This window comes from Labeo rohita, chromosome 16 (assembly GCF_022985175.1).
Source record: "Labeo rohita strain BAU-BD-2019 chromosome 16, IGBB_LRoh.1.0, whole genome shotgun sequence".
NCBI lineage: Eukaryota > Metazoa > Chordata > Actinopteri > Cypriniformes > Cyprinidae > Labeo > Labeo rohita.
Genome location: NC_066884.1, coordinates 6,347,579 through 6,491,757, shown reverse-complemented (window position 1 = coordinate 6,491,757; position 144,179 = coordinate 6,347,579). Strand labels below are relative to the sequence as shown.

Sequence of the window (144,179 nt, the reverse complement as noted above, 5' to 3'; positions counted from 1 at the left end):
TAAAAAAAATCTTTGGTTTTCATCCGTCGAAGCAAATCCAACAATAAAAGAAAAACACTTCCCGTTTGTTGCGGTCGCACGTATAGAGTTTGAGCTCCGTTAAGTAGATTTCTTATTGTCTGTTTTTCAATTTAAAATCAAATTTATACACCATCATTTTCGTTTCTTATAACGTGTGAATATACCCCCTGTTGTATTTTACAACTAAAACATCCGGATTACTTTGTTATAACTAGTTTTGTTTGATTTCCCGAGTTGCTAGCTTATAGCCCGTTAGCAGCACCAGCGTGGTTGCCGCTAATCCTGCTTGCATTGTTTACACACTATTTACACACATTACCATTGTTTACTCACTGTTACTTGCTTTAAATGGCGAATTTGTGTCCACCTTTGAGTGCAGGTGAGGACACGTTCGAGCTGCACTCGTTGCAGCTCGAGCTGGAGGCCGTGGAGAAGCAGATTCAGGAGCTGTTGGTGCGGCAGACGGAGCTGAGAGAGCGGAGGGCCGCTCTGGAGTCCTCCCGGGTGAGTAACGTTATACAGCGCGATACTAACACTCTGACCACCTCTACTCCGTGTGCTTCTCTGCACAGGTCCCGTGCACCCTGGACGCGATCTTCCCAGATGTCCTTCACTCCGGCGCCGGGACACCACGGACCCTGGGTGCAGCAGCAGCGGAAGACGCGAGCCAGGCCCCGGCCGAGGACCTCGCCCCCTCCGCCGCCTCCGGTCTTCGAGATCTCCACCCGGAACCGCTTCGCTCCCCCTCCGCGAGACGGAACGCGACGCTGTGATCGTCGGAGACTCCATTGTCCGGTACGTACGTGCTACTTTAGCTAAAGGTAAAGTCCACACCCACTGTTTTCCTGGTGCTCGCGTTCTCGATGTTTCTGCGCAGATACCCGCAATCCTGAAGGACCGAGAGCGTCGGCGCGATCGTCCTGCACGGGGGTGAACGACACCAGGCTGCGGCAGACGGAGGTTCTGAAGAGGGACTTCAGCAGCCTGATCGAGACGGTTCGCAGCACGTCGCCCGCGACGAGGATCATCGTGTCAGGACCGCTTCCCACGTATCGACGTGGGCACGAAAGGTTCAGTAGACTTCTTGCTCTAAATGAATGGTTATTGACATGGTGTAAAGAACAGAAACTGCTCTTTGTTAATAATTGGAATCTTTTCTGGGAACGTCCTAGGCTTTTCCGTGCGGATGGCCTGCACCCCAGCAGAGTCGGAGCGGAGCTGCTGTCGGACAACATCTCCAGGACGCTACGCTCCATTTGACTAGTAAGTACATTCTCAAATGATTGCTACGATGGCTTTTGTTCTGAACGCTTAAATGATAGTACTTGCACTGTCCAATCTATAAAGACTGTGTCTGTTCCTCGAATAGTGAGGTCAAAACATAAATTTAATGCAGGATCTAGAAAAAATCTGATCGTAATTAAACCAGAAAAAAGCAAAATACACGAACAGAAACCATTTTTAAAGCTTGGGCTCCTAAACATTAGATCACTTGCACCCAAAGCAGTTATTGTGAATGAAATGATCACAGATAATAGTTTTGATGTACTCTGCTTAACCGAAACCTGGCTAAAACCTAATGATTATATTGGTCTAAATGGGTCTACTCCACCAAACTACTATTATAAGCATGAGCCCCGTCAGAGTGGTCGTGGTGGTGGTGTTGCAACAATATATAGTGATATTCTCAATGTTACTCAGAAAACAGGATACAGGTTTAATTCATTTGAAATACTTTTGCTTAATGTTACTCTGCCAGATATGCAAAAGAAATCTCTCCTATCTCTTGTTTTAGCTACTGTGTATAGACCGCCAGGGCCATATACAGATTTCCTAAAAGAATTTGCAGAATTCCTTTCAGAACTATTGGTTAATTTTGATAAAGTGCTAATTGTCGGAGATTTTAACATTCACGTTGATAATACAAATGATGCGTTAGGACTTGCGTTTACTGACCTAATAAACTCTTTTGGAGTCAAGCAAAATGTCACCGGGCCCACTCATCGTTTTAATCATACGCTAGATTTAATTATATCGCATGGAATTGATCTTACTGATATAGATATCGTACCTCAAAGTGATGATGTTTCTGACCATTTCCTTGTATCGTGCATGCTGCGTATCACTGATATTAACTATATGGCTCCACGTTATCGTCTTGGCAGAACTATTGTTCCAGCCACCAAAGATAGATTTACAAATAACCTGCCTGATTTATCTCAACTGCTCTGTGTACCCCTTAATACACAGGATCTAGACAAAATGACTAGCAATATGGGCACCATCTTCTCCGATACGTTAGAAGCTGTTGCCCCCATCAAATTGAAAAAAGTTAGAGAAAAACGTATTGCGCCATGGTACAACAGTAATACCCATTCCCTCAAGAAAGAAACTCGCAATCTTGAGCGCAAATGGAGAAAAACTAACTTGGAAGTTTTTAGAATTGCATGGAAAAACTGTATGTCCAGATACAGACAGGCTTTAAAAGCTGCTAGGGCTGAGCATATCCGCAAACTCATAGAAAATAACCAAAACAATCCAAGGTTTTTATTTAGCACAGTGGCTAGATTAACAAATAACCAGACGCCACCTGATCTAAATATTCCTTTACAGTTTAATAGCAATGACTTTATGAATTTCTTCACTGATAAAATAGATAACATCAGAAATACAATAACCAATGTAGATTATACTGCATCTAATATGTCAACTTCTTTCGTCGCACCCAAAGAAAAACTGCAGTACTTTACCGCTATAGGACAGGAAGAGTTAAATAAACTCATCACTGTGTCTAAACCAACAACATGCCTATTAGATCCCGTACCCACTAAATTACTGAAAGAATTGTTACCTGTGGCAGAAGAACCGCTTCTCAATATTATCAACTCATCGTTATCTTTAGGTCACGTCCCTAAACCATTCAAGCTGGCGGTTATTAAGCCTCTTATTAAGAAACCACAACTAGACCCTAGTGAACTGGCAAATTATAGACCCATTTCTAATCTTCCATTTATGTCTAAAATTTTAGAGAAAGTTATATCTGCTCAACTGTGCTCATTCTTGCAAAAAAATGATATCTATGAAGAATTTCAGTCAGGTTTCAGGCCCCATCACAGCACAGAAACTGCACTTGTTAAAATCACTAATGACTTGCTTCTTGCATCAGACCAAGGCTGCATCTCATTGCTAGTTTTACTTGATCTTAGTGCTGCGTTCGACACTATAGATCATGACATACTAATAGATCGACTACAAAATTATGCAGGTATCCAAGGGCAGGCTTTAAGATGGTTTAGATCCTACCTGTCTGATCGCTACCACTTTGTTTATTTAAATGGGGAGTCATCTCAGTTATCACCAGTAAAGTATGGAGTGCCACAAGGATCTGTTCTAGGTCCTCTACTATTTTCAATATACTTGCTGCCCCTTGGTAATATTATTAGAAAACACGGGATTAGTTTCCATTGTTATGCTGATGATACTCAACTATATATCTCAACAAGACCAGATGAAACTTCTGAATTATCGAAGTTAACAGAGTGTGTTAAAAATGTAAAAGATTGGATGACCAACAATTTTCTGCTATTAAATTCAGATAAGACAGAGATATTACTTATTGGACCTAAAAACAATACACAGAATCTTTTGACTTACAATTTACAACTAGACGGATGTACTGTTACTTCCACTACAGTCAAAAGCCTGGGTGTTATATTAGACAGCAACTTGTCTTTTGAAAATCATATTTCTCATGTTACAAAAACAGCATTCTTCCATCTTAGAAACATTGCCAAGCTGCGAAACATGTTACCTGTTTCTGATGCAGAAAAGCTAGTTCACGCATTCATGACCTCTAGACTGGACTATTGTAATGCACTACTAGGTGGTTGTCCTGCATCTTCAATAAACAAGCTACAGATAGTCCAAAATGCAGCTGCTAGAGTCCTTACCAGGTCAAGAAAATATGATCATATTACCCCAATTTTAAAGTCTCTGCACTGGCTACCTATTAGGTTCCGCATCAGCTACAAAATAGCACTACTTACCTATAAGGCACTTAACGGTTTAGCTCCTGCGTACCTAACTAGTATTCTACCACGCTACAATCCATCACGCTCCCTAAGGTCGCAAAACTCTGGACTGTTGGTAGTACCTAGGATAGCAAAGTCCACTAAAGGAGGTAGAGCTTTTTCACATTTGGCACCCAAACTCTGGAACAGCCTTCCTGATAACGTTCGGGGTTCAGACACACTGTCTCTGTTTAAATCTAGATTAAAGACGCAACTTTTTGGCCAAGCATTCAAATAATGCATCTCAAACTTTTCCTGCAGCTATATCTGATCAAATGTTCATTATTAATCTTTTAGCTCTGGTTTAACAAACCTTCCTTTTCTTAGTTTGAACAGCAGCTACGCTAATTATGTTCCTATTTGTTCTCTGTTTTTGCCATGGGATTGACATCCCATGGTAACTAGGAATTCACAAGCTCCAGTGTGGATCCAGAACACTTAAGAAGAGATGATGCCAACCCCACAGAGGACTTCAGATGATGCCAACCCTGAAAACATACAGCACTACCGAATTCTGCTACTAATTTATAGTGTTCTTTGTCTGTTTGATTACGTCATTAATTGATCTTTACCACACATCTCTGCCATATGTGCATCAAGCTACTACTACATATATTGTAAAAATGTCAATTTGGTGTAAAGCTGCTTTGCAACGATATGTATCGTGAAAAGCGCTATACAAATAAATTTGAATTGAATTGAATTGAAAACAAAACAAAACAAAACACAAAACAAAACAAAACAAAACATAAAAAAACTTTTTTCGTTTTTTCATCCATCGTAGCAAGTCCATCAAAAAATAAAACAAAATAAAACAAAACAAAATAAAATAAAATAATAAAATTAAATTAAATAAAATTAAATAAAGTTAAATTAAATTAAATTAAATTAAATTAAATTAAATTAAATAAAACAAAACAAAATACTTTGGTTTTTCATCCACTGAAGCAAGTACAAATATTAAAAAATAAAATAAAATAAAATAAAATAACATTTTGGTTTTCATCCATCTAGGCAAATACAACAATTTAAAAATATTATATTATTGTTTGGCTTGGCTTTTAATAATATACTAGACAGAATCAGACAATATACTACAAATAATCAGACAGAAATCAAATAAATAATAAAATAAAACAAAATTAAATAAAACAAACTTTGTTTTTTCATCCATCGAAGCAAGTACAAACATTACAAAAAATTAAAAAAAAAAAAAAAAAAAATGAAACAAAACTTAAATAAAATTAAATAAAATTTAAAAAAGTCCAACAATTAAAAAATATATAAGATTACTGTTTGGCTTGGCTTATAATAACGTGCTTAAGTACTAGAAGAAATCTGACAAATAAAATAAAATAAAAAATAAATAAATCTTCAGTCATCTATTCAAGCTATAAAATGACTAATAAAAAATAAAAATAAGGAACAAAAAAATAAACATTAAAAGATTCTTATAAATAAGACTGGTTCCCAGTTATCTCATGCTATTCAAACACAAATACAGTACCAGTAAAGTATAGTAACACTGCTAGCAATTGTCAGCTGTCGTTTGAACGTGGCCGAATTGTGCTGATATGGAGAAGAGTGCTTAGGGAGGCTTATTATAGCGAAGTCGTGCTGTCAAAGTCCGTACCATCATGTGGGCAGCGTCTCTATAGTAACAGTGCTAGCTTTGGCCATGAAGAAAGGCTCAGCGGCGTGCGTGTGTGTGCATGTGTGTGTGTGTGAAGGGTGAAACCACATGGCTGTTAAATAAAGAAACCAGGATGGATGTAGAGAGAGAAATATTCAAACGAACAGTGGGCTGTGTTTGTGTAAGCGTCACGCAGTGTTTGAGGTGTTCCTGCTAATAACCACACTAGAAACGCACAGCCTGAGCTGCGTCCAGCAAAGCACACGCTGCAAAGTCTGCCTGTAGGTGCGCTGGATAAAATAGGTCACACACACACTATTATTGTTACTTCCTCCAGTCGTTTCTCTGTGCTGTCAGATCATGAGTAGTTCTGCTGTACACACACACACACTCACACACACGTACACAAAACACTACTGTGCCATTTGACCTTGCAAGAGGGGGTGTAAATATTTGCTCCTACAACAATTTAATTCAAATATTTTAATGATTCAATTGAATCATTTTAAAGTTTCATTTGATTCAGTTATTTTAGCACGATTAATGATTAGGGCTGGCCGACATATTAAATACTTCCTACATTTTTTTAAGACATACACTACCATTCAAAAATATGTCAGTATTTTTTTTTAATATTATATATAATTTTTAACAAATAAAAAAAATATACAAATCATATATTAATTTTTAACAAAAAAAAATACACACACACACACACACACACACACGTCTGGTTTATTATCCTTGTGGGGACTCTCCATAGGTGCAATGGTTTTTATACTCTCCACACTGTATTTTCTATCCCCTTACCCTAACCCTACCCCTAAACCTAACCCTTACAGAAAACTTTCTGCATTTTTACTTTCTCAAAAAAACTCATTCTGTATGATTTATAAGCTTTTGTACCCATGGGGACCTCAAGCCAGTCCCCACAATGTCAAAAATTTCAGGTTTTACTATGTAGCAAAAACAAGTACACACACACACACACACACGCATATATATATAAGAATATAAGATTAAACATGTAACGTAAAATCTGTAAAATATTAAAGTAGAAAAAAAAATACTTTAACATTGTCATAATATTTAAAAATATTGATTTCCTTATATTGTATTTTTTAATCAAATAAACAGAGCATAAGAGACTTTTTTTCCCAAACCCAAAAAATCTTTTCGACCCAAACCTAGTTAGCATTTTTTTGAATATTAAATTTTTTTTGGTAAAAATATATAGATAAAAATTGATGCATATAAACTGAATTGATTAAATATTATTCCTTTTTTTATCCTTTTTTTATCCTTTTTTTATTTTATTTATTTTAAAATGAATAAAAAAAAAAATGAATAAATAATCAGACAATAAAATAAAATAAAACAAAATAAAATGAAATAAAATAAAAAATATATATATATCCTTCCAAACAAGTACAACAATTAAAATTAATTAGATTATTGTTTGGCTTGTCTTATAATTAATATGCTTAAGCACTAGAAGAATAAAATAAAATAAAATAAAATAAAATAAAATAAAATAAAATAAAATCAGGAATCTGTTGTGATTTTAAAGCATTTTTTATTTCACCATTATGTTTCTTACATTTTTTTTTCCTAGAGATGTTTGATGTGTTGCCATGAGTTTAAAAGAATCAAATCCTAATGATTCAGAATAAGTTAACATTTTAATTGCATCATTATTCACAAATGATCACAGAAGTCACTGTCTGGCCATTTTTGAGTATTAACATATTTTAGTAAACATATATAGATAAATATTGCTATATTATGTATTGGACATATTGCAATACTGCATACTGATGCATAGTAATTGCATTAATTATTATTCCTTCTGCTAATTTATCAAAATGTGGATTTTATATCACAATTTAAATCTACTTTGTTATAACAGCAGTTTGATTGAAATGATGGAATAATAATATCATCAAAAGGTCAACCAGCCCTTTAATACAAATAAAATACTTGAAAATGCAGTTAATTTATTATTAATTTTAAAAATGCATTCCATTTTCATCAGATCACTGTAAAGTTGCTGCATTTTTACACCCCTACACCTGCGATTCATATCTTCTCTCCCTACACGCTCTGATTAAAGACGTGCTGCAGGTTAACAGTATGAGTTTGGAGAAGTTGACACTGCTAACAGAACTAATGACTTGAAAACAAGTCATCAAACTGGAACTGGCCATTGCGATCATTGTTTTTCGCTTGCTGTTGCTCGCAGCAGGTGTCCTGGAACTGACCTCAAAACAATACAATAGGACAGCAGCCATTAAGTCACTCAAGCAGAAGAGGCTATACACGCTATTGTCAATTGTCTTGGAGAGTGGCCACCCCAAAACCCCACCTCCAAATCTCCAAGACTAAGCAGCTTTTTCCCAAGACCATTAAAAGGCAGATTATAAGCACAGTTTGTAGATGCCATTTCAGAAAAAGGCCAAGCGAGAGCGTATTCCAGTAAGATGCAACGGTCTGATGGGAAAGCTACACTTACAAAGAAGTACTGTGGTGCTGCTATAGTAAAGTGATTGTATCAGATGGCATGATACCGAAAGACTGCCATATTCACATATGATAATATTTAAATGGAATTTTAAAGAACATCATGGGATTGTGATGGTGCCATAGTAACACTGCTGTACTTTTAGTTGAAAGGTGAGCCAGGTAAATTTGGAAATGGATGTACAAGTATGTTTAGTAAGGTATAAACAGTATCTTAACCAGAAAAAAAAGAACACTACTGATGAGAATCATTTTAGTGAATCAACTGAGAATTGTTCAAATCAACAGATTTGTTTAGTGTTTTTTCAGACATCCCTGCAAAGCACTTCGCATTGCATTTTTGTAATTGAATATATTTTTTAGCTAAATACTACTGTTTATCATTGTTTTTCGATTTCCAGTTATATAGACTGTGGTAAATGTAGTGTTGCTTATGTCACTCAAATTCAGTCAACTGACTGCCAAACCTCTAAATAATGAATCAGTTCAAATTTAATCATTTGTGAATTACTAATTAACACCCATTGAATGGTGTATTAGATACACTGGATAATGGATCATCTTACATCTACTACGTTTCAGAGATGCTAAACAGAGCTGAAACACTAAAGTTAACAAAGTTAAAGATAACAGTGGAACACTTTTGACAATAGCATCAAGAAGACTGATTTGTTTTAGTGAATCAATTCATTTGAACAGTTAAAATCTCAAGAATGCGATTCAAAGATGATTTCGGGTTATACAGACTATGGCAAACATTGTGTTGTTTACATATCATCCACCTCAGTTTTAGTTCTCTTTTACAGTTCAAGTGATTTTCAATTCTTAGGATAATGAATCAGTTTAACTGATCATACAAAATGCATGTTATTGTTTATTTAGTACTGACCTGAATAATATATTTTACATAAGATGTTTACATTTTGTCCACAAGAGAAAACAACAGCTGAATTTATAAAAATATTTGTTCATGTGTCCCTTGTTTGTCCTGAACAGTTAAACTGCCTGCTGTTCTTCAGAAAAATCCTTCAGGTCCAGCAAATTCTTTATTTTTCCAGCATTTTTTGTCTTTTTGTCCCTTTCCAACAATGAGTGTATGATTTTGAGATCCATCTTTTCCCATCGAGGACAACTGAGGGACTCATATGCAACTATTACAGAAGGTTCAAATGCTCACTGATGCTCCAGAAGGAAAAATCATGCATTAATAGCCGGAGGGTGAAAACTTTTGGAATTTAAATATCAGGGTAAATTTAACTTATTTTGGCTTCTAGGAAACATGTATCTATCTTCTGCAGCCTCTGAAGGGCAGTACTAAATGAAAACATATGATATTTAGGCCAAATAAGAAAAAATGTACACATTTCCATTGTGTTCCAAAAGTTTTCACCCCCGGCTCTTAATGCATAATTTTAAAGTATCAATGAGCGTTTGAATCTTCTGTAATAGTTGCATATCCAAATCATACAGTCATTGTTGGAAAGGGTTCAAATACACAAAAATGCTCGAAAACCAAAGAATTTGTGGGACCTGAAGGATTTTTATCTAAACAGCAGGCAGTTTAACTGTTCAGACCAAACAAGGGACTCATGAACAACCATCACTAAAAAAAAAAAAACAGCTGTGGATCAATCAAGTAACAACACAGTACAGTAGTAAGAATCAAGGGGATGTAAACTTTTAAAAAGGGTCATTTTTATAAATTCAACTATTATTTTTTTCTTGTGGAATATATGTAAACATCTTTTGTGTGAAATATCTTATTCAGGTCAGTACTAAATAACCAATAACATAATTTTTATATGAGCCCTCTTATTTTGGTAAAATAATTAACCTTTTGCAGATTCTGAAAGGGAGATGTAAACTTTTAGACTGTTAGTTTCTAAATTATATTTTCACAACTGTCCCAGCCAATCAACACAGATCAGTTCATTTTTTGGTCGTGACCCACCAGTTGAAAACCACTTCATAAGGTTCCCTTCTTGCTTTTCATTTCTGCCATGCTGTAAGGAACTTCCTCTCCATCTCTCACCTCATGTGGTCCTGTAAATTTCTGTTGTGTTCAACACTACCCCACGGCCCTTCGACCTCAGAACAAAGCAGCCTTGGCCTTCCCATTCACCCATGGCTTCTAAGGGCCCCTGGACCCCCCTACTTCTTCCTCGGCCCCTTCTTAAAGATCCCACCCAACCCCCAGCACTCTAAAGGACCTCATTCATAGATACCGCTATCCACGTCTGTCCTCGCAAATGCTGAAGGCTCACTCGGGGAAGCAACTGCTCCAAAACCCTCCATCTACACACCCCTCAGATTCTCACACAGGGCTGAACTCATGTGCCCAGGATGACAAGGGACAACTGGGGATTGGGTAAAAGCAAGGTCAAATGAATCATGGACATTCCTGAAGCGGATCTTAGAAACTTTGCTCCCACAGTCCACTGTGGCGCTGTAACACCCCTTCTCACGTTCTGTCCTGCTTTCTATGGAGAATCAGGAAGGCTCAGAAGCGCTGCCGGCATACTAAACACTCTCTCTGCATCCCAGCTGGGGCCACGTGAGAGTCGGAGGAAGAAAAGACGACAAAAAAATGAGGAAATGATGGAGAGAGCCTGGGAGAGAAGAAGTCTCTGCAGTTAGACAAAGCGTTTGTCTGTTTGCATGAGCATATTTAAGTGAATAAGTGGCAGTGATGAAATAAAACACTGAAACTCAGAGAGAGTAAAAGCAGATAGAATTTTCTAAACTTTACCTCAAATATTTAAAACGTAACACTTAATCTGAAAAGACAGAAAAAACAATAGAAAAAGTTACTATTAAGTTTACTATTATTATTATTATTATTAAGAAATTAAACTGATTATAATTTAATTAGTAATTTATTTTAAATAGGCAAAAATTTAAGTAAAACTAAATAAAATTACCTTTATTATTATTAATTAATTATTATAAATAAATTAGGTATTACGAAGGTCTTCCTAAATTATGTACTTAAAAACAAGATACTAGCTGCATGACTATTAGTCAAATTAAACACTACAAATGTCAAACTAAGGGAATAGTTCATCCAAAACATACTGTCATCTCATTTTGACCCCATATGAATTGTCTTTCTGCCGCCAAACACTAAATGTGTTGTTACGGTGAATGCTCAATTGGCTCTTTTCCATATATCAAAAGTGGAAGGTCACAAAAAACAAAAATGTTTTTATAAAGATCTCAGCAGTATAAATCAACATTTACTTTCATTTTATGGAAACAAGAAGCTCATAAGTTCACTTATTCAGCTTCTCCTTTTGTGTTTCGAAGAAAAGCGAGAAAATAAGTGTTGGAGTAATATAAGAGTGAGGACTTTTTTATTTATTGAGTTTTTATTTTTGGGTGAACTATTATTAACTGTGTTAAATCAATTTAAGGAGTTAAACATCATTACACTCACAAGTTAGCACATTAGCATCCACAGATCGCCATACACTGATGTATGGCATGTATGTAGTGTTGGGGGTGGGCAAAGGCCATTTGTGTTGGCACAAAGTTCCTCTGGGCACGAGTTCAAAGCAGCTGCTTTTACAGGACCTGCGACTGCTTTAGAGCCTTTACTTCATTCATTCAGAATAAAACACAGATAAATGAAGTGTAGCGAGGAATGCGAAACCCCTCCACGCTGAACTCCGTGCTATGACGTGATGGGAAACTTGGAGGCTGAAACATAAGATTGTGTTGAAATAGACTCTAGAGTCCATAGGCTGTCAGAAAAGAAAAGAAAAAAAAACAAAACAAAAAAAACCCCTCACCATTTCCTTCGTGTGTTAAACACACAGACCTTAAGGACATAAAATGCAGCTCTGAGCTGTGTGACGAAAGGCTGAGCCACAACATAAACCCACCGAAGGAAATGCAACACAGCACCACAGAGAAGAGAGTTTACATGAGCCAAGAGACAGAGGATATACTCCCCTAGACAGGCTGAACAATAAGGATTCTTTGCTGGAACAGTTTCAGACCAGTAGTTCAGATTTGTACTAGTTCTGCCAACATTTTAAAACTGTTTTCTATACCAAAAAACCCCCAAAACAATTTAGAACAAACGAATTTGTTCATTTTCTAATTTGGACTAATGGTCTGCATTGAACAGCTACAAATTCCATCAGCTTATTTTGACGGAAAATGAAAATATGATTGTAACAAATAACTGATGAATGACTATTACAAGTAATTCCAACAACTTGGACAGCTAGATTTATTTCTTATTCATTTATTTGTATTGCCATATCAGCAACAATAGCAGCAAATCATGGCAAGATCAAAGTATTTTAAAACAAAAGAGTAATAGGCTTTTTACAAAATTACAATAAAACCATTAAAGGTCATTCAATTTGATATTTGCTAAACAACATTAGGTTGTTTAGGGTTTAAGGTTTAATAGCCTTACATAAATCACACACTACGGATTGGTCACCTTCAAATTAAAACATGTTTAACTCTTGAGTGTGGCCAGTTACATGTTCAAAGTTTAAGATCAGTAACCTTTATATTAAAAAAAACAAAAAAAAAAACAACAAAAAAAAAAACACTATACACCTCCAGCCAAGAGTTTTTTAACAGTACATTTTTTTAAATGTTTTTAAAGAAGTTTCTTCTGCTCACCAAGCCTGCATTTATTTGATCCAAAGAACAGCAAAAACAGTGAAATTGTGAAATATTTATACTATTTAAAATTGATCAAAAGTGATGATAAAGACATTTATAATGTTGCAAAAAATTCTATTTCAGATAAATGTTGTTCTTCTGAACTTTCTATTCATCAAAGAAATCTGAAAAAAAAAAAAAAAAACAAATTCTACTCAGCTCTTTTCAACATAATAATAAAAAAATGTTTTTTTTGAACAGCAAATCAGAATATTAGAATGATTTCTGAAGGATCATGTGACTGCAGTAATGATGCTAAAATTCAGCTTTGAAATCACAGGAATAAGTTACATTTTAAAATATATTCAAATGGAAAACGGTCATTTTAAATAGTGAAAATATTTCCAAATGTCACTGTTTTTGCTGTACTTTGGATCAAATAAATTCAGGCTTGGTGAGCAGAAGAGACTATTTTAAAAATATTAAAAATCTTAAAAAAACTTTTGACTGGTTGTGTACTTTCATTCAGCATGGATGCATTAAATTGATTAAAAGTGACAAAGACATCAATAATGTTACAAAAGATTACCATTTCAAATAAATGCTGTTCTTTTGAACGTTCTAATTATGAAAGTATCAAGGTTTTCAAAAAATATTATGCAGCTCAACTTTTTCAAGAAATGTTTCGTGAGCAGCAAATCACCATATTTGAAATATTTTTGGAGAATCATTGAAGACTGGAGTAATGATGCTGAAAATTCAGCTTTGCGTCACAGGAATAAATTGCATATTCAAATAGAAAGCAAATACTTTGGATTGTACCAATACTTAACAATATTAATGTTTTTACAGCATGTTTGGTCAAATAAATGCCACCTTTGATCAATCCTATCGACCCCAAACTTTTGAAAATTAAATAATGCTAATTCTGAGCCCATTTATGTTGTGCCTTAATTAATATTCAATATTTTAAAACATCACAGAAAAACAAATGTTTAAGCGAGGCATTAAAACTTAGAAAGCAGGAACAATGCAGCACTGGCCCAATAACATCCAGCTACAAAATTCTCTCTCACAACATCATTCTTAATGACAGGGTGAACGAAGTCTTATCCCTAAAAATAATCTATGAGATTCAGTGAGAAAATCTAAAGATTTGCAAGAATGAGACGTGCACACAGTCTATGAGAAAATGTGGGCTGACAGGGCAGAACGACTCTAGTGGTTGAACTGTGACTGTGTGTCATTTGCCCCAGGGGGCATCAGTGCCAAGGGCCATCAGAGCTCATATCGAAGCCTGGGAAAGAGGTCATTGGCACAGCTGCGTCTGTTCAGGAACAGGCCATGAAATACGTAATACCACAGAATATTTACCACAAACCCAGATAAAAGCTCATTCATGACCAACAATCTATATTTGAAAACCTGTATAGTACCATTTAATTTGCTAATGTCCAAAAATGCATATTATAAAAGGGATTTCATTTTGAAAGTTCTAGATAATTACTACTGATATTATCTTAAAAATAAAGCAAAGACTTTAACAGCAATTGAACCTCTCTAGGTGGCCTATATATTGTTAAAAGGTTTTATGCAGTTTTTAGTTGACAACATTTACTTTTTCAACTTCTGCAAAACTTTTTCAACTTCTGCAAAACAACTTTAACCAAACCTGTGAATCAGAAATACTGGAGATCAGAGTGATAGACCAAAACTTTGGCCGTTTTTGGCCATATTTATATCATAATTGTGATAATTGTGTCCACTTGGCCAATTATTATTAGTTGTAGTTCCCCATCATGTCATTTTTATAATTTAATTTAAGTAGAATGTTCGATGCAAATCTGTAAGAGACTCGCAAAAACCCTTTAGAATTTCAATACATCTTAAACATCCTCACACGAGCACCATTTCAAACTTTCTGAGTTCACTGTGTTCTTTTGACTCTTTTGAGATGTAAAGTTTTCTGTGAGCTTGAAGCCCAGACACCGGCCTGAGGCGAGAGCAATTTAAAACACAAGAGAAATACAAAGCTACCAATCTACGACATCAGTGTCACGTTTTCAAAACAGACAGGAACTGAAGCAGAAACGAATATGCCAGTCGCTCGTTTTGATGATTCAGGAAAACTGCAGGGCTGCTACAGGGCTCAATAATTGATGTGAATGAAATATTAGTTCTCATTTTAAAACACCCAGAAGGTTAAAGGAACAGTTCATCAAAAATGTTATTTCTGTTAGAAAAAAAGGAGATGTTCAGCAGAACATCCACACTGCACTTTTTCATACAATAAAAACAACTAGATAGGAACATTTTCAGTGAATACTGATTTTTGGTCTGTTCCTCACACAAAGTTTATCGCATGACTTCAAAAAACTTGGAATTTAGAGTTGTTGGGTCATTTTTCATCCTTTTTTTCCTAGACACTAGATAAGCTTCCATTACAGTTTTTTTTTTAAGTTTCGTGCATCAAAAGTCTACCAAATAGCTGGTTTAAGAACACTGAAGCACTGTTCTAGATGTTCAGGGGTGCGTTAAATCTATTCAGACTGCATACAGTGAAATGGCCTACCAAAAAAACAAAAAAAAAAAAAAACCACCAAAACCTACACAAAGTGATAAAACATATGACAATCAGAGGACTTCATTACACACAACATTTTATCAAATTTGACATATTTTCACTGCTTTAATAACATGTAAAAAGTAGATGTAAACTCAGCTAGCACTTTTGTTGCACAGAAAAAACATTCTGTGTAAACAGTTGTGTTTCACAGAAGAATCATATGGTTTTGGAGCAACAATGCTGCCCAAATGCTGGGTTCAACTTGCTGGGTCATTTTATTGGGTTATTTTTTAATATTTTTTTACCCAGGTGCTGGGTAGTTTTTCTGTAACTAAGTTCCTGGGTCATTTTTAATGCTGGGTTATTTTTTTCTACCCAACCGCAGCGTTGAGCCTGTCTCTAACGAAACAACCCAGCTGCTGAGTTACAGTCAGTCAGAGCGCAGGAGAGAGCGGTTCTCAGCACAGCCGATTTGCACTTCTTCAGCAAAATAAATGTTTGTGTACATTTTATTTCATTTATAAAGTCTTTACTGTGCTGTAAATTTATTATTTTACACAACGCAACAAAGACGAGATGTCAGTCAGCAGCGGTTGTTTTGCAGGATGGAAACGCCTTTTGCCTTGTATAAAACAAATGGATTTTATTTATCATTGTACTGAGTTTAATCTTAAAATATGTTTTCTAATGTCAGGACTGTTTGTTTCTGGGCAGTTTCTGGAGTCAGTCATGGTATCTTTCAGCTACATGTGAAACGCGAGGCTGTGGTTCACAGTTAACCCAGAGAACAGCAGCCCTTCACCGGCTCAGATTTCGGCGACACATCGGCATGAGAATTAGCACTATTTCAGTAAAAAGGAATTACAGAGACTGATTGAATACACTAAAGTTAAAATTCTACTTTTAAATGTTACATTTTTTTTGTACAAAAATCACTGAAACGCCACCCTGTTCTGAACATGTGTACGACAGTCAACTGAAGCTAGAGTTTACAGATTTTAGATCAGTTTAAAATATGGATATTTTTCTTACAAAAATGCATCAATTCACTTCAGACCTTTATTAACCCCCTAGAGCTGTGTGGAGAACTTTTTATAATGGATTGGATGCACTTTATTGGACTTTAAAATCTCAACACCCATTCACTGCCATTATAAACCTTGAAAGAGACAGGACATTTTTTAAATAATAATACTCTGATTGTATTTGTCTGAAAGAGCAAAGGCATATACACCTAGGATGGCATGAGGGTGAGTAAATCATAGGGTAATTTTCATTTTTTGGTTGAACTATCCCTTTAAAACTTCAACATCTGAAACAAAGGAATCTCCAACAGCATGTGTATGAATTACAAACATCACTTTTCCCCTGAGGATTAAACCACACAACACCATCTCCTTAGCATCAGGCTCTACACCAGCATATCTTCCACCAATACAACAGCAAATTGTGTGTGAAACAGTAAATTAACCTTGATATAAAACCCTCACATTTATAATCCAAATGATGCAGCTGAACAGCACAGAAAATCAGAATGCACTAGATGGATGCACAACCCTCTCATACAGGGAGAAAAAGAGCAGTCGGGGGAAGCGACTGAGAGACACACGACTTGAGCGGTAAACAGGAAACGGATGAGATAATGATGAAAATGAAGATTGGCAGGCATTCTACAGGCCTACCCTTTCTCTCTGCCCTTTCTCTTTAACATACGGGCGATCTTTATGTAATTGCAGCAGCCCAAGTGGCAGTGAAGGATGGAGGCGCAGGTTGCGTAACACAGCTGTCTCTGATGCAAACAGCATGTTCTCTGAGGTTATGAGCATGTGATGCTCTATTCATGTCTCCGTGTGGGGCTGTATTTGCATATTGATAGGCTCCTTTTAATTTCCATCCTTGCTTTATGGTTCCAAATGGGCTGTTTGTTTTTGAAAGACCAAAGAATTTACTTTTTCAGAAGAGACAACAGCGCAGACAGGTCAGTTGAACAGCTAACCTTAATTTAATATCCAAGCTTTAGGCTATTATATAAAGTAAATGCATTCTGGAATACAGCCTATGCTCTTTACATTCATAATTAATAAGGAAATTGTGCCGTATCTTCAAGACGGTCCACATGTGGGCTGTGCCAAGCTCTACTTTGACATCTATCATCAAGGAGGAACTTTAGACCTCATTAGAGTCAAACTGTATTGATTTCCACTGCCAAATGATTGCCAGTGTCAAGAAAATCCAATCAACGCAGTCACAAGAATGAAAAAGAACAGTCTTCTGACTCCCAAATATCCATCGTAAATCTTCCAGACAGGAGCATCCACAGACACACTGCCAAGTTCCTACACATGCTCTCTGCCAAACCAGGATGCTGTGGCGGTAATTAAACACCTTGATCGCCTAGCACTTCATCACACCCAGTGTCTCACTCACTGTAGTCATGAGTTTGCACGGACTGTTTTGAAGTCTGACCAAGCCCACGCTAATCCCAACCTTAACAAAGCACTGATCTCAAATCAACATTAAGAAAAATTAACGTCTATGGACATAGGCTGAAAAATGCAACTCAAAATAAAAATTGTCATAATTTGCTCATCATTTTGTCTTTCAACACCAGTAAGACTTCTTCTGTGAGACACACAAACAAGAAATAGTTCACATTTACTCACCCACAAGTCATCCAAGATGTAGATGAGTTTGTTTATTCATCAGAACAAATTTAGAGAAATTTTGCATTACATCACTCTCTCACCAACGGATCATTTGCAGTGAATGGGTGCCATCAGAATGAGAGTCCAACTCCAGCTGCTAAAAACATCACAATATAATTTAGCATTACATCACCTGCTCACCAATGGATTATTTGCAGTGAATGGGTGCCGTCAGAATGGGAGTCCAACTCCAGCTGAATAAAGCGTCACAATGTTTTGGACTGTTTTTGCTTGTAAACACTGCTTGATCTGTGCATTTTTCTCTCTTTCCACTGAAGAAAGTAATATTATGGATATAAAACACTGTATTTTAGCCAGAAGCAACAGTTTAAAGTTATAAATGTCTTAATGATGGGTTTTAATTGACATTAATTGAGTCGTTTGGATTTCCTGTGGATTATTGAGACATTTATATCAGCTGTTTGGAATTTCATTCTGATGGCACCCATATACTACAGACGATCCACTGGTGAGCATGAGATGTAATGCTAAATTTATTCAAATCTGTTCAGATGATGAAACAAACTGATCTACACCTTGGATGGCATGAGGGTACATTTTAAGCAAATTTTAATTTTTGCTTATCTATTCCTTTAAATTTTAGCCTGAATTAAGTTTTAGTTACATACATTAAACATAAGTCTGTTCCACATAAACTTGTCATTTGACTTGGAGAAAAGCACAGTCAATGGTCCCCATCCACTTCTATTGTTTTCTGTAAATATTCTACTCTTTTGGTGTTCCACAGCAGAAATAAGGTCATACTGGTTTGAAAAAACATAAAAGAGAGAGTAAACAATGACAGCATTTTCATTTTTGGATGAACCACTGGTTTAAACAAAGAGATTCAGAACAACAAATTTGGTTGGATTGTGGTTTAATGAATGTAATCATCCCATCTCTTATCATGCTGAATTCATAAAGTTTCCCTTGTTGCAACTCTTTGTGGTGATGTACAAGGAACTTTAACTAGACGTCATTGCATTTCAGCCGATGACTGGTATTAGTCAATGTTGACTGAGTAAGCATTAACACAGACCAGTGCTTTCCCAAGAAGTCAAGTCATAAGCTTGGACAAAGTGAGCATGTTTGCCAGCTAGTTATTCTCTAGAAGAACCGGCAGGTCCACTGTTTTCAAACAAACCACTGAGCAAATAGTAATCTGATAAACATCAGTCTAGATGACTTCAGTAGACTGTCTAAATGCATGCATCCTGCCACCTGAAACATTCATGATGGGACAAGGAGTTTCAGTCTTTGTTAGGTCAGAATGAGAAATAATGATGCAAGCAAAACAAAAGATGATGCATATGCCTGTCAACTACAACGGATATTGATGATGAGCACATCACAAAAGCAGATAAATGAAATTATACCCTGAAAGGAGCTGTACTCCTAATGGAATAGCTCTGGGTGGGTGGGAATGGATGGCAGGGAGGGGCTCAAGCCCCCTAAAAAACAGTGAACCCCTTTCTGGCAACATGAGATGAGGGACAATAGCAGTTTGTCAGATGCAGTGTGTTGCTGATGCTGATCTTGTAACTAATGGCAACAACAGCATCAATACAACCAACTCCATTAGTAGGAGGAAAAGTGGAGGCAGTTGCTGTGGAAAACCAATAAACACTGAGACTGATTGTGAAGGGTTTAATACAGAAATACAACTTACCACCATCCCTATCTCCAGCTTAGGCGGGAGGGACCAACAGGGCTCCGTGTTTGGATCAAGATGCGTTTCCAAAGTTCCTTCCCACATCAACGTTTTTCCTTACATCCTGGTTTTATCTTGTATTAGTGTAGTAATAATCTGGATCGTGCAGAAGCACCGCCAGACGCCAAACACTGAGCGCCGTTAGAGCGGAGAACCCCAATAAAGAGCAAAAAGAGGAAGAGGAGGAGGAAGAAAGGTCCAGCGCGCCCTCAGGCAACTCCACAAATCCCGCTCAGACACATACTGTCACCACTGTGACATCCAAAAACCTTTAACTCAAACAGAAGACTCAAATCAAGCAGATTCCCGGAACAGCGGCATCGTCCCCGCGTGTTCTCCCGCCCATCTCATCTCTCTGCTAGCTGGGAGAACTGAGGGGTTCTTCGCCGCTCCCAAAACAACTTGTGGGTGGCCACGCTTTACCCAAACACGGTCGAGAACACTTTTTACGAGCTGTATGGACGCATTACGAAATATGTAGAATTTACTTTAGTTTTCTCTTCCGCTGGATGTGACAGCAGAGCTGTTTGTTGTATAAAGGAAAACTTTCTAAGAGATAACAAAGCTGTTTTCCCCTCTTTTCCAAAATGGAATGTTCCACTGAGGTGGCCCGTTGGACAAAAGGAAGCCTGGAGCGCGCCGCCGCTGATCAATGGGCGGAGGCGCGCAATCGTCATGAAGTAGAATTAACAAAATAATGAAGGCAAGAAATTAACCTGAATATGAGTTTTAAAATTACAAGACGGTACATTTTTGCGGTTTATGTTTTTAAGACGAACATTGGTTTTATGGACTATTGTGGCATGTAAAATGATAGTACCGTGGTACTACCATGGTATTCTTTTAAGTAGCTTGCTAGTTTTTAAGTACTACCATAAAATACCATAGTATATATGTATGGAAATCTAACTCTATTATATGTATATATATATATATATATATATATATATATATATATATATAAATACCATAAAATACCTTGCCATTTTTATCTTGGAGTACCATAGTACATGAATGGTAATCAAACATGGTTTATCAGGGTATATGTGGAAACAAAGTTTCCATACTTTTTTCATAATCACTAAAGTGTATCTCAAAGTACTATAATATTCCATGGTATGAATGCACCATGGTATTTCGAGGTACTTTCAACAAGGCATGTACCACAGTACAGTATTTGTTAATATACATGTTAAGTACATGAATATGGTAACCACACAACCAAATATGAAATATGATAACATGAACAATGAAATGACTTTCATAAACAAACAGATGAATAAATGTGAAAGCATGAACAGAGACAGTTTACACAACACAAGTATATTTTTAATCAGGTTCCTGAAAACAATCTGACAACATTAAACTTCAAATAAAGAGCTGTCCTAATTTTGATTAAGAATTAAAAACTCACATGTGGCTCTACGTTGCATTTTCTCTTGGTGTTGAGATGTGTGTATATTCTCAGTTGTTTGTCAGACAGGTTGATGGACGAGCCATTTCTGCTTTTTTTTGACACCAGCTATAGGAAATGAGTCTTTTAGAAATACATGCAAGTGGGCGTGTGTGGTTAGGAGAAAAAAACATCTAGTTAGCTACTACCAGTAACTATGAGAGCTTTTCCAAACTAATGCAGAAATGGTATTTTTATAATTGTGTTTGTGCATTTGACTTGCATTAATAACATTTACAAGATGTTCTAAAAAATATAGACCATTCAGTACAAAATAACAACTTTGTGATGCCACCTGCTGGTTGTTTTCAGAATAATCAGTTGAGTTGAATGTTTTGAATTGAAATGTTATAAAACAGGTAAGAATTTAAACTAAAGAAACTCCTCAGTTTATTGAAAAGATTTGCCTTTTTACACATACTACTTTAAACATCCAACTTATATAGCAACAAATCAAAACTGCCTTCCTAAAGTTTAACCTTAGTTGCTTCTGTGAGAAATTGAGGAAGAAAACAAAACCAACATTTTCAACATCCAAGCCAGTTTCATTACCACACTTTATGTGTTTAAAAAAAACTCTCAACAAGTGAAAGAATTTGTGTGATTTTTCAGCATGCGGAGAGAAGGGGAGAGGTCAGTGTGTGATAATACACATGGAAATAAATGTAGATTTATTAGTTATAAGGGCCATATAAGAAGCTGACGCTTGTTTATTTGCAACTACTGCAGGAGCTTGAGTGACTTCTACTCCATTACATAGGTCCTGGGTGACACACACACAAAATAAAGTCCACAGTTTCAATACAGATGGATTATCTCAGTCCCAACTTCTTTTTCTCCTTCTGTTTCTTACGCACAACCTCCAGATTGCGATCTTTCCATGAACTCTTTCTCAGTTTGATAGGTCGGCTTCCCACATACCTCCCTAAAGACAAAGACAAGGGTGTGTTTAGAGAATGATGATCATAAAAAAAGATCTGACAAAAGTCTAGGTTTAGTCATTTTCAGCCTTAATAGAAAGTAAATAAATAACATCTTGGAGATCATTTAACATGTGTTTAATAAAGCTAATGCAGTGTTTGTCTAGTTATTTTGTCATTTTATATTTATGTCAAATAAAATGTTAAAAACTTTTAATTTTTGCATGTTTTTGAAAGTTTCACATTTAACACAATTAAAACAGAAATATTATGAAATTATTTGTGAAAACTATTTTCTATTTAAATACCTATTTAAATATCATTTATTCCTGTGATATAAAGCTGAATTTCTGGCAGTCATTACTCTTTAGTGTCACATGATCCTGTGGAAATCATTCTAATATTTTGATATGTTGCTCGGAAAACACTTTTATTATTATCAGTGTTGAAAACAGTTGTGCTGCTTAATATCTTTGTGGGAATCATGATACATCTTGTCCTTTCAGGGTTCTTTGATCAATATAAATTTCAAAAGAACAGCATTTATTTGGAATAGAATTGTCTGGAACATTAATAATCTCTTTACTGATACTTTCAATCAATTTAATGCATCTTTGCTGAATATAGGTATAAATTTAAAAAATCTAATTTATATTAAAAAAATGTTTAACTGTATTTTTCTATATTGCTCTGAACACTCATTCATCACTATTATTATATTTATTAACTCACCGTTCATCTCTCTCATGGCGCGCACATAATCATTGGGATCTTTAAAGCTCACAAAGCCGTAACCCTTTGTTTTCCCAGTGCGTTTGTCTCGAACAACCTTCGCCTTCAGGAAGGACGGATAACGGCTAAATGCTCTCGCCAGAATGTCATCATTCACTTCATTTCCCAGATCACCACAAAATATCCGGAAATCATCTGAAAAACCAAGAACAGCATAGCAATAATTTCATTTCTCCATGTGCTTGGATTCTTTATCAAGAAAAGTAAAATGAGAAGACTCATTTAATAAATGTCCACAAACCTGATTCCCACTCTAATAGGCTGGTGTCCTCCCATGTGACACCAGCTGCTACCCGGATGCATTTCTTGACCTTTTCCTGTTTTCCTTTCTTCTTATCTTCTGTGCTAGTATCAGGAGGCTGTTCACATGTGAATAAGAAACAATTAGAACAATATTTATATTAAGAGCAAACAGTTTTTAATTTTTAAATGAATCCAGTGTTGTAATTGTTAAATAAAACATTAATACTAAAATAAACTAATACGAAATTTAAATATTTTTTAAAAATCAACAAAAATGACATAAACCAAATATGAAAATGTCAAATACAAGCTAATTAATTAAAATATTTGTAATTGATAATAAAATATGAAAAAATATATTACATTAAATATGACTAAAACAACACTTTTTTATACAAACAAAAGCTGATTTATATTCTGTCATTATGCAATTTTTAAAGGTAAAATGTGTAATTTCTGCACCATTACTAGGGCCCTATGAAATCCGTTTTATTTTTTCCCAAATTCCATTTTTTCCGTTTAAATTTTTCTCAACTCCTTTTTAATGGTTAAATTAAATCTTATTACATTAATCAAAGAGCATGTCTTATTAATTAAAATCATGAAATTTCACATCAATTTAATAATGGTTTAACAAAAACGACATGTTTAGGGCCCTATGCAATGTTTTACTTTTTCTCACCCTTAATCTTAATGTTATAAAATTCTGTGTTTTAGCATGTCTAATTATTTCAATACATACTTAATTTATTCAAATGTATTCTTAAAATAGCCTTATGAAAGGTTTTTTTACCCTCAGAAATTCTGTGTTGTGTATTTAAAATGTTCTGGTTATCAAATGAAGGCATAAAATATAAATTTAATTTATCTTTTAATTATTGAAAATTAAGCAAACTTTTTTTTTGGCAAACAAAGGGGAATTTACTATTAAAATTAAAACATGGAAATGTTGTGTGATTATACCATTAAAATAATTTTTGTTTAATTTTAGTAGTAGTAGTAACTTTAGACTTTTATTTTGACGGGTTGCTGTGTCTACCTTTACATTTCTGTGTGTATATGATATAACACTAGTTTTCCTAAAATGGAACGGTCAAATGCTCATGAAGTGACTCAGCAGATATTGTTCATGTATTTATTTCCCCATTTAGTGAGACGACAGATGCTGAAACCACCGCAAGCGTCACACACGCTCCAGTGTGTGTAGTAAACAAAACCGCTCGTCTGCTCCATTCATTAAAACAGAGACATGCAGAAAATGCAGGATTCACATCTGAATGGTATTTTTGCGTTGTGATATTTACACATACTAGTCCATATTGAGGTTTGATTTAAGTGTAATGACCTACTTTTGATTAATTTATTCAAACTTTCAAACATTCTGCATTACTCAGTAAATTCCTTTTTTATGACTGGATTCCGCAATTCCGTCCGCGTTTTCCGCATCGCAGAAATCATAGAGCCCTACATTACTGGCACGAAATGGCCAGACTGGACTAGAGATAGCTTATCTAATGGAATGACTTTAGGGATGGACTATGTCTATGTCTAAACAGGAGACAATGTAACATCCTGAATCGCATTAAACCTCCACATGTGCAGGCTCAGGCTCCGGCATGCTCGGTCCGATCACGCTGTCATCATTGACTGCCTCCTTTTTTGAGTCCAGCAGCCCAGCTGCCATAACTGCAGCCTGTTGCTCCGCCACCAACGCTGACAACTCCTCCTGAGAAAAAAGATGGACAGGAAAGATTTAGATGATTAAAATGGAAGATTTTTCATAGACACACATAGTAGCTTTTATTATGAACCCATGTGGTGCTTTGATATTAAATGTGATCCTGAACCACCAAAGTTGCAAAGGTATATTTGTAGCAATAGCCAAAAGTACATTGCATGGGTCAAAATGACTGATTTTTTTATTTATGCCAAAAATCATGAGGATATTAAATAAGATCATGTTCCATGAAGATCTTTTGTAAATTTCCTACCATAAATATATCAAAACTTATTTTTTGATTAGTAATATGCATTGCTAAGAACGTCCTTTGGACAACTTTAAAGGCGATTTTCTCAATATTTATCCAGATTTTCAAATAGTTGTAAATCAGCCAAATATTATTTATTTAGCCTGCAGATGATGTACAAACTTGAAATTGAACTGGTTTTGTGGTCCAGGGTCACATATGTCAAAATGGATGCCGTGGACATAAACAGGTCATATTGATATTTTACCATGCGTGCTTGTTTCTGGCTCTTGAGGTCAGCTCTCTTAGGTGCAGGAGGCGCTGTGTAAACAGTAGGGGCTGCCTGTATAACACTGGGACTGATTTTCGGAGGGTCCTGAGGCATGGGCCGTGGTGGTGCTGAAGTCATGGGGTTCATGCCTCCAACCTGCAAATAATTGAGAAAAACATTTGAGATATTGACATGACATTTTTACAGTACAAGGCAACCTTGAAACTCAGCTGACTACAATTTAGAAAATACCCACTGGTGGCATGGGTCCCATGGGTGGTCCAACTGGAGCCATAGGGGGCTGAGGAGGTCCTGACATAGGAGGAGCCATCATCATGGGTGGAGGAGGTGGAGGTCTGGGAAGAGGAGGCGCTATCATACCCTGAGGAGGTGGACCACGCATCACTGGCATTCTCTGACCCCCTGGGGAAAAAAAAAACTCATTACAAACACTCGCAATAATATTTTAGGCTCTATAATGATATGTTAAATGTATTTGAAAAATATCTAAATATGTGACCCTGGACCACCAAACCAGTCATAAGTAGCACATGTATATGGTATCAATAGCCAAAAATACATTTTATGGGTCAAAAGTATTGATTTTTCTTTTATGCCAAAAATCATTAGGATATTAAGTAAAGATCATGTTTCATGAAGATATTTTGTAAATTACCTACTGTAAATGTGTAAAAACTTAATTTTTGATAAGTAATATGCATTGCTAAGAACTTCATTTGGACAATTTTAAAGGTGATTTTGTCGATATTTAGATTCATTTGCACATATATATATATATATGTGTGTGTGTGTGTGTGTGTGTGTGTGTGTATGTATACATACATGTGTATACATGTGTATAAATAAATAAATACTTTTTAAAATCCTAATTTTATTTGTTTACATCATAAAACTATAAATACCATTGATTGATATTATATATGTATACACATATAATCATAACCATGTAAAGAATACATATGAATGAATCTGATTACCTGGTCTCTGTAAGACGTGCGGGACAAATGCTGGACGCATCATTGGAGGAGGCGCTACTGCCGGCATAGCTACAGATAAATATCAGATGATTGTCAGCTGATTTCTGTAAATAACTTTGTCTTAATATGTGTAAAGAAAAATGTGTATTTATATAGATGTACCAGGACCAACAAATGCAGGTGGTGGACCAACTAAAGTGGCAGCTCTTGCCTCCAAACTCTGCTGGACCTAAGGAAAAAAAAATTTATGAACTAGCTTGCAAAATAAGGTACTGATAAATGCTCTAAGCAATATATATTTATTTTTCATTTAAAAATGGATATTAGGATATTTGTTATTTTTAAATTATATATATATATATATATATATATATATATATATATACACATATATATTCACTTAAAGGATAAGTTCACACCAGAATAAACATTTTCTGATAAATTCACTGTCACTTATGTCATCCAAGATATTCATGCTTTTCCTTCTTTACTCAAAAAGAAATTAAGGTTTTTGAAGAAAACAGAAAACATTCAATTTTTCCCCATATAGTGAAACAATCAGTCATTTTCTAAAAAAATAACAAAATAAATAAAATAAAATTTAACCAATAAAATTTAACCACAAACGCTCATCTTGCACTAGCTCTGCAATGCACATGCGTGACTTCACATATTACGTGTGCATGGTCGCTTTGTAAACACTGGGTTGGTACTTCTATGTAATGCGTGAGGTCGGGCTTGTGACGAGCAAGATGAGCATATGTGGTTAAAAAGTATATACATTGTCAATTTGTTTAAAAATGACCAATCATTTCTCTAGATTAGACCCTTATTCCTTGGCTGGGATCATGTAGAGCCCTTTGAAGCGGCATTAAAGCTGCAACTTGGACCTTCAACCCATTGGCTTCCATTGAAGTCCACTACATGGGGAAAAATCCTGGAATGTTTTCCTCAAAAACCTTAATTTCTTTTTGACCGAAGAAAAAAAAAAAGAAAAAAGACATGAACATTTTGGTTGACATGGGGGTGAGTAAAATATCAGGATTTTTTTATTCTGGAAGTGAACTAATCCTTTAAGATAATGCTTATAAAAATATACTTACAGTATTATAACTTAAAATATTAGGGGCATTTTTGAGTTAGAAGTAAATAATACCTCTCTGTAGGTGTTTGTACCAATGATGGGCCTGACGATGGGTACGGCTGGCATTGCCAGAGCGACTGGCACAGCTTCAACAACTGTAGGTGCCACAGGTCCTCCCAACACCTCCTGCTCAAACCTGCAGAAGCAACAACATTGGCATAAATACAGTCAGAAACGCCCCATTCTACACATTCCAAACACTACAAAACTGTCCTGAGTGCAACAATATGCTGCAAATAAACAGCTAGAAACTGAACACAAGTGAAATGTGAAGAACTCACAGCGCCATCTCTGCCTCCATCTCCTTCAGGCGCTCCTCTCCAGATTTTAACGCCATACTGAGCGTCTTCTGCAAGAAATAAACAAACAAACTTCAGTAAATAAATCAACGGTTGCGCCTCAAATCACTGCAAGCTTCTTGGGATCACAAGCCTGTTTCGACTGCACCTTTTGTGTCAAAAATAATACGATGGTTAAAAATATGCAAATCCACACACTCAAAACATACTGCACGCCCTTCAAATTCAGTTCACTACGACACAACCAATATACATATATATATATATATATATATATATATATATATATATATACAGTACAGAACATCAATAAGAACGGAGTTCAGAAAGCATAAATAAATAAAAGAGATTCCGTCTGTGGTAAACTGAGCCAAACTGTCTAGTTCACAGGAGTAAATACTGTTTGAATCGATTCATTATTAGTAAACGATCGAGAAATAACGTTCAAATGCAGCTCCAGACTGAATTAAACTTTATCTAAACCTCCGCTGCAGTTAGCTAGTATTTACTAAATATATACTTGCCGTGAAATCTGTCCTGATGAAGAAATTCAAGTATATATGCAGGAATTCAATAAAAAGACATATGAACAAAATTAGATCATTTGTTTTCCTCAACGCTACCGCTTGCCTAGGCGCGGAAGAAATACGTCACACGAATCGTTGGTCCTTCTTCGGCGAATGCGCAGGAAAATGAGGTCATGTTTTAGGTCTCTGCCTGGTATCTCTTCATAAAAAAAAAACAAAAACAAAAAAAATATGAAGATACAGTACATATATTTTTTACATGTAATTTGTCTCAGTCCTTTTGGAAAGCTTGGCAGGACTGGTTGGTAGAGAAGCATGTGGTTGCTGATAGTTTCACTCTATCCTTACAAGATGTAATGTACGGAATAACCAAAGAGTGCTCTGCTTTGTATGATCTGATTAATAATATTATGTAATTAGCAAAATACTTTATACACAAATGTCGATACTTTAAATCTCCCCCCTTGTTTATTGTGTTTAAAAATGATCTAAAATACTTCTCAGATGCCCTTAGTAAAATGAAAAATCCAAAGGCAGTAAAACTGTTTAATTTATTATATTATATAATTTGTTGTAATTATGTTTTCTTTATTATTTTCGTTTAGTCTTTGTTTGGTGCTTGTATTTTTGATTCTTTTTCCTCTTTCTTGGAATATTTGGTTATATATTTTGTTAGGAATCTAATATGATTCTATTATGTTGAGCCTTCCATACCAAATTTCTTTTTGTACACGTATCAATGCCTTTTGTTGTATTCAGATTTTGTACTCAATAAAAAAAAAAAAAAAAAAAAAAATGCAATATATATAGATATATATATATATACATATGTAAAAAATCTATTCATAAAAAAAGCGCATTAACAATACTTTTAAACTTAATTGGTTAAGAAATTGTCTAAAAAATTACAGTTCTATGTGGTTTTTTTATCCCACAATGTATCTTTCAAAAACTTGGAGGGTTGTCCTTTCTTTTGATCCTTTCTTCCAGGGAAGTTACCTGTTAAATTATCTAAATTTTACCAGCAAGTATTATTGGCTTGGAAAATTAGTTTTCATCACAACTTTTCTCCGCATAAAATGCTTTTATGGAACAATTGTCTCATCACTTCTAGGAATAAATCGTTATTTTTGCATAGGTGGTTTGAAAGGAATATTTATTTTGTTATGGATATATTCTATGAGAGTGGAAACATTTTGTCTTATGAAGACTTTATGCAAGTTTACAATTTTCCCATCCCCTTTAAAGAATTTAAACAAGTGGTTAAAGCTATTCCAAATGGGTTGATACAACTAATAAATAATCATCTCTCTTATGGAAGCAATGAAAGAATATTTCCAGAATTAAAAGTTGATGGTATTGCAATACATTCTTCCTCTTGTAATAATAAAAATATTAGACAAATTTTGCAATCAAAACATAAAATCTCACCTAGAGGAAAATTCTTTTGGAATGCAAAAATTTCTGATATTAATTGGAAAACGACTTGGTCAAATCCTTATAAATTTTGTATTTTGAATAAAGTTAAAGAGGTGCATTTCAAAATACTTCACAAAATTTACCCATGTAAATTAGCTCTTTCTAAATTCATGGACATTGACAATACTTGTAGTTTCTGTAATGCACATGAGGAAGATTTGTGTCATTTGTTTTATGATTTTGAATTGTCTCTTAGATTTTGGTCTGATGTTAGTGCCTTTCTATTTCTGCGAAGAAATGTCAACTATATGCTTTCTTTAAAAGATGTGATTTGTACTTATTCACACAAAAGTAAAATGATTGAGTATGTTGTTAACTTTTACATTTTACAAGGTAAATATTATATTTATAAACAGAAATTTGCGAAATGCATACCAAAGTGTAATTTATTTTTATCAGAAATGGAGATTTTGAAAAAGTAGTAATGCAAATTAATAATAAAAAGAATGTCATATTGTTAGATTTCATGGAGAAATTCTTTTCTGATATAGCTCCCCCGCTTCAACCGTTGAATATGTCCTAAGGAAAAAGGAAGAAAATGTTAACTATTGTTTAGTTGTTTCAATGGTTTTTGTTTTATTTTATGTTCATATATATATATATATATTTTATTTGTTTATTTTATTTTATTTTATTTTATTTTATCTTTTATTTACTTTTTTTAATCTATTTGTTTCTCTCCCTTTAGAACTCTGTTTTACTGTATAAGTTTGCTTTAATATTTTGTATTTTATATCTCGATTTACTTAATATTTTTGTAATGTTCAATCTTTTTTCTTGAATAAAAAAAAAAAAGCAACAAAAAACTGAGAAAAAAATCCAAATCTCTAACGATCAATTTGCATTAGTCACCATGTTACAGGAGACTTATTATTATTATTATTTAGACCGGACGACAAAGTATAGTTATTATATTAACCATATTTATACCAGCTGTATCACTAATTATATTATTTAAGCATATATTAGTGAATATTACTTATAACAGGATTTCCAAAGTCATAGAAAATTTGGAACATTTAAATTAATTTTAAATTAGGTATTTCCAGACCAGGGAAAGTAAAGAAAAATTAACGTAAAAGGTCGTAGGGATTTTTTTAATAATAATTTTTTTTTTTTTTTCCTTTATGTTCAAATGTACAATATTTAATCAGATATAAATTACACATGTGAGTGTGATCGATATAAAATGAAAACTAATGTAATTTTGCACGAAGGGCATATTTTATTTTTTTATATCTGAGGGCTACTTTACAATTATGTTTATATTTAAGAACAAAAATAAAATAGATGAGATAGATTTGACTCCTCTTGGCAAAAGAATTGATTTGATTGAAATTATGGATTATGAGTAATGATAAGTGAATTTAGAATTGAATAAGGCTTGTTTTGCCTTGACAGCAGGGGGCGCTATTGACTAGCAATGCTACATGATTTTGAGTCTGAACTGAAACTGAGAATACAGATGAGTCAAGATGTGCTGCCACAAAAGTCCACCAGAACATTTATACTATATACTGAAGTAGGTATCACACTAACTACAGTCATATTTTAGGAGATGTACAGTGGCAATTCCATGTTATTTCTTCATGGGGCTACTTTCCCTTTTTTCAAAGATACATGGTGGGCAAAACAGACTTGCTGGAGACTGTAGAGGGACCTAGGATTGAGAATAACTTTCACTGACCTCCGTCACTCTTTATACTTAATAAATTCTTACATCATCTCACATCAGCTGTCATTTCCTTTATAAGTTCCTGTTTAACATGCTGTTTAAGTGTTAAAAAGCATTTAGTTTCACTAAATAAACATTATGGATGTAGACTCTGCCCATCATGCTTTAATCATATCATACATATCAAATAAACATATCTATGTTATTATTTAAGCATAAAATAAAGGAATTCAATTAAAGCACAGATTTAGGGAAGTTTTCCACCATGGAACAAGGATATCCGTTTACTGATGCAAGCTTTAGTATATTAGGCCTGTTGTGGAGTAAGACTGAAACTTATTATTGCATATAAAGAAAGTGTTTTCCTCCTAGACAAAATCACTAAAGGGACGAAACATGTTTTACATCAGCATATTATTGCAGCTGCTTGTATCAGGTGAGTATTTTTTATTTTTTATTTTTTGTAGATGATTGAGTATGTGTATAAGCCAAAAATATCTCTGCTTTACTGACAGAGCTGCTTGTTTTCAAACTATATATATATATATATATATATATATATATATTAAACTACATTAAATATATTAAAATACATTAAGTTAAGTAAATAGTTAAGTAATACAAATAAAATTAAATTATTAAAAATTAAATATTAAAATTTTCAGGTGTTTTGAGAACTGAATTTATTTCAGGGTTTCCAGTTGTTTCCAGTTGTTCATGACTATAGGATAAAGTGTTTCTGCTCAACAGTATTTTAGAGCTTGGTATAATTAAATATATATAAAGAGTTCAGTTGCAAAAGCCTCTAAATCCATCTGACGTATTTCTTTAAAATGACCATTTCTTTCTGGCTACTTTGTATAGGTTTCTATGTAAGTAAGTACTGGTACTTCTGATTGGGCTGAGGCTATAATGTAGCGAGTATGAAGTAAAAGTATTTGATGGACGTATACTATGTGTCAGGAGCATTCACTCACTATCATTATCTCATTTGTGACCGAGATGGCTTTTAGCTGGTTTTGCATCTGAACACTTCATATATATATATATATATATATATATATATATGTGTGTGTGTGTGTGTGTGTGTGTGTGTGTGTGTGTGTGTGAAAAAACTGACTATCTTTCCCAGGACCATGGAAATTTGGAACCATGAAACCATTGTTAAAAGAACGTTAAGTGGTTGCAATCAGTTTATTTTAGCTACATTTAAATGAACAAATTTAGTTGTTTAGTTGACTAACTTTCAACTTTTTTTTGTTTAATGTAACTAAAATAAATTGCTTGCAACTACCTACCTATAAAAAAAATTAGTACATTCAATAAATTGTTTTTTCTGTATTTTTCTATCTATATTTTTAGCTGATTTAGCTTATTTTAAAGCTTGTTTTGTTACATTTTAAATCATTTTAAGCCATCTCATAGTCACTTTGTGTGCTGAGGTGATTCTGGACTAAACAGTTTGCTGCTTTACATTTTGGTCAGATCCGGTCACTGATAGTTAAAGGAGAAGTCCACTTCCAGAACAAAAATGTACAGATAATGTACTCACCACCTTGTCATCCAAGATGTTCATGTCTTTCTTTCTTCAGTCGTAAAGAAATAATTTTTTTTGAGGAAAACATTTCAGGATTTTTCTCCATATAATGGACTGATATGGTGCCCCGAGTTTGAACTTCCAAAATGCAGTTTAAATGCGGCTTCAAACGATTCCAAATGCGGTTGTAAACGATCCCAACCGAGGAAGAAGTGTCTTATCTAGCGAATCGATCAGTTATTTTCATTAAAAAAATACAACTTAAATACTTTTTAATCTCAAACACTCGTCTTGTCTTGCTCTCCCTGAACTCTGTGTATTCTGGCTCAAGACAGGGTCGAAAAACTCCAATCATATTTTCTCCCTCAACTTCAAAAATGATTTAAAATCATCCTACATCGCTGCAGAAGTACCGACCCAGTCTATGCAAAGTGAACATACAAAAAAGATCAAACAAGTTTTAACAAAAAAAGGTAAAACAGTGATATAGGACAATTCTGAAGATGAGGGAGAACATGAGATGGGAGTTTTTCAGCATACCCTAACTGTCACGAATCGGAACAAAAACAGAGTTCAGGGAGAGTAAGACAAGACGAGCGTTTGACATTAGAAGTATATAAATTGCATTATTTTTTATGAAAATAACTGATCATTTTGCTAGATAAGACCCTTCTTCCATGGCTGGGATTGTTTGAAGCAGCATTTAAACTACATTTTGGAAGTTCAAACTCGGGGCACCATGTCAGTCCATTATATGGAGAAAAAACCTGAAATGTTTTCCTCAAAAAACATAATTGCTTTACGACTGAAGAAAGAAAGACATAAACATCTTGGATGACAAGGGGGTGATTATCTGTAAATCTTTATTCTGGAAGTGGAGTTCTCCTTTAATTAGAATCTTCATTTTAAGTCTAGACTCCAAAAAAGTGTTTTGTAGGTGAAGAACAAGGAGCAATAGTGACTTATTGAAACCTTAACAAACATTTTTTGTGTTTTTAGATCTTGTGGCTTCATGGCCAGTTTCATACAACCCTGGAAGCATATGTGTATTCGAAAGATCATCTGTGTATTTCAGCTGCACATTTGATTATGTGTCTTATCGCACACTTAAAACAACAAAATGGTTCAAGCCAGAAGCTCATCAGAAACAAGACGGGACGCAGGTGGGAATATCTGTCTATAACTCAGTGGCGGCAGAGATTCACCAGCTATACAAAAACAGAACGACTTATGCAAACCAAGACAAAAACTGCTCACTGCAGTTACATAATGTCTCCAGAAGTGACTCTGGAAGATATTTCTTTCGCTTTGAAACATATAATGAAAAATACACAGGATTAGGTGGCATAAACCTCAACGTAGCAGGTAAATGAAAGGCCATATTTGTTTAATGACAAATAAAATATCAGCAAACCACTATCTCCAGCATACACTCTTAAAAATAAAGTTTGCAAATAACCTTTCATTGAAAATTCCTTAAAATAACAACTTTTTATAATCTAAGTAACTTTTTTACACTATGAGGAACCTTTTGAGCTATAGAAAGATTCCACAGATGTTAAAGGTTCTTCATGGAACCGTCAATGCCAGTAAAGAATGGGATGCTGATGTTGGTGTAAAAGGTTTCTGGTTACATTTTATTAATCTACACCACTTTTAACAGTTCTACCTTTCAGAGTAACAGTGAAACCACAAAGGCTGAATGGACACATCTATGAAGGAGACTCTGTGATACTGACATGCAGCACAGAAAACTGTACCCCAAAACAAGAGCTGTTTTTCTGGTTTAAAAACCAACGTCTGATTCCACAAGCCAATGAGAATGTGCTCCGAATCTCTTCTGTCTCTCACAATGATTTTGGCAACTACTCCTGCGGTCTGAAGAACAGCAGCACGACTTCCGCAGATGAAGTACTGCTTGACGTAAGATGTATGTTTATATCTCTGGCTAGTCTGTCATTTACATAACATCATGGCTTTTTAAGCAGCATTTTAAGTCATCATGAACACACAGTTTCCACAAAAATATTAAGCAGCACAACAGTTTTTAACATTGATAATAATATGAAATTTTTCCTGAGTAGCAAATCAGCATATTAGAATGATTTCTGAAGGATCATGTGACTGGAGTAATGACTACTGCTACATTTTAAAATAGAAAAAACACTTATTTAATGCTTAATGTGTTCTTCAGAAAAAATCCTTCAGGTCCCACAAATTCATTGGTTTTTCACCATTTTTGCGTTTTTGAACCCTTTCCAACAATGACTGTATGATTTTGAGATCCATCTTTTCACACTGAGGACAACTGAGGGACTCATATGCAACTATTACAGAAGGTTTAAACACTCACTGATGCTTCAGAAGGAAACACGATGCATTAAAAGTCGGGGGGGTGAAACTTTTTGAATTTGAAGATCAGTGTAAATTTCTCTTATTTTGTCTTCTGGGAAACATCCAAGTATCTGTAGCTTCTGAAGGACAGTACTAAATAAAAAAAAAAAAAGATATTTAGGCAAAATAAGAAAAATGTACACAACTTCATTCCGTTCAAAAGTTTACACCCCTGGCTCTTAATGCATAGTTTTTCCTTCTGAACCTTCTGTAATAGCTGCATATGAGTCCCTCAGTTGATTTTGATCTCAAAATCATACAGTCATTGTTGGAAAGGGTTCAAATACACAAAAATGCTAAAAAACCAAAGAATTTGTGGGACCTGAAGGATTTTTCTGAAGAACAGCAGGTAGTTTAACTGTTCAGGACAAACTTATGAACAGCTATCACAAAAACAAAACAAAACAAACAAAAAAAAAAAACACAGGTAACAACACAGTAAGAATGAAGTGTATGTAAACTTTTGAACGGGGTAATTTTAATAAATTCAACTAATAAAAATAAAAAATAAAATGTATTTTGTATAGTCCCTCTTATTTTGGTAAAATAATTAACATTTTGCAGATTCTGCAAGGTTTTTGTTTAGTACATTCTGTCTATTAGAGAATTAACATCACACAGAGATGTTGCATGAATTTGAAATTGCTACTAACCTCTCTGTTAAATAAGTTACTGTAAAGCAAATGAGGAACCTTGATGATTTCAGAAGATTTCACTAACCCACAGTCAGTTTTTGATGCAACACCTTTTTGCAACTCCACCATTGCATGCGAATGTTTCACAGTTCTCTCTGCAAATACAGACCCTGTTGCTTCTCCCCACAGATTGTCCAAAGAACACTGAAATAGCCGTTTTGCCATCTGGAAAGATAAAGGAAGGAAACTCACTGACTCTGATCTGTATGAGCAATGCCAACCCTGCAGTGACAAACTACACTTGGTTTATGATCAAAGAAGCAAACGTCTCTTATATAGGATCTGATCGTGAATTCTCCATCAGATCTGCTAGTCAGAAGAACAATGGACAGTACTTCTGCACTGCTAAAAATGACATGGGTTCTCAAAACTCTACAGTCATAGCACTGGAAGTTGAAGGTAACAGGGAATATTTGATTCACAAGAGGTTGTGTTTGAATACTAGGTTATTGCTAACTATAGTGCCAAGAGGTGTATGAAAAATATTATGTGAGTGGCATGTTTCCCATTTTTAGTAAGTAAAAGAATAATGTTTTATAACATTAGTAATGTTAAATGTGACTTCAGTTCATTTATCTCACTGGAAATAACATCATTATGCATCATGCTGCACATTGTGGAAAATATCACCTAGGTATTGCATGCATGCAGAAAACTTGCGTAACATAGTAAGAATATTATACTTTTCTGAGCAATGTTTAATCATATTCACATTTTTGTTTGTTTCTCTAGTGCCTGGTCGTCGAAATTCCATGCTGACTGCAACAGTTGTGTTTTTGTTTCTAATGGCTGTATTGTTAGTCCTGTTTGGTCTCATTATATGGTGGGTGGACTGGACGCACAGCATGTGATAATATCCTGTTGAAATGCTGAGAGAACACAAAGTTAATACGTGTTAAACGTGAACTGATTGCATGAGTTTGTACTTTGCAGAAATGACTCTACTTATTACACAAGCCCTCGATCACTTCCCCATCATCAGTCTTACGTTGCTCTGATTACGTTAATCAGTGTGCCAGTCAACACGCAATTAGTTAGGCAACGTATTTGTCTAAAGTATAGTTTTCTGACTTTAGTCAGGTTAGATTATGTATGGCGTTTATTTAGTATCAAATTCTGTGCACTAATAACAATGTGCGCACATTTTGGACACCATATTCAATATAATGAGGATGAAAAGGAGGCTGTGAGGGACAGATACAGTCTTTACCATGACATGCAGCACATATAGGTCTGCAAACTTTTTTTGTTAACCAAGAAGTTTTTGGCAATACATTTCATCAACTAAACAATCAGTATGTTGTTAAACAACAGTAGGCATACAATTCATTGAACGCATTTTCATTCACGTCAAACATTAAATATGACGCCACCCTGACTTAAGGTCTATTTTATACAGATATTTGAGTTATGATTATAGAACAATGCATCATGTAAAGTTATATCTGTTCATATCTTCACAGGAGGAAACAGTTTCCATCAAAGAAGCCACCCACAGAACAGGTATTAAACACATGGAAAGTTCTGCTTATGAACAAGAAATCTCTGTACTTGGGTGCATCAAAATAAATAAAAATAAAAATTTTAAAGTTTTAAAATATGTTTAAGCTCTACATCTAATGCATATTATTACAACCCTGCTGAAAAAAACAACAGAGACCATCACATAATTTGTAGCCTAATGGTTTTACTGGTTATAATGGGAATTGTACTGGTTTTAATGGAAACTGTAATAGAGACTGTTTGGCTTTTCTGTTGGTGGCTTGTTAAAACGACTAAATCCTTATGGAATAAGTCCCAAAACACACTACAGGAAATCATTTTTAATGATTTTTTAATGATTTTTAATGTGCATTTTTTGATGGTTTGTAGTGGAAACCATTAGAATTTCTGTGATGGATTCTATTTTTTGTTTCTTTTTCAGCAGGGGTGTGGCCAAATTTCATCTTTATATTAACTGTGTATTTACCGAGTCAACCACACCCGAGAAATGAAAATTATAAACAAGTATGCATTTGCAATTCAATCCTTATGAGTTTTAACAAAACCTTTTCGTTATTGTGCTCTAGCAACATTACCAAAGCTGTAATTCAGTTAGAGCATATTACATTCTTTGATAGTAAAGCATCAAAAGTTAGTAAAAATCGTTGTAGTTTCACACTGTACAACAGTGAAAGTAATGTGTAGCCAAGTATGAGAACTCATACTCAGAATCTGTGCTCTGCATTTAACCCATCCAAGTGCACACACATTAATTTTCTTTACTTATTTACTCACCATCATTTTGTTGTGAATGATTGTACAGAGGGTGGTATAAAGCTGAGTGTGGAGAAGACCTACATTTCCTCCCAGTTTTGAGAAACAAACCCACAACCTTTTGGGTTACAACTCTGACGCTTTGACCATTAGGCCACAACTGCCATGTGTCATAGTGTACATGGTGTGCATGGCAGTTGTGGCCTAACAGTTAGAGAACTGGATTTGTAACCTAGAGGTCATGGGTTCAATTTCCATAGGTGGGGGGAGTGAATGAACAAGTCTCTCATCTACCCTCATTACCCACAACTTTAAAAATATATATATATTTTGCACATTTTATGACTTGAGTGGATCTTACATATTTTGCACAATCTACTGTTAAATAGGAACTAAATTAAAGTGATTTTTTATGTCTGATCAGACATCTGCATTCACTGTCACAGTCACAGAGGAGATCTATGAGAACCTGAGAAAATCGTCAGAGTCTGAAGAAAACCGTACTACGTGTGTGACATATGCAGATCTAAGGCTTCCTCAATCAACCTCAGACAGGTAATGGTTAAAATGTCATAATGGTGATTATGGGGGAAAATCTGTAGAATCTCAAAACCCCCTGAATTGGCTGTGTTGACATCAGGGCTGCCAACTTTTGAGTTCCACTTTGAGTGAGAATTGCCACAACGGGTTGGTTGGGGATGTTTTGTTTAAAATAATAATAATAATAAAAACAACAACAACAACAACAACCATAATAATAATAATAATAATAATAATAATAATAATAATAATTTAAATAAATAAATACCTGTCAGCAGAGTTTGTCTGACATATGGACATATTAATTAACGTTGCATCATAACGTAATTATGCATCATTATGGTAATTTTTATTGTCATAAAATTTATGTAAAATAATTGTTGCAGTGCTGCAAAACTATTAACTTTTCACCACAACAACAGCAATGTACAGTGAGAGAACTGTTATTACTTTACAAGTCATTACTTTTATAAATAATTGCAACCACATTTCAAAAACATTTTTACAAATTTTGATATGAAAATTTAAACATTTTTCTATTAAAAATGTAAACATTTTTTCTAGTAATCTATTAGTCTGCATTTATATTATTTAATGGAGATCTATTTTTACAAGTTATTTTCCAATTCATTGTTATAGTCATTATGTCAGTCATTTATGTGAGGGATATATCTTTCATTTTGCTTTTGTTTGAGGGTGCTTAAGGGTGTGAGAAAATGGACATGTGGCGTTAGAGTGTGAGAACAATATCTGCTGGGTTGGCAGCCCTGGTTGACATATTTCCTGCTAAACAGAAAGCAGGTTCAGAGACTGAAGAAACATCAGCATAGCCAATAGCTTATACAGCTCTGAAAAAAAATCAAGAGACCACTGTTTCTCTGGCTTTACTGTTTATAGGTATATGTTTGAGTAAAATGAACATCTTAGTTTGATTCCAAATAAGCATATTATCATTTAGAGAATTTATTTGCAGAAAATGATTGAATGAATGAACTGGTGAAAATAACAAAGAAGATGCAGTGTATTCAGGTCCATTTCTGTTCAGTAATTAATATTTGATTATTTTAGTGTACTAGCACTAGCCATCCAGCTGGTTCCACTGTAAAAAAAAAAACAAAAAAAAAAAAACTTGTAGAGTCAACCTAATAATTTGTTATCCGGCTGCCTTAATATTTTAAGTTCAGTCAATTCAAAATATTTTTGTCAGCTTGAAATGTTAAGTTGTAATAAGTGATTTTAGTTGATCCTAACTTGCCCAGCTTTTAAGTTTAACAAACCAGTTTTTGCTTAGTCAACTTAAATATCTAAGTTGTTACATATACAACGTAACATTTAAAGTTGACTTAACTTATTTGAGGGTGCTTAAGGGTGTTGACTTAACTTATTTGAGTTGACTGAACTTAAAATTTTAAGGCAGCAGGGTAACAAATTATTTTAAGTTGACTAAACAAATTGTGATTTTTGTTTTTTACAGTGACACAGCAGTGTTTTTTTATACTAACAAGATCGGGTTGAAGTGATCACCTAATCAGTAATTCATTAAGCAGAATGAAGTGTGCCTGTGTTGTAATTTAACATACACAGGAATGAAATGGCATGTAGAGATGCTGATTTCAGAAAAAAATTGGAGTGGTCTCTTAATTTTTTCCAGAGCTGTAGTTAACAGAAGGAACTTTAACATTTTTCCACTATTATCTAAAAGCAATGAGCCATAAAAAAAAACATTGCTCTTATAATAATATACATTTAATTTTTACATTTTTTTTTTAATTATAAAAAAATTATAATTGTTTTAATTTTATTTAATTATATAATTCTATCTTTATAATACATTATTAATAATATATTATGTAAAAATAGATTATTTAAAATGAAATAAGAGACTAATACATATAAACATTTCTTTTGTTTTGTAGACCACGTTGCAACAGGCAAGAGGGGAACAGCGTGATCTACAGCATTCTTAGTTACAAAGACTGAATGAATCTAACCACTGTGAATAATGAGTTTAAGAAGCAGCTGTTGTATATTTTTCTCTCTTTTTATTCAAAAGAATCAAAAAGTTGTGAATACATTTACACTGAGTACAAAATTACTATAGGATCACACACAGAGTATAAAAGCTTTGAAGAAATAATTTATACAATGTACAGTAAAGGTCAAAAATGTATTAATAAATCTATGTACATCTTTTTGCAAGCATCTGTATTTACATCCACATTTAACACCACTTGCTCAAAACATTCAAACACGGTGCATTTATGTAACAAATTATGATGTTGAAACAAATAAAATGCAACGTAATATCTATATTAGCTCAAATGGTTTTTTATTTTTACAGTCCTGTATTTTAGATTTTATCCAACCTACAAGCATATGTTAAATGCGCAATAAATTAATACTAGTGACGACATTATATGATATTATGCTCCCATTATGTCAGTAATATTATATTTAACATGTCAACATCATATTCTGCTTTTTTCTGCTCACTACTGAACATACATTCAGCTCAAGCAGCATTTGTTATGTACAGTATTTACAGTGCAGGATCATACTTATAATGCTCCTCTACATCCTACAGTTCCATGTAGTACAATCACCATTTAATAACAAGCATAATCTAAATCGCACAGGACTTGAACGTTTTCCTGCAAATAACAGTCGTCCTTCATGATGTTTGTATATTCGTTCCAGACTGCATCACTTAAAAGTGAAGTATATCATTAATGTCATTGGTCAGACAAACAGATGGTCCCGCCCCAAACCTCACGCTATTGGTTGAGCCATGCTGGGCCATCCAAAATGCTCAAACAAACAAATCAGTGTTTTCACAGCACCACAGAACTGTAGTATTTACACATCTTGGGGTACAAATAGCTTACATACAGTATTAAAAAACGACACACTTCACCCTTAAGCTCGCAATCAGATGTCCTGAGATTTGTGTGAAGTTTTTTCACACTGTGAATTCATATTGTGTACTGTCTATCATCGTCCTCTAGGCCTCTACTGCTGACGGATCAGTAGATTCTGGTTTCTTCCTGCAAAAAAAGAGAGAATATATCATTATTTCTACAGTGCATGTGGGGCAATACAGAAGTTGTTTTCTGTGTTTATGAGGCAGCTGGATTGTTTTGTTCTCTGGGGCAATGGGTAATAGAGAAAGTAATAAAAATTGTGAAAACAAGGGTTAAAAAAATGGCAGTAGGAATTACAATTGTGATTTAAAGTAATAGTTCACCAAAAATGAAAAATCTGTGATTATTTGATTATTTACCCACTGGTTACTATTCTATGATCATACATAGGCAGTATCACCATGTATTATCATATGCATGTCATTTTTGGGTGAACTATTGCTTTAAACCTGGTTCTGTAACATAAAACCCACATGCCATTTTTTGTGAATGACAGCTTTGATGCCCAGCTGCATTCATCCCTTTGAACTTGGCACCTACTCGAATTTGGTAAGAGGCGCTTTGTCACACGTGACCTCTGAATGAACGCCATTCACTGCCCCATTGGCTGACTGAAGCTTTGGGATGCTGCCTCGTGGTAGTGTTAGCCCGCTCAACTTCACGTCTCTGTATCAAAGGACACATGAGGACTGAAGCTTAGGGGGGTCAAATCACACACAGCAAACGGCAAATCTGTCTAAATGCAAACCCTTTAAAATGGACTTTAAGATAGAACATATTAAGGTTAAAAATCTTAGACAACATCTTAGAAATAATATCAAAAGGTTAATTGCTAAGAAACGTCTTTATAATCTGAATATTAATCATTTTGTCTACATATATTATTAAATATATTATTGTCTACTATATTATTAAAAATATGTTAAATAATATTTTTATAGCATTTAAAAATCTTAGCTTGTTCAAAATGCATTAATTAAAATTATTATTACTTTTTACTTTTTTAGTTTAATTTTTAATCATTTTGTTAACACTTTACAATTAGGTTTTATAAATTCTACATAGTATTTTATTAATGTATTTAATTTATTAATTTATCTTGCTTGTTATGTTAGTAAAAAAAATAGTATTCTTTATGGTTAGTATCTTAGTTTTTATTAGTAACTTTACTTTGAACTTTATATGATCTTATTGTGAAGTGTTATTATCATTTCAAAATAAGCTTTTATTTATTCATTTATTTTTGTTGCCATTATGATGTCAACTTCCATTTCATAACAGCAATACCAAAAAGTGAATTATTTTTTATCTTTATTTAATTATTTACCAAAGTATCTTTTCTTGATGTATATGCACTGTACATAGAGGAATAGTTCACCCAAAAATGAAAATATGAATTCCAAAGACATTTTGGGTGAAATATTCCTTTAAAGAACTATACACAATCACCATAAACTAACATTGTGTGCAAACAATGTTTTTTTGTAGGACTAAAAACTAGGACAAAAAAGAACAGTTTTTTTGTTTATCTCAACAGCATGGACATTTAATGATGAAGTTGTCTTACCCAGAATTATTGGCCTCTTCATCGATCCCTTTAATATCTGACATTTTGTGTACAAACAGTTTGCGAGCGAGGAAGTTAAGCAGGCCGCAGTGGTTGGTGTAGCAACAGAAAGCATCTACTGATACCATCAGCACCAAGAAGACGAACATTACAATTCCCACCACACCTCCTTTTCCTATTGCTGGCTGACTGACTGCAAGAGAAAGCGAAATCAGTTCATATCAATTAAGTGTGAATTGTTTATAATGCATAATATTATTATGCTTGCCCTTATCAATCCTACCAGGTTGTGGGACGGTGAAGTTAACTTTAGCAGTGCTTGAGGAGCCATTGCGGTTTACTGCATAAACCTCCATTTGATAGTTGGCATTGTATTGGAGATTGTTCAGCTTGATTTGGGTGGAGTTTCCAGGAATTTCCTTTTTAGTCCATTCCTCATTCTCCTTGCTCTGTTTTAAACCAGTAACATTTTACATTTAGATATACGGTTTGCACTTCACATTTTTAAACAATAGGAAAAATACATATTCTGCTCAAATGAAGTGAGAAAGTGAGAAGTTTTCGGCTAGACTTCAGACTGACCCCTTTGTAGCGTACGATGTAGTATAGGACGGGAGAGCCTCCATCTTTCAGCTGTTTAATGGGGATGGAGACTGAGTTCTTGTCCAACTTTTTCTCGCTCAGAGACAGAACGGGGCTGTCAGGTTCACCTAAATGAGAGAAAGAGAAAACATAAGATAAAAAGAAAAAAAAAAAAAAAAAACGAAACAGTGCAACAGGTTGATCTTAGGGCTGGGTGATATTGGTATTTACAAAATTATTTATTTATTATTTTATGTTATATTTATTATTATTTTATTTTGTTCATTCAAAAGTTTAAGGGCTGGTACAATTTTTCTTTTATTTTTTAAAAATAAGTACATTTATTTTTTTAAAATAACTGTTTTCTATTCTAATATATTTTAAAATATACTTATTTTTTCTTGTGATGTCAAAGCTGAATTTCATTGTCACACAATCCTTTAGAAATCATTCAAATATGCTGATTCAGTGTTGAAAACAGTTGAGCTGTATAATATTTTTGTGGAAACGTTTTCAAAAGGATTCAAGTTCAAAAGAACACACCCCAAATATTTTGAACAGTAATCTAATACTGACATTCAATTTGCTCTTAAACAGCTAATTTCTAAAATAATTGAAAATGTTTAATGCAAAAACTAAAATACAGTAAAGATATAGTTCAAATGCATGTTTTCTACACTAATTCATTTAATGAACACAAGATGTGAAAAATTAGAATCAGTGAATCAGTGATTCAGTGATTTTGAATCAAGGAAGTGATTCAAACTTACCAACCCTAACACTGTTTTTGTTAAGTTTAAAAAAAATGTGTGTGATTACTTACAAAACTAGTGACTTAATTAAAATGACTGTAAAGTTTATCACCCAACCCTAGTTGATCTAAAAATGCTGTTTTGAAATTTGATGTTTCACTTTTGGCCTCTATATTATATTAAAGTTATTAGAATATGTTAGCATCATGCTTAAGTAATTGACAATCCAGTGGATAAGCTCCAAAATTATTCACTGTAGTATAGATGTGTGAGAGCGGCTGACCAACATTGATTTCATGCTGAAGGAAACCTGAAGTGGCGATTTTCTGTCCTCGCTTTCTCCAGCATTGAAAACATGCAGGTAAACTCACTTTCACACGTCTGTATCACAGTAAACAATTAGGCTTGTGTTTTAGCCTATCAACTGGAGATGTATGCATTCAAAATTTTGATTTACCATCTACAAAGGAAGGTCAGAATAAGGCAATGGATGGAGCCCCGGGACCAGGAGCAGGTCGTAATGCATGAAGAATGGTCATCATCAAACAGGTGGCAATTAGAGAAAGAATGGGCAGCGAAAGCAAATAATGAACATATGTGATGAGCAAACAGGCATTGATGCATGACAACAATGAGAGCATGACATGAAATCAACTGCAAAAATGTACTATCATTGTTTAAAAAATAATGTTGGGCCTGTAAACCAATGGCCATGATATGACGCAGATGAAATGAATAGACAGGAAAGAACTCTGTTGATACTCACGTTGGGAATGTGTAAAGATCTTGTGTTCTGTAGAGAAGTTTCCTTGGAAGTGAGAGTTTTTGGCCGCAAAGCGAACAGAGTACTCTGTGTACGGCTCAAGTTTCCTGATCATCAGGGGATCTACAAATGTAAGCGTTTTCATCACACATTTGAATTTGAAAAACCATCAAAACATAAACTTAACTTCTCTCAGTGGTTTATTTACTTGTGGGCGTGACAAAGACTTGTTTCCAGATGTCTTCAGATGGTTTCTTCCACTGAAGGATGTATTGGGTAATGGAGGACCCTCCATCCTGCACTGAGGCAGTCTGGATGATGACAGAAGATGAGAGCCCCGGGGCCACACTGAACTTAGTGGGTGTCCCAGGCCAGGCTTTTGAGAGAGAATAACAAAAGTTTTATGCATAATTAATAATATCAACAAACCAAAGTTTGTTAACTTTATCAGCTACTACAAGAGCCTTACTTATCAGTTGGAAGTCCTCAACGTTTGTTCCTGCCGTGTTGCTGGCTATGCAAGAGTACAAGCCACCATCAGAGGGCATTACGTTTTCAAGAATCAGCTCAGATTCCTCCTCGTTCGTCTGCTCACACATGTCCGTGTAAGCAGGAAAGACAATAAGAGACAGGAAAAAGTAATTAAGACCAAAGAGAAGAGTACGTGGGTCAAACTTCCTGTAGATATAGAATCTCTCCCAGTCGCCACCACCAATTATAATCTAATTATAATAATATTTCTCTTAACCCATGCAAGACTTTTTTGTCTTGAACATTTCTCCCAAAAAATTGCAAATGAAAATGTAGGTAGGTTTCTCACCATTTTTTCTTTGGTAGTCTTCCTGACCCACTGTATGGTTGGTGTTGGATGTCCTGTGGCATTGCAGATCACAGATACATATTCTCCTGGATTAACCGCCAGCTTGGTTTGATCCAAAACTACAGTTGGACGCTCTGAAAAATTAAATTAAAAAAATCTGTATATGCATAACTGACATTCCATTCCAAAACATTTTAGGTGTGAAGAAAGACTGTTTTTCTTTATGTTAATTTAAAAAAAATAAACAACCTACCTATCTTTAATGTTTAAACAATACATTTTAAATATATCCATTGAGCCATAAATACATAACTATTATGGAAATATATAATATTTTTATATCCTACAAAAGAGTCAAAATGGGTTTTGTTAATGGGTTTTGTGTCAATTTGACGCTTAAATGGCACCAAATTCCCCATATCTGTGTTTGTGACTATAGTAAACACCTGTTTTTGAGAAGAAAAATGTTTTCTTGGAATACATCTTCGGATAAACAAAGTTTTCAAGAAAGGGAAATAAATTAGAGGAAAAAACAAACAATCAAGCCATGAACACATCAGTCCACTGCAATTTACAGTCCTTTCACAACCCATTTGACTCAAGACGTTGACTGAAGATCATGAAAATGCATTATGCATGCATTATGTAACATCGTGCAACCGGTATGGGCTAACTGCCAAAACTTACTGGCTATAAAGACTTGCAGTGGGATAATAAACATTCAGTAAGACAATAAATGGGGTCAATTTTGATATCATGTTAAATTTTGTTACTGTATATTGACTGAAAACAAATTATGGAGACCAACTGCAGTCATTCGATGCCTCTGCACTTGTCTTGATTTTATTCTTCAGGGAATGATCGCTAGGATCATGAAAATTCATTATGCATGCATTATGTAACATTTTGCAACCAGTTTGCTAACCGCAAAGGTTACTGGCCATGATTTTGATATCATTTTAAACTTTGGTACAGTATATTGTCTAAAAACAAATTATGCAAACCAACTGCCCTCATTCAATGCATTTGTGCTTTCTGCACAATACAAATCACTTCACTTTTAAGTTTTATAGAAGAGCCTTGTTTTACCTGAGACATCCAGAATAAACGTGGCACTGTTTTCCCCGATCTTATTGGTAGCCATGCAGATGTATTCTCCAAAATCACTCCTGGTCACTGCAGAGATGGTGAGCTCACTCTTATCTGAGTTGTATTTGTAACGGGAGTTGTCAAAGGTGGAAGGCCTGAGGTGAAAGAGGCAGAAACACAGTCTGTTTGCCACTATTGTTCATTAATAAACACAAATATACTCATGGGAGGAAAAACTAACAAATAAGAGACAAAAGGAAACTCTAAATATACAAAACAGCAAGCTGGGACTATGAGACGAAAGAATATGTGTAAACACATGTAGTATAGGCTCTGTTCCCAAAATTAGTGAGCTGCCTTGCTGTCTACAACCGATTTCAATAAAATTTCTATATTTGCTATATACATAAGCTTGTCTAAAGAAGGCCTTTTAAAAAGCAGCAGCTTTTATGCCGGTAGCACCTATTATGCTGTCTATGTAGGTAGCTCACTAGGTTTTGAAATGGAGCCATAGAAGTAGTCAGGATGGATTATTTGCATGTAACATGTAGGAACTAGAACTTTTGACTTCAAAAGAGACTAAAGATTATATGTAAGCATGAAGGAAATATTATAGCATTTTCTTTTGATATACATACGTTATCCATGAAATATTCGGAGTAGGTTCTCCTTTGACCAGGCACACTATGGACACACTGGTGTTGGGTCCGGCAAAAACACTTTTTCTTTCCTGATGAATCAGGACGGTCGGTGGCTCTGGAGAATGGAGAACATTAGAAGGATATATTCACCCTGGCCATACTAAGAATAAAAATGATTCATTCCTCTATGTCCTCACCATTTACAACAACAGAGATCTGGAGCTCTTTGCTTATGGGACGTCCCTTGATCTTGCCTGCACAAGTGTAGGTTCCACGGTCTTCCTGCTGAATTCCCTGAATCTGCAGAGACTTATCCTTCAGGATTCTGAGGTGACCTCGGCCTGTACAAAGAGAAGAGAACAGGTAGCGCGTGAGCAGTGTCAGAGATGCAATCTTATTACTTTAGATTCATGCGATGAAGCCTTTAAAAGCCCACATGCACACTCTTAAAAGGCCAGTTCATCCCAAAATCAAAAATGATATCATTATTTAGCAAAACAGGCTCACTGGAAAAACATACCTCAAACTCTACTTTAAAAATGTACCTATACATACAGTTCACTCCAGCTTCCTTTCCTTGCTTTTCACATAATTTATAATTCTGGTTCATATAATATGTTTCCATCTCCATATTTCTGGGTTATCTGATGTTGTGCACTTGCTCATTCGCTCACCCGGTACAGCACTGCACTTGCAATGTGGAGTGCTCTGTACAAGTTCCACACATTCTTCCAAAGAGCCTGGAATGTTATTTAGTCCCCTTTAATAATTCCACACCCGGTGGAAAACAAAAGGAGAAATGTGAGTAAATAATAATAGACTTTTCATTTTGGGGTGAACTATCCCATTAAGGTTGTCAATGGTGGCGTTTACTTGAAATGGGGCAGGGTTGAATGTTTTGGAGCTGTTTCTCATGGCCTCACCATCAGACAGGAAGACAAACCACTAAACCAAACTGTTCACAGATGTTTCCCAGCTATTAGCGAGAAACATCTCTCGATTTGGTTCCAAATCGGTCATAAAAACAAATGCACGGGCCCCTCCCACCACATCGCTGGATCGTCCACCATCGCCATCCTGCCATTCTGCCATCTACAGGCATCACTAATAGCTAGGAAGGTGAGGAGACCCCCATACCACATAAAAGACCAGTGGAACCTGCAGCATGGCCATCCCCCCTACCGTCATCATTCACGATGCGATTGTTCCGATACCAGTGGATCTCCACCTCGGGCGCTCCAGACACCACGCAGGGAACAATCACTGTCTGGTTCACCAGAAATTCATGGTACGTCCCTGTGGTGCCAAAGTCCGGTGTTCCTGATTGTTGGACAAAATTTCACATGAGAAGCATTCACAAATGTTGTTAAGTTATGAGATAAACGTTCTTAAACAGTCTTCAAGAACATGAACCAGAAGAAGGGAACTTACGGTAGACATAGATCTGGTAGCTCATCTTCTTGGTGCCGAGATCGTTTTCAAATATGCAGGTGTAGGTTCCAGCGTCATCTAATTGAAGGTTCTTCAAGATCAGTTTACTCGAGGACTCATCATTTTTTTCGACTGTATGGCGATCTAGATCAACTTCTTCATCACCTTTCAGCCAAGTAATATCTCCCTCTACATCAGCTGAACCACGCAACAGAACATAAGAATAGATACATATTGTAATATTTCACAGATTAACATCAAAAACAACACATCCTTTGTTATTTTATGACAGTAACATTATAACTGTGATATTATTAATGTTTCAACCAGTAAAGATTGTTGTATGCCAAAGTCTCCAAAAGTATTTGAACTCCAAAATAAAACATTAAACCAAGTGCTATTTATTTTTAAAAGGCACAAGAAAACTTTAAAACTTAGGTTTTAAATAATACTTCAAAATGAAAACAAGAAATGTTGACTCGTGAGGAAAACTGATCTTATACAGTCACAAAAGCATCATTTATTTCCACTTAGGCTGATATTTTCCAGCTAATGTAACAACATTAAGACATTTTTAAGTGAATCAAGAGAACAGATATAATTTGGAGTCATTATTTTTTGTCAGATAGTCAGTTCTTAGTAGTAAACACACCAACCTTTGCACAAGAGCAGAGTGTCGCTTCCCACCTTCACATCTGGGTCACTATTGATGATGTCTAATTTGGCATCTAAAATGAAAGAAAACACATAACCACAAAACTAACACTGAGTTTTATACTTTAAAATAAAGGTTCGAAAAGGGTTCTTTCAGTTGTGTAAAGAACATTTAAAAAAACATTTTAAAATCTATAAAGAATCATCTGTGCATTGGAAAGGGTCCATGGATATTAAAGGTTATTTATGTAACCATATTTTAATAAAAAAAACAACTTTTATTTTTAAGAATTTATTTGAGTTTTAATGCTGACAGTGCTGAAGGATCGCTTTATTGCATCGCTACTACAAACAGCTCTGCTACTAATATTGGTTCACAGATGAGGAAAAGAGTAAATGGACAATGGAAATGACCGGCTTCCCTTGCAAAGCAATATTTCTTCCTGTATAAGCAATCAACGACGTACAGCCACAAAGAACAGACATGGTTTTCTTTTCAAAGTGATACATTCTCCTTCACATGAGAAAGTGATATTGTAAGTAATCTGCATATTTTTTTTTTTGTTTGTTTGTATTTATATATTTTAATCTGTAATTATTGGAATAATTGTGTTAAATGTCATGTCAAAAAATAGGTAAATAAAATTAGCAAAAAAGTAAAAAAAAAAAAAAATATATATATATATATATATATATATATATATAGTAATAAAAAGAGAAAAATAAAAAGGCAATGACATCATGATAAATTATAATATATACAAATTAAATTTATTTTATTAAAATATATATGTACACTTGAGACAAAATGATGAATAAATCATAAAACTATATAATATTGTACATATATTTGACTATACTTACATGTACATTGCTGAAAATGCTCATATTTCTGATGTAATATCCAATTTTCAACACAAATAATATTGTCAGCACAGCAATGTGAGTTACATATTTAAATCAACAATTTAATTTAAAAATTTGCTTAATTTAAAATTTTATTTATATAATAAATCCCACATTCCCAAAGAATAAAATTATATAATATTGCATATATTTGTGGCTATATTCATATACAAATATCTGAAAATGTTTTTCAATTTTTGAATGAAAACTTTAACAAACTGTAATTTGGTAATAAACCCTATATTCCAGTGTGGTCTCACATTTTTGGACACCACTTTATTTAAAAGCAAATCAATATGTAACAGAGAAATGAAATTACACTCAAAGATTAGAAAGTAAATTATTCCTCACCTATCAGTGTTGAGCATATAAGAAGGAGTCCACACAGTCTGAGTATCATCATGTTTGCAGTCATCTCTTCCAGTGCACCTCTCTTGGAGTCTAACAGGCAACGTGTTCCCCATGATTTTATATGCTATGACAGAGACAGACAGGAACCTTGTTATCTGGACAATCTGACCCCGAAACCACAGATGTTTCATTCAGATGATGAAGCGCAAGGATGCGGAGACTCGCACCGCCGCCCAGACGCCAGCGACCCTCCCCTCCTGCGCACCGGATGAAACGAGCCCTGCCGTCCCCTGACACTTGATGGAGGAAGATATTTTTATCTCACGATCTTGCATTTTATTGAAGACGATTAAGAACATGCGGAAGATAAAGAAACACATGTACATAAACGTTACTGAATAGGAGAAAAGGGAATAAATTATTATTTATTAATTATGAATTAATTTTTTTTTTTTTTTTAGATTTTTTTCCCCCCATTGACTACGTAATCAACAGCTAGCCTATTTACATTATCATACTAACTAGAATATACTTTAAAATTGTAATACTAATAAATAACTGACAAATAAACAAATTAAAGAATTCATAGATAAGTTTGTTTTGAGCCTACATTTAAAAAGTTACCATAACGTTTTATGATATGTAGGTTTGCTGTTGTACAGAAGTGACTTGATATTCAGTATTACAGGAAACTTGTAAGTTTAATATTGCTTTTATTCACTTATATAAACTAGCAATTAATGTAAATTTTACAGAAATGAACTACCCGTTTAGCATCAAACGGGTGTCGCTAAACAACGCAGAGACTGAAAGCCGGTGTGGAGTATCGTATACGAGTGGAGCGGAGTGAGTTCTCCTCCGAACTCAAAGCGTCTGCACTCATTCCGCGTCAGCTCCACTCCGGATTTTACATTTCACTGCTCTTTTCTAAAAGCTCTAGTAAGTACTCATTTTGTAAAGAAAAAGTACATAATTTAGATTGTGTAACTTAATTGGAGTTTAATTATATTTTCTTACAGTTTTACACAGAAATGAAGTAGCACGTGATTTGCCAGTCCCTGGTCTTTCTTGACCAGAATTCTCCTCGTTTGCATAATGACGCAGTTAAAAGTTAATGACCATGTACCTTCTTAAAAGTGCACGTTCTTGTTGGAGATGAAATATAACGTGGATGTGATGCAAAGTCTGACTGATTTCTGTGATTCGCTCTTTTCGGACAGTTCGGCTGATTGAACCAGTTCAAAAAGCCGTTTCCTCATGTCAAGAGCCTAGATAGCTCAGTCGGTAGAGCATCAGACTTTTAATCTGAGGGCCCAGGGTTCAAGTCCCTGTTTGGGCGTAGGGCTGTCATCTACGGGGCAGCAGCTTTCTGTGTAACCGAAAGGTTGCGGGTTTGAGTCCTGAGTCCGGCAGGGATTGAAGGTGGTGGAAGTGAATATCCAGTGCTCTCAATACCACGACTGAGGTGAGTCCCTTGAGCAAGGCACCGATCCCCCAACTGCTCCCCGGGCACCACAGCGATAGCAATATGGCTGCCCACTGCTCTGTTTGTGTGTGTGTGTGCATGCACTTGGATGGGTTAAATGCAGAGCACAAATTCCAAGTATGGGTCACCATACTTGGCCACATGTCACGTCCTTTCCAATCAACTGAACTGAAGTTCGATTCAATTCGATTTTGAGTGAACCGGCTCGACCGGTTACATGAGAATCGGCTCAAAGAAACGATTCATTCAAGAATCTAGCATCACTAATAAATACATATTTTTTCATTTGCCTCGATATTGATTCAACGGGTCATCGGATGCCCATTTTCTTTATGATTTAGGGTCTTAATGAAAAGTCTACAATATACTTTGCTTAAAAATTCTCAATGGTTGTGTAAAACAACACTCTTTTTACCTTGCCAAAATCAGCTCTGCAAAAATCAGCTCATTCTGGTCGAGGCTGCTTTAAATGCAAATGAGCTCTGCTCGCCCCGCCCCTCTCTTCTCTCTGTGGAGTGACGAGTCTGTTTATTTTAGCCGCATTTAGCCACGTTTAGCCGTTAAACTTCCTAACTACCACGTTATAAGGAAAGGCGATCGCAAAGAAAAAAACCCTTATACTCATTTCTGCTGTAAGCGAAGCTGGATTACGAATGATTCCCACAAACACAGACGGATATATGTAGATCGGAATGCGCATTCCCTTCACAAACAAACATAATGTACTGCATCTTCAGCTGCTCAGATGTCGGGAGTAAATGACGATCGTTATGTACCGCAGTAAATATAGTTTGCAGTTTGATATTCAGATTTCTTTTGGCTATAAATACACAGCGCGCTGTCATAAACATGCGAAAAATCCCGAATGTCATTCTCCATGATTTGTGAATTCTGGAGATGCTGTCCCTTTTGGCTGAAATCATTTTTTTTTCGATGCGATTCTTAATTTTATAATGCTTATAGCTCTGAAAGTTGGAAACTTAGCAGACTGAAACAGGTGTCATCTTAATCAGCTTGATCTGTGTTTTTTTTCACAGCAAAGCTCTTGTCCGTAAACCCCTTGGTAATTCTGCTATAGTAAGGATGTGAAAAATAGGCGCTCTTCATGTTTAACGTGTTTTACCAATAAACATGCAGACTGCTCTTCTATCGTAATGTCACACAGTGCTGTTCCAGTGAATAATGGTTTTCCAAGCCCTTAGATAAATCACACACGTCTCCAATAAACTATTGTGATTTGTAGCATCTTTCACATTTAAGCTTTGGTTGTTTTACCTTTAAGTCCTTAACCTTAAGTCTTGGCTTCAATTTGCTGATGTGAGGAAATGTTTCGCAGTATATTTTTTGTCAGTTGATGCTTTCTTGAGCCCTTAACTATTATTCTGATTTGTGAAAACTTTCACAGTTCAGTACTGGTCAGCTGAACCTTCCCTGGGTCATGTACATCACTTTCGCTTTTCTGATCTGTGAAAACTTTCACAGTTCAGTACGGGTCAGCTGACCCTTCTCTGAGTCATGTACATCGCTTTTCTGATCTGTGAAAACTTTCACAGTTCAGTACTGGTCAGCTGACCCTTCCCTGGGTCATGTACATCACTTTCGCTTTTCTGATCTGTGAAAACTTTCACAGTTCAGTATGGGTCAGCTGACCCTTCCCTGAGTCAACCTGAAAACTTTCACAGTTCAGTACGGGTCAGCTGACCCTTCCCTGAGTCAACCTGAAAACTTTCACAGTTCAGTACGGGTCAGCTGACCCTTCCCTGAGTCAACCTGAAAACTTTCACAGTTCAGTACGGGTCAGCTGACCCTTCCCTGAGTCAACCTGAAAACTTTCACAGTTCAGTACGGGTCAGCTGACCCTTCCCTGAGTCAACCTGAAAACTTTCACAGTTCAGTATGGGTCAGCTGACCCTTCCCTGAGTCAACCTGAAAACTTTCACAGTTCAGTACGGGTCAGCTGACCCTTCTCTGAGTCATGTACATCACTATTCTGATCTGTGAAAACTTTCACAGTTCAGTACTGGTCAGCTGACCCTTCCCTGGGTCATGTACATCACTTTCGCTTTTCTGATCTGTGAAAACTTTCACAGTTCAGTACGGGTCAGCTGACCCTTCCCTGAGTCAACCTGAAAACTTTCACAGTTCAGTACGGGTCAGCTGACCCTTCTCTGAGTCATGTACATCACTATTCTGATCTGTGAAAACTTTCACAGTTCAGTACGGGTCAGCTGACCCTTCTCTGAGTCATGTACATCACTTTTCTGATCTGTGAAAGTTCAGTACGGGTCAGCTGAACCTTCACCGATATAGTGATGTACATGACCCAGACAAGGTTCAGAGAAGAGAGAAGAGCATAAAGAAACACTGATATGCAATAAATTGCAATTGTGAAAGTTTTCACAAATCGAGTTTGACTTAAAAACAATGTTTTTGTATTCGAGCAGTCTGCGTGTTTATTGGTAAAACCCGTTAAACATGAAGAGCGCCTATTTTTCACATTCATTGCTATAGCAGACTTACCAAGGGGTTTACGGACAAGAGCTTTGCTGTGAAAAAAAACACAGATCAAGCTGATTAAGATGACACCGGTTTCAGTCTGCTAAGTTTCCAACTTTCTGAGCTATAAGCATTATAAAATTAAGAGTCGCATCAAAAAAAAAAAAAAAACTGATTTCAGCCAAAAGGACAGCATCTCCAGAATTCACAAATCATGGAGAACGACATTCGGGATTATTTGCATGTTTATGACAGCATGCTGTGTATTTATAGCCAAAAGAAATCTGAATATCAAACCACAAACTATCTTTACTGTGGTTCACTACCCGTTCATTATTACATCCAGCAGCACAACACCTCAATCGCTCAATCGGAGATATTCTTGTCTAACTTACATCCTTGCTTCGGCATCGAAAAAAGGAAAGTTACTGGACTGTGACAGCTGGTCTAAGGAAAGACGCTCATGTCAATCAGCTATCGTGGGAGTGGCCTCTGTCGGTGTGACGGCACACTGACAGGCATCTGAGAATGGCTCGATTTGAAAAAGGGGATATTATTTTTACTGATTAATTAAGAACCACTGCACGGATTTTTATCATTATAGGTTAGATTTGTACATACACTGCCAACACACATTAATGTTCAAACAACATGTAAAAGTGAACTTAGCATCCAGTGACCCCTTTAACATTTTATTCTGGAATATCTGCCATGTTTGCAGTTAATAACACTTTTTATTTATGTTTTTAGGGGAATCCTTGTCCAAACACTTTGGATCTTTTTCACGTTTCCAGGTTTCTCTGAAGCAGAAGTCGTCGTAGTTGGGTAAACTTATAGCTGAGAATGGGAGACTACATCAAATATATTTTGGGGCATTCATGAGTTGTGGGCAGTATTAGCCCACAACTATTTCCAGTGAAAATAGTAAACCATCCAGGTACCTCTGGGATACTCAATTCAACATATTTCTAATTTCAAATACTATTTGGGACAGAATTGGGATGCAGCAAAAGATCATAAACCAAGAAAAAAAAAACGCAAATGCACTGACTAACCAAAACGCTTAAAATCTCCATTTCTCTTTGTGTGAGAAAACATCAATAATTCAATTCAATACAAAAAATACGCTCCTTTTGCCCAGCAAATCAGTTTTCACTCTGAACTGTTCACAGCTTGTCTAAAATTCTATATGTATACATATCATAAACCATTTATTAAATTTACTACATATCAGTAACTAAATTCTATTCTCTAAGCTAAAATTCTGTCATCTAATTCTGGTCTATTTCATCCATTGTCATGATATGGAGTAACACGAATGAAAGTGTGAGAATTCTGTATTGACCAAAAAGGAGTGTTCAGCAAATCAGAAACGAGATTTAATGAGTTACAATGCATTACAATGTTGAAAGTCTTCATTCTAACGCAAGCATGTCTTCCTAAAGGATGCAATGATTACAGTCACGTATCATAGTAGTGTAATCAGTAGAAGAGATGGTTTATAAACAAACAAAAGGTTATTTTTGTCTTAAGCAGAACAATCCACGTCAGTAGTTTGACTCACCTGCTCTGATAAATTAGAGCTCAGCACGTTTGCGTGCAGAAAACAATAGCTGTTGTTTCAGCCCCACGGGATGGATGTACCCTCACGTATCAATGATTTCCACTGAATTTTGCCTGATTTTGACTAAAAAATAATAAAAAACATAAAAGCACTTTACTTACACGACAGAGTCAGAATTTTTACAATAGACAACAAAACCAAACATTTATTTTAGCAACATGTTTTAGAATACATAATACAAAGCACTTTTAAATGTAATTATTTTTTGCTTATTCTATACTCTAAAATTCATATTAGTTCTATATGTTTTTAAAATAAATTTAAATTAATCACATTTTTACTTCTTGCACTTTTTACTTTTTTACATTTTTAAAAATTAAAATAGCATTCATTTACAAGAACATGTAGAAAAGCATTGCATATGTTTAAGAAAGTTGACAATGACAGTCAGAGAAAGCAGTATTTGTTATAATAAAAAAAAGCTTTATATTATAAAACTTCAGATTTTGTGGTTGTACAAAATAAATGAGATAATTAAAAACTTCTAAAATCATTGATAGTATGCTATATTGATAGTTTGATAAGTAAAACTAACGCTGGATAAGCAACACAAAGGTCACAGAATCATTCAGGAGACACATGATAAACGTAGGTTTCCATGAACTGATAGAAGAAAAGTGAAGGTCAAGGTCAATGTGGCTGATAAGTGGCAAGTTTATGGCCTATGAACGCTGCTATTCTCACTCTCTGATATGTTTTCAAGGCTAGAGGCCAAACGTCAAATCAAAACTAAAGACTGACATAATATCTGTACTTTATTGATGTGAATCTTTAATCTAATCTTTTTAGCCAAGCATTCAAATAATGCATCTCAAACTTTTCCTGCAGCTATATCTGATCAAATGTTCATTATTAATCTTTTAGCTCTGGTTTAACAAACCTTCCTTTTCTTAGTTTGAACAGCAGCTACGCTAATTATGTTCCTATTTGTTCTCTGTTTCTGCCATGGGATTGACATCCCATGGTAACTAGGAATTCACAAGCTCCAGTGTGGATCCAGAACACTTAAGAAGAGATGATGCCAATCCCACAGAGGACCTCAGATGATGCCAACCCTGAAAACATACAGCATTACCGAATTCTGCTACTAATTTATAGTGTTCTTTGTCTGTTTGACTACGTCATTAATTGATCTTTACCACACATCTCTGCCATATGTACATCAAGCTACTACTACATATATTGTAAAAATGTCAATTTGGTGTAAAGCTGCTTTGCAACGATATGTATCGTGAAAAGCGCTATACAAATAAATTTGAATTGAATAGAGCTATGTCTAATTCTCTGTCCTCCTGTAAACCTTGAGCATCTTCAATTACTCCAATTGCTCTGTGACCTACATAAGCTCTGCTGTGGAGCACGTCTGCTTTTTTGGCAGTGATTGAGCACAATCTAAATGGGTTTATCTGGTGGTAATGGTTTATTTAACTAGAAATTAAGTGAAAACAACATCAATCAAAGCACATAGCAGTCGAGCATGCACAAGCTATGATCCAAGACCTTATCTTCAAAGTCAAAGGTAGAGAAAATTGAATTCATTTTTAAACCTTATCTTTCAAAATAAAAAGCCTCATCCCCTAGAGTGTGAACATCCTGGAAATTGTTTTTAGATCCAAAATAAAGTAGCAGTTAGCATCCAAATCGCTTCACAATAGTAATTCTGGTGGGAAGATGACCAGTGAATAGCATAATTTTAGTCTGTTTTACAAATAAATAAATAAATCTGTAAAAATAGGGAAATTAAGGGATTTTCCATATTGATATTTAATTTGTACAGGCGTTTTACCTGTATTTTTAATTTTGCACTGCATTTTGTTGTGTTAACAGAAATGTCAACGCTATCTCACGAACAATTCGTACGTATTTAACTAGGTGGCTAATTCGTACGGGGTAGGTCATTCGTACGAATTCATACGATGTGGATAACTCGTAAAATACGTACGATTTAGCAAAAAAACATACAAATTCGTATGAGTGAGATTGCACAAATTCGTACAAATTAGCCACCTTGTAAAATATGTACGAACTGCCGTGAGATTGGGTTGGAAATGTCCATAAAATTAATGGATAATGTCCTGGCGGAAAACTACCAGCACATTTTCTGTTTGTTTGGTTGTATTTTAACAGTGTAAGATATTATTGTATGGCTTCAAATGATTTGGAATATAGTGCGCAAGTCATAAAACTATTGTAATTTCAACAGTAAAAGACTGTAAAAATGCTACGGTAAAAACCTCCTTATTAGTTAACAGTAAGTTCTATTAGTAAAAAATCTAATTGGACATTTATTGTGATTTTACAGTAAAATACTGTTAAATTTACTCTTTTTTGAAGTCTTGAAAACAGTGAGAAAACACACTGCCGTTCAAAAGTTTGGGATTAGTAAGACTTGTAATATTTTTAAAGAAGTCTCTTATGTTCAGTTAGACTGCATTTATTTAATCAAAAAAACAGTAATATTGCAAAATGTTATTGCAATATAAAATAATGGTTTCTGTTTTTAAATATAATTTATTCCTGTGATGCAAAGCTGAATTTTTATCCACCATTACTCCAGTTTTAAGTGTCACATGATCCTTCAGAAATCATTCTAATATGCTGATTTATTACTTTTTTTTTTTTTTATCAAATGTTGGAAACAGTTGTGCTGCCAAATATTCTTTTGAAACCTGTGATACTTTTTTCAGAATTCTTTGATGAATAACAATTTTAAAAGAACAGCATTTATTCAAAATATAAATCTTTTCTAACAATACACGTCTTTGCTATCACTTTTTATCAATTTAACACATCCGTACTGAATAAAAGTATTCATTTCTTTCAGTAAAAGAAAGAATAAAATTTTACTGACCCCGAACTTTTGAACAGTCATCTAATTCTAAATAATCTAAATCTAAATCATCTAATTTGAACAGTTTATATATTGTTAGAAAAGATTTCTATTTTAAATAAATGCTGTTCTTTTTAACTTTCATTCAATTCATCAAAGAATCCTGAAAAAAAAAAAAAAAAAATCACAGGTTCCAAAACAAATATTAATCAGCACAACTGATAATAAATCTACATATCAGAATGATTTCTGAAGGATCATGCGCCACTGAAGACTGGAGTAATGACGCTGAAAATTCAGCTTTGATCACAGGAACAAATTATATTTTTATGTATATTAAAATAGAAAAATGTTTTTTTTACATCCTAAAATGTTGCTTTTTTTTTTTAAATAAAACAACATATTTCTTTTAGTGTTTCACAAATGAAACAAAACTGCTGACAAAAGTTCATTTTTGCCATAATTGTTCCTTGAAATCCTTTCCAAATACTCTTAGTAGCAACAAAGGCACTATGTAATCTGGTTTACCACCAACTGTGCGATCTGTGCCACTCCTGTTTTCTCAGAGAGACCTCCACACCTCTTACCTTATCAGCAATGAAGGCAACTGGCAAGCACGGCTTCCCAGCACCTCGATGCTTGATAGCAGTTCAATCAGAGGCAATGCATGGTCTCATGCAATGGTCCTCTGGGCCTCTGGGAATGAAGTCCACCCATTTAGGACCTCATATCAGCGTGATAATCGGCCCCACTCATTTTCTTTCATTATGAGGAAGCATGTTCTTTCAAAGCTGGGCAGTGGGAGATGAAAAGGAGCTTGTTATTTGTCTTTTTTTCCAACACTCTAGATTTTAGTGCATTTTAGGCCTTGAATATAATGCCTCTTCGATTTGAATAGGATCCCACTGAAGCTCGGATGATCTGTTGTACATGTCCCAGGAGTTTGCCAAATCTCTAGAGTAAAGGAACTTCTCTTTTAAGACCCCCAAAACAATGAGCACACACCCACCAGTTTAGGGATGCCACACGACGCCAGCTCCCAGAAGTGTAGACCAGCAACTGTTCCCGTCTTTGTCCTTCTCTCGGCCTAGTAAACAAACAATAGCTTCACAGACAATGGGGTGTTAGTCTGGAGCCAGTAGCGTAGTGCTGACATATAATAAAAACACGCTAGTAAGAAACGCACTCGCAAACACGCACGCAGACGCTCAGGTTATTGTCTGAGACAGCTGCGCTGGGCGTGAACAGATGCTTCAGGAAGAGCGGGCAGACGCCAGACGAACTCCTGTGATATCTGCACATACAGCCTAAAATTACATCTGCAAACATACTGATTCCATAAAGACAGTGGGGTAGATAATCATAAAGGGCACGATAGTGATTGTTTACATTTTTTGGCGTGACAAAATCCTTAACTTGAAAGCAAATTTGTAATTTATCATCGAGCTGTCAGGACACATTAAGCAGCCTGTTTTGTCTTACTGTAATCTAACTGATTACTGACTGAACTTGAGATGAAAATGAACTGACTGAAAATGAGTTTCTTGTAATGGACAATCATATCCTAAAAATAAATGTACATTTATCAGAACGATTAGGTTTCTGATGAAAACTAGCTCAACTATAGCTAGAAATTTTGTATTTTACTTGGAAAAAAAAACGGATCAATATTTTTGTATAGTAGACAAATAAGACTTCAAAGTAAAACAAAATCTAAAATAAAATAGTGAAACAAAATAATAAAATAAAATAAAAATAAAATGTGTAAAGATTGTGATTCTAAAAATCCCAGATGTTTCTATTGGAAACTAAAGCTCAGAAATGTATTTACAAAAAATGTAAAATCAAATAAATAAATAAATGTACATTTATTAGAATAAATAGATTTCTAATAGAAACTACAGCTCAGAAATTTTAGCTTTTTTAATTTATTTTATTTTACTTTAATATTAACTTTGGAAAAATATATATTTTTTAAACTGATCAATATTTTTATACAGTAGACAAACAAGACTTCAAAGTAAAATAAAATAAAATTATGTATACTTACTGGAATGATTGTTATAAATCCCATAGGTTTCTGTTGGAAGGTAAAGCTCAGAAACGTATTTACCAAAAATGTAAAATAAATAAATAAATACATACATACAAAAATAAATGTACATTTATCAAAATGATTAGGCTTCTATTGAAACTATATCTTTGATTTTCTTTGAATTGTTTTGCTTTAATCTTTTTATAGCATACAAACGAGCATGCAGACAAAAATAAAATAAAATTAAATAAATGTACATTGATTAGAATAATTAGGTTGCTATAATAAAACCAAACAAATAAAAAAAATAAAATAAAATAAAATAAAATAAAATAATAAAATAAAATGAATGAATGAGTGAGTAAATAAATACATGTATGTTTATCAGAATGATTAGGTTTCTATTGGAAACTATAGCTCAGAAAGTTTATTTTATTTTACTTTAATCTTTTTATAGTGGATAAACAAGCATTCAAATAAAAAAAAAAAAATAAAATAAAATAAATAAATAAAATAAATTAAAATAAACTTAACTTCAATTAAACATAAATAAAACAAAATAATGTATATCCATTGGAATGATTGTGATTCTAAAAATCCCATAGGTTTCTGTTGGAAACTAAAGCAGAAATGGATAAGAAGTGTAAAATGTAAAATAGAATAGAATAGAATAGAATAGAGTAAATAAAGAGTAGAGATATAGAGTAAACAAATAATTGGAAACTAGTGGAAACTGTGGCTCAGAAAGTTTTTTATTTTATTTTACTTTATTTTACTGTTTATAGTGGACAAACAAGCATTCAGATAAAAAAAAAAAAAACAATTTGTCTAAAAATAATAATTTAACTGTTTGTTGCTCGGCGACAAAAAATGCTAATTGTTGTAAGTTATTATTTCTGTTTATTTTTCCATTGCATGTAATCACCATGATCATCAAAAAAAAAAAAAAAAAAAGAATTAGGAAAATTTCAGGAAAATAATCCATGGTCCAATTATATTTTGTTTTGATATTCAAGTGCTTTAAATTTCAGAACCAAAGCAACTTCTTTTTGTGATATAAAACTTAAATAGTTTAAAATAAATATTACTCTTAATAAAAAAGAAAATTCTGCCATCGTTAACTCAAAAAGAGCAAACATTTTAAAAAAATTATTTTGTGTTTAAAATAACACAAGGATGAGTAAATGATGATAAAATGTTCCGCCCCCTTTAAACTATGCACTGACGAGATTAACAATAACCTACAGATTCCAACGAACAGTACTCCGTTTGTTCAATGCTAATAGAATCTTCCGCCTGACAACAGCCACTTGGCATTGAATCCCATCGAAACTAAACTAAAGGATATCTATAAAGAATACACTTTGTAGTTCAAAATAGACAAAGGCAGCTATATATAATTTCCTAGTACGTGTCATTTGTGTATTAGAGGAAGGAAAGTGTCCTCTCTTACTACTGTGTATTTATGACGTACAATGGACAGTCAAGGACAAAATATCTGGCTCGAAACTGGGAGCACAGAAGGTCACTGTGAACTTTAATTTGCACTATTAGATATTAGTTTGAAATAGCTAATAACATTTCCCAATATGATTATAAGTGAAACGCAAAAAGGAAAGGCATTTTTTTAATGTTACAGCTTTTTGTTGACTGTACTTTATCAAAACAGCATTTGTAAGACTCGTAAAGTTTATGTTTTTAGAATAAAGCAATTGTTCCTCTGACGTCAGTGTCGCTACAGCTACTCGTCTCTGCGATACAGTTGGAGTTTTTATATTTGTGTTTGAGCATTAGCGCGTAGTCAAAACAAAGTTGGAGTGTCCACTCAGAGCATCTGATTTAATGTAAAGACTCGTCTTATCACTCAGGTGAAGATAATCATTCAGACAATAGCAGGAAGACGACAACATTTCAGCACTAGTAAATAAAACCCCACAAACGAATGCGAACAGGCCTAATGAAGTATATACAGAGCTAACAATAAGACTAAGCAGACTGGCTGTGATGTTAAAAATAGTTCAGTGTCTATATTAATAATGGCACGTCGGCAGAAATTTAATGCAACTTGAATTCTGACGGGGCACTCTTCCAGTCAAATGTGCCGGGTGAAAACCATCTTATTATTTTATTTTTCTATGATAAATAGTGCCTTTTTGTTGGTTTTATTGGCATACATAATATAGTTTTATTGCGTTCTACCTTTATCTTTTGGTCACTTGCATACATGACTACGACTTGAAGATTTTAAGGCTGATTTTAAGCCCGATTTGCGCCCCTGAACAAGTGGGTCGGGGGTTGGCTTGTCACAAACTATTTTTATGTCCAAAAAATCCTATATTGTGTGGTGTCAATGTAATTACTTTACTGATAGAGCGTCCCTGACCTCAAATCGTAAATATCAAACATGTTTACGACTCTTGATCCGGCTGCATCTGACGTGAAACCCGCGATAGCCAATGAGAGTGAGCAAGCGTCTCCTACCGGATGCACAAACATGCCATGAAAGAACGTCACCCATATTCTTTTTTTCAATCTTCTTGTTTTTCACTGTACAACAGAACGCCAATCAAAACAGCTGACATCGATCGTCCTGTATGTGTTTTCCTCTCTAGTCACGTTCTCGCGAGTCTCCGTGTGTTGCCAAGTCTGCGGATTTACCGCGGAACTGGGCTACTGTAACACTGTTCCCGCTGGTTGTTTTTCACGTTCGTGGGTTGTAGCGATCAAAATAACGTAATATTTAGTCTCTGAATGTGATATTTACAGGGGGACCCCTCCGAAACGCGACTGGGCTAGTTTTGAGTAGCAGTTGGGAGGATTTTGTTGTGCAAACCTGGCAACCCTAGCGTTTGGAGGACTGTAAATAAACTATAAAGTCTAAAAAAGGATTGAAACTGTTTTAAATTCTATCGTATCTAAAGTCTTACCAGTTGAGGACAAAATATTTTTCTGCACATCTTATGTTATGTGACCCTGGACCACAAAATCAGTCATAAGGGTCAGTTCTTTAAAATTTTTAAGATTTATACATCATCTGAAAGCTAAATAAATACATTTTCCATTAATGTGTGGTCTGTTGGAATAGGGCAATATTTAGTTGAGATACAACTATTTGAAAATCTCAGATCTGAGGGTGCAAAAAAATCAAAATCACCTTTAACCCTTTAACTGTCACCATCCGCTCTGTGGGACGTGTGAAGTTTACTTCACCACATTACAAATAAATTCTAATCTAATCATGACAAACTATACATTGTTGGAAAGGTCTAAGAGTCATAAATAGATATTTTACCATATTTTTGTGTTACAAATTATGTAGGAAAAGTAATAGATTAATATATGTCAAGGGTGCATCTTAAAAAATCTACATCATAACATGAGTTCTGACCTTTGTCACAAAAGACTTTCTTCGTTTCCTTTTTCCCTATCACACTTTAGATATCATAAGAAATTATATATCAGTTCAAAACTGATATTGCATTACGGAAAATGTACATCAAGTACTCTGGATAATGCATTTTTATGTCTATGTTCAAAAATGGGAATGGCAGTTAAAGGGTTAAAGTTGTTCAAATGAAGTTCTTAGCAATGCATGTTACAAATAAAAAAATGAGGTTTGATATATGTACAGTAGGAAATTATCATTTTGGCCCATAAAATGTATTTTTGGCTATTGCTACAAATATACCCGGTTTATTTCAGGCAGGTTTATTTCATTTTTTTTTCACTATATCAGAAATAGTTGACAGATATGACAGATATTTACATACACCAAGTTGACTGTACAAGTAATTATGTGCGAATATAAAAATTCTGAATGCCACTGAAAATTTGGAAAAAGTGCATTAATGATTATTGATAAAAACTGATGATCAAGTCAGTTGCTGGCAAATACTAACAAAGTGTATATAACACTTTAACCCACTGAATGTGTCAGTTTAAGGTAAAATATAGTTTCTTGATAATTATGGAAACAGCTTATGGAATAGGCTTTATTTTAACACTGGATGCCATCACAAAATGTGCACAGAGGTAAAAAAAAAAAATGGAGTTTGAATGTCTTTAGCTTAGGTTTATGGGAACCTTTAGCCTCAGCTGAATACTAACAAGTCACTGGATGATGAGAGAATATTTACAAACATGATCTTTAGTGCTGTCTTTAACATTGGAGACTGTTAAAGAGACTGTGATGGCTTAACCATTTAGCAGCCAATCTGAATTCAATGCATGACGATGCAACCTTCTAAAACATACATATGCATCATTATTTACAGCAGGGCCCCCTGATTCCTACATTTTCAGATGTAATACAAGGACTATATGTTTTGTCTGCTGCAGGTAATGTTTGCACATGAGGCCTCAGAATCAAATTAAGTTCAAAGTCTGGAGTTATTAATCTTTTACCAAACGTTTGCCAAAAATAAGCCGTTTGCTTGTCCTTGCAAGTGGTATATCAATAAACCTGTGACCTGGTGAAAGTCCTACTGAAAGACTACTGTAAACTTTCAAAAGTCTTTATTTAAAGGAAGATCATTATGGAAAAAAGGCCTATTTAAATACCCAAAAGTTTTTCTTCAGAAGCCACCCACATCCCAAGCAGAAAGGTCTCGGAATAGCAAAGAAAAATAAACGTAATTGGATTGAGCAGGAAACTACAGCACTACAACACATGCTGACCCAGATAACAACACACAAAAACAAGCCTGAAATAACCATCGGTGTTTATCTGGAACATTTTTCTAAATTGGCAAAGGCTGCACTTTTTGTTATTATTGGTATTATGTTATTTATTTATTTATTTTACAAGAATAAAAAGCCTAAAAAAAAGGTTTGTGTAGGTTTGTTTTGAATAGCCTTGGTTTTACTGTATCCCTCTGATGTATGCGTGAGTGTAATAAGTGTAATCTTTTTTTTTTTTTTAATAACTCCCCTTCTCCCCTCTGTCCAGCAGCATTAACACTGCTGGGTCAGTATTTACTTTTTTTGTCATTGACCAATTTATTATTTATTATTTGACATTTATTTGATCAAAAATACAGTAAAATAGTAATATTGTGAAATATATGATCTGTATTCTATTTCTATTTAAATACAGTATTGTATTTCAAGAGCACTAAATATTTGTTTATTGCAACAGAAGATGATAAATATTCCTGATGTACCAGTGTGAGTGACTGAGCAGTTTTAAGTTTTAAATTAAATAATAATAATGAATAAAATAAAAAAAAAAGAGGAAAAGTGGAAAAGATATGAACTGGACCAGATGAAAGAGCAAACATTAGTCTTGTCGACAAATTATACATGAAAAAAGCTTTAAAAATAAAATAAAATAAAGTAAAATAAAAACAAAACAAAACAAAAAAAAACAGTCGTAAGGGTCAATTTTTTTGGCTGAATTTATAAGTTAAAAGTTTACATACTCTTGAATCTTATTACCGTGTTATTACCTGAATAATCCACAGCTGTGTTTTTTTTTAGCCTAAACAATTTATTTTGAGGGTAGCCTTGGTTTTACTGTAACCCTCTAATGCATGCGTAAGTGTAATAAGTGTAATCTTTTTTTTTTTAAATAACTTACACTGCTGGGTCAGTACTTTTTCTATTTTTTTCTTTTTTTCTTTTGTTATTGACCAATTTATTATTTATTATTTGACCAAGGCTGCATTTATTTGATCAAAAATACAGTAAAACAGTAATATTGTGAAATATTACAATATAAAACAACTGTTTTCTATTTGAATCTATTTTGAATCTATTTCTATTTTCAGGATTCCTGGATGGTTAGAAACTTCAAAATAACTGCATTTCTTTAAAATAGTATTTATTTATTTATTTTTTGTAATATTATAGAAGTCAAAACTGTCACTTTTGACACTGTCCTGACAGTATTGTATTTCAAGAGCACTAAATATGTGTTTATTGCAACAGAAGATGCTAAATAAATATATAATAATAATAATAATAATAATAATAATAAATATTCCTGATGTACCAGTGTGAGTGACTGAGCAGTTTTAAGTTTTAAATTAAATAATAATAATGAATAAAATAAAAAAAGGAGAAAGTTTTATAAAGATATGAATTGGACCAGATAAAAGAGCAAACATTAGTCTTGTAGACAAATTATACATGAAAATAAAAAAAAAAATGAAATTGAGCTTTATACATCATCTGAAAGCTGAATAAATAAGCTTTCCACTGATGTGTGGTTTGTTAGGACAGGGGAATACTTGGTTGAGATACAACTATTTGAAAATCTGGAATCTGAGGGTGCAAAAAAATAAAAATATTGAGAAAATCACCTTGAAAGTTGTCCAAATTAAGTTCTTAGCAATGCATATTATTAATTAAAAATTATGTTTTGTTATATTTATGGTAGGAAATGATCATTTTGGCCCATAAAATGTATTTCTGGCTATTGCTGCAAATACTGCTACATAAAAATAAAATATAAAAATAAATTAATAAAAAGTAAAATAAAATAACTTTAGAAATGGATGAATTGTTTTTTGACCATTTTGATGACTTCACTATTATTCTGAAATGTGGGAAAACATACTAAATAGAGTATAATTGGTGAGAACAAACAAGACTCTGTCTACAAATGTTCTGTTTTTTTTTTTTTTTTCCTGTGCCTTTCAAGTAAATCTTCAGTCAGCAGATTAGGGAGGCTGAGAACAGAATGACAGAATAAAAGGAAATAAATTCCTTTGGATGATTGATTTAAATGAGCACTGCCAGTTTATGTCAGACGGCCCTCCCTTTCTTTATCTCTGCATCCCTGGAGTGTTGACACTAGTCCAAATACAAGTTGACCCTTTGTTCTTGAGAGGGTTGAGAGAGAGACGCTGTCATCCACACCCATGGACACCCACCATGCCATGCTGGGTCTTCCAGGGACATGAGAAAGGAGACACTTTGATATCCGTCTATTCTAGTGGCCATCCTGTCTTAATGATCTAAGCTGATATTTTATCTGTGTCCATCTGCACAGTGGTGCGCATGCGTACTGTACGCCAGCTGTCTAGTACGGACGATACGTGAGGATATATGGTTCTTCCGTCCAATCACAACGTGTGCCTGACATCACAGGCACAGCCTATAAACATGAAAAATGCCATCAACATGCCTGGACGATGCCCACGCTCACACGTGTGTCCTGCCCAAAGTGCCTCAATTACAGGAAATCACAGGAAGTTCATTAGCGTTATCGGTAAAGAGGGCGCAGAACCCCAGCACAGTCACGTACGGCAGAGGCCCTGGAGTGAAATGCCCTCAGAGGAGAAAACGTAGGCTTTACCGGTTTAACATACACTAGTCAGCACGTACACAACAGCACTAGCGGAAATGTGAGCGCTTTCACATGTCAATGCCAGTTTACTTGCAGCCAATCTGGCAACCAATCACAGTGCAGCAAGCTTCATTTTAATAATCTGGAAGTAAATAACATGGATGCTTGTTTACAATGAAGTTGTGAAGATGGCAATTTAAAATGAAGCAATAAGCCAGGTTGTTCAATACAGTGAGAACTGATAAAAGCACCGCCTTGAGTGGACAGTTGCTTTTTATTAAATCAACATCTAAACCTAACTGATCAGTTGCGCTAAAAAAAAAACACATTTATTCTTTTCTTTTTTTTTTTTTTTTTTACAACAAATGAAATAATTGTCATGAATAACAGTGGAATGTCATTACTACAAAACCACTATTAGACAAAAATAAAAAAAATAATTAATGTGATCATCAGCTTTATTTCACCTGGTCATGCATATAGTAATCAAATTAAAATTTTGTGTAATTTAAAAAAGTTTATATGCATACACACATACATACTATATATATATATATATATATATATGTATATATATACAACTATCACTAAACAAAAGAAACAAAACAAAAAAAAAAGACAGCTGTGGATCATTCAGATAACAACCCAGTATTTTATGTGAAATATCTTATTCAGGTCAGTACTAAATAAAAATAACATGCATTTTGTATGATCCCTCTTATTTTGGTAAAATAATTAACATTTTGCAGATTCTGCAAGGTGTATGTAAAGTTTTGACTTCAAAAAGTTGTTAGTTTGTTAATAGTGAGAACTAGTCCCCAAACTAAAGTGTTGCCATAAGAAATATTTATTTATAAAGAAAGCTTTATAGATCTTGGTAAGGTCAATGAATCATAGACAATCATTGCACAAAGACAATAATAGTTTATAGCCAGTTAGCAATAAAGTTCTCAGTTACAATAACTGACATTAACTGACCTTTCTACTGACTCCTGATAACCTGTGTGCTATTGCACATAACATGCTATAGTCCTGCTGCAGGACTGCAAATGAGACCAGCAATAAACTGCAATGCCCGTAATGTAAGAGGCCTAAGACAGTGCTACAGGGAGACAGGAAGGACAGCGGATCAGCTGACAGCAAAAACTGGCAAATCTGGTAGACACACAAAGATCCTCATTGCTTTTGTTACTGAGCCCTGCACTGTTCACGGACTCGTTAGTTCATTTCTGTTTGTTAAATATTCAAACAATTGAACGTGAGAGAACTTAAAGGAAAATAAAAATGAACATAGATGAGATTATTGTTGTTACTGTTATTATTATTAACTTTAGTATCTTAGTAAATCCCTTGAGACATTGTTGAAATCTCTTCTTAAACTCCAGAGGACACTCTCCAATGGAATTGTTCACCTAAACATTAACATTTGTTGAAACCTCAGAGAGTTGTTTCTTCATCTGAACAGATTTGCAGAAATTTAGCATTACATCACTTGCTCATCAATGGATCTTCTGCAGTGAATGGGTGCCATCAGAATGAGAGTTCAAACAGCTGATAAAAACAACTTCAAACTGTTGCTTCTGGTTAAAATATAGCTCCTCTTTCCATAATTTTGCTTTCTGCCGTGGATTGTTGTGATGTTTTTTATCAGCTGTTTGGACTTTAAATTTCAAATCTGTTCTGATGAAAAAACAAACTCATCTACATTTTGTTTGGCCTTAAGGTGAGTAAACCATCAAACTATTTTTTAAAGGAAAGTCAAGAAACCTTACACAGAAAAATACTGGTAAATCAAAAGTATGATTGAACTGTTTTTGTTTTATATACATTAAACTTCATATAAACATAAAGTGTTCATATACATGGTTTTTGGTTACATATTTATATTTGGATATACTGAAATATTTCTAATGCAAAACCATGACGAAATAGATGCAAGTTTACTCTGATTAGATAAAAAAAGACAAATAATATTTCACTTTGGAAAAACATATTTTCAAATAATATTTCACTGCGATAAGCAATCCTTCATTATTTCATGACACAAAAAAATTAATTACATATTACTGCGTCTGAGCTTGCAACTTCCCTCAATACTGGAAGTTGCATCCTCACTGTTATGTAAAAACCCAAAACTGCTCCAAGTGTTTTACACTTGAACATCTTATCTTGTGAAATTCCAACACAGCTTCAGGACAGCAGAGGACGTTGCTGCAATAAACTTCAATCGACACGTTCCATCTATGATTGTTTATTTTGATGTGCACCGAGATGTCATGACAAGAGATTCAGTCATTCCTTATCCCACGGAAATCTGATGTTGCTTCCTTTCATTTCCTCTTGAATTACAGCTGTGAACTTGGCGTCAAGCTCAGGGCTAAAGTGATTCTTCCAGTCTCCAGCAACACCTTTAAATAAGCAGAGATTCAGGAACAAATATCATCATAATGTTCATGTTTTCAGTGCTTTAAATAGCAGCTCTCGGCTGATGCTTTAAAACCAGGGTACCTTTTCTGAGGAAGGGTGACTTCTTTTCGTCCATAACACCTTCTGGCACCATAGAGTAGTTTGACATTTTGTTTGTTTTCATATTTTTGAAAGTGCAATGATGGACCACACGATCCAGAGCCTCTGCACTGAGCTCCCGACCAAGAAATTTTAAAATCCGGCTCAGGGCGTCATGGAGGTCCTACAATTGCAAGAACCTTAATTTTATTGCATTAGATATTTGGCGCCACGTGTTTGTTTCTGAAATCTGAATGAGCAGCATCGTTTCACCTTACCTGAAGCATTTCTTCATAGGTGATGCACATAATTCTGTCACCGAGCTCAGGATTTCGCCAACTTTTCACATGGTCGGTCCACTTTCCGAACAAAACTGTGCAAGCAATAGCAGTTTGATTATTTCAATATTTATATTAACACTCTCCATCTACACATATCATGTTTGATTCATGTTTATTGTTAAATACAAAATAATCTTTTAAAGCAGATAAATGGGTGTTTTTATGGGCATGATGTAAAGTGGACCTTAATACGACAGAAACATCAATACAACACCAAAGCTCAAAAAGTAGCTATTTAGCATTTTTACTTGTTGCACAAATACTAAAAAATTTATATTTAAAATTCAAATTCCAATGTCTCACCTTTTCCTGACAGGAATTTGTCAGTGAATTCTTCAAATGTTCCAGGGTCTTCAAGAAAACTGGCCATTTGATGAAAGTGGAAAGAGGAGACAAAAGCATCTTTAGGATTCCGAGTGACGTAGATTACCTGGAGATGAAAAACAATAAATAAAGATTAGACACTATTTTGCTTTATTGAAAAAAGAGACTAATCCGGACATTTTAAGTTCAGTCAACTCAAAAAGGTTTAGTTAACGAAATGCTGTATTAAGTTGTATTAAGTGACAACTTAGATATTTGAGTTCATTCAACTTAAAGTTTTAAGGCAGCTGGGTAACAAGTCCAGCTTTTAAGTTTAACAAACCAGTTGTTTAGTCAACTCAAATATCTAAGTTGTCACTTAGTACAACTTAACATTTCAAGTTGACTAAACTTTTTTGAGTTGACTTAAAATTTTAGGGCAGCAGGGTAACAAATTGTTTTAAGTTGACTCAACAAAAAGAGTTTTTTTGTTGTTGTTTTTTACAGTGTGGAAGGCATTGCTGTAGTGGAAAGAGCAAGAGGAGAAACTGTAATAAGACATGGACAGAGAGGAAAGGAAGAGGCCTGTGAAGATGTTAAGACTGTGATGATGATTGCGCAGCATATACGCATATCTAGCTTACTTGAACATAGTTTCTAGACTCGAAAAGCGACTGAAAACTCACACACTGTGTGACCTTCTTACTGTCCAGCTGAACTCTCTTGACATCATGCACTTTGATCCCAGCAACGCCATTAAGATTTGGCATGCAGAGAGTTTACATTCCCGCAGACCAGAGTTCACAAGCAAAGACTGTGCAGAAAAACAGCACTTCCTTATTGACACAGAGGAGCTCTTAGGACGTCTGAGCATTTGGTTACCAGATAAGGCATTTTAGCAGACCCTATTGTACTTCTTTTAGGACAGAAGTTTGTTTTGTTGTTTTGTTTGATATTTTTTGTACTGTGTTGATTTGCCCACCTAAAAAGATTTTGGTGAAATAGACGAGGATAAAAGAGGAAAGGAGGAGATGACAGGATTGTGCTGAATTAATATGAACTTCCAATTTTATAATAAATATATTTATATATGAAGCAGTGAAGTAATTAATCTGGGTTTTTCTGATTAAGTAAAACATTAACTATACAGACTATGTTGGTATGACAGTTCTGCTGTTTTCTGTACCTTGGCCTTTGATTTGAAAAAGGAGGGTGGCATCAAATTATACTGCATGTGGGAGACGATGGCTCGTGGTGAAGGGAGTTTATCGAGGACCACTGGAGCTCGTGTTTCCTCCAGCCATGGAGCCCTGTCCCAACTAGGGACGTTTTCCACTGCCTTCAGGTCTCCTCCATTTAGGAGCAGAGGAAGAATTTCCTGCATCCATGTGGTACCTAAAAAACACAGGCAGAGATCATTGAAGATACGCTGGTCATCTTCATGCATGTAAAAAAGCACAGAATTTCACATTTGCATATGAATTACAATATATAGAATAATCAACACATCATTATGCAGAATGCATAAGCCTGTGACATTCAATAATAAAATGGCAATGCACAGAATAGAAGAAATTAGAGTGAAACAAAACAGAGTGATTTGTAGTCTGACAAAAATCAAAAGCTATATGAGGAAAATGTAATGCAAAAAGTGTTTGCTTCCTGTGTTGCTGAATGAATGAGAGGAGAAATTGTATGCATTGAAAAAGAAATATTGATCTTACCGGATTTTGGGTAAGTGACAGCAAAGACATCGTCATCTTTGACTTGGAAGTTCTCAAGGTATTTAAGACTTTCCTCTGAATGAGATGCCTTAGGCAGTAGGAGACCATGGTAAACCAGATACAAATCACTGCCTGCCATTCTCTGCTGACCAAACTTTGAAAAACAAGGAAGCTTTGTTCAACGTGTTCTGTGTGAATTCACTTTTATTTGGAAGGGAGGGAGAGAGAGAAGAGTAAAAGAGAGTGAGAGTGACGTTTGATGATGAAAGCATTCATTAACCCAACAGGAAGCCTTACAGTGCTGCTTGAAAGTTTGTGAACCCTCAAGAATTTTCTGTATTTCTATATATCAGATTTTCACAAGTCCTAAAAGTAGACAAAGAGAAACCAAATCAAACAGATGAGACAAAAATATTTTCTTTTCATTTAGAATTTGAGAAAATAATTCAGAATTCATTGTTTCATCAATAACGGCAAGCCGTGCTGACCCAGATGCAGCAAAACAGCCCCAAACCATGATGCTACCACCACGTTTCACAGACAGGACAAGGTTCTTATTAGGTTCTTACAAGTTTTCCTTTCTCCAAACATTACGCTCTTCATTTAAACCAAAAATGTCTATTTTGGTCTCATCTGTCCACAAAACATTTCTTCAATAGCCCTCTGATTTGTCAGTGTGATCTTGTAGCAACTGCAGATGAGCAGCAATGTTCTTTTTGGAAAGCAGTGGTCTTTCTCCTTGCAACTCTGCCATGAACACTATGGTTGTTGTACCGTTAGCCAATGTGAGAAAGGCCTTTGTTTGCTTATAAGTTAATATTACACATCTTGCTTTAGAGCGATCTTTGTTGGACAAACCACTCAGTGGTCTTGAATTTCCTCCATTTGTACACATTTTGTGGATTTGTGGAGTCCAAACACTTTAGAGATGGTTTTGTCACCTTTTCTAGCCTGATGAGCAACAATAACTCATTTCTGAGGTCCTCAGAGATCTCTTTTGTTTTGTGTCATGATACACTTCCACAAACATAATCAAACTTTGATAGATCCCTGCTCTCTAAATCAAACGGGGCAGGCAATGACACCTGATAATCATCTCACTGACTGAAAACACCTCTAACAGACTCCACTTTCACCTTCAAATTGACATGTAATCCTTGAGATTCACATACTTTTGCCACTCACAGATATGTAACATTGTATCATTTTCCTGAGTAAATAAATGACAAAGAGCTATTTTTGTCTCATTTGTTTGACTGGGTTCATTTTACTTTCAGGACTTGTGCGAAAATATTATTATCCTTTAAGTCTTGGGTATGCAGAAATAGAGAAAATTCTTATGGGTTCACAAACTTTCAACCAGCACTGTATGTCTGCTGCTGACATTCATAGGAGAGTTTGGGGAAAAGGATACTTGGGTCTAGGTGTGCTTACAAAAGGTGATTTAATGTGAAATTTTTTTTTGCTTTGTTTTGTTTTTTTGAAAACAGGAAAAGGTCAGAATAAAGTCAGTAAAAGAATCTGAAAAAAGTTTAAAAGCAAGATGAGTTTGAAATGTTGAAAACATACAGAATGTAACAAGTTCAGAGTATGAAAGATGAAAATAATGTAAGATTCTGTAATTTGAAAGAAAAAAATAGTTTATAACAAAACCTCAAATAAGGAAATAACAAAATAATTAAAGTTCAAAAGAAAGAATTGAACAGTCTGTAAAATATTTGAAAAGTCTGAAAGAAAACAAAAGCATGTAAGAAATGAAAAAAAAATGTCTAAAAGAGTTTGATGTACAGAACAATGAAAATGATTATTTGCATGTCTCTATTAACTAGTTGCTTATTAAAATGCATATTAATAGCACATTGGCTGTTTATTAGTACTTACAAAGCACATATTAATGCCTTATTTTGCATGTTCATATTTTTGATCCTTTCAAAAATAAAGCAAGTTTTACAGATCTAAAGACATTTCTCATGCTTATGTAATGAATCCTAAACAATTATTGCACATCCACCTGTGGAACAGTCCTAAAGACGATAACAATTTACAGGCAGTTGGCAACAAAGGTCTCAGTTACAATAACTGACATCAAAGAGACCTTTCTACTGATATATGTATGTATGGTAAATCCTTTCCTACAGGGAAAATGTAGCATTTTAAAATAATCATTCACCAAAACATTAAAATTTGCTGAAACTTTACTCACTCTTAGGCCAACCAAGATTTGTTTCTTCATCAGAACAGATTTGTATAAATTCATCATTACATCACTTGCTCACCAATGCATCCAGTGAATGGGTGCCGTCAGAATGAGAGTCCAAACAGCTGATAAAACAGTTGAACACAACTTCAAACCGTTACTTCTGGCTAAAACATGAGTCCTCTTACCATAATTTTACTTTCTCCAGTGGATTGTTGTGATGTTTTTTATCAGCTGTTTGCACTTAAACTTTCAAAACTCATCTACATCTTGTTTGACCTTAAGGTGAGTAAATCTTCAGAAAAGAATGTCAAACTATTCTTTCAAGGAAAGTCAAGAAATCTCACACAGAAAAGCACTGGTATGTCAAAAGGATGATTGTACTGTTTTTCTTTTATGTGAATTAAACTTCATATACACAGTTCATATACATGGTTTTTGTTACATATTTATATGTAGGTATACTGACATATGATATTTCACTGAAATTATATTTCACAGTGATTCACTGAAGCATTATTTCTCAAAAATAAACCTTTTTATTTTATAGTCACAGAAGAATTAATTGCATAATAATTACACATTACTGAGATTCACTCATTACTCATCCCATGGGAATCTGATGTTACTTCCTTTCATTTCCTCTTGAATTACAGCTGTGAACTTGGCGTCAAGCTCAGGGCTGAAGTAATTCTTCCAGTCTCCAGCAACACCTTTAAATAAGCAGAGAGAACAAATTTAATTCAAGAACATAATCTTCATAATGTCCAAGTTTTCAGTGCTCTTTAAAAGCAGCTCTCAGCTGATGCTTTAAAACCAGAGTACCTTTTCTGAGGAAGGGCGACTTCTTGTTGTCCATAAATTCTTGTGGCACCATAGAGTAGTTTGACATTTTGTTTGTTTTCATATTTTTGAAAGTGCAATGATGGACCACACGATCCAGAGCCTCTGCGCTGAGCTCCCGACCAAGAAATTTTAAAATCCGGCTCAGGGCGTCATGGAGGTCCTACAATTACAAGAACCTTAATTTTATTGCATTGCATATTTGGCACTGCATGTTTTTTTTCTGAAATCTGAATGAGCAGCACCATTTAACTTTACCTGAAGCATTTCTTCATAGGTGATGTACATAATTCTGTCACCGAGCTCAGGGTTTCGCCAACTTTTTATATGGTCAGTCCACTTTCCAAACAAAACTGTACAAGCAATTGCAAATTTATCATTTAAGTGGACCTTTATACAACAGCAAACATCAATACAAACAAAAAATACACTGATATTAAAAAAGTAGTGTCATGTAAATACTGAATACTTAAAACATGTATCCAAACGACTCACCTTTTCCTGACAGGAATTTGTCAGTGAATTCTTCCAATGTCCCAGGGTTTTCAAGGAAACTGGCCATTTGATGAAAGTGGAAAGATGAGACTAAAGCATCTTTAGGATTCCGAGTGACGTAGATTACCTGAAGATGAAAAATGAAGATGATTAGACACTTTGTTTTGCTTTATTAAAAAAAAAAAAAGACTAGTCTGGACATGCACTAAGAAAAGGGCATTACAAAATTTTCCTGTAATGAAATACTGCATTGAGAGTTATACACTAAAATGAATGCAGGCAATGTCAATGCCATAACATACACACACAGTCATGTGAAAAAGAATGGAGACCCCACTGAATTATATGGTTTTTCATAATAAAACTAACATGGAAAAGCCATGGGTGACAAACTAAGGGCACCCTGTGATTTAGTTGCTTGTAGGTCCACTTTTGGCAGCAATAACTTGACGTAATAATTTTCTATATGACTTCATTCAAAAGGAATTTTGGCCCATTCTTCTTTACAGCATTGCTCCAGTTTATTGCGGTTTGTGGGCATTTGATCATGCACAGCTCTCGCCACAGCATTTCAATCAAGATGAGGTCTGGACTTTGACTGACCTTGATTATTTTCTTTTCCGGCCGTCCTGTTGTAAATTTATGGTGTGCTTGGGATCATTGACCTGTTGCGTGACCCAGTCTCCAAATATGCTGTTGTCATTAGTTTATAATAGACTGTAGAACTACTACTTTAAAAATCACTGTAAAAATATGGCATATTGTAGCCAAAAATAGACTGTACACCTTTTTTTTAAAAAAAAAAAAAACACTGATAAACTATTCATTTCATTTAGACAGTTCAACTGGCCTAACGTTTTTTTTTTTTTTTTTTTTTTTTTGAAAGCAGATGTCAGATTAGTGAATACAGAAAAATGTATCGTTTCTTTACTAGCAGTATGTAAAAAGTGAAACTAACTATACAGACTTTATTGGCATGACAGCTCTGCTGTTTTCTGTACCTTGGCCTTTGATTTGAAAAAGGAGGGAGGCATCAAATGATACTGAATGTGGGAAACGATCGCTCGCGGTGAAGGGGCTTTGTCGAGGACCAATGCAGCTCGTATTTCTTCCAGCCATGGAACCCTGTCCCAGTTAGGGATGGTTTCCACGGGCGTCAGGTCTCCTCCATTCAGGAGTAGAGGAAGAATTTCCTGCATCCATGTGGTACCTGAAAAACACAGGCAGAGATCAACGAGGATACACTGAACATTTTCATGCATGTAAAGAAACACAGAATTTTACATTTGCATCTGAATTACAACACATAGAATAATAACTACATCATTACGCAGAATGCATTACCCTGTAAAGTTCAATATTACAATGTTAATGCATAGAGTAATAAATAAGTTGATGGATATTCTAAAAAAACAAAATAGTAGTTTGCAGTATGAGGAAAATCAAAAGGCAGATGCCTAGATTGCATTCATGACTGAGTAAAAGTCAAATAATAGTTTTGCATTGTTTAATTGCTGCACAATTTGTTCTGCATACTGTACAATGTATAAATGTGCATAAGAAAAGAAAACGTACCATCTTTTGCAAAGATTAAAGCTCTATGAGGAAAATGTAATGCAATAAGTCATTCTGTGTTGCTGAATGCATGAGAGGAGAAATAAACTGCATGCACCAAAAACAAATAATGATCTTACCGGATTTTGGATAGGTAACAGCAAAGACATCGTCATCTTTGACTTGGAAATTCTCGAAATATCTGAGACTTTCCTCTGAATGAGATGCCTTTAGGCAGCATGAAACCATGGTAATCCAGATACAAATCGCTGTTCGCCATTCTCTGCTGACCGGACGTGGAAAAACAAGGAAGTTTTGTTCACCGTGTTCTGTGTGAGTGAAAGAGAGGGGGAGTGGCGTTTGACGGGAGTACTGAATCTAAATGACATTCACAGGAGAGTTTAGGGAAAAGGTTACTTGGGTCCATGCAGGGCATACAGACCCATTATGCAGGGACAGCGGCGCATTGGTCTGTCTTCCGTATTGACAGCGCCATAAATGCGCAATAGAGGAGGGAACGATGAAATATCTTGCTCCGCCTATATAAATATTGCTGTCTATAAACAGGGCGTTAACAGAGGGCAGAGACGGGACAAAGACAGACACAAAGAGGAGTGAACAGACGCGTCTGCAGACTGTAACGTTACAGGCAAAGCAAGTTCATTGAAACGCTATATTTGCAGCTGTTTTATAAACGCGACTTCTGAGCGAATTTGCATTTTTAGCATAATTTCACAAAGCTAAAGTCAGTTGTTAAATCTTGCAATTGTACAGTATTATTTAAATAAAAATAACTGTTCATGCTACATGTATGCAGCATCTTTGTTTGAACTGTGGTGCAGTGGTTGCCTCTAATTTCAGATGGCTACAGAATGTTTTTTTGGCATTCCCCAGCACAGGCAGGACTCAAATTGTGCAGAGAACATGCCCTTTTCCCCTTACACTCCCTTTTTTTGGTGCATTGTTTTTTCTCTCCAATGAATCAATGCCTATTGGTCACCCTTTACGTTTGTCTGCATGTTTTACGAATATTTAGCCAGTGAGAGGTATTAAAACGCGCTTGTGACTCAATCTTGTTGGATCCGCTCAAACTGTCAGTCAAACCTCATAACTCCACCTCCTCTATCTTGATGGAATGAACGAAGTTGCACAGCAGCTGAGTTGAACCAAGTCTTGCAAGGGTAAATAAAGATCTTGTTTTTTGAATAAGTACAGAGTTTTCTTTACGCAAGAAACACTATTAAGGCTCATATTTTATGTATTTGAGGTCTGAGACGTGTCTTTTTCAGTTTCAGCACATGCCCCTTAAAAGGTCTGTGCATGGCTCTGGTTATGGGGTCCAAATGTCTGTGTGTATATTTTGAACTACAATGTATACGCCGATCAGGCACAACATTATTATCACCTTCCTAATATTGTGTTGGTCCCCCTTTTGCTGCCAAAACAGCAAAACAATATGGACTTCCATAATATAACAGACACATATTTAAAATTATTGTGTAAACAGTAAAACAATATAAGTTCAGAAATTATTTGAGTCCCCCCTCCCTTGCCTCACAGTGGTTTGGTCCACTGCCTGCTTTCCCCCTTTACCGACACACACATGAGGAGTCCAGCAGGAGAGAGCGAAGTTATATCCGCTGTATTTTTCTATGAGGGACTATAAGGTTACCAAGCTTAGCTTGTTTAATACCATAGCTTGTCACCCACTACAACTAACATGGCAATAAACCTGTGTGTGAACTGATACGAGGTTGATATTGCAGACCTACCCATATGTTGGGTTTTGCTCAATATGATGTTAATTGGCAGATCAGTGGGCTTGCTGTGGTTAAATATATCTAAATATGAGGCGTCCTCAGTCTCAGACGAAACCTAAAATACTATGTGGAGGATGCAAAATAATTAAATAATTATAATATGGCCGTGGTGTGAACCTATGAAGCGAACTCATATTTAAACATGGTCTCTATGCTATGTACACATGCTGTGTACACATATATGTCCTTACAGGTACAATTTTGGCTGTATTATTTGTGTCGGCTTCAAAAATTGCTCTTGAGAACTGGTCTGCGGCTATGCAACCCCGTAAGCAAACTGTGATGCACTGTGTATTTTGACCATTTTACATCAGAACCAGCATTAACTTCTTATGCCATTTGAGCTACAGTTGCTTGTCCGTTGGATTGGACCACACAGGCCAGCCTTCGCTCCCCACGTGCATCGCCCACAACCCTGAGAAGAGGACAAAATGTTCACTTGCTGACTAATATATCCAACCCATCAACAGGTGCCGTGATGAAGAGATAATCAGTGTTATTCACTTCACCTGTCACCTGTCATAATATTATGCCTGATCGGTGTATATGGGTGCTGGACCGATTCTGATCATAGTGGCGGGCTGTTTGGACCAAAAAATGCCAGGGCTGATTTTTTTGTCCAAGTCCAGCCCCTTCAGAGAGGGAAAAAGTGCAAAAGGTCAGAATGAAGTCAGTAAAAGAATATGAGAAAAAAAAATGTTCAAAGTAAGAAAGGAGTTTGAAAGATTGAAAACACAGAATGCTCTTCAAAGTACAACTTCAAAGAAAGAGTCTGTAAAAAAGATTGAAAACATCTGAAAGAAAAAACAGGAAAATTGGAGGAAACGCCCATTCACAAACATATCGCAACTTTTGAGAAATAGAGATACTTAGAAATGGACTGATTAAAACTTCACTCTCTTAGGCAACAACGTTAAATGTTGAATGACTGCATGACTTATTATGAAAATAATAATAGGGTAAGCTTACCAATCTCTGTTAATTCACTTGAACATTGCTGTCCTCATTTTAAAGCACAGTTTTTCTTTTCCCCTTCATTTTTTACTGTTCTGCACCCCAGAATGTTTCTCTCCTCTATTAATTTTGGTCATGTGACTGTCTGTGACAGCAATGTGTTGAAGGTTGAGCAGTTGATTGGTACTCAGATAATAAACACATTTATATTTGAACTCATTAAAATGCTAAACAACCATTAAATAAAAAAATGTTTAATTACATTATTTATAACTGCTAAGCTTTTGATTATTTGCTTGGCTCTTTATTCAATTCTTTTCACCAGTTTTGCTCAGTGTACTTATGGAGAGGGAAAACAGTGCTTTTTTTTCATTTTGAATCTGCAAAGCTCGTTTGTTGACTACACAATCGTTATCGTTGCAGGTAAGCTATAGCTCAAGATAGTTGATAAGAAGAGGTAAACAAGTTTAAGTTATCACTGTGAGAATGCACATGTTTAGATCTTATCAATTTGCTGATTATTGCAGGTAGGCTAGAGTGGGGGAAAGCATCCCAAATATTTGTTTTAACTATGGGCTACGCTGACAAGAGTGATGTCGAAGCATTCACCATGAAGCTACCTACAATCTTAAAAATAAAGGTGCTTTACAATGCCATAGGAGAACCTTTTTTGTTTAAAGAATCTTTAACATCTGAAAAAACTTTGTTTCACAAAAGCTTCTTTGTGGCGAAAGAAGGTTCTTCTGATGATAAAAAGATAACAAAAGAGATGGTTCTATAAAGAACCTTTGACTGAATGGTTCTTCTATGGCATCGCTGTGAACAATCTTTTAAACCACCTTTATTTTTAAGAATGTAAGAAAAATTGGAAGTAAAATAATCTAATTTTCAGCAGTAAGAAAATTTATTTTTATTTTTTTTTGCAAACCTAGTTTGTGGGGTAAAACGCTCCCAGGGCGCATGGCTTAATTACAGAAGTTACTGTGTTCTTAACATCAAATGTATTCTAATTGGTTAAAATATAAATATATGGACTTTATATTTAAAGGGGTCATCAATATGATCAAGTTGATATGATTCTTTAGGATCTTAATGAAAAGTCTATAATATACTTTAAAAATTCTCAATGGTTGTGTAAAACAACGCCCTTTTTACCATGTCAAAATGAGCTCTGCAAAAATCATCCCATTCTGAGGGATTGTTCCTTTAAATGCAAATGAGCGCTGCTCGCCCCGCCCCTCTCTTCTCTCTGCTGCTCTGAGAGCTTGTTTACTTTCACCGCATTTAGGTAAAAATTACCTCAGGTTATCATCAGGTAGCTATAACTAGCCAGTCAACATCAGCTAACAATATTCAGAATTATTGATTATATTCATTTTAACTATAAGCTAAAACTGCCTGTACTCTGATTTTGCTGTAAATGTATAAAGCAAATTGCTTTGTCAGACTGGGGGCATTTTACCACACCTGTGGGGCAAAAACGTCCCCTTGGTACAAATTAAATTTTTGTTAAAAATCGAATAACATGAAAACTCTAGACATTTTTCATACTTGGTTTATAATTTGTGTTATTGTCACTAAAACTATGACAACTACTCTGGAGACATCTTGAGCAACTCAGCTTTAGGACAGCAGAGAGCGTTGCTGCAATAAATTTGACTCAACACAAGGTGTATTAAACAATTACATGTTCCATTTATGACTGTTTATTTTGATGTGCAATCATTCCCACGGGAATCTGATGTTACTTCCTTTCATTTCCTCTTGAATTACAGCTGTGAACTTGGCGTCAAGCTCAGGGCTGAAGTGATTCTTCCAGTCTCCGGCAACACCTTTAAATTAGAAGAGAGTTTTCATTCAGAAACAAATATCATCATAATGTCCAAGTTTTCAGTGCTTTTAAATAGCAGTTCTCAGATGATGCTTTGAAACCAGGTTACCTTTTCTGAGGAAGGGTGACTTCATGTTGTCCATAATATCTTGTGGCACCAGAGAGTAGTTTGACATTTTGTTTGTTTTCATATTTTTGAAAGTGCAATGATCGACCACACGATCCAGAGCCTCTGCGCTGAGCTCCCGACCAAGAAATTTTAAAATCCGGCTCAGGGCGTCATGGAGGTCCTACAAAAACCTTCATTTTATTGCATTGGGATATCTGATGCAGCATGTTTTTTTTCTGAAATCTGAGCATTGTTTCACTTTACCTGAACCATTTCTTCATAGGTGATGTACATAATTCTGTCACCGAGCTCAGGTTTTCGCCAACTTTTCACATGGTCGGTCCACTTTCCGAACAAAACTGTGCAAGTAATCGCAAATTGATTATTTCAATATTTATATTTACACTCTCCATGTACACATATCACGTTTGAGGCATGATTATTGTTAAATACAGAAATGAATCTGCTTTAATAGTGCTTTTGCAGTTTTTCTCAGTCGCTTTGGTGCATTTCTCGAATCATCCTTAATATTTGCAAAAAAGTATGTGCATTTCTCAAAACAATTTGTGCAAATAGCACCACACAATGGATTACCTGAAAAGCCCGTAGCTTACACAAAATCTTTAGTTCATCTCTCAAAACTAAGTGTTCATACCAATGAACAAATCAGTGCCATCAGAATGAAAAGTCCTTGTGTAATTGTGCAATCTATTTTAAAACTACAAATTTACTGTATGTGGGATATTGATTGAGAGTTACACTTTTACTAGTGGTCTGACAAAAAACAAACAAACAAACAAACAAACAAAAAAGCACACGACAACATCATTTTGATATAGAAAAGAAAAAGAAATATGGACACAAATGCGAAAATACAAAATTAAAAAGGCAAACACAGGAAATGCCCCCTAAGCAGAACTTTGCTTTTCCATGCAGCACTGTATAAGGAATTTTAGAGAACTGGTTTATCATTGGTTAATCCACGTTCTCTTCATTAGTGAAAGTCAAGATTCACCTGAAAAATTCATGGCAAATTTGTAACAAGTCTAATAGAAATGTGTAGAAAATATGCCTGACAGTTTATGACAGCTAGATCAACCATTTTGCATTTAATGATTTACACAATGAACTAATGACTAGATTTTTTGAAGGGTAGGACTATTGCATGGAGAATTATATAATACATTTTGAGCAATATGACATTAGCAACTGATAATGTAGGAAACCGCAGACAAATGTACATAATCAAATGCATGAATGTACCAAAGCAATTGCAACTTGTTGAAAAGAATAATAAACTACTTTTATGATATGCACAAGTGACTAGGTGATGTGGAGGTTGAACAAGTAGTTTTGCAAATTCTCATTTGAAAAATGCACCAAATGTTGAAAAAAAACACCAGTGTTCAAAAAGTAGTTATTTAGCATTTTACTTGTTACGTGAATACTCTATACTTAAAACTTGTATTCAAATCTCACCTTTTCCTGACAGAAATTTGTCAGTGAATTCTTCAAATGTTCCAGGGTCTTCAAGGAAACTGGCCATTTGATGAAAATGGAAAGATGAGACTATAACATCTTTCGGATTCCGAGTGACGTAGATTACCTGGAGACGAAAACAACATATATTATTTTAAAAAAGTGACTAGTCTGGACATGCATTTTGATGCATTTGATTTATATATCACAGTGAGATATGGCTTTATTGGCACAGCTGGGATTCGGCTGTAGGTAATCACGGCGTGCCGATATACAGCCATATCGCACTGCTACAAATGCGATACTGCATTTATACACCAATTCAACGCCACAAGTGTGTAAATACATAACAGGAACATTGAGTTGATTCACTGAAAATTTACTGTATTACTGAATCAAAAGCTGGCGAGTGTGATTACCTGCATCTGATCCAGCATTTAGTCTTCAGCTCAATCTCATATTCACAATAAAATAATAGTTTGAATGTCCGCTGAGGAAATATCTTTGTCGTAATGTTAAAGTATAAGTTCACTTCCAGAACAAAAAATTACAGATAATTTACTCACCCCTTTGTCATCCAAGATGTTCCTGTCTTTCTTTCTTCAGTCGTAAAGAAATTATGTTTCTTGAGGAAAACACTTCTCCATATAGTGGACTTCCATGGTGCCCCCAAGTTTGAACTTCCAAAATGCAGTTTAAATTAGGGATGGGTAGATCGACACCATTTCGAGTTTTTGACACACTAGTGTTTTGAAACCATGCTCCTAAGCATTGCTTGAAAAGAGGCTGTCATGTGATCTGTGAGAAGGAAGCTTCCTCACCTCACTTACACCTCACACCAGGCTCAAATACAAACCGTGTCCATTGCGCTGTCCCAAACCTGCTATTTATTTAGTGCAATGTTATAATTATATCGGTCACCATGCATATGTATGTAGTTTTTTACGTGGTGTATCGTTGTTAAAGTACTACTATTAAAAAAAACAATAATGTGAATTATTGTCTTTTGTCTGAATGACAATTTAAACACCTCGATAAAAGGATAAAAGTCCTTCCTCAACCACAAACCTTTTTGCTGCTTGTAAACAGCGCGTTCTCAGTTGTCAACAGCTCACATTGGTGATATTTATATATATATATATATATATATATATATATACATTACCGTTCAAAAGTTTGGGGTCAGTAAGACTTGTAATAGTCTTTAAAGAAGTCTCTTATGCTCATCAAGGCTGCATTTATTTGATTAAAAATATAGAAAAAAACAGTAATATTGCAAAATGTTTTTACAATATAAAATAATGTTTTTTATTTTAACATACTTTAAAATAGAATTTATTCCTGTGATGAAAAGCTGAATTTTTATCAGCTGTTACTCCAGTCTTAAGTGTCACATGATCCTTCAGAAATCATTCTAATATGCAGATTTATTATTAGAATGATCAATGTTGGATAATATCAACAGTTGTGCTGCCAAATATTTTTTGGAACCTGTGATTTTTTTTTTTTTTTTTTCAGGATTCTTTCATGAATAACAAGTTTAAAAAGTACAGTGTTTATTCAAAATATAAATATTTTATAACAATGTAAATTATTTATTATTAACTTAATAATAATAAACTTTTAATTATTAACTTAATACATCCTTGGTGAATAAAAGTATTAATTTCTTAAAAAAAAAAAAAAGAGAAACAATAAAAATTTACTGACCCCAAACTTTTGAACGGTAGTGTATATATACCAATTATGTTGGTCTAATCTATTGGGGTATTAAACATTCTATTTAGGAGGTGAAAAGACAATAGTCTGATGCAAAATGAAGAACATAAGCCTTTGTCATTGTATTGTGCAAAATACAATACATTTTGGAAACCTTGCTAATGACGTATATGCTTATAAAATTCACAAATAAATCTTACAATGACACCCCAATGAACAAAATAACTGAATGACACATTTTGTGCAAGAATTTTTATTGACCACCAGAAGGCGTAGCAGAGAACTGTATCAAAAGCTTTGAAGCATCAAAGCAGTTTGTTGTAAAAGCCTCAATGCTTCAAAAGCCTCATTCGGCACATCCCTAGTTTAAACGCAGCTTCAAATGGCTCTAAACGATCCCAGCCGAGGAAGAAGTGTCTTATCTAGCGAAACGATCGGTCATTTTTAAAACAAATTGACAATTTATATACTTTTTAACCTCAAAATGCTCGTCTTGTCTACTTCTGCGTGAACTCCGGTTCAAGACACTTAGGGTATGTCGAAAAACTCCCATCTCGTTTGCTTCCCCAACTTCAAAATCGTCCTACATCGCTGTTTTACCTTTTTTGCAAAGGGCGACCAAATACAGCAATGTAGGACGATTTTGAAGTTGGGGAAGAAAACGAGATGGGAGTTTTTCGACATACCCTAACTGTCTTAAACCGGAGTTCACTACGAAGTAGATAAGACGAGCGTTTGAGCTTAAAAAGTATATAAATTGTCAATATGTTTCGAAAACGACTGATCGTTTAAGACCCTTCTTTCTCTTTTAAAGCCAGTTCAAGTTGCATTTAAACTGCATTTTGGAAATTCAAACTTGGAGGCACCATTAAAGTCCACTATATGGAAATAATTCCTGAAATGTTTTCCTCAAGAAACATAATTTTTTATCGACTGAAGAAAGAAAAACATTAACATCTTGGATGACAAGGCAGTGAGTAAATTATCTGTAAATCCTTAATCTGTTAAGGGTGATTTCCAGTTATAACTCTGGTCAGTGCATTTGCTGGCTGAGTCTTACAAGGTGTTATTAAAGGTAAAAATTATTTTATAACCAAGTGTTCAACCCTGTCTGTTGTCGCCATCTAATGGCGAAACAATGTAACTAATCACAATCATGAACACACTGTTTCTCAATATTATTAAAGGGGTAATTGGACACCCATTTTCCCCAAGTTGATATGATTCTTTAGTGTCTTAATGAAGTCTATAATATACTTTGGTTAAAAATTCTCAATGGTTGTGTAAAAAAACACCCTTTTTACCTTGTCAACATGAGCTCTGCAAAAATCATCCCATTCTGAGGGATTGTTCCTTTAAATGCAAATGAGCTCTGCTAGCCCCGCCCCTCTCTTCTCTCTGTGGAGTGACGAGCCTGTTTACTTTAGCCGCGTTTAGCCGCTAAACTTGCTAACTAACACGTTATTAGGAAAGGTGATTGCAAAGATTTATAAAAAACCCTTATACTCACTTCTGCTGTAGGTGAAGCTGGATCACGAATGATTTGCGCGAACTTAGACGGATATATGTACATCGGGAGGCGCATTCCCTTCACAAACAAACGTAATCCACTGCATCTTCAGCAGCTCGGATGTCGGGAGTAAATGACGACCACTATGTTCATTATTACATCCAGCAACACAACACCTCAATCACTCAATCGGAGATATTCTTGTCATCAGAACAACAGAGGTCGGACTGAGACAGCTGATCTGAGGTAAGACGCTCATGTCAATCAACTATCGTGGGAGCGGCTTCACACCAACAGGCATCTGCCATCATAAAAGTTGCTAGGCAATTCAGCACTCTAATATACAACATTAATATAACATGGTGAGATTTCGCCCTGAGCCAAAACTGTTTGCTCTGGAACAAAAAATAGATACATGAGACCAAATACTGCTCATTAGAAGTAAAAAAAAAAACCACGCTTTGCACAGAATATTTAAAACACGGCACTTCGTTCATTTTTTTATGCGAGGATGTACATTAAATTTATGAATGGTGCCAGCTGACATTCTTATAAAACTTACAGTGGCAACAAAAAATACTGAAGAATAAACTAGGATTCAGTAAAATAAACAAACCAATAATTCAATCATGATGCAGTGCATCCATGTAAGCGAAGTGGCAACATCACATTGTTAGTTAATGTGCAAATATGCAGCTGTCATTTAATTGTAATAGACTGCAGAACTAGTACTGCAAAATTACTGTGAAAACATGGCATTTTGTAGCCAGTAATAGACTGTACATTTTATTTATTTTTTGTATTCCTGATGAACTCGTTATTTAATTTGAGTAGTTCAACTGGCCTAACTTGTTTTGTTGTTTGTTTTTTGACAGGAGATGTCAACACAGTTTTTTTCCCAGTGGTACGTCAAAACTAATCTATACAGACTATATGTAGATAGGACAGCTCAGCTGTTTTCTGTACCTTGGCCTTTGACTTGAAAAAGGAGGAAGGCATCAACTGATACTGCATGTGGGAGACGATGGCTCGCGGTGAAGGGAGTTTATCGAGGACCAATGGAGCTCGTGTTTCCTCCAGCCATGGAGCCCTGTCCCAGTTAGGGACGGTTTCCACAGACGTCAGGTCTCCTCCATTCAGGAGCGGCGGAAGAATTTCCTGCATCCATGTGGTACCTGAAAAACAGAATAATGAACACATGAAAAATATAGTAACCTGTGAAGTTCAATATTAAAATGTTAATGCATAGAGTCAAATAAAGTAATGGATCGATATTCTATAAAACAAAAAAGAGTGATTTGCAGTCTGGGGAAAATCAAAATACAGACACCTAAACTGCATTCAAGACAGAGTAGCGGTTAAATGCTAACACTTTACAACGTACAATTGTTAGTAATGAAAAATAGATTTATTACACTATAAATACTATTTATTAATCTTTGTTAAAGTGTTAGTTCATAAAAATATTCGTTCATTGTTCATGTTAGTTCACAGTGCATTAACTAATGTTAACAAACACTTTGTGTTTTAATAATGCATTAGTAAGTGCTGAAATTAATATTAACTGTAGAAGTAGTGTTCATTCTTAGTTCATGTTAATTAATGTAGTTAACTAATGCTAACTAATGAACTTTTTTGTAATGTGAAGTCTTAAATAATAGTTTTACATAACTGCTGCACATTTTTTGTGCGTACTGTACAATTTCTATATGTGCATAAGAAAGTGGTGAAGATTAAAGATATATGAGCAAAATGTAATGCAATAAGTCTTTGCTTCGTGTGTTTCTGAATGCATGAGAAGAGAAATAAACTGTATGCATTGAAAACAATGAATCATCTTACCGGATTTTGGATAGGTCACAGCAAAGACATCATCATCTTTGACTTGGAAGTTTTCGAGGTATTTGAGACTTTCCTCTGAATGAGCTACCTTAGGCAGCATGAGACCATGGTAAACCAAATACAAATCGCTGTCTGCCATTCTCTGCATAGTGGACTTTGAAAACTGTACATTCACCGTGTGAATTCACTTATGCTTGAAAGAGAGGGAGAGAGAGAGAGAGAGACTGAAAGAAAGCTAGAGTGATGTTTTACGGTGAGAGCATTCATTAACTCAACAGGGGGCTATACTGCTGACATTCACAGGAGAATTTGGGGGAAAGGTTATTTGGGTCCAAGTGCGCTTACAAAGGGCGATTTTATGTGCGAAAAACTGAAAAGGATAGTTCCAAAGTCTTTTATAATGATTTCTTTTTTTTTTTTTTGAAAAGGAAGAACCAAAGGAGCATAGTATTTTCAACCATGATAATATATGATTAATATATGATCAGGGAAACAATTGCAGTGGCCAAAAAATTACAAAATGTAACAGCCTCAAAGAATCAAAGATGACAAGACTGTTTAAATGAGTCTAAAAAAGACTGAAAACTTTTTAAAGAAAAATTAGTTTGTAACAAAACTCCAAAGAACAAATCAAAATGATCAAAGATCAAAAAAATATGTAAAAGTACTTCAAGGGAAGAAAGATAACGATTGTGTAGTTAATCACTGCAGGTAAGCTAGCTCTAAAGATAGTTGATAAGAAGGGGGGGAAACAAGTTCAAGTTATAACAATAATGCTTCTAAGAAAAAAAAATGAAGAGAATGCATGTTTAGCTCTTATCAGCTTGTTGATAATTGCAGGTATCCATTACAGTGTTTTTAAAGCTGTAGACCTAAAAGTTCTGGAGGTTAAAATACAAAACTTAAAAAAAAAATAGCTAAATCTATTGAATATTTCTCTTTATTTTACCTACAGAACTGAATGGCTAATTATAACAAGTTTTGTCTTTCCTCAAGATAAATCCCACCAACAGCACATGATATATGCCTGACACAATGTAAACTGCATACCAACATGTTTAACTAAATTTGTGTACATTTAAAAATGTGCCAGGAATGTGTCTGTTTATTTAGTTAATTGAATGAAGTATAAACACATTCTCACTAATAACAGTTATACTCTGACAGTCTTTGTTATGGCTTTTGTTGTTGTTGTTGTTGTTGTTTCAATAATGGCATGAGACAAAAAGTCATTTTAAGATTTATTTTCTTGCAAGAAAAGATCAAGAGTCATACATGACAAAGAGAAACACATTGACTCTGTATTTATACCCTAATCAAATCCGGATGCTTATCTCACCCAATGATAATACATATTCACAGTGTAAGTACATTTAAAATATCCAACTAAGCTCCCAAGATGTATTACATGCAAAAAGTTTTTAAGAAGCTAAAAATAACATTGTTTTGCACATCAATATCAAAATAGATCCCTGATTTCCTGTTATTTTTCAGCTCATGAAAACTGAAGCATATTTAATAAGGCCTTTAGAAAAGGGTTAGGACACTCTCTAGTAGAGTAAAGCAAATAAAGCTAATACAAAAATATAAAATTTCCTGAATATTTAACAAACATAAATGAAAATATAGCTGCAAGCAGCAATTGCGGGGCCAAGCACAAAAGAGGCAGAATGAGGACTTAAGCACGGCAAGGAGCAGCAGACCGACTACAACAGTGAGTAACTTAAGCCATTTTAGGATAATATCAGTTGAAATGGCTGAAAAATCATAAATACAACCAATCGTAATAAAATTTAATGGCTTATCACTTTTGACCAACAGGTGGTGCTGTTTTCAAATTGATGTGACGTGTTCTGTGTGAAATGACAATGACACACACAAAGTTTGCCGTCATTATGTCAAAGCTTTGCAGAGATACAGCCTCAGATGTAGTTTGGCATCTTTCCAGCAAATTTGTTGATGCGCTAAACGAAAACGGTTTCGTATATCGACACGAAATTCATAACTTTTTGCCAGCATAGTCTGAAGATGATCTGAGTCAAATTTGGTGAAGATCGGACTAACAGTCTGGGAGGAGTTCGAAAAAGTAGGTTTTGTACATTCATCAAAATGGCGGACAGGAAGTTTGGCCAATTTCGGCATAATGGGTATCAATGTTCTCGACTTGACCCAAGGAATCTATTGGCATCAGTTTCATTCCAATAGGCTAATGTAAACAGAAGTTATTAGCATTTTTGTAAATTTCATTATTAATGTTTAGTGAATGGCGTATTACTTCTGACCCATAGGTGGCACTGTTACCAAATTGATGTGGCTTGGTCAGAGTGTGGTGACAATAGCACATATAAAATTTGGTGTCAATATGTCAAAGCTTTGCAGAGATACAGACTCGGATGCAATTTGGCATCTTTCCAGTAAATTCGTTGATGCGCTAAACGAAAACGGTTTCGTGTATCGACACAAAATCCATAACTTTTTGTCAGCATGGTCTGAAGATGATCTGAGTCAAATTTGGTGAAAATTGGGCTAACGGTCTAGGAGGAGTTTGAAAAAGTAGGTTTTTAACATGAATCAAAATGGCGGACAGGAAGTTCAGCCAAAATGGGCAAAATTGGTATCGGTGTTCTCAGCATGACCGAAGGAATCTATCAAAATCAGTTTCATTTCAATAGGCTAATGTACGCAAAAGTTATTAGCATTTTTTGAAATTTCGTCATAACTTTTGACCACAAGGTGGCGCTGGCCCCAAAATTTTTATGTACATTCAGGGCATGGTGCCGAACATTTTTGTAATTAATGTCGAAACGATACGCTAATCCGTTCTCAAGATACAGCATTTTAAAGCTAAATTCAAAATGGCCGACACCCAAAATGGCTGACATGGGAAAATTGGATATGGTTCGACTCGGTATGACACACTGAATCTAAAGAGACCAGTTTTGTGATTTTTGGACAAATCATTCAGATGTTATAAAGAAAAATAGCCATTTTTCGTATCTCCTGACCACTAGGGGGCACTGCACCGAAACACTGCAGGTAGGTTCAGGTCATGCTTGTTATAACACACACCAAGTTTGGTGTCAATATGACAAACTATTACGGAGATATAGCCTCACATTGATTTTTACTAGCTTTTCGTAGAATTCTTTTGCGTGTTATTCGTGAACGGCTGGACGAATCGACTTGAATTCCATAACTTTTTGCCAGCATGGTCTGAAGATGATCTGGATCAATTTTTGTGACAATCGGTGCAACGGCCTAGGACGAGTTCGAAAAAGTAGGTTTTACGAACAATTGAGAATAGCGAAAAAACTAAACCTTACGATTTTTGAATTTTGGTGTCCATTCAACTCGGCATAAGCCAAGGAATCAGAGGAAAAAAGAATTTTTGTTGTGTGGCTTACGGTTCAAAAGTTATTAGCATAAATTTTTTGAAAGTTTGGACAAGTGGTGGCGCTAGAGAGTTTGAGTTAGAGACTCCAAACTTGCTATGGTTAATGTTGAGACTGTCCTCTATCAGTGTGCAAAATTATACAACTTTCCCGCAAGCGGTTCTATGGGCTGCCATAGACTTGCGGCGGAAGAGGAAGAAGAAGAAGAAGAAGAAGAAGAAGAAGAAGCGGAATAATAATAACGCCAACGGATACAATAGGTGCCACCGCACCTCTGGTGCTTGGCCCCTAATAATGAGTCCGTGATCTGTGTGGGGTTCAGTATCAAAATCATTGAGTATCTTGTGGGTTCAGATTTGCCAGTATTTGCTGTCAGCTGATCATCTTAGGCCTCTTATGTTACGGCCATTGCCCTTTATTGCTGGTCTCATCTGCAATCCTGCCTCAGGACTATAGCATATTCACGCAGGTTATGAGGAGTAGAAAGGTCTGTTTAATGTCAGTTATTGTAACTGTGATCTTTACTGCTCATTGCCTGTAAACTGTTATTGTCTTTAGGACTGATCCACAGGTGGATGTCCAATAATTGTGTATGATTTATTGAACAAGCATGAGAACCATTGTTTAAATCCTTTCCGTTATCTATAAAGCTTTCTTTATAAATTAATATTTCTTATATGGTCACACTTTAGTTCGGGGGACTAATTCTCACTATTAACAAACCATTAACTTTTACCTCAATAAACTCCTAATGTGCTGCTTATTAGCAGTTAGGGTAGTTGTTAAGTTTAGGTATCGCATTAAAGGATCAAAATATATGGTCAGACAGAATAAAGCATTAATATGTGCTTTATAAGTACTATGTATTATGCATTTTTGCAGTTGAAGTCAAAATTTTACATACACCTTGCAGAATCTGCGAAATGTTATTTTACCAAAAGAGGGATCATACAAAATACATGTTATTTTTTATTTAGTACTGAACTGAAGAAGATATTTCACATAAAAGATGTTTACATATAGTCCACAAGAGAAAATAATAGTTGAATTTATAAAAATGACACTGACAAAAGTTTACATACGCTTGAAAAATGATGCATTAAGAGACAGGGGTGAAAACTTTTGAACGGAATGAAGATGTGTACATTTTTCTTACTAAATATCATATATATATATATATATATATATTTTTTTTTTTTTTTTTTCATTTAGTTTTCATTTCATTGCCTTTCAGAAGCTACAGAATAAGTTCAATTTACCCTGATCTTCAAATTCAAAAAGCTTTTAACCCCTAGCTATTAATACATTGTGTTTCCTTCTGAAGCATCAGTGAGTGTTTGAACCTTCTGTAATAGTTGCATGAGTCCCTCAGTTGTTTTTTTTTTCTGAAGAACAGCAGGTATCTTAACTGTTCAGGACAAACAAGGGACTTTTGAACAATTATCACTTAAAAAAAAACAAACAAAAAACAGCTGTGGATCATTCAGATAACAACACAGTATTAGGAATCAAGCATATGTGAACTTTTGAACGGGGTTATAATATCTATCTATAATATCTTACTCAGGTCAGTAATAAATAAAAAATAACATGCACGTTGTATGATTCCTCTTATTTTGGTAAATAATTAACATTTTGCAGATTGTGCAAACTTTTGACCTCAACTGTATGTAGTAGGTAGTGTGCACATATTTTCATATGCGTGAAAGACCTAAATGATCTACTACACAACACTGTAACCCACAATGAAATTCAAGTTAAACAGATGTTGGATGTTGCATCCTCACCGTTATGTTGCAAAAACCCAACATTGGTCTAACTGTCTCACACTGTAACGTCTTATTATCTTGAGCAACTCCAACATAGCTTCAGGACAGCAGAGGGCGTTGCTGCAATAACTCTGCAATAAACTTCAATCAACAAAAAGTGAATTGAACAATCACATGTTCCATCTATGACTGTTTATTTTGATGTGTACCAAGATGTCATGACAAGAGATTCAGTCATTCCTCATCCCATGGAAATCTGATGTTACTTCCTTTCATTTCCTCTTGAATTACAGCTGTAAACTTGGCGTCAAGCTCAGGGCTGAAGTAATTCTTCCAGTCTCCGGCGATACCTTTAAATGAGCAGACAGGCTTCATTCAAGAACAAATATCATCATAATGTCCAAGTTTTCAATGCTGTTAAATAGCAGCTCTAAGCTGATGCTTTAAAACCAGGGTACCTTTTCTGAGGAAGGGCGACTTCTTGTTGTCCATAAATTCTTGTGGCACCAGAGTGTAGTTTGACATTTTGTTTGTTTTCATATTTTTGAAAGTGCAATGATCGACCACACGATCCAGAGCCTCTGCGCTGAGCTCCCGACCAAGAAATTTTAAAATCCGGCTCAGGACACCACGGAGGTCCTACAATTGCAAGAACCTTTGCATTGGATATTTGATGCTGCATGTTTCTTTCTGATGTCTGAGTGAGCAGCATCATTTAACTTTACCTGAAGCATTTCTTCATAGGTGATGTACATAATTCGGTCTCCAAGCTCAGGTTTTTGCCAACTTTTCACATGGTCAGTCCACTTTGCAAAGAAAACTGCAAATTGATCATTGCAATATTTATATTTACACTCACCATCCACACGTCATTTTTGATGCATGTTTTTGTTAAGTACAGAAATGAATCTTGTGAAATGAATTTAATAGTGGTTTTAAAGCAGTTAAAAGGGTGTTTTGGGGCATGATGTAAAGTGGGCCTTAGTACGGCAGCAACATTAATTATATATATATATATATATATATATATATATATATATTTATATATATATATATATATATATGTATATATATATATATATATATAAAATGCACCAATGTTCAAAATCAACAGTCAGTTCACATGAATACTGAATGTGTTTAAATGTCTCACCTTTTCCTGACAGGAATTTGTCAGTAAATTCTTCAAATGTTCCAGGGTCTTCAAGGAAACTGGCCATTTGATGAAAGTGAAAAGATGAGACTATAACATCTTTAGGATTCCTAGTGACATAGATCACCTGTAGGTGAAAACAAGATATAATGATAAGACTAGTCCGGACATGCATTTTGGTATGAGAGAACACTGTAAGAAAAAGCCGGGATTTTGCAATGATTGTCAGTAATGAAGTAGTGTACTGAGAGTTATACAGTGAAGTCAATGCAGGCAATGTCATTTTGTGTCATAACATAAACACACACACACAGTCATATTTTCTAATAAATCAACAGCCTGATGTTAATTATTCCATTATATATGCCGCAGTGCATGCTAGGAAGTGAAGTGTCAACATCACATTTTGAAAGTTAATGAAGCTAATCTGCAAATATGCAGCTATCATTTATTTGTAAACAACTGTAGAATTACTACTGTAAAACTACTGTAAATCTATGGCATCTTGTAGCCACAAATCTACTATAAATGAATACCTTTTTGTTGAGTCTTTAACAGACTATGTATTGGTATGACAGTTCTGCTGTTTTCTGTACCTTGGCCTTTGATTTGAAAAAGGAGGGTGGCATCAAATGATAATGCATGTGGGAGACAATGGCTCGTGGTGAAGGGAGTTTATCGAGGACCAATGCAGCTCGTGTTTCCTCCAGCCATGGAGCCCTGTCCCAGTTAGGGATGGTTTCTACAGACGTCAGGTCTCCTCCATTTAGGAGTGGCGGAAGAATTTCCTGCATCCATGTGGTACCTGAAAAACACAGGCAGAGGATGCATTGAACAATTTAATGCATGTAAAGAGAAACAGAATTGACCATTTGCATTTGAATAACAATACATAGAATAAAGAACAACATTATGCAGAATGCATTAGCCTGTTAATGCACATAGAATAAATTAGTCAATGGATATTCTATAAAACAAAACAGAGTGATTTGCAGTCTGAGAAAAAATCTAAATGCAAACACCTAGATTGCGTTCATGAGAGAATAAGAGTCAAATGATAGTTTTGTATCGTTTAACTGCTGCACAATTTGGTTTGCATACTGTACAATTTTGCATACTGTACAATATTTGTTTTGCATACTGTACAATTTATATACATAAGAATAGAAAACCTTGCATCTTTTGCAAAGATTAACGCTATGCGAGGGAAAAAGCAATGCAATAAGTCTTTGCTTCCCGTGTTTCTGAATGCATGGAAGGAGAGATAGACTGTTTGCATTGAAAGCAAAAAGATCTTACCGGATTTTGGATAGGTAACAGCAAAGACATCGTCATCTTTGACTTGGAAATTCTCGAGGTATTTGAGACTTTCCTCTGAATGAACTATCTTTGGCAGCAGGAGGCCATGGTAAACCATATATAAATCGTTGTCCGCCATTCTCCGCAAGACCGGACTTTAAAATAAACGTTCTGTAAATTCACTTATGTTTGAAAAGGGCAGAATGAGTGAAAGACAGAGAGAGAGAGAGAAACAGAGCGAGAGTGACGTTTGACAGTGAAAGCAGTGACGTTGAGAGGGTGGGGGTTATGGGCGTTTAGCCACTGATGTTTTGCCAGAAGCCCCTGATGTTTTCTGAATATGGACCATTTACTTAAAACATGTTTTGTGTTCTAATTACGTTAGTAACGTAATTACGTTACTTTGTTACTTTTTATGGAAGGTAATGCGTTACTTTTTAAATCCAGGCAGGGCTTGTTTGTTTTTAAAATAAAAAGTTCTACTTTTGGCAAACGTAAAAGCTCTTTCACACCAAAAGTGAAAAGAATAAGCCTCAGGCTGAAGGAAAAGTGAATTAATGTCTGTAGGAATAAAAAATGAAGCACAGATGTTAGTTTATAGTTATTTTTGCTTATTAGAAAAGTTAAATTGGAGCATCGAAGGTCAGCAGCAAAGACACTGGTTAATGAAATGAGATTCAATACATAAAGGATATTTGTGACATTTAGTCTAGACCTACAGTAAACGTCATGTTTACAAAGCACACAGTCAATAAATGGGAATAGATTTTTTGTGAATTAAAAAGTAATGGTTACTTTACAGTTGAAAAAAGTAATCTAATTACGTAACTTGTCTTACTTGTAATGCGTTACCCCCAACACTGGATTCAACTACACGAAAAATGTTCACAAAGCCTTTTGTATCTATATTTCTGTGTTACACTCAAATAATCACAGAAGTACTGGGATAAAAGTTTATAGCTGGGATATAAACACTGTTGTCTAAAGTAGCAATCAAAATAGAGTAAATCACCTTTTTAAAATTGAGTTGATTCATTTAGGAGTCATTATGAGCGAGTCACTGAATCATTGAATTACATTTGAATCATCACACACTATTTTATTTAGTTGTCTATTTTTTGAGAATCATGGTATTGTGATGTCTATTTAAAAAAACAAACAAACAAAAAAAAAAAAAACTGTGATTCTGTATTCTCAGTTTATCCAGAACTGTACGGCTCTAGTTGGTCATTTATCACATAATGTAAATAAATAAATGATTTTAATTTTAGATAAAGCATCAAAGATGTGGTCAAAAAGGCTCAGTATCCAGAACGCACAGGGGAAGCTCCCACCCCTAAAACCCCTGACAGGGAGCCTTATATCTGATCAAAAAAAGTTCAAAAGACAGAATTATTACACAGGCTGTAAAAGATTTAAAAAAACATTTAAAAGAGTTTGATGCAAATAACAAAACCTGAATTTGAAACAAAGTTCCAAAGAAAGTTCACAAAGTGAAAAGCTGAGAAAAATACCCTGAGAGATGAATACACATGACACTAAAGTTTGATTACAGCTTGACTGTCAGATAAAAGACAGTCTCTGCAGGTAACAGAATACATGTGAGAGTGACCCACAATCCAAGAATGAAACACTAGTGAGCTTGGCTGTTCATTCAGTTCTTTTCACAACATTCGCTTTGTTATGCTTATGGAGAGGGAAAACAATGCTCTTTTAAACCTGCAAAACTGGTTTGTAACTGCACAGCCATTATCGCTGCAGGTAAACTAGCTCGAGACATCTGATAAAAAGGGCTAAACAAGTTGAAGTTATCACAGTGATCTTTCTATAAGCGCAAAATGAAGAGAATGCACAAGTTTAGATCGTATCAACTTGTTGCACGTAGACTATCCATTGCAGTCTTTTTAAAGCTTATTTTAATCAGCTGGCAGGCAAAAAAAGTTCTGAGGTTAAAAAATGAAACCTTTTAGCCATTTTTTAAAACCTGAAAATAACCAAAACTATTGGATATAATTTCTTTAAGTATAAAACTGAATGGGTAATAATCATGGTAAACAAGTTGTTTTTACCCAAGATAAATATTACCAACAGCATTTGATGCATTCCTGACATACTGGTCAATAAGACAATTTTAACTGTTTTATGAACATCACTAGCAGTTTCTCTCTTTTTTTCTGGAAAAGTGTATTTACAGTTCATTAAAATACATAGTTAACTTGTCCCTTAAGATGATGCTTTTAGCTGAGCTTTGCATTTCTGGCACATTAAAAATAAAAGTTGCCCCGTGAAATATCACCTTTGTATTCCTAGCAGATTTATGAGTTTTAATGTGCCAGGAATGCAAAGCTCAGCTGAACTGGAATAGCAGGATAATGACAAAAGATTAATAGGTAACACTTTACAATAAGGTCTCATTTGTTCACATTAGTTAAAGGAATAATTCACCCAAACATTTGCTGAATTTTTTTTTTTTTTTTTTAATGGGAACAGATTTGGAGAAGTTTAGTATTGAATTACTTGGACACAATCCCAACAGATCCTGTGCAGTGAATGGGTGCTGTCAGAATGAACAGCTGATAAAACATCACAGTAATTCACAAAATACCAGCCTATAATCCATAATAACATTTCCTCCAGTGACAAAGTCAATGTCCTGTTGTTCTCTCACATCAAAACCAACCACTTTGGACTGTTCACGAGTTCACACTACATATGATTAGCCGGAGTATAGTAATGCATATTTGGCGTGCTGCCCGGGGAAGGGCTCCGAGCTCGGGAATGAGGAGATGGGGATGGTGGAGGGATGCTGATAAGCCGTCAAAAGTTCAGAGGTAAGTCAGCTGTATTTGAATCTACAGCGCTGATTAACTTGAGTGAGCTCCTTTTGTGTTAATTAGGCTAGGTATCTGATGCGCTCCTCCTGAACTTGTTAATAAAACATCATCTAATGGTGCTTGTTTTGAGCAAGATCATTTTTTAATTGAAGAAAGCAATATTATGCAAATTTTAATCTTTTTATTCAGAAGCAACAGTTTAATACTCTTAACAATTAATTTGTTTACTACAAACACACAGCTTTTTGATTCACAAGGTTATTGTGATGTTTTCATCAACTGTTTGGACTCTCATTCTGATGGCACCCATTCACCACAGAAGATCCAGAAGAATTTCTCAAAATATGTTCCTATGAAGAAATTCATCTACATCTTGGATGTAGGTCTGAGGATGAGTACATCGTCAGCAAATTTTAATTTTTACGTGAACTACTCCTTTAACGCATTAGCTAACATGAATTAATATCTTTATGTTAGTTAATAAACAATAGCAAAGTAAAATGTAAACACACACACACACTTATTTCTCACACAAATTTCAAGGTCACTGCTTAGTCCTATTTGAAGTTATCCTAACAGTTTTTAAGCATTTCATAAATTAATTGTATTCTGAAGCACAGTATAGACTTATTGGTGTTAATCTGGCACCTGTTGCCAGTTTCCTTAATTATATGACAAACCCTATTTAAGTGGCAGCATTCCTCCAATTTTCACTGATCTTACAAAATGACGGGCCGCTCTTGGGTGACTGAAACCTTGCAACAGGAAGTTGTCCAGATGAAGGCCAAAGGGATGACCCTTTCAGCTACTGCAAGAGAAGTTTGCTGTTCCAAATCTGTTATTTTTCGATTATTCCGGGTTTACAATGACACTAATTCATTCAAGTCCCCCAAAAAAGCTGGTCGTCAATGCAAGACAAATGCACGAGAAGACAGGATAATGCTGAGAATCTCAATGGGGATTTGGTTCAACACTGCAGCTGGAATTGCTAGCCAGTTCAGAGGGTAAGGATCTGTCTCAGCATGTTTAAGAGAAGTCGGCAGTGTTGCCAAGTCTGCGGTTTTGTCGCGGAATTGGGCTACTTTAGCACTGTTGCCGTGGGTTGAAGCGACCCCAATAATGTGATATTTAGCCCCTGGAATCTGAATTTTACCAGGGGAACCCTGCCAAAAGACATGGATTTTACCCCTCGGAATGCAATTTTTACCAGTAAGTAGACCAAGATCAAACCAACACAACGTGAGGAACTAGTAATGTCCTGCGGCTCCAGGCATGTGAGTATTTATATCAAGTAATAAAAATCAAGTATTTATATATATAATAACTAAATTCTACCATACAAAAACTGCAAGTGATATTTGTCCCATGTGGTCTTTATTAATAAATTAGCTTGTTAATAAGGTCTTTCTTGAAGGTGGTTTTACCATAACTGGTTTCTCTCCCAAAACTGTCCAAGTATTCCTTCACATTGAAGTCAGATGTTTATTTAGTTAATTGAATAAAGTATAAACACGTTCACTAATAACAGTTATACTCTCACAGTCTCTCAATGTGGCAGATACAAAAGTCAAAAGTTTTCAAAGCAGGAATGTGGATTTGCTTTTCAAATACTTGAAATGCCGTTTCAGTGGAGGCACTGTACAGTACAAGTGTTTAGTTGCTGTGAATGAGTGTGACGAATAGGAAGAGTGAACAAAGGGAGATAGCACCAGTGAGCACGGCCTTCACTAGCAGAGCCGTCCAGCTGCCCAGGAGGAAAACATGAACAAACAGTCTGAGGGAGAGACACAAACATGGAAATAAACAGTTAGGCGCAAAACAAAGAGCATACGTTTTTTTAAAGAAAACACATATTACACATATTAATTCTGCAGTTTATAGTATGTATACAGCAAGTAGTGTGCATATATTTTTATGTGTGTGAAACACCCAGATGACCTGCTACACAACACTAACACTGTAACACACAATGCAATTTAAATTAAAACATTTGAAATTTCCTGCAACACTAAATTAATGTGAAATAAATGCAAGATGCTCACATTCAAGATGTAAAGGTAATTTGACAACATTGCATACTACTGAATTAAATGTTTTATTCTGTGTAATGCATTTCACATGCTATTTTTTAAAATAAAATAGCAATAGTATACAGTGCATAGTGTACAATATTCAGTAAGTAATAAGTACAGGGATAGGAAATGTCAGTCCTGGAGTGCCGAGGTCCTGCAGAGTTTAGTTTCAACCCTGCAAACAAAACCTCAACTGCCTGTAGCCTTAGTAATCCTGAAGACCTTGGTGTGTTTCATTAGAGTTGGAACTAAACTCTGCAGATCATCGGCACTCCAGGACCGATGTTGCCTATCCCTGAGCTAGTATTAATTTCAAGCACAGCCAGAAACTAAAGCAGCAACGGCAATAAACTTATAACAACAGTGCCATCTAGAGGAGAGACGAACAAGTGCATCAGTTCTACAGTATTGAACTTTACTATACTAAATAGGCATTTTTCAAATAGTTAAATGAAAAGGAATAAAATTAAATAATTAAAATAATGTTTAATTATGTTCTAATTATTATACAAATTTAACATCTAATTGACTAATTCAATTTACAAGTTCAAACAAATGATCTTTGTAGATGAATGTAAATAGCTGCTTTTAAATGGTACGCAATTAAACTGATACAGAAGTGTTGTCAGATATAACAGCTGATACTGTGAATCAATACTGTTTGAATCATTCATCCACACAGTGAAAGTAAACAATAAAATGTACTAACTGTACAGTAGGTAAAATGAATAATTTAGTACTTTGCAGTAGTAATCTTCTGTAGTAAAACAGCAAACTGACTGACTGAATTGGAAAAATTAAGCACCAATATTATCCTTATCCAATATTTGACTAAAACTGATGCCAAATTCTTAAAAAAAGCAAATAATTAAATTTCATTGTGAATCCTTACTTGAATTTAACTGTTTTCATAAATCATAAACCCTGTTTACTAGAAACATGACACAATTTTGAATACATCTTAACACTTGTTTTGTATTTTGACTAAAACATATTGTAGACATACGAAAGAACTGACAACGCTGACTTAAACCAGCTCTGCTGCAATATCTTAGATGAAAAACTGTAACAAATGTAGTACTAAATAAGTTTCTCTTATGGCAGAATAAAGATAAACAAGTATGAATGTGATACTTACTCCATGAGAAAGCCCTTATAAACACACAATCCCAGCAGGACGGTAACGGGGAGTCTGAAGCTTTTGGGAAGGTCGTATCGAGTGAACATCCAAACAACTGCTGCCATGGCAATATAATGTACCTGATATGATAACAAATAATATTAGGTACAGGGAAAAGTAACAGAAGTGTGTAAATCTGACTTAAAAATTGTGTCCCAATGACAAAAAGATATCAGCATATCATTAAACAAAGTTATAGTAAAATAAATAAATGCATATATTTGTGATGTTGACTTTTTTGATGCATGCAAACACAAAAACTACAGCACAAAGTAAGCACATATCTTACCAGACTGATGTTGGAGTCAAAGCTCATTTGAATGTATTTCCAGTCAAACTCAATGCCACGAGCTCCCACCCATAAAGGAATACATCTGTTTAGAATGAACTCAAATTAATGATTTTATATTTTTTTAAAGTACTGACCATTTCTCAAACTTGGACTTAAATCTTGAACAAAGTGCTAAACCAAACCATATATGTTAATATCTACTGGTTACTGCCAGTGAAAATCTGTCATTATTGTGGTTGATGCCGAATTTCTCAGAATGATCAGAATACCTTGACATGATGAGTTCGGCTGTAGCCCAGCCCATAGCTGCCACCATGATCTTATATTCGCCCTTTCCAGCATTTCTAGACATAACCAGATGAAGACCTAGAAGATCAGCCATGTCCACTGTGGCCTTCATGAACTCCTGGGGTTAAAATGACATGAATGAATGAAGTTAACATGGATATTTGCACTGTCAGCATGGCTGAAATAATGTGTGAACAAGTTGTGAGCACAAAACCTTAAATGAATAATTCACCCCAAAATAAACATTTGCTGACAATGCATTCACCTCATTTCAAGGCGCTTCAAATTCAGCATTACATTGCGATCCTCTGCAGTAAATGGGTGCCGTCAGAATGAGAGTCCACATCAAGCTGATAAAAACATCACAATAATCCTCAAGTAATCCACACCATTCCAGTCCCTCAGTTACCATCTTGTAAAGTAAAAAGCTGAATGTTTGTAAGAAACAAATCCATCAACTGTTTCTTCTACCTAAAATACAAGTCATCCATCCACAATATTACTCATTCTGAATCAGGAGAGAAATATGCACAGATCAAGCACTGTTTACAAGAAAACAGTCCAAAACAGTTCTAAACAAATATGTGAGTGGATTTTGATGTGAGAGAAAATAACAGGGGACATTTTGACTGAAGGAAGCATTATTATGCATTGTGGACTCATTTTTTGGTTTAAAGTTGAAAAATCTAAATCATGGATTTGTTTCTTACAAACACACATCTTTTTACTCTGCAAGATGCTAACTGATGGCCTGAAGTCATGTGATGTTTTAATCAGCTGTTTGGACTCTCATTTTGACGGCACCCATTCACTCCTGAGGGTGAGCAAATTATGTAATGTTAAATTTCTCCAAATCTGTTTAGACGAAGAAACAAACTCATCTACATTTTGAGTGAACTATATGTCGAATCAATATTTTGAATCAAAGTTATCTATATAAATGCATAATGAAAAGCTCAAAAATGAATAAAAAATAGTGGCACATTCACAGCTCACCCCAACAAAATCATACACGCCAGCTCCTCCCTCCCAGGTGGGAAAAAATGTGGCAAGAAACAGCATCTGAAAGTGATATCACACATTTAAAGAAAACCGCACAACATTCTCTCTTAGACCCACAAACATTAGAAACCTCTTTGTGAGAACCAAAAGGCTCACTCACCTTGCACAGCTGCACAAAGAGGTAGGTAGCACCTGCTTGGACACATCTCCAAAATGCATTATATTCAGATCTAGCAAAAAAAAAGTGTGAAGATTACAACAGTGATCATGGCCAGAAAGAAAATGTTGACATTTGCAGCATACAACAACTGTTGAATGGCATAGGGTATATGACTCAAGATGATTATACTGTCCACTGGCATACTTCAGTATATAAAACAAACACCGCATCTTAAATAATACATACTGCAGCACCAATAATGAGTCAACAATATCTATTCAAGTCTATCGAACTATAATACTATAATACTTTCATAAATATGAAAAAATATATTTTCTAAATACTTACAATCCACTACATTTGTATGTAATGAAATATGGGAAATACGCCAAAGAAAAACAGTTTCCGAAATGAAAAAGCGTCATGGTACAGCTTTCAGTGATTTTCCTCCTCAGATCCTGTTAATACAGAAAAACACCAGATATATTCTATATTAGTGTTAAATAAACACTTTCCATAAAGTTAGAGTGTATCATATACCTTATATCTATATAACATCGCAATACGTGTTAATATTATTTGGTTTATCAAACCGTCAACATGTTATACACCACATTTACTACATCGGTATCAGGCAGCGCGCTCAAATCGTGAGGAAATACTCGACATATAATTATTATATACGTTATTATAAACTATATTTGTTTCTGGAACTAATTTAACACTTCTAACAATAATTATTTAAAAGAACAAATGTTTTCTTTACCAACAAAATCGCGATTTTACAATGACAGGAGCAGGTCACATAATCCCCCGGTGCATCACTGTTAAAGGTCCGAGCGGAAGCGCTCTGTATTTTACTGTAGTTACTAGTTCCGCGTCTCATTCTAAACATAGAAACAGAATAGCAACTAGCTTGATACACAATTATTAAAATGGCTAGGTTTCATGCAAAATAAGCTCTAATATGCGTACCTCCTTGCTTTAATTTATGCAATAAAGCAGTAACGTTATGTCAGATGAGTAGGATGCCTGAATATTCGGTCACGGTGACGTTAGTCACAAAGTTGTTCGTTCATGTATAAATCCGTCTCGTTCACAAAGATAAGAGAACGGGAACGGGATAATTATGAATGTGTAAACATTGCTGAACACCATAAACGATTAAACGAATGAAACGTATTTTCATTAATTTACTCATCGTTTATTCGTTCAGTTGTAATTCAGGCTCTTTCACAAGGACAGAAAGGAAACGAGATAACTGTGAATGATTCTGACTGTGTAATTATCACAATTAGCATATAATGATCATAATTACGGACGTGTAAACATGGCTAAATACCATAAACGATCGAATGATAAATCTGATTTTGGTTGTCGTTTTCTTGTGCATCTTTAAAAAGAAGTTGTATATAGAAAAGTTAAAAGTACAAAAAAGTTAATATATATTTCTACCATATTTATATAATATATGCGTTTTGTATGATATCTGCAGTGTTGTGGAATAACTAGTTACATGTAACGGAATTTCGTAATTTAATTACAAAATAAATGTAACTGTAATTACTTACAGTTACTGGGAAAAAATATGTAATTAAATTACAGTTACTTTTGAAAAATCAGATTTTTTCACACAAACACCCACATAGAGTTTTAATTGACTTATTTTATAAACTGCATTGATTGCTCTAAAATGAGACATGAATGTTTCAGGAGTTTAGGACACAGAATAGGACACATCAGTAACTGTTTTATTTACTGGTTTATGCACATACTTTAGTTTTAAGATTTTAAGATTAATTCTTTAATTAATTTTTTCCAAGGCACTGTTAGATGCCAGTGTTTCCTGTCATAACTATGCAAACATTTGATTTCAAAACAAGTATCATAGCTATTAAACTATTTCTTGTTAAGATTTCAAATCTGAATTTAAAATCAAAATGATCTAAAAACAAGTAAATAAGTGGTGTCAAGTATGAATTTGTGGTGGCTGTGCTTTAAATTAAATTATTACACGGCTCTGTGGAATGCTTGATTCTGATTGGTCAGTCATGACATTCCAAGGTGTGTTATTCCTGATAGCAACTGGTAAAAGCTAATAACACAGACTCATTCAGGAAACTTAAGTCGGCACTATACGTTTGATAGTTTTTCTTAGTGGAAACTTTGCATTTGGTTAGCTAATAAAATATTAAAACTCAATTCAGTATTATGTGTACAGTACAGTAATTATGTTATCCTGGTTTCGTGGACTCATTTTTAAAAATTTTTTTAAAGCAGCTGCTGCCATTTTGTTTTGCTTTGTGTTCAGATATTTCAACTCAGATCAGTGTTTCATGTCTAATCATTTGTTTTTGTGGCAAGCAGCTGTGTAATAAATGGGATAATGTACATCCAGCCATTTGTTATTGCAAAATAAAGATATATATTATTCCTTACTTATTTTAAATTTAATTCAAGTAATAAAGGATTTTGAAAGTCTGACAGTAATCAGTGTTGAGTGCTACTGTAAGGTTAACTCTGCCTGGTTTAAATGTTTCAAAATGATTAACAGTTGAAAATATTAGAAATTTAGAAAAGTAATCAACTTTTGGGGCTCATTTTGAGGGAAAAAAAAACACCTCAACTTAATTTAGAGGCCAGAACTGAGCAAAAAATTAGCAATTTTGTGCAGTTGTCATTTATATGGACAAAAAGTAAGAAATTCTCATAGCTTGCAATGTAAATCAATAAGACTTTATACAGTATCATGCGTATAAATATCAGTTGTCACTCTGTATATCCCAATAGTATGTCTTATTATTATGTTTACATGGTTTTATGATCTGTCATTTTAACATGATGATTGAGAGTTGAACAAATGATCATTCCTTCAAAGGCATATTGACTGTTATATATATATTCTTACTTTTATTCTAAAAAAATTTGCATGGATGATCAAGTAACTCTAAGTTGCTTCAGTCCTGTAAATGTTCATCTTGAATTGTTACCAACAATATGAAGTTATTCAACAAAAGACAGTGTGCAACAGTTTTTTTCCAGGAAACGTTTGATCTTCTTCATCTTCTTAGAAGTTCATTTCTCAAATATAATACAGTAGGTATTATAGGGTTAAACTATTACCATGATGTTTGTTAGTACACCTTACAAGAGACAAAATAACTGCAACACATTTGTTTTTCCAAACACTTTAATTAGTTTCTTTTAAACTGCATTACAGTAGCCTTTTACCTCATGTAATTTATATCAGTTATTCTCTTTACACCAACACAATGTGATTACACCCAGAATGGTAACAACTACAGCAATGCCTGTGGAGTGACACTGACACAAATACCGTCAAAAGAAACTAACACGCACACACAGACGTCTACAGAGACGAATGCGTCTCGTAGGTGGGAACAGGAATGCTAAGGCGTATCACTATGGCTTCAGCTATGAAATAAGTGCGTCGAAAAGAAGGAATGGTAGGGCTTTTCTGCTGTCGCAAAACTTGGTGAGTTACTCTTTGGAGTGCATGTACACTAACAGGTCAGCAACGCGATGGCTGTAGCCAAATTCATTGTCATACCTGTGAGACAGAAAGACAAAAGAAGATTAGAGCACTGCTTTTTCTGCTGACGTTTATTTTGTTTGGTTTTTTCGTTTCTGAGCTTACCAGGAGATGAGTTTGACAAAGTTGTCATTGAGGGAAATGCCTGCACCGGCATCAAAGATTGAAGAGTGAGTGTCACCAACGAAGTCAGATGAAACAACCTAAATGTAAACACAAATTAAATATGATTCCAATTTCTGTCCACTATATGTGAAAATATGCATTTGAGATTTTTACTGTAACCACTTACGGAATCCTCTGTGTATCCCAGAATTCCCTTCAGTGGTCCATGAGCGGCCTTCTTGACAGACTCCTTGATGTCAGCGTAGCTGGCGGGCTTTGAGAGGCGGCAGGTGAGGTCAACGACGGACACATCGGCGACTGGCACACGGAACGCCATACCGGTCAGCTTGCTACAAATCAGAGAGAGACGGTAAATTTATCCGATCAACGTCAGAATTGATCAGTTGTCTTTCTGATCTATCTTGCACTGACCCGTTCAGCTCAGGAATGACTTTGCCCACAGCCTTGGCAGCACCAGTGGAAGCAGGGATGATGTTCTGGTGGGCGCCACGTCCATCGCGCCAGGCCTTGGCAGAGGGGCCGTCCACTGTCTTCTGTGTAGCGGTGTATGCATGGACTGTGGTCTGTGAAGAGGTACAGAAAAGAAATAATGAGAAAGACACATAGAGTACACTGCTGTTTTAAGGTTTTTGAAAGAAGTCTCTTATGCTCAATAAGGCTGCATTTATTTGGTCAAAAAAAAAAACCCCAGTAAAAACAGTAAAATTGTGAAAAATTATGGCAATTTAAAATAACTGTTTTCTATTTGAAAATCTTTTAAAAAGTGTTTTATTAATGTGATGCAAAGCTGAATTTTCAGCATCTTTACTCCAGCCTTGAGTGTCATATGATCTTTCAGAAATCATTTTAATATGCTGATTTGCTGCTCGAGAAACATTTTTTATTATCAATGTTAAAAACAGTTCATATTTTTGTTGAAATCTGATACATTTCTCAGAATTCTTTGATGAAAAGAAAGTTCAAAAGAACAGCATTTATTTTAAATAGAATTATTTTGTAACATTCTAAATGTCTTTTTGAATGATTGCATCCTTGCTGAATAAAAATATAAATTTCTTAAAAAAAAATATTTTCAACAGGAGTGTTCAGATATGGGAAATAAACTTTAGTTCTGCACAACTAATCAAAATAAAATCCTGATATGACTTAATGTGATTACTAAACTGTGATTACGAAACTGCTGTTTTAATTACATTTAAACTAAATAGACAGTTTTTAAGTAAAAATGTGACTTTCACACATCATGTTTTCCATTATAACTCTCATGCTTTATGGTTTCTTTTTAGCCTTTATTTCTAAGATGCAGATGTTAATTGTTTGTCTATTTCAAATCACTGTCAAAATAGTTGCAAAAGTATTTTTTGTCCCAATTGTGTATATATAATCATGGCACTGACTTACCATGAGGGCTTCCTCAATACCAAAGTTATCATGAATAACTTTAGCCAGGGGAGCCAAGCAGTTAGTGGTGCAGGATGCATTGCTGTGATGTTTTCAACAAAAAACACACACGTTAATATTGTTATTTCTTAGTGTTGCATCAGATCGAACAATTAGGTAAGTATATGCATGCATTAAATATTTTGTTTGCATGCTGACATGCATTGAACTTGGTTTGCTCACCTGACAATGGTCATACTGGAGGGGTCATACTTGTCCTGGTTGACTCCCATCACGAACATGGGAGCGTCAGGTGATGGGGCAGACACAACTACGCGCTTGGCGCCACCCTGGATGTGAGCCTAGGGGAATGAATTTCAGAAAATATCAGTATTATAATAATATTTGATGCTATGCATTTACATTCCAGATCCTGTTGAGGTGTAGACTTACTGAGGCCTTCTCAATGCTGAGGAAGACTCCGGTGGACTCGACTACATACAGGGCACCAGCATCACCCCATGGGATCTCAGCAGGCTTCATACTAAATGTAAGAGAGAAGAAGAATTAGCACAACACTATAGACTATGTTTAAAATAGCATACTATCATACTATGCGTGTATGCAGTGAACTAATGAACCAGTATTAGTGGATACTCCACACTGTTTACGATACTTTTTCAAAAATAGTGCCTAGTATGCAGTATATACTGTGCAGTATGATGTACAAATCTTATTCATTTGACAGTGTTTACTATGAATTTAAACATGTTTGCAGACTATGTGTCAAGGTTGGAGATATATCCTAGCATTGAGACGTTCTTGAAGGCTGACTATGATATATAAGATCAACAAAACGTACCACTGGAACACAGAGATGGCCTGACCATCAACGAACAGTTTTCCATCCTCCTGGTGCACTTTTCCCTTGTAACGGCCGTGAGTGGAGTCATACTTGAACATGTAGACCTGTAATGCAAGATAAATAATTTCAAGTTTGAGATTACAGAATTAGGATTAATATAAAGATAGGAGTCACAGAAAAAAAAAAATCACATTTATTTTTAGTCTTAAAATGTATATTTAAAAAATAATTTGGAAAAATAATAGAATTGTGACATCATTTGAAAGGAAAACAATTTCAGCAGCATAAATTATTACTATATATATATATATATATATATATATATATATATATTATTTTTTTTTTTTTTAAAGATATTTTTTATATTTGTTTAATAATAGTGTCTAGCAATAAATGGTGCACAATCGGACCAGGAATATGCATTAAGACATTATTATACACTACCAGTCAAAGGTTTTTGAACAGTACATTTTTTAATGGTTTTAAAAGAAGTCTCTTCTGCTCAACAAGAAAGTTCAGAAGAACAGCATTTATCTGAAATAGAAATCTTTTGTAACATTATAAATGTCTTTATCATTACTCTTAAACAAGTTAAAGCATCCTTGCTAAATAAAAAAGTTAATTTCTTCTTTTTTCCCCAATGTTACAAAATGTTACAAAAGGTTTTTATTTCAGATAAATGTTGATCTTTGGGTTTTTCTATTTATCAAAGAACCCTGAAAAAATGTACTCAACTGTTTTAAATATTGATAATAATAATAAAAAATTTCTGAAGGCTCATGTGACACTGAAGACTGGGAGTGTAGAGTTTGAACTTTAAACATGAATGCTAAAAGCTGCACGTTCTCATGCTTAAAAAAACACTATGCAGTGCAGGCCTACAGGACTATATATGTTAGTTTAACATGGCTGCTGCTTAACACAATGCCAAGAATCATCATTTCTGCTTCAGTGAATCTCACCATGTACTGCAGGTCGATGAAGGGGTCGTTGATGGCGGTGACTTTAATTCCCTTCTCAAGGCAGGCCCTGAGGACCAGACGGCCAATGCGGCCAAATCTACACAAACACACAGCAGGGTTATTAAGGATGTTTCATAATGACACAGTCTGTCTTGTATCTGTTATTTTGAGAGATGCCTCTCATTCTCCCGTATATGTGTGCCCGTACTGCAGGGAACACGATGGAAAATTCCACTGAAGGGCTGTGTGATTTCATTAGACAAAACAGGGGAATATCTACATGTTTTTATTGAAATATACCAACATATGAAAGGTGAAGTGAATAACTCACGTTTGTCAGTTGATATCTGACTGACTGGTAATACACATTGCCTGAAAGGCTATGCAGCAGGAGTGTGTGTACGTGCTTGTGTGGACGGAGGCTTAAGCTCATCCTGGGTAATCCTGTTCTTGTAATCATTCTGAATCAGGCCATTTGCTCTCTCTTTCTTTCTCTCTCTCTCTATCTATCTGCATTTTTCCATCTCTATTTGTGGAATTATTAGCTCTGTCCCAAAACCTAGTGAGCTGACTTACTGTTTACTACCTCTAAAAAACATAAGGGAAAGGGAAACTCAGATTAACTTTGAATGTTCTTTATAGTCAACAAATCACTGTTTTTAAATTATATATAACTGTTTATAGTTAACTGTCTTTATTATTATTATCATCAGAGATTTTAGATATTTTTTTTGTCAGCCGAAATCCTTTTACCTAAAATATTTATTGAAATCCCCCTGTGATTTTAAGGGAATACTTAACACTTTTGCATGTTTACAGTCCTACAGTGTTGGCTAATGGTCACATGACAAGAAATATTTTTTATTAGGTGTTTTATTTAGATTTTTTTAAATTTTAAAATAGTTTAATATTATCAATTTTTTGGTAACACTTTACAATAAGGTGTCATTTTTTAACATTAGTTAATGTATTACTTAAAATGAACAATACATTACAGTATTTTTTAATCTTTGTTAATGTTAGTTAATGTAAATATAGTCATTCGTTGTTTATTCATGTTAGTTCACAGTGCATTAACTACTGTTAAACACAACTTGTGATTTTAATATTGCATTAGTAAATGTTGAAATTAACATTAAGTTTAATAAATGCTGTAGAGGTCATTCTTAGTTCATGTTAACTGATGTAGTTAACTAATTATAATTAATGAACTTTATTGCAAAGTGTTACCCATTTTTATTTTTTTTCATCTACTCTCAAACTTTTATGAATATTTAGAATTGATCTTGATCTTGCTTCATCTACCATTTTCACCACTGTTTATTAGGTGTAGTATTTTTAGGTGGTTTTTACTAGGTTTTGGAACAGATCCTTTGTTAAAAATAGACTGCATTTAGTATTTTATCTTTTGTGATGTCATTTAATCATATATTAAAGCCTTAACCATCATGACAGATCGGATGTTAACTTACCCATTGATTCCAACGCAAAGCTCAGACATTATTGCAAGAGTATGGATTGTGGTCTTGAACCTGAAATAAGAGAAGACAAAAACAAAGCAGGCTTTTAGAACAACTGCATCAAGTTTATAACATATAATATAACTTTATAATAATGTTAGTTTTACTGTTCTTTTGAACTCAAGTGTTTAATCATTTAAAGCTGTTTTGTACACAACTGGCATTTATTTTGAATCTAATCTTGTGATTTGTGGCCATCAGCTTGCAAAAAATAAGAGAAAATAATAAATTATAAAGTACTTTTTATTTGTTACTTAACTTACACATTTTTTTTTAATTCACTGTAATTCAAAAGTAGGCATTATAAGGTTAATTCTCATTAAATTTCTTGTGAAATAACAGCATTAGTGTGATCTTTTATTTTCTTAGATTTCTATGATATAAGATTTCGATCATACTGCCCACCCTCACTAGCAGCTCAGTGGTCTGTCTAAACACGCTTGTGGGATTGAACTTTGTGAACTTTCTCTGAGCCAGTGTTATGTTTTGGATGGTGGGTGGAGGCTTGAACTGTTCTCCAGTTTTTATTGTTCTTGGGTCCATTAGCATGCTGTCTGGGAAAATTCCAAACCTCGGCCTCATAGGACCTGCATACTTTATTAGCCTGGCAGAGCAGAAGACCTATTGTGTTAAGACATATCTTTTATTCTACTCTCTTCATGCAGAACAGGGGCAGCAAGTTGCGCAGTTTTATAATCTGTCCTTGAACTTCCTTATGCACACAGGAAGTTGCTGAAATACTGGTAGTGCAGTGAAAGGGGGATGTATGTGCAAACATTCTTCATTGTGGGCTTCAATACGTAGCAAGTTGTCACATGCCGACATCGTTTGCAGGTTACTCTGTTATCAGAGTGAAAAGCATGTGTGTGAGGATGGGTCTTATGTAACATGTGCCTGACAATTGGACCTGAGTCAAATATTTTTACATTATGCCATATATGGATAAAGCCTGATGAATGAAAAGGGAAGATGTGTAGGATGTGTAACTGCTACTGAAAAAGTATATATTTGCATATGAACTAGAGTATGTGACTCGCAGTTAACAAATATAAATGCAGTTAAAGTGTAAATGGCTTTCAGTTGATTTACTTCAGCTTTTTAACAAACAGGCAGTCGCTGCTGTTGCTGTTTTTACAGCTAGACGTAAAGTAACATCCCTGTGAGTATTTCAAACACTACAAGACTGTGTATGAAATAACTCAAGGGAGTGGCTCTAATACATTATACTTTGTTTGACATCTTAAGATGTAAAAATATTTTAGCTAACAGAGTTATGATGTGTATATGTGTAGTCACAACGAAATATAGCTCTCTAAAAGCTCATAGATGTGGCTAGTTGATGGAAAACGTCTCATCCGTTGGGTTTTAGTGAGGTATGGTTTGTTCTGAGCCCACATGTTTATACTTTCATCAAGGTAAGTAGTGCACAACCATGCACACGGTCATTAACGAGACAAATGAACAGGTTTTCCATAGACGCCATTGATTGGACCTCATCTGCCATTTAGATTTCTGTCTCTGTGCATCAGTGAAATGGCCAAAAATGACCTTCACCTGCTTAAAAAGATGCTCTGGGCATAAAAATATGTATTTGCAACTCTATTACAGTTTGAAATGAATATTATATCAATTCTGTCCTAAATTGCAGAATTCAGAAAGTTGCATGAGGCAGAAAATTGCAAAAGCAGTTCTGTGCATGCATGTAAAGAAAGAAAATGTCTGAGATTTTAAGGTTATGAGTTAGAGATGGACACAATGGCAGCAGATTTTATAGGGAAGAGCGCTTTGGAAGCTTTTCATTAGTGTTTTATTTTCTAGGCGCTTAACGATCCATTTCCCAATGGCAATGGCAGTTTCCAGGAATGCTAAAAAAATCACCCTCAGGCTCAGAATACAGCAACTAATCAATGCGACACCTTGACCACTCAACCTAAAACGAGTTCAGATGCTTGCCTGTAACATTTGAGGCCATCTCACTCATACAAATTAAACTCAGTTCACTTTGAATTAGCAATCAGCTGCTTTTTAACATTTCCTTATAAGTGTAATACTGGTTGTACAAGATGAGTGCTGACCCTGAACTCACATGCAGGTTAATGCACTATAACCAATGGCCCACATTGGCAGACTGGATGAAATCAGGTCGTTTATCTCAAGGGCAATGTGAAAAGAGATGAAGGTTGATGTCTAGCAAAAAAGGTGACCTAATTTAATTGCAATGTTATAAAATTCTGCTTTTTGTTTATTGTATTTGGTTCGGCCAAGGGCAAACCTAGATGAACTCCATCTATAGCAAGTAATGGGAAAATACTAGCAATTGCAATGTTACATAATCAAAAAAACATACTTGATTTTATCAGTGATGAAAGATGGAAGCTCAGTCTTTCACAGCATGCATAGAGACTGACCGTCCTTGCATCTGGCGATGTGTAACTGAAGACTATAATCTCCTAATACTGCACCTGACCTGACTAAGTAATCCTAATCCAAGTCCCCATTCTATGCAGTCTTGTTAAGGACTACCAGAATGCACTGCATTTGAAATGACAAAGATTAATCTTGAGGCTAAAATGGCTGCATTTGGTATGTAGGTGCTGCTTGTGCAAAAATTATTTATTTTGCAAACATCATCTGACAAAGTGACCGTTGATTAATTTAGAAATTAAGCTTTTGGATGCATGGAGGTAATGCAAAGAATTAATAAACAGATGTAAGCCTTAAAAGCCAAACGATCTGATGAAATTGCAGAGAACGATCACATGATGTTCACAAGGTCATTCAGCACAGGAAAACAGTGGCCATGTCGGCATCTTAAGTTTCTCTTCCTCTCCTCTGACTTCTTTTGTTTGGATTTTGGTGTTGGTTGTTCTGATTCTCCAATGTTTTCACAAATTGTGCTACTATGCATTTTTGTTAATAGATGTGAATATCTATTTTTGTGTTCCTGGAAAATGTAAAGAACAGTGGAACAAAGTCAATGAGAACTGGTTTCCTGCCAAAAGTCTGCTGCCTCCAATTAGGCCTGGATCAAATGACACACACACCTCTGAACTGACCCTAAATTCAATTCCCCCACTGTTCTGTTTTAGCGTCTCTCAGTCTTAGCAACACTGTCACGTGCATATCATGTGTAACATGACACTACACATTAAACGCTAATTTTCAAATGATTATTTCTAGTGCCATAATCTGATTGGATAATACGCACACTTGTGACCATGAATCAACAGTGCAAAGTTCAAGTAAAAATGCCATTTTCTACATAGAAAAATGTGTAAACCTTTTTTTTAAGTTGGCATAAATTGCAAATCACTGTATCTGTTTTATTTTGACCTTGTAATTTTGAATCAAAATATCTCAATATGTCTTTTTAATTAAAATAATTCTTCCAGTCAGGACTTTGAAAATTTAAAATATTTTCTTTGGTAGAAGCCACAAATTAGTGTGACAATTTTCTTTTCTATTTTCTACAAAAATTGTTTAATCGCTAAATTTTTGAGAACTACACTACCCATAATCCTCCTGCCAACTGTTTATGGCATACAGTTGAATAGTTATTTGGCTGCTTAATTTATTTTTGTGCCTATCATAATTATATGAGTTAATTGTATTATTTATTTTATCATTTTCAGTCTCTCTGTATTCAATTTGCTCTCATTTAACAGCATTGCGCAATATCCTGATGAAGTAGGAAGCAAGTCTTGACAAACCACAATGCCACACCTTCTCTTCTGGAGATGAGAGGACTGCATTTCCTCTGACTCCGCAAGCAGCCATTTCGTCACACCAAATCACCCCGTGTGACAGAACAAGGACACACGGACGGGCATAACCAGGACAGTTTTCCTGGGACACGCAACCAGTCATTTGAGTGAAAAATATCTAATGCTGTGTGGCATACAATGAAACAGGAACTTCAGTATTGTCACTTCACAAAAAAAATAGCATGCAACTAATGAAATAACCAACAATTATGGATCCATTTTAGTAGTAATATAATTAATATTAAGTAGAGAAGTGTTGAATTTATAGTTTGGCTATAAAAGGCATCCTGAGGAAGTGCTGTGTCATTCCAGCCAGACAATAGCAGTGGGGGAAAGCAAGTTTTTAGAAAACAGATAAGCACTTTAACTAGTCCAGAACATAAATGTCCAACATTGGGACTATTATGTGTGTGCCAACGGTCATTTGGCTTAAGTTGCAGTGCAATAAGTATGATGTAAGAAGATTTAATTACCCTACACTGCAACCCACTGTTCCCCTTCTTGGCTCCGTTGTGGGAAATGCTTTAGAAGGTGCTCTAAAAATTATTCCTCCAAAGGTGCTAATTACAGCCTGTAAAACCCTAGAGAAAAAACACCCTCTCTGCAATGCACAGACCGTGTGCCTGTACTGTAGCTCATTTCACATGCAATATGCATGCACTATTTTGATAATGCACAATTCAAGATTTCATTCTGTGAAATCGCTGCTACAGTGGTCTAATCTGCCTGCCATCTGGGTGCTTTTGATGATGCAGACACAAATGTCAAACCAATGCACATCATTTGCTGCTTGTGATGTCATGATGCATAAATCAGTGCATCAAAAACCTGATTAAATTTGTACTGGTTTCTTTGTCATAGTATGAACACCAAATTCACCTGGTAATAAGGTAACGGTTACTATTAGTGACACTTAAATGGCCAGCTGAAGGCCCTTCTGGTTGCCAGTGGCAACTGCAGAGTCAGACCGCAGAAGGTCAATGAAGGAGGGATGGAGATGCGGCCTGCATGTCACTTCCTCGCATGAACATATATTATATTTCATCCCACAGTCTTCAAATTACACTCAAGCATTACAGAATATAGTAATGCCATTATTTATTTTAAATGATCACAGCATACCCTGCTAAAAAAAAAAAAAAAAAACACGAACCAGACCCAACCTGTTCAGGTGGGTCATTTGGTTGCTGGAAAAACAGCTTGGGCTGGTTCCCTGTGTTTTATTCAACAGGGAATTCAAAGGGAATGACCAAAAAAGTCAATTCTGAAGTTCAGTATTGCTCATGATACCCAGGGTTTTCAGATCTGAGTCATGTTCTCCACTGCAGCATCGAACACGAGTCGAGTCACGTACATGAGGGAGAAAACCTCCCATGATGCTCACCGTGTACCATGTGTCCTTTTCACATTTACTTTAAAATACAGGTAGATACTCTGGCATATTCATATTCTCGAATAAAGCGTTCAAAACGCAGCTATTGGGAGAAAGACATGTTTAACAATCGCAAGACATTATTTCAATTGACCTTGACAGCTCATTCGACCTTCACGATGCGAGTGATGCCCCGTAGGTCGGACATTATTTCTGTTCATCCGCTTTTATAAGCATTAGAGCGCAAACGGCTGCTTTTATGTTCAAAAAGGGGCAGTGTGTTTCATCTTCATTCATTATTTGTCGATGTAAATACGTCGAATACATATAACAACCATTTGATTTAAAATACTACTCTAAAATGCCCTTAAACGACACACGGTCGCGTTTGGAGATGTTGTTTTTAAAAATAATTTATTAAATAATACTTCCTCCCCTATTTCGCAGCATTTTAGCAGATGGTACATTCTGGAACGATATGACGCAATGAGCCCATCGCTACAGGCCTGCAAGTCACGTCACCCTGCTCATTCTTTTACACTTTTATATCATAAAATACTAAAATATCACGGCTGTGAAATTATTTTGATATCCTTTGATAAAAAAAAAAACACATGAAATTTTAAATAAAGCCACATGAAATGTATGAATGTACCACGCCTCCATACATTCGTGCATCACGCAGAAACTGATTATGTAACAACTTCCTTACAAACCTAAACGCAGCAAACAACCTCCTGCAAAGCTAAATGTCATCTTTAAATGGTTTAATATGCGTATAACATTTTGCAATCTATATATGCGACCTAAAACTGATGTAAGCCCATAAGGAAGAACTCACCTCCTTCTGTGATGCTGCTGCGGATCTGCTCAGTTTCCGCGTAATGCTGCACCATTTTATACCGGACACGTGCCACCGGGGCTGGTCACCCTGGCAACCTGACGTCACGCCGTGTTCGTAGGATAATTTTAAAGAAGCGTACACGAGCAATCTATCACGAATGCTATGGAAACGATGATGGGAAGCTGTGTAAGACGATACTATACAAGGACATAGAGGGGAGATTTATAACATGCCTGAAACAAGCGCAATTTGGTGCTGTATAGATCTGCTAGACTCCCAAAATGCACACTTGAACTGCAAAAGATGGATATCTTCCATGCATCTTATTATATTTTACCTTTAAGATAACCAGAGTTGTTTTCTCTATCAAAGTTGTGTGAAATGATGCAAGGACAACGCGTCATGATACAGATGCTGTATTAAAGATCATATACATTATGCTCGAAGGCCCCAAAAATACAACTATTATTGGATAAACACAAACCCACATTTTGAGGGCAACCGGTTGATTCTCATTTTTCAAAGCTTTGCTATAAAATGAAACCAGTGTGCATTTATTTTTGGTTTATTGTTTGATTTTCAACATAGACACTGAGAAAAAAGCACTGTGGTTACAATTGTGACCAAAAATCACATAATTTTACTAGGTTAGCTGAAAATAACATTTAGTTTGTCATTCAACGATGCAATACGAATTTACACGTGCTCACACGACACGCATTTTGGGATAAAATCGTTTAACATTAACCGTTTTCATAGCCTCCTGTTGGATATTAAGGCGCACGTCCTAGACACTATGAAAAAGCAGAAGTGAGTTTGCTTCAATGTAACGTCAGGATGAGGAAAGTGTGGAATTCCACACGCTGCTGCACGTGACCTTGACAGTGACGAGCGGATGCAGATACGTGAGAGACGGCGCGTCCTGCAGAGACTGCGCAGAGAGAGGAGCGGTGGGTGGGGTGTCCGCAGACATACAGAGGAAAAATACCACTTTAAACATGTAAACTAAACATTAATGCTGCTCCCTATTTACATATTGCACATTTGAGCTTTTTTCCTCGTTTAAACAGAAGACCATTTGCGTTGGTTTTCATATTAGAGGCAAGGAAACGACGCCTGTCACGTCGATACACTTTAAGCGCCCTCGCGTGGTGTTAATATGTTAGATACAAAAGGAAATTGCATTGTAGGATTAAACCATTAAAAGCGAGTAAAATCCTAATTTGGTAGGTTTTCCTTCTACCTTTCCTATGTGTGCTCATTGGGATCTACTGGTAATACACTACCAGTCAAAGGTTTCTGAACAGTGAGATTTTTTAAATTTTCTAAAAAAGTCTCTACGAGCCTGCATTTATTTGATCCAAAATACAGCAATAGCAATAATATTGTGAAGTATTTTTACTGCTTTCTATTTGAATGTATTTAAAAATAAAATTTATTCTTGTGATCAAAGCTAAATTTTCAGCATCATTACTCAAGTCTACAGTGTCACATGATCCTTCAGAAATCATTCTGATATGCTGGTTTGCTGTTCAAGAAACATTATAATTATTATTATCAATATTTAAAACAGCTGAGTACATTTTTTTCTGGATTCTTTGATGAATAGAAAGATCCAAAGCTTAGCATTTATCTGAAATGAAAAGCGTTTGTAATATTATACACTATACCATTTAAAAGCTTGGAGTAAGTGTATTTTTTTAGGAGGAAAATTATAGAAATTAATAATTTTATTCAGCAAGGATGCTTTGAATTGATTAAAAGTGATAATAAAGGCATTTATAATGTTACAAAGGATTTCTATTTTTTAAAAAACGCAGTTCTTCTGAACTTTCTATTCATCAAAGAAACCTTAAAAAATATACTCAGCTGTAAAAATTACACTTAACATAATAATAATAATAATAATGCTCAGCATAACGTACTTCTTTAAAAAACGTTAAATATCTTACTGTTCACAAACCTTTGACTGGTGGTGTACACTGTAAAAAACAATTTGTTGAGTCAACTTAAAATAATTTGTAACCTGGGTGCCTTAAAATTTTAAGTTTGGTCAACTCAAAAACAGTTTATTCAACTTGAAATGTTAAATTATACTAAGTGACAACTTAGATATTTGAGTTGCATCAACGTAAATTTTTAAGGCAGCTGGGTTACTTACCCATCTGTTAAGTTTAGCAAACACAAATATCTAAGTTGTTACTTAGTACAACTTAACATTTCAAGTTGAATAAACTTATTTTAGTTGACTGAACTTAAAATTTGAAGGCAGCAGGGTAACAAATTATTTTAAGCTGACTCAACAAATTGTGTTTTTTATTTTTTACAGTGTATACCTTGAATCAGTGTTATAGTTAACTAATAAAACTAAAACCATAAAAATATTTTCATTAAAGAAACAATTAAAATAAAATAAAGCAAACTTAAACTTATTTTATTTCAGCTAGTTGCCAGAGCAACATCTGTTATTTTAATTTAGTTTAACTTGATGTAATAAAATAACTAAAACTAAAATGTGAATAAACATTAAAGGGGTCATCTTTTCCACAAGTTGATATGACTGTTTAGGTTCTTAATGAAAAGTCTATAATATACTTTGGTTAAAAATTCTCAATGGTTGTGTAAAACAACACTGTTTTTACCTTTTCAAAATCAGCTCTGCAAAAATCATCCTGCTCTGGTCGATGCTGCTTTAAATGTTAATGAGCTCTGCTCGCCCCGCCCCTCTCTTCTCTCTGTGAAGTGACGAGCCAGTTTACTTTAGCCGCGTTTAGCTGCTAAACTTGCTAACTAGCACGTTATTAGTAAAGATGATTGCAGAGATTCATTAAAAAAACCTTTATACTCACTTCTGCTGTAAGTGAAGCTGGACCACAAATGATTTGTGTGAACATAGATGCATTTATGTAGATCAGGAGGTGCATTCCCTTCACAAACAAACTTAATCCACTGCATCTTCAATGACTCAGATGTCGGGAGTAAATGACGACCACTATGTTCCTTCTTACATCCAGCAACACAACACCTCAATTGCTCAATCTGAGATATTCTAATTTATATCCATGCTCCGGCATCGAGACAGTGGAGGTCGGACTGTTACAGCCAGTGTTGGGGAGTAACTAGTTACATGTAATTTAATTACAAAATAAATGTAATTGTAATTAGTTACAGTTACTGAGAAAAAATGTGTAATTAAATTACAGTTACTTTTGAAAAATGTCAATGATTACAAAGGATAGGACACATGCTTATTGGGTTTATGCATAAACATTATTTTTTTAAGATTAATAGTTGTTTCCAAGGCATTGTTAGATACCAGTGTTTCCTGTCATAGCTATGCAAACATTTCAAACTCAGCATCATAGCTACTCTTTCTTGTTATGATTTCAAATCTTTATTTAACTCAGAATGATCTCGAAGTAAGTCTGAATTTGTAGTGGCTGTGCTTTAAATTAAAGTATTACACACTCTTAAAAATAAAGGTGTTTCACGATGCCATAGAAGAACCTTTTTGTCTAAATGGTTCTATAAAGAACCTTTGACATCTGAAGAACCTTGCTGTTTCACAAAAGGTTCTTTGTGGCGAAAGAAGGTTCTTCAGATTATAAAAAGGTCAGAAAGAGATGGTTCTTTAAACAACCTTTGACTGAATGGTTCTTTGTGGAACCAAAAATGGTTCTTCTATGGCATCACTGTGAAGAATCTTTTAAAGCACCTTTATAAGAGTGCACGACTCTGTGGAATGCTTGATTCTGATTGGTCAGTCATGACATTCCAAGGTATGTTATTTCCAAGGTAAGGTTACATTTCCAAAGTAACCTTCCCAACACTAGTTACAGCTGATCTGAGGTAAGATGCTCATGTCAATCAACTATTGTGGGAGCGGCTTCTGTCGGTGTGACGCCACACTCACAGGCATCTGAGAACGGCTCGATTTGAAAAAGAGGATATTATTTTTACAGATTAATTAAAAACCACTGCATGGATTTTTATCATTATAGGGTAGATTTGTACATACGCTGCCAACACACAATAATGTTCCAACAACATGAAAAAGTGAACTTTGCATCCAGTGATCCCTTTAATAAAACCCAGGTTTTAAAAAGTAAGAAGATGATGATTAGAATATAGAATATAAAGCTATTATGGAAAAATGTATTATGGAAAAAATCAGACAACTGTAAAAGTTGGATAAAATATGACATCTGACATTTCTGTTATTGATTATTTCAAGTTTCAAAAGAAAAGCAGAAAAGCAAACTTTTTAATTGATGCTACATTTACGTTAACAGTTTTTATTGTTTTAAAACATAAAGTAATAAACTTTAAAAAGCATGTGTTTTAGTTATGTATAAACAATTATATGGTGAGGAGTCGGTGACATTAAACATGCTGAGTCATTCCTTACTGGTCCTCTAGATGGAGCTCTTCATACATACAGTAAAAAAAAATCTAAAAGCTATCATATAAAAAATAACCTGAGCAACAGCAGCATTTTAAAAGCAGAACCACACATATGCTTGTATTTGAAACATAAGGTGTTTATGTTTGTAAAACCCTCACTATCTTCAGCTTTTTGGTGTCCTGCATGAGATTGCTTACACTTATGGTCTGTAGTGTGTAGCTGCGATGACAACAAGAATGATGTAGATTACACAAATCAAATAGAAAATTATGCCAGTAGCAACATTGACGTGGTTGAGGATGCGTGCCATTCTGGAGTTTCTGCTGGCTATTTGCTGGTGTCCAAACATGTTAGCATCCCGAGTCTGTAAAAAATAAAAAAAAATACTAATGTTACAATGTTATCTTTGTGTAATTCCTTTAACATGCACAAAAATAAAATAATCAAAGCGCGTCACAGGTCAGAATATAAAATCACTAAGAAAACATTAGACAAGAAGGAACACTAACAGTGTAGAACTATAGAAAGCAAATAGAAATGAAAAAAATTACAATTATTTTACAATTGCTGTAACAAAATCACAAAACATGTAACTCAGTATTATAAAGAGTTTTAAACATCACTCATTAGCACTAGTTGTTGGAATCCTTAAATCTGTTGCTACATAGTTACTACCTACCTGGTCTAAACTAGATTAACTGGTTTGGCATGATCTTTTGTTGAGAATTTGCTTTTTGCTATAGTGTAAGAAAACATCCGGAAATGCTTTTAGTACTATACTTTATTTGCATCAGTAGAAATTTTAATTACAGTGCATATCTTTTAAGGGTGTTGTCTCTAATGAGTTTTTTTCTCACACACTAAACCAGGAAGCTCCACTTTCTCTTAAACTTGTTACAGAGAGGTTTTCCGATATTTAGCTTATTCGATCATTCCTACGCAACTTTTAAAATCTGAAGATTTTTAAAACACTGGGCATCATTCACTTATTACCGACTTTGTAAATAATGACAGATGAAAACTGGAGACGAATGACAAATGAAAACAATATGTGTTCTAAAATTGGCTGATGTCTGATATCCTCCGACTGGATGGGATCAAAGTCTGATGCTACAAAAATCGGAGTCTGTGACCATCATACACTATGTGATTTTCTATGGAATCTGTCAACTCAATTCAGACTGGCTCTAACTTTTGGCAACTATCGTCAACTTCTCTAGACTGTAAATCAGTGAAAAATCAGGACAAAAATCGTGTGGTGTATTCCAGCCATAAGGTGAAGGTTTAAGGTTTATCCATACTTCTTACATGAAAGATTTAACATTCAGGTTCTGTGAGAAAGATATTGAAACTGTAGAACATGTTCTTCCAGTGTGGACAGGAATTTTGGCTAAATTTCAAAACTGGCTTCATTGCAAACATACATCATTACACCCTCTCAGCTGACCCTTAGCCACGATTTTGACAGGTGATCTGACCAATCATAAGGCTGAATCCGCCATTTTGTCCAACAAACAAACTAGACAGGAGAGTAGATTAAAGTCAGTGGACTTGACAATGGTGTGTATTGATGTCTTTCCTTTCCGCAGTTGAAACAAGATACCTTATGATCATTCATGTGAAATATCTAATGACAGAATGGCATCAAATCATTCTCACACTGTATTTTCCTACTGCTTGTCACTGAACAGGTGCTTTTAGCTAACCGCAGAGAAACACTCAGTTTAACGTATCATCTAAAGGACCGTGTTTTTACACTGACATTCTGCTGGCTGCTTCCAGTACAAACCACAATTTCCCCAGGTGATCTCTCATCCTGGAACCTGGCTGGGGTTAATTTGTTTAACAGGTGAATTAAGCAAAAGCTGTAGGATGATGGCGGTAGCAGCATAGCTAGAGGGCATATTTGTTTTGAAGGAACGTCTGTAACACATGTATTATTTTGCTCTGCTCTTTTGTACTCAAAAGAGGAACTACTGTAAATTTAGCTTCTGTTCTGTGGTGCCACACCTTTTTTATCTATAAAGGAAAGTTACGGGAAGTAAACTGGAACTCTGTGTTACACAAATATACACAGAGAGAGACCTGTTGTACTTTACATGCTGTACATAATCTGAGCATGTTAAAAATAGTTACAAATAAACAAAATCTTGAGTAAGCACACATCTTCAGATGTAACCTACTCAGCGTGAGACTAACCTTTAATGTTGAAATGTGGTAGTATCAGTTGTTTTTAACAATTAAAAATGTTGGAACAATGTTTATTGTGAAGACAGGTTTAAAAAATAGGCCTATAAATCAATGTTAAATGTATGAAAAGTAACAATCACAATATCAACATCAATCCATTATGTTAAATCACCAGCAAATAAACGTCGATCCTGAATGGGAATTAGATTAATTTATTAAGATTACAGTCATTCTTCACATATTTAAACACTAAAGTATGAACCTTGGTAAATATAACAATAATGGCTTAATTATATAATACAGGTAGCCAATGTATATGCACATTTATTGCACTTTTTGTACATATTTTTATGACCTTTGATGCAGCATTTAATAAAAAAAATTTGAAGAGGTATTAGCTTGATGTACAGTAGTGTGCGGATCTTAATTGTCTGATTGCTCGATGTTTTTTGGATCTACGCACCGCACCAACTTGTGTTTCGGATTTTGGACATTTGGCGTTGCTCCTTTTTTGTGACTTTGTAGCAGACAGGTATATGAACCAATACTTACTGTGAGGGAGTAAACAAGGGCAGCCGATCCCAGAGGCACACAGCAGCACAGCATGGTGAAGATGGAGTAGCACAAGTAATCTGGCAGTGGATTGGCCAGTGGAGAGAACACTCCATTTGTAGGCTGCGTAGTGACCACAGTCTGCACCGGATATGACCCTTGAGTGCACAGGCCAGATGTTGCCGGAGCTCCATATTGCTGGGAACTGCTGGGATAGTTGTGAGAGGGAGGGAATCTAGCATCGGAGTATGCCGGAGGGTCCTGCTGCAGTGAAAGCAAAGGCTGTCCTGTTTCTGCATTCTGAGATGAATTACACTCTTTTTGAGACTTTCTAGAATCCATGTTGCTCTTGATCGCAATGAGGTTTACTGCAACACTGAACAGTGTCTGTCTCTGGTGTGCAGTCAGTAGTCAGTGAAGACCAGTCTGTTGCATTTATCACATTCCTCGTAAGATTCCTCGTAAAAGGTTGGGTTGTTTTGTAAGAGGAGGAGTGACAAGATTTTAGCATAAATTTAATTTACTGAAACCTCTCCAATTTGACTGCAAGTGCCACCTGGTGGAATTAGTATGTAACTGGATGAGCTCAGGAAAATTAAATATGATGACAAAAATGTGGATGTTTTCAGTGTGTCAGTAAAAAATATCGGTTTACATTTCCAAACATTCCGTTTGCCATTAATTGTAAAAATCTAGTGAGATTTTTGTTTGCACAAGGAGTCTGACAACAGCCAGTGCTCCACACTGATCTAATCTAATCATCATACAGTCTGTCTCGGAAATGACATGAAGAAACAGAAAAACTGAGACAGACTAAATCCAGAAGAACTGTGGCAACATCTCCAAGATGTTTCAAGTAACCTACCTGCAAAGCTACCTGAAAAACTATGCACAAGTGCACATAGGGCAAAAGCTGCTTTAAACGCAAAGGATGGTCACATCAAATGCTTATTTATTTTAGTTAATAGAAGTTCTTTGATAAAGAAAATCTATTTATGACATTGTTTTTGACAGCATCCTCATTTTATGTGCCTAACTGCCTAAAAATTTTAACACTACTGTAGCTTTGTAGGTATAGGTCTCTTAAAGCATTTTGGAGATGTTGCCACCATTCTTCTGGATTTAGTCTGTCTCCGTTTTTTCTGTTTCTTAAGACAGGCTGGATTGAATGATGGAGAGATCACATCTCTGTTTGCACAAGGAGTCTGACAACAGCCTGTGCTCCAAAAATCTCACTGGATTATTATAATTAATGGCAAAATGAATGTTTAGAAATGTAAACTGATATTTCCTACTGACACACTACAGCAAAAGACCGACTTTAACTGACTTTAAACCATTTTTTAGCTGATACTAGTGGCCTAATACTTTTGCACAGTACTGTATGTCGATCGGGAGGCGCATTCCCTTCACAAACAAACGTAATCCACTGCATCTTCATCAGCTCAGATGTCGGGAGTAAATGAAGACCACTACGTTCATTATTACATCCAGCAACACAACACCCCAGTCGCTCAACTCTTGTCTAACTTACATCCCTGCGCCGGCATCAAAACATGGAGGCTGGACTGTTACAGCTGATCTGAGGTAAAACGCTCATGTCAATCAACTATCGTGGGAGCGGCCTCTGTGGGTGTGACGCAACATCGACAGGCATCTGAGAATGGCTCGATTTGAAAAAGGGGATTAAAACTTTGTTCAAATTTTTTTATCATTATAGGGTAGATTTGTACATACACTGCCAACACACATTAATGTTCAAACAACATGTAAAAGTGAACTTAGCATCCAATGACCCCTTTAATACTGTGTTGTTGCCTGAATGATCAAAAGTTGGATAAAATATGACATTTGACATTTCTTTTATTGATTATTCCATGTTTTATGTAATATAAAAACAAGCAGAATATTGATGCAACATTTACATTAATAGTTACAGCTTTCATTGTTTTAAAACATAAAATAATTAACTTTCAAAAGCATGTGCTTTAATTATGTATGAACAATGATATGGTGATAAGTTACATTAAACATGCTGAATCATTCCTCACTAGTCCTCCACATAAAGCTCATACATACAGTAAAAAGTATTAAAGCCATTATACAAAAAATAAAATGAGCAACACTGACATTTAAAAGCAGAAACTGAAAATGTGCTTGTATTTGAAACATAAACCCTCAATATTATCAACTTTCTGGTGTCCTGCATGAAATTGCTTACAATTATAGACCAAAGTTGCGAATGTGTTTAACTGCCATGATAACAAATATGAAGTAGACCGCAAAAATCAAACCGAAGAATAGGCCAATAGCAACACTGACATGGTTGAGGATGCGTGCCATTCTGGAGTTTCTGCTGGCTATATGCTGGTGTCCAAACATGTTAGCATCTCGAGTCTGTAAAACAAAATAATAATAATAATAATAATAATAATAATAATAATAATAATTTTACAATGTTATCATTGTGTAGCTACTTTAACATGCATAAAAATAAAATCCAAGTGCTTCACATGACAGAATATAAAATCACAAAGAAAACATTACACAACAAGGAACACTAACAGTATAAAACTATAGATGAGAAAACCTAAAGGCTTTTAAACTCAAAATTAGTTTTTTTCCTCACTAAATCAGGAATCTTCTTGTTTATACTCTGAAGGTTGTTACAGAGAGGTTTTAATTATAAAGAAAAACTTTTTTTCTTGCTAAATAACTAAACTGAGCTATTTAGTTATTTAGTTTTTTTTTTAATAATCAGCAAAACAAAAAAAAAATTACTTCTGTTTCTATCCTGCGTTCCCTCCAAATGCCTGTTCTATGTCATCAGTTTACAAATAAGTTTATTATAAATGTTTTATCGGGGCAGTACAGTCGACTGAAAAGAAAATATGTTCTTCAAGAAGAAGCAAGGAAAATAAACTATATTTAGCTTATCCAATCTTTCCTAAGACCAAAGAAGAGTCGTTTAAAATCCAAAATGACATTTATCCATCTAACAACTTCTTGCAAAAAATTTAACTGACAGAACAAGTTCTGTGAGAAAGATCTTACAAGAAGATCTTTCAAGAGATCTTCTTTCAGTGTGAACTTGTACAGGAACTTGCTTTGGCTTGAATTTCAAAACTGGCTTCTTTCCAAACATACTGTATATCATTACACGCTTCTCAATTAAAGTTGGAGTATTGTTAAAGAAAAAAATATAAACTAGACCTTTTGATAACCTAATAGTTTTATGCAAACATTTTTTCATAGATGTAAGTATTTAAAGGTTAAACCCTGTTTCAGCGGATAGAAGAATGAATTAAAAGATTTAAATTAATTCAGTTTTTGTTCTGTGGTGCCACACCTCTTTCTCTATAAATGAAAGTTACAGGAAGCCACAAAACTGTCTTGTTTATTGTAAATGCATAAAGAAAGGTTAACAAAAAAGGCTTATAAACCAAAGTTAAATGTATGAAAAGTAACAGTAACAATATCAACATCAATCCACAATGGTAAATCGCCAGTAAATAAACATTGATCCAAACTATGAATAAGAATCATTTCTGAAGATTACAGTCATACTTCACATATTTAAACACTGAAATGGTGGTACAGGTATGTATATGTTAAATGAAGTATATAAGACAGGTATATGAACTAATGCTTACTGTGAGGGAGTAAACAAGGGCAGCTGATCCCAGAGGCACACAGCAGCACAGCATGGTAAAGATGGAGTAGCACAGGTAATCTGGCAGTGGATTTGTCAGTGGAGTGAACACTTCATTCGTAGGCTGCATTGTGACCACACTCACTGGATATGACCCTTCAGTGCACAGGCCAGATGTTGCCGGAGCTCCATATTGCTGGGAACTGCTGGGATAATTGTGAGAGGGAGAGAATCCAGAACCGGAGTACGCCGGAGGATCCTGCTGCAGTGGAAGCAAAGGCTGTCCTGTTTTTGGATTCTGAGATGAATTCCACTCTTTTCGAGACTTTCTAGAATCCATGTTTCTCTTGGTCACAATGAGCTTTTCTGCACCACTGAACAGTGTCTGTCTCTGGTGTGCAGTCTGTAGTCAGTGAAGACCAGTCTGTTGCATGTTTCACATTCCTCGTAAGATGACTAGTAGGTTGGGTTGTTCGTAAGGGGAGGAGTGAGGAAATTTGAGCAAAAACTGAACTTATGTAACTTCTCCATCTTGACTATAAGTGCCACCTGGTGGAATCAACATTTAACTTGATGAGTTCAGGAAATTTAAATATGATGACAAAAAATTGTATGTTTTCATAATTCCTGAGCATGTATCGTATATATCAACTCATTCTTCCATAACATTAGCAAAGGCTGTCACTCAGCAAACAATGTTTTTATTTGTAAAATGTCCTCAATGACAACAGTGACACCACTCTGTTTTGAGAATTTATTGCAAGTATATGTTTTGTGGTCCTAGTTTACATTACATTACAAAATGGTCCATTATAAAATTATTAAAGGAGAAGTCCACTTCCATAACAACAATTTACAGATAATGTACTCACCCCCTTGTCATCCAAGACGTTCATGTCTTTCTTTCTTCAGTCGTAAAAAAACTGAGTTTTTTGCAGAAAACATTTCAGGATTTTTCTCCATATAATGGACTGATATGGTGCCCTGATTTTGAACTTCCAAAATGCAGTTTAAATGCGGCTTCAAACGATCCCAAATGTGGTTGTAAACAATCCCAGTCGAGGAAGAAGGATCTTATCTAGTCAAACGATAGGTTATTTTCATAAAATTAATACAGTTTATATACTTTTTAATCTCAAATGCTCATCTTCAATAGTGCAATTTCATATTATTTTTTAACTGTGTTTCTATTCGCTGTAATTCACAGACAAATATTTACTGCTGATGTAATGCGGAAGTAAGCTTATGGGTAAGATACTGGATAATGTACTACTGAATTAATTGTTCTGCTAATGTATGCTGTCTAAACCATGGAAAAAAAGTGTGGAAGATGAAAAATCATATACAGATGGACTGAGTAAGCAGGAAAGGGTGCAATAGTTTGATAAACTAAAGTTAATATGTGTAAAGATATGCTTGAGCAGTATTAATGAAGATATTAGCCTAATATTTCACATATCTGACAGGAAATGATAAGAACAAACACAAATGTTGTCAAGATTCTTGCCCTGTCTTGTCCAAATGTTTTTCCTGATCCGACCGATTAGTACAGCCCAAATATGACAACAATTGACCATTTTTACCAGCAATAATCAGCACAATATCAGCAGTTCAGTGGCATTGTTTATATTCAGTGCCGCCAATATGGCAGACTGATAATGTGTGAAAACCTTCTATAGGGAAATAATGAGAAGAATAACAATGTGCAGTAAACGTTAAAACTGTTTGCACTACAAACCAGTTAAGTCATAATTGAGATAATAAATTCAAATAACATGGTAAGACACACCAGTTTGCAATATCAAGCAGAACAACGAGCTGTTTTGAACAGCTAAAAATAGCTGGACGTGGATGAGACCGGAAACCAGACCCTTAAAATGTACAAATGGCCACACTCACTCTTACAGGGAGAAAATGGTTGTGCGTTTATTAATGTATTTAGACTGCTGTTTTTCATACATATAGTAGTATAATAATAAATAGTATAAATATACTAAGTACTTAGACTGCTGTTTTTCAATATATAGTAGTATATTTCAATATATAGTATAATAAATATATATACATAATACACCACATTCTTTCCCAGATATGACTCTTGAGTGTACAGGCCAGATGTCGCCAGAGCTTCTAGGAAGTGCTCTGGGAAGAAATCCAACATTGGAACACTCCCAAGCACTCCCAAGGGTCCTGCTATTCTTTTTGAAATCCATGTTTCTCTTGGTTGTGACGTGATTTCTTGTACCTCTGAACAGTGTCTGTCTCTGGTGTCTACTCAGATAAAGATTAATCTGATGCATTTATCTCGTTTCAATTATGGTGACTAATAGGTGCCACCTGGTGGAATCAACATGTAACTTGATGAGGTTAAGAAAATGAAATATCTGGACACAGATGGGGATGATTTTATGATTTCTGAGCGTGTCTTTTTTTGTGGGGGTTCTTCCTCCCCTCCAATTACAGTTTTTATTTACAGTCGCTGGGACACAAAACAGGTCACTTCTTCAAAACTACATCTAGGTTCTCTCTCTTTAGATTTGCAATATATTTCAATATGGTATTACTGTACAAATGCAGCAAATGCTGTCTTAATCTGAAAAATGGATTCTATATAGCCATTATAAAAAAGTGTAGTTTCCTCCTGTCAGCAGTCCATGTCTATACTCGCGACTTTAAATATATTTTAAAAGGAAAGATATTTTAATTAATTACGAAACATCTTTATCACTGATTTAGTATTTTTGGTTGTTGTGCTTTTCTGACTACATTCATTTCTTGTAAACTGGCAGGTAAGTAAAAAAAAAAAAATGTACTCAATGTAAAATCTTAAATCATATTGTCATAAATATTGTCATTTGTTTGATTATTATTTTACCCTTATATTTTGTTAAATTGTTTGGGTGTTTCTTTAAAAATATAAAATCTTGAAAACACATTACACACATACTGTGATCTCAGATTAACTGCCAGACATACCATTTTCTGCATGATAAATGTGGTGGTAAAAAACAACAACAAAAGATAGAAAGACAGACAGATTTATGTATATACATGTACCTATATATTAAATTGGTTTAAGTATACAGTAATATATGACAATAATGATAAAAATGAAAAAAAAACAAAAAAACATTTAAAATACAGAAAAACAAATCTGTAATCTGCATCAAACCGTGTCAGCTCTAACAGCTTTTATCTATATGTATGTCCTCAATCTAGTCCAAAACACAATCTGGCTGATAATGACCACTACAATGATACAGATGCCAATACCAAGGCCGATATGATTCAGGGTGCGTGCCATTTTAGAGTTCTTCTCTGCTAATTCTCGCTGTCCTGAGAAGTTGGCATCTCGAGTCTGTGAAAACAATTGCAAAACATAATGTCAGCCACTTCTGTTCTCTCTCTCTCTCTCTCTCTCTCTCTCTCTTTTTTACTCAGAATTTGCTAGTAAATTTTGCAAGATATTTAAAAAATAAACTTGCAACTGCCAGAAAAATGTCAGAATTTTAAGATAAAAAAGTTACACAAAACTACACTGTCAAAAAAAAAAAACAACTTAAAAAAAGTTGTTTCAACTTTAAAAGTGTTTGTGCTGCCTTAAAATTTTAAGTTTAGTCAACCTGAAATGTTAAGTTGTACTACATGAAAACAATGATATTTGAGTAGAGTAGACTTAAAATTTTAAGGCAGCATGAACACTTACTTTCTTAAGTTGAAACAACAAAAGTTGGTTTTTTTTTTTACATTGTTTGTTGAAAATGATTGGTTTGTAAGTATAGTTTTTCACGTTAACATAGGCAGACTTAACTCTCCGCAGTACTGTGTGCATGTTTGATAATAACAATGTTAAATTTCCTAACTATGTTCTGCGTTTACAGAGTAAAAGAGAATTTTGGACAGAAAAGTCCTGCTTTTCATGTACAAATTGGGCAATAAGTAACAAGTGTTCTTGCTTTGAGTTTATTGGCAGGCCATTTGGCAGAGGAGAGAAATATACCTGCAGTACTGTAATGTTTTATTTATTTTTTCCCTCAGCATCTACATTGCTTTCTCCTGCTTTTGTAGTAATGTATATTTACATATAAAAAAAATAATCATATGCATGCATATTGAATGTTTTTAACAGTGAAAATAGCATTTATGCCCTAAACTTAAGGATCATCTGCCATCTGAATATCTAGATAGCACAGTGAATGTTTATATTGTGGTCGTGCTTACCAGTGAATGGGATGCTACATTTTATTCAAAACTGTAGGATATTGACTAAATATCTCTATCTTTTTAGTTTTTCCCAAGACACAGACAAGAATGAAATCATGAATGGGCTGATTTCTACTTGCCCAATCTTGGCCCAATCTACTTGCCTGACCAGTAATACTTGTTAAAAATAATGATATAATGACAATTTTTTTTTAAATTTGCTACCAGTTTATAAGTAAGAATTGTTTTCCTAGTTTTTCTTCTTTTAGTGAAATTATTTGTATTGAAGCACAATAGTAAAAATAACTTGTTAAGACTAAGATGTTTTCTTCTTAAATCTCTTTTGCTCTTCCGAGTGTTTCCAGTGGCACACCTTTATCTATACAACTGGCAGTCATTTACAGGAAACCAATAGGAAAACTGGAACAACGCCTGCCGTACACATACAGTTATAGGGAAGTTACATCAAAGATCTTGTTTTTGCAATGCCTACATATTTGTGTGACCACAAATACAGCTTAAGGTTTAACAAGTGTCTCACCTACACTGTAAAAAATAATTTGTTTAGTCAACTTAAAATAATTTGTAACCTGGCTCCCTTAAAATTTTAAGTTTAGTCAATTCAAAAAAAGGTTATTCAACTTGAAATGTTAAATTATACTAAGTGGCAACTTAGATATTTGAGTTGAATCAACTTAAAATTTTAAGGCAGCTGGGTTACTTACCCATCTGTTAAGTTTAGCAAACACAAATATCTAAGTTGTTACTTAGTACAACTTAACATTTCAAGTTGACTAAACTTATTTTAGTTGACTGAACTTAAATTTTTAAGGCAGCAGGGTAACAAATTATTTTAAGCTGACTCAACAAATTGTGTTTTTTATTTTTTACAGTGTATTTGGCTGTCAACTCTATTTCCTTTTATGTAGTTAATAAAAATACTAAGGAATCATTCTTCCATATTTTTTTCCCTGTGCCCGTTAGAGTGTCAAGATAAACTGTAGTTATGAAAATTATATCTTGTTTAAGTACATGTTGACTAGAATTATTTGGGCAGTGAATCACTCATAATGCATGGGATCAAATGAAAAAAAAAAAAAGAAGTTTTAAAAAATAAGTGTTCATACTGCCTTAAAATTTTAAGTTTAGTCAACATGAAATATTAAGTTGTACTACATGAAAACGTGGATAAGTTGAGTAAACTTAAAATTTTAAGTCAGCACGAACATGTACTTTAAGTTGAAACAACTTTTTTTTAAGTTTTATATAATTACTATATAATTATAATTATAAAATGTATATAATTATTTTAAGTATATATCATTATTGTACCAGTCATACAAACATTTTAATAATATTTTGATTTTTTTTTTTGCTTTAAAAAGACCTCTCCATCTAGCAATTTAATAAAACTGACTGATCATAAAAATACTAAGGAATCATTCTTCCATAGTTTTTTCCCAATGCCCGTTAAAGTGTCAAGATAAACAACACCTATAATTGTTAACTTTTAATGATTACATTAAATTCTATGAACATGCAATTTTATGCTTATTGCTTATATAAATGTTAAATAAATGAAATAAAATTAATATACTTACAGAGCAGGAGTAAATCAGTGCAGCAATGCCTAGAGGTAAGCAGCAACACACTGTGACGAAGATGGAGTAGGGCAAGTAATCTGGCACTGGATTGGCCAGTGGAGCAGCGGTCACAAAAACTGCAGGCTGCACAGTGACCCCAGACACTCCTGGATATGGCTGCCGGGTCATCTCTGGTTTTTCAGATGAATTTCTGGCTCCTGGAGGCTGATTGGAAGACAGTCTGGGATCCATTCTTCTGATTGCAATTTCCTTTGCCTTGTGCTCTGCAGCAACGTATGCAATACTGTACTCTGGTTCGGTCTTATATGTGCTGATGAAGGTAGTAGGTTGTAAGGGAGGAGTGACAAGTACTTTACCACCGTTTCTGCCATACATTGTGACTGCATGCATCAACTTGTAGTTTTACTCTGATGAAATACATGAAATTTCAGGTGGGTCAAGTAGATTATTTCACCACACCTGAGCATTGTTTTGGGACCTTGTTACAGTAATCGTCTATAAAAATTACATCAATTTCCTGTACGCAAATATTTTAATTAGATGAAAGCAGAGATGAGCCAGATTAAACATACCAAATCTTTCCTTAATAGGCCTACAGATGAACTCATGTCAATAATTTGATATCCACTGATCATTACACTTAAAATCATAACACCAAATTTTGTTTAATCATATTTCAGCCTGTATTAAAAAACACTCTCTTATCTCTCACGATTGTATAAGAACATCGGAGTTCAAGCGCTTTGGGTGAATTACGAACATTTTCTGCAATTTGAGGTTATTTACCATAGAAATATGTTTTTGGAGCCTTTTTAACTATTGGTCCGCCACCTCTGGTCCGATCTCTATAAAACTTTGTTTAGTTCCAGCTTGCCTCAACACACCTGCCAGGAAGTTTCTAGAACACTCTTAAAAATAAAGGTGCTTCACGATTCCATAGAAGAACCTTTTTTGTCTAAATGGTTCCATAAAGAACCTTTAACATTTGAAGAACCTTTCTGTTTAACAAAAGGTTCTTTGTGGCAAAAAAAAGGCTCTTCAGATTGTAAAAAGGTAAGAAAGAGATGGTTCTTTAAAGAATCTTTGACTGAATGGTTCTTTGTGGAGCCAACAATGGTTCTTCTACACTGTAAAAAACAACTTGTTGAGTCAACTTAAAATAATCTGTAACCTGGCTGCCTTAAAATTGTAAGTTCAGTCAACACAAAAAAATGAAAAAAATAATTCAAATGTTAAATTACACTAAGTGACAATTGAGATATTTGAGTTGATTCAACTTAAAATTATAAGGCAACTTAATTATAAGTTACTTACCCATCTGTTAAGTTTAGCAAACACAAATATCTAAATTGTTACTTAGTACAACTTGAATAAACTTATTTTAGTTGACTGAACTTAAAATTTTAAGGCAGCTGGGTAACAAATTATTTTAAGCTGACTCAAATTGTGTTTTTTATTTTTTACAGTGTATGGCATCGCTGTGAAGAACCTTGTAAAGCACCTTTATTTTCAAGAGTGTAGGAACTAGATTAGTTGGTTCAGGTGTGTCTAATTGGGTTTGGAGCTAAACTTTGCAAGACATCGGCCCTCAAGGACTGAGTTCGGGCACCCTTGTTCTAGAGGCAAAGTTGTTTGGAATGACGAGGTATGTCCTATGATATTAATATTGTGTGTTTGTGTGTGTAACGGGGAGTGAGAGGCGAGATGCGAGCGGATCCAGATACATGGTCAAACAGGCAGGGTCAAAACAACAGCAAACAGGTATGTTAGGGCGAGGCACAATAGAAGTCCGTGAAGCAGGCGTGGGTCGAACCGTGGCGATCGTAATCCGTAAAGGGAAGAGACGAGGGAATAATCCGTGAAACGAGCTAGAGTCCAGTAGGCAGGCGGCGAGACAGTCGAGACGAGATGGTCAGGCGAGAAAGCTATACACGGGAACCAGGAAACTAGGGAAAAAGGGAACTAGGGAACTAGAAACTAGGAACTAGGAACTAGGAACACTAACAATGATAATCACAACAACAATACTCCATGAGATACAGAGGGGAAGTCCGGGGCTTTTATAGCGCGCCTGATTGGTCACAGGGGCTGACCCAATCAGCGCGCTGAATGACGGGGAATGTAGTCCGGGGTGTAATGCAACAGTCTGAGCGTTATGACAGGGTGAGAGCGACATCTGGTGGTGAGCAGACCGCAGGTCACTGACCAGATTCATGACAGTGTGAAAACAGTGCAATATGCAATCATTTGCGCCCTTTTAAAAATGCGACATCGCCCCCCCCAGGGGCAGATTTCTTTCAGATTTCTCACAGATCTTTAGTGCTATAAGTCAAACAGGCCCACTGAGTTTTGTTACGATCAAACTACCCTTTCAAATGTTTTTGCGTCCCTTTTTGTTTTTTGTTTTTTTTTGGATAATTATTGATATTCACTCTCCAGAGAATCTATCCGCACTGGTTTGGTTCCAGCTGGGTGAAAAACCTAGGACTAGTTCACAAAATACAGACTTTCGTATAGCCAAATTTGAATATACCAAGTTAACAAATTTAAAATGAAAAATAAAATGAAATAGGGTAAATATATATATTTTTTTATCTTATTTTTTAAATTGTTTTTTATTATATATATATTTATGGTTTTATGTTTAGTTTCAGTTTCACTTTTCTAAATTAACCCTGCTTCCAAATGATAGGTAAATTAAATATTTTTTACTGATGATATCTGTGCCTTTTTTTCCCTGATGTATGTATTTCCTCTACATTTGTAGTTTCTTTGGTGATTTGCCAGCAATGGGTTACTGTAATTGCACATTCATTAAAGAATGTTTTGAGGATTTAATTTATATTATATTGTAGTTTAGTGTTACACAATGGCGTTTTTTTTCTACTGACACTACATTACTCATGGTATATTTATGTTGTTTTAGGATTACAGTTATGGGTTAGTCCTGTCTCTCATTTATTTCCTTCCTCTAGAGGTGTTACCTACATTTTTAACACATTTGTCATGGTAGTAGTAGGGTACATCTTGACAGTTTTTTACCTCTGCGTCACAATGTGCCATGTGGTATCTGACAGTTTTAACTATATAGTTCATCCTGAGGAAGGTACTCTTTTCAGGACACTGGCATTCACCAGCTTTTAATAAATAAATATATTTTGTTTTTGAATTATAAAGAAATAAAACAGGAAGGAGATTTTAGGTCTAATTCTAGTTTTTTTATGTATTTATTATGTTTTCATGTTTTTATTGTGCTATTTATTTAATCAAAATAACCCAACTGCAGTTTGATTGAGATTAATTGGAATGCACAATGATAAAACAATTCAGATGACTAAAATATGACTAAAACTAAGTGGCATTTTAGTCAAAAGACTATAACTAAAACTAAACCAAAATTGCAGTCAAAATTTGCTGGTCCCTACTACAAATCCGACATATATTGAATTGAGAAATAAAAACGTTTTAACGACACAGGATGGTATTACGTGCCATGTAAAATGCATTAAGATTATGGATGTCAATTTAATGCGTTATTTTAATTAATTAATTAGTTATGGAAAAATAAGGTGATTACAATATTTTAATGCAGTTGACCTACTGGCCCGGCCCAGACCTGTATTACATATCATACTGTTGATGTGGGGTGTTTTGGAACGTTGCTCTGTTGACTAATTATTCGGTGTGATTGGGGAATGAGGAACATCAGGATGCTAATTGAAAATGCAAAATATTTCCTCATATCAATTCAAAACAGCAGAAAAAAATCGAGTTTGCATCACTTTATATTACTGTAGGTCATTTATCATTTCTGTTATTAAACGTTCGTTTCTTCAGTCTTAAGGTCATTGCACACTGAGTCCGAAATTTTGATATGCGGTTTTCCGTTTTTTTCGGATTCGTTATCTTTTCCTATTAAAATGCTTGCTACAGATGCGAAAATGCAGAAAATCGAACCTGATCCGAACTTTTTTTTATGATGGATGAAAGTTTCGGAGGCAGTGTGTAAAAGTAATTGACACATGAGGTCGTAATTATCTTTTAACGTGCGAAAATTTCGGATGAGAATTTCTGACTCAGCGTGCAAACACCTTTAGCTCTCTATCTTTCAAGTACGATGCGATTCTGCTCTTGAATCAAAACAGTAGATCAGCAAACAGTCATTTTTGTTTTTGTCCAGAACATTTTTTCACCGACGAAAACGAGACGATAAGGAAACAAAAACTCACTTTGAATGACAAAAACTATGACGAAAATCTATTGTCATTTTCGTCAACGAATAAAAACTAGACTAAAATGTTAGGGACGGACGATTTGGGAAGAGATTTACTCAAAACGAATCTGCTGCGTGGCTAGATGCATACATTTGAACTGTAGCCTACTGATCTATCCGGCAGGACATAAGCATATACTTAAGGTTTTTTTTTTTTTTTTTTTTTTTATTGCAAAACGTTAAAAAATGTCAGCATCTGGGAGTAAGAGGAGAGCAGACATATGGATAAACCTGATGACACAAAAGAGAACCCAATTTGGTCTTTCTCGCTGACAATGAGTCATTGCCTCTCACACAGCACAGGACTGCTCTTTCGAGTTTCGAGATCTCTACTGTTTAGAATGCACTGCAGTATATTTTAAAAGTCCATCTTTACATTACAGATGAAAATGTTCCTCTTTTGAGATGAAATCGAAAGACTAAAACCTGTGTAGATGTTCAGCTATCAAGCGTCTAGGAAAAGAATGCACACTAATTTGGAAGATAGTCAGTGAATGCATTTTGTGCTGAAGCAATGAAAATGATCCACCATTTAGCCCATATAGACTGCTGCTGTGCTCAGTATATGAAGAGTGTTGAAAAAGTGACCTTTGATTGATCAATACAAACACTTTCACTTCTGCTGAAGTTATTTGATCACTATCTTGAAAACACATTACAGACATATGGGTTGATTGATAGATAGATCTAAATGGATGTCTAATGAATTCAAAGCAATTTAATGAAATGTATAAATGTACATTTACTTTATTCTGTGCCTTTTAACAACGTGGACTACTGGAATATTTATATTAGTACAAATATGTAAAAGCATTACACATTAAAAAAAAATAAAATAAAATAAAAAAATAGCTGCACACAAGATATTTAACATAAGCATAAAGTCTCAACAAAACCTTATTTATCTGTTTATAATCTGCATCCAATCATGTCAGCTCTAACAGCTTTTATCTAATACTCCAAATCCCAATCTGGATGATAATAATCAATACAATGAGACTGAGGCCAATACCAAGGCCGATATGATTCAGGGTGCGTGCCGTTTTGGAGTTCTTCTCTGCTAATTCTCGCTGTCCTGAGTAGTTGGCCTCTCGAGTCTGTGAAAACAATTGTGAAACATAATGTCAGGCACTACTGTTCTTGTTTTTGCCAGTGGCAGATAGGGAAGTTCTGAAATTAGGATGTAAAGTCCGCTTTTTGTGGATAAATTATATTTGTTCAACTTATATATATATATATATATATATATATATATATATATATATATATTTTTTTTTTTTTTTTTTTGAAGTACTGTATGCCACGCCAGCAGAGGGAGCCCTCACCCATTGACTGCCTGTTGCCGCTCCCTCTGCTGCTTCATGGGTAACTTCCTGTTTGGTGGCCATTTAAGGAGGCCTATACCAAACAGGCACTGCGAAGTATTGTTTTGCTGTGCGGACTCTACTAAGCGTTTTCTCTTGTTTCATTGCCTTGTTTTTGCCATGGTTTTGTTTCTTGTCATTGTTTTGCCTTGTTTTTTACCATAGTTCTGTCTAGTCCATTGCCATAGTTTTCGCCTTGTTTCATTGCCTTGTTTTGCTACTTTGGACTGCTCACCCGGTATTTGGATTCTGCCTGTTTATTTGGATTTTGCCATTGTTTTGCCCTGGATATTACTGTTTGCTGGTGTCTGACCCTGCCTGTCTTAACTACGATCTGTGTAATAAAGCTCGCTCTTGGATCTATCACGCTTCCCTGGAGTCTCCGTTACAAGTACAAAGACTGAAATTGTATTTATTTGTAAAACGTACTCATGCAATATTTGAAGCAATTTACTTAATTTAACTTTGTGAAGTTACCACTAGTTTCTTATGAGCTTCCTCTTGAATGTAAACTGGTTTTTGGGTAAGTTTGCTAATGTAGTAAACTAATAATATAGCTAAACAAGTTGACCAACCAATCAGCCTAGGTAATCCAGTCACCCAAAATTACAGTAGTAAACTGCATCTAAAGTAGCCTATATTAAAGATGATTGGCTTGTAAGAATATTTCTTCACGTGTTAACTTAACATAGGCAGACTTAACTATACAGAGAACTCTACAGCTATGTTGCTTTTGCAGAGTGAAAGAAAATTGGAAGGTTTTGTTTTGTCCTTACTTTTTATTTTAACTTGTACTGAATTGTTTTCAACTTTGTACAAGTTGAAACTCTTATATATAGAAGTAACGGGTCAGTCTTAATTTTAGGACTCCTACATTTTTGCTCTAAGAGTACATCACAAAATATTTTAGCACTAAAACTAGCTCCTAAATCTGTGAAAAGTTAGGGGTAGTAAAATGTCACTGTAAGACTAAACAAATCTAAGAATCATCAGCCAGCTGAATATTTAGATAGCACATGAATGTTTATATGGTTAACAACGAATAAGACACAACATTTTATTCAAACCTGTAGGATGACTAAATATCTTCTGTCTATCTTTTGGCTTTAATAAGACTTCCCAAAGAAACAGGCAAGACTCAGATAATAAATGGGCCATCCACAATTATTCCAACAACAAAGCACTTGAACATGACTAACTCATAATTACAAATGCAGAAGTGGGAAGTAGGAAGTTTCCGATATGTGAAGGCAGAAAAAGATGATTTGGGAATACAGTTTCGATCTACTGGCCTGACCAGTAATACCTGCTAATATACTGACAATTTTCTGTTAATCAAACTGTAGCCTACATGCAGGGTTGCCAGGCTTTCACAACAAAACCCACCCAACCGCTACTCGAAACTAGCCTAAAAGTAGCCCGATCGCGTTTCAAGGGGGGTCCCCCAGCAAAAATCGCATTCCGGGTGGTAAACTGCAGACTTGGCAACGCTACCTACATGTGTACATGTCTACAACTGTACTGCATAAAAACTGGTATCTTTCTACTGTTTTTTAAATTCCTGTATTGGTTCCAATTTAAGTGGTGGGCTACTTCTGACTT

The 144,179-nt window shown here is 34.9% G+C and overlaps 10 protein-coding genes, 2 long non-coding RNA genes, 1 other non-coding gene and 1 pseudogene across 18 annotated transcripts in view; 4 read left to right on the top strand and 10 right to left on the bottom strand.

Moving 5' to 3' along the window:
* Positions 1 to 21,365, bottom strand: part of arhgap33 (Rho GTPase activating protein 33) — a 68,377-nt gene extending 47,012 nt beyond the window's left edge. The window contains 1 exon segment of the mRNA XM_051131709.1: positions 21,267 to 21,365. Within this exon segment, the coding sequence (XP_050987666.1) occupies positions 21,267 to 21,285 (19 nt within the window). The 5' untranslated portion in view covers positions 21,286 to 21,365.
* Positions 953 to 4,794, top strand: LOC127178686 (uncharacterized). Its single transcript, XR_007829422.1, has 2 exons — positions 953 to 1,284; positions 4,497 to 4,794. It is a non-coding gene; the product is annotated as an uncharacterized LOC127178686 (long non-coding RNA).
* On the bottom strand, positions 21,160 to 28,627 carry rbm42 (RNA binding motif protein 42). Its single transcript, XM_051131714.1, has 11 exons — positions 28,464 to 28,627; positions 27,922 to 27,989; positions 27,653 to 27,776; positions 26,659 to 26,725; positions 26,497 to 26,565; positions 25,755 to 25,921; positions 25,496 to 25,654; positions 24,849 to 24,986; positions 23,259 to 23,376; positions 22,958 to 23,152; positions 21,160 to 22,230 (listed from the first exon to the last, which is right to left on the bottom strand). The coding sequence occupies exons 2-11, from the start codon at positions 27,975 to 27,977 to the stop codon at positions 22,118 to 22,120; spliced, it is 1,206 nt and encodes a 401-aa protein (XP_050987671.1). The 5' UTR covers positions 27,978 to 27,989; positions 28,464 to 28,627; the 3' UTR covers positions 21,160 to 22,117.
* Positions 28,628 to 31,793: 3,166 nt separating this feature from the next.
* On the top strand, positions 31,794 to 41,550 carry cd22 (cd22 molecule). 2 transcript variants are annotated; one of them, XR_007829421.1, is made up of 8 exons: positions 31,794 to 32,056; positions 34,157 to 34,522; positions 34,821 to 35,087; positions 36,376 to 36,645; positions 36,979 to 37,069; positions 37,710 to 37,749; positions 38,949 to 39,057; positions 40,959 to 41,550. XR_007829421.1 is itself a non-coding variant. In XM_051131713.1 (8 exons), the coding sequence occupies exons 1-8, from the start codon at positions 32,017 to 32,019 to the stop codon at positions 41,020 to 41,022; spliced, it is 1,269 nt and encodes a 422-aa protein (XP_050987670.1). In that variant the 5' UTR covers positions 31,797 to 32,016; the 3' UTR covers positions 41,023 to 41,550. The 2 variants fall into 2 exon arrangements, 1 of the variants encoding a protein (XP_050987670.1); XM_051131713.1 differs by having other exon boundaries at positions 31,797 to 32,056; positions 38,927 to 39,057.
* Positions 41,065 to 51,693, bottom strand: ncam3 (neural cell adhesion molecule 3). Of its 3 annotated transcripts, none has more exons than XM_051131710.1 (16): positions 51,520 to 51,689; positions 50,265 to 50,336; positions 49,609 to 49,806; positions 49,315 to 49,497; positions 48,375 to 48,518; positions 48,175 to 48,292; positions 47,537 to 47,691; positions 46,448 to 46,581; positions 46,097 to 46,214; positions 45,836 to 46,003; positions 45,631 to 45,750; positions 44,113 to 44,240; positions 43,814 to 43,979; positions 43,531 to 43,723; positions 42,504 to 42,629; positions 41,065 to 42,086 (listed from the first exon to the last, which is right to left on the bottom strand). In XM_051131710.1, exons 1-16 carry the CDS (start codon positions 51,581 to 51,583, stop codon positions 42,044 to 42,046), a joined length of 2,130 nt encoding a protein of 709 aa, XP_050987667.1. In that variant the 5' UTR covers positions 51,584 to 51,689; the 3' UTR covers positions 41,065 to 42,043. The 3 variants fall into 3 exon arrangements, with proteins under 3 accessions (XP_050987667.1, XP_050987668.1, XP_050987669.1); XM_051131711.1 differs by having other exon boundaries at positions 49,360 to 49,497; positions 51,520 to 51,686; XM_051131712.1 differs by lacking the exon at positions 42,504 to 42,629 and having other exon boundaries at positions 51,520 to 51,693.
* Positions 51,694 to 52,785: 1,092 nt separating this feature from the next.
* Positions 52,786 to 52,858, top strand: trnak-uuu (transfer RNA lysine (anticodon UUU)). The gene has a single exon. It is a non-coding gene; the product is annotated as a tRNA-Lys (tRNA).
* Positions 52,859 to 70,008: 17,150 nt separating this feature from the next.
* Positions 70,009 to 74,539, bottom strand: LOC127178350 (sulfotransferase 2B1-like). Its single transcript, XM_051131182.1, has 6 exons — positions 74,155 to 74,539; positions 73,617 to 73,825; positions 72,431 to 72,557; positions 72,065 to 72,159; positions 71,790 to 71,970; positions 70,009 to 71,689 (listed from the first exon to the last, which is right to left on the bottom strand). The coding sequence occupies exons 1-6, from the start codon at positions 74,291 to 74,293 to the stop codon at positions 71,574 to 71,576; spliced, it is 867 nt and encodes a 288-aa protein (XP_050987139.1). The 5' UTR covers positions 74,294 to 74,539; the 3' UTR covers positions 70,009 to 71,573.
* Positions 74,540 to 76,002: 1,463 nt separating this feature from the next.
* Positions 76,003 to 79,743, bottom strand: LOC127178351 (sulfotransferase 2B1-like; annotated as a pseudogene).
* A 3,635-nt stretch (positions 79,744 to 83,378) lies between these two features.
* On the bottom strand, positions 83,379 to 98,364 carry LOC127178349 (sulfotransferase 2B1-like). Of its 3 annotated transcripts, none has more exons than XM_051131179.1 (6): positions 90,508 to 90,711; positions 89,632 to 89,840; positions 85,437 to 85,563; positions 84,222 to 84,316; positions 83,958 to 84,138; positions 83,379 to 83,849 (listed from the first exon to the last, which is right to left on the bottom strand). In XM_051131179.1, the coding sequence occupies exons 1-6, from the start codon at positions 90,653 to 90,655 to the stop codon at positions 83,740 to 83,742; spliced, it is 870 nt and encodes a 289-aa protein (XP_050987136.1). In that variant the 5' UTR covers positions 90,656 to 90,711; the 3' UTR covers positions 83,379 to 83,739. The 3 variants fall into 3 exon arrangements, with proteins under 3 accessions (XP_050987136.1, XP_050987138.1, XP_050987137.1); XM_051131181.1 differs by lacking the exons at positions 83,958 to 84,138; positions 84,222 to 84,316; positions 85,437 to 85,563; positions 89,632 to 89,840; positions 90,508 to 90,711 and adding exons at positions 96,127 to 96,307; positions 96,394 to 96,488; positions 96,822 to 96,948; positions 97,418 to 97,626; positions 98,121 to 98,364 and having other exon boundaries at positions 83,514 to 83,849; XM_051131180.1 differs by lacking the exons at positions 83,379 to 83,849; positions 83,958 to 84,138; positions 84,222 to 84,316; ... (1 more) ...; positions 89,632 to 89,840; positions 90,508 to 90,711 and adding exons at positions 91,736 to 96,018; positions 96,127 to 96,307; positions 96,394 to 96,488; ... (1 more) ...; positions 97,418 to 97,626; positions 98,121 to 98,364.
* LOC127178352 (uncharacterized) lies at positions 87,863 to 89,656 on the top strand. Its single transcript, XR_007829382.1, has 3 exons — positions 87,863 to 88,128; positions 88,677 to 88,911; positions 89,541 to 89,656. It is a non-coding gene; the product is annotated as an uncharacterized LOC127178352 (long non-coding RNA).
* A 4,058-nt stretch (positions 98,365 to 102,422) lies between the features above and the next one.
* On the bottom strand, positions 102,423 to 106,835 carry tmem147 (transmembrane protein 147). Its single transcript, XM_051132458.1, has 8 exons — positions 106,715 to 106,835; positions 106,297 to 106,406; positions 105,949 to 106,018; positions 105,783 to 105,848; positions 104,768 to 104,904; positions 104,496 to 104,580; positions 104,165 to 104,286; positions 102,423 to 102,728 (listed from the first exon to the last, which is right to left on the bottom strand). Exons 1-8 carry the CDS (start codon positions 106,832 to 106,834, stop codon positions 102,608 to 102,610), a joined length of 831 nt encoding a protein of 276 aa, XP_050988415.1. The 5' UTR covers position 106,835; the 3' UTR covers positions 102,423 to 102,607.
* Positions 106,836 to 109,120: 2,285 nt separating this feature from the next.
* On the bottom strand, positions 109,121 to 120,475 carry gapdhs (glyceraldehyde-3-phosphate dehydrogenase, spermatogenic). Its single transcript, XM_051131167.1, has 11 exons — positions 120,332 to 120,475; positions 114,307 to 114,366; positions 112,835 to 112,931; positions 111,870 to 111,976; positions 111,461 to 111,551; positions 111,251 to 111,369; positions 111,029 to 111,110; positions 110,039 to 110,190; positions 109,794 to 109,956; positions 109,607 to 109,704; positions 109,121 to 109,519 (listed from the first exon to the last, which is right to left on the bottom strand). The coding sequence occupies exons 2-11, from the start codon at positions 114,333 to 114,335 to the stop codon at positions 109,450 to 109,452; spliced, it is 1,008 nt and encodes a 335-aa protein (XP_050987124.1). The 5' UTR covers positions 114,336 to 114,366; positions 120,332 to 120,475; the 3' UTR covers positions 109,121 to 109,449.
* Positions 120,476 to 129,321: 8,846 nt separating this feature from the next.
* On the bottom strand, positions 129,322 to 131,575 carry LOC127177867 (synapse differentiation-inducing gene protein 1-like). Its single transcript, XM_051130387.1, has 2 exons — positions 131,135 to 131,575; positions 129,322 to 129,878 (listed from the first exon to the last, which is right to left on the bottom strand). Exons 1-2 carry the CDS (start codon positions 131,471 to 131,473, stop codon positions 129,705 to 129,707), a joined length of 513 nt encoding a protein of 170 aa, XP_050986344.1. The 5' UTR covers positions 131,474 to 131,575; the 3' UTR covers positions 129,322 to 129,704.
* A 10,560-nt stretch (positions 131,576 to 142,135) lies between these two features.
* Positions 142,136 to 144,179, bottom strand: part of LOC127177912 (synapse differentiation-inducing gene protein 1-like) — a 3,156-nt gene continuing 1,112 nt past the window's right edge. The window contains exon 2 of the mRNA XM_051130462.1: positions 142,136 to 142,310. Coding sequence (XP_050986419.1) covers positions 142,161 to 142,310 — 150 coding nt within the window. The 3' untranslated portion in view covers positions 142,136 to 142,160. The remainder of the gene's footprint in view (positions 142,311 to 144,179) is intronic.

Excerpts from the sequence above, each read along its gene's own strand:
- tmem147 (XM_051132458.1), bottom strand. The coding sequence starts at position 106,834 with ATGAGACGCGGAACTAGTAACTACAGTAAAATACAGAGCGCTTCCGCT. Across the intron at positions 106,407-106,714 it reads GTAAAATCGCGATTTTGTTG|GATCTGAGGAGGAAAATCAC; the intron begins GTAAAGAAAACA and ends CTGTATTAACAG. Across the intron at positions 102,729-104,164 it reads TATAAGGGCTTTCTCATGGA|ACTGTTTGTTCATGTTTTCC; the intron begins GTAAGTATCACA and ends TCTCTCCCTCAG.
- ncam3 (XM_051131710.1), bottom strand. The coding sequence starts at position 51,583 with ATGACTGCAAACATGATGATACTCAGACTGTGTGGACTCCTTCTTATA. Across the intron at positions 50,337-51,519 it reads TATATGCTCAACACTGATAG|ATGCCAAATTAGACATCATC; the intron begins GTGAGGAATAAT and ends CTTTCATTTTAG. Across the intron at positions 48,519-49,314 it reads TTCCACTGGTCTTTTATGTG|GCCGAGGTCACCTCAGAATC; the intron begins GTATGGGGGTCT and ends CTCTTTGTACAG.
- gapdhs (XM_051131167.1), bottom strand. The coding sequence starts at position 114,335 with ATGTCTGAGCTTTGCGTTGGAATCAATGG. Across the intron at positions 112,932-114,306 it reads CTTTGCGTTGGAATCAATGG|ATTTGGCCGCATTGGCCGTC; the intron begins GTAAGTTAACAT and ends GTGTTTGTGTAG. Across the intron at positions 110,191-111,028 it reads GTATTGAGGAAGCCCTCATG|ACCACAGTCCATGCATACAC; the intron begins GTAAGTCAGTGC and ends ACCTCTTCACAG.
- cd22 (XM_051131713.1), top strand. The coding sequence starts at position 32,017 with ATGTTTTACATCAGCATATTATTGCAGCTGCTTGTATCAG. Across the intron at positions 34,523-34,820 it reads CATAAACCTCAACGTAGCAG|TTCTACCTTTCAGAGTAACA; the intron begins GTAAATGAAAGG and ends CACTTTTAACAG. Across the intron at positions 39,058-40,958 it reads CCTCAATCAACCTCAGACAG|ACCACGTTGCAACAGGCAAG; the intron begins GTAATGGTTAAA and ends TTTGTTTTGTAG.
- LOC127177867 (XM_051130387.1), bottom strand. The coding sequence starts at position 131,473 with ATGGATTCTAGAAAGTCTCGAAAAGAGTGGAATTCATCTCAGAATCCA. Across the intron at positions 129,879-131,134 it reads CCCTTGTTTACTCCCTCACA|ACTCGAGATGCTAACATGTT; the intron begins GTAAGCATTAGT and ends TTTGTTTTACAG.
- LOC127178350 (XM_051131182.1), bottom strand. The coding sequence starts at position 74,293 with ATGGCAGGCAGTGATTTGTATCTGGTTTACCATGGTCTCCTACTGCCT. Across the intron at positions 73,826-74,154 it reads TGTCACTTACCCAAAATCCG|GTACCACATGGATGCAGGAA; the intron begins GTAAGATCAATA and ends TGTGTTTTTTAG. Across the intron at positions 72,160-72,430 it reads CAAATTCCTGTCAGGAAAAG|TTTTGTTCGGAAAGTGGACC; the intron begins GTGAGACATTGG and ends TTGCTTGCACAG.
- LOC127178349 (XM_051131179.1), bottom strand. The coding sequence starts at position 90,655 with ATGCAGAGAATGGCAGACAGCGATTTGTATTTGGTTTACCATGGTCTC. Across the intron at positions 85,564-89,631 it reads TTTTCAAGTCAAAGGCCAAG|GTAATCTACGTCACTCGGAA; the intron begins GTACAGAAAACA and ends TTTCGTCTCCAG. Across the intron at positions 84,317-85,436 it reads CAAATTTCTGTCAGGAAAAG|TTTTGTTCGGAAAGTGGACC; the intron begins GTGAGATTTGAA and ends TTACTTGCACAG.
- rbm42 (XM_051131714.1), bottom strand. The coding sequence starts at position 27,977 with ATGGCGTTAAAATCTGGAGAGGAGCGCCTGAAGGAGATGGAGGCAGAG. Across the intron at positions 27,777-27,921 it reads ATGGAGGCAGAGATGGCGCT|GTTTGAGCAGGAGGTGTTGG; the intron begins GTGAGTTCTTCA and ends TTGCTTCTGCAG. Across the intron at positions 23,153-23,258 it reads CCTATTAGAGTGGGAATCAG|ATGATTTCCGGATATTTTGT; the intron begins GTTTGTGGACAT and ends TTGGTTTTTCAG.